Genomic DNA, 103,271 nt, shown 5'->3' with positions numbered 1-103,271 from the left:
GGTAGAAATATGCCGTAGAAATTATTCAGTTTAAACAACAGTTTTATTGGCACTCTGGTATGGTGAACATTAACCACGTAATAATGCATATTCTTGTCGCCAATTGCTTACATGAATAAATATGTTTGAATATAGCGATATTTGGTGTTTCAATTAATGTTTTACGTAATTTTAAAGGGTATAAACTTGCTAAAGGGCTTTCTAAGACAATGTTTGTTATTTTTCTTGTGGATGTAATTATTTTTTATCAATGTAAATATATAAACAAAAATTTTTTAATCAGTTGTCCAAGCAATGGATGTAATTGGGGATCAAAATGAAAATGTATAAACACCACTTAAATTATTATTAAAAAATGTACTACCAATTTACTAACATTTCGGTTAAAAAAAACAACAGCAACAGTATAATATCACAGACCTATTCCCAAAACACTCCAATAATTATAATGTACACAATTTATACTTTAATTACAGAATATCAGAATGGATCTTCCAAAAAGAAACAAAATTAAAAAAATTTTTCCCTTTTAAATTTTCATTATAAAAAATTCAATTAAAACAAAAAATTTGTTTTATGTTTTAATACAAAAAAAATTTGAAAATAGTTTAAATTATATTTATTAATGTCAATTTTTAATTCTACTCAAAAGTAAAAATGTTTTTAAATTAAAGTATTCAACAAATTAAGAAAGAAATATTTTAAATAAAAAACCTTTATTTCAACAATTCAATAAAAAAAGGGGGGCACAATGGTCAGTACTTTTGAAAAAATTTTGTTAATGTAGCATTTATTGAAAAAAATACGGTTTTTTTGTAATCGTATGGATTTGTCAAAAAAAGGGAAAATCGTTGAAAAATTTGAGATACAAAAAAGAAATGAAATTAAAAAATTTCTTTTCAAGTTGTTTTACACGACTGCATTTATGAAACTTTAATATTTTCCCATTTATTCCTTAAGTTTTCAAGTTAATTGCCTTTATGATTTTTTGTATCGATGCCTACTCAACACTTGCACTCAGGGTTAAAGGATGGAATTTGCCCCAATATGAAAAAAACTAAAACATAGTTAATCAGTTTATATCTATAAATGACTTACTGATCTTTTTAAGTGTCAACCTTAAAGGTCGTTTTGAACTTATTAATGACAATTGTTAAAAGTTTAGTGTTGTTTTTTTTATTTAAATTTAAATACAAGAAACTTTCTTCGTACTAGAACGACTTTCTTATAAAAAAAACCATAGAGCAAAGTTTGATCAAAATAGCTTAAAAAAAACAAAAACACTTTTATATTTTGAAAATAAAAATTATAACATGTAACATTAAATTTTAGACTTAAAGTTTGAGTGAAGAGAGTGCCTAATATTATATTCAGGAATGCAAAGATTGCAAAAGATTGCTTCAGATTACACTTTTGCCCATCATAATAAATTTGTCTGGGTAAATAATGTGACTATGCAAGTCTTTGGTAAGTTTTATTTTCATGCAAATTTTGGGAATACTTGTACGTCAAACGCTACCATAAACAGACATTTATAAATAGAGTCACAATTGTGTTTTTGATGATCTTTAAAGTTTGTCAGGTTAACTTTTCAGACATATGAGTTTAAGGTTTAACTGACAGTTATTGGCGTTCTGGCGTAATTATTAATTATGTAATAAATTATCAGCTTGACACAAAGCGTATGATATAAATAGAACATTTACCTTGGCGTTTTAAGAGATAAACTATCATATTTCGTTACTGATGCTAAATGTACTAGTATGTAACATTGAACCCTCAACTGTCACCAATCAAGTTACTCAAAATGTAATTAAATCGTTTATTGTATGAGATATAGTAAACTGCTTTTTAACATTGTTCGTTTTTTTCAATTCCAATTAGCAGAGTTGTTATCATAACACTTTTGTATAAGAGAATTTTACATGTGCGCGTTATAGTATCACTCGGTATTTATTACAAATAAATATAACTGAAATTCGTGAAAATATGAGGGGTAATTTTAATTTATTTAATGATTTTAAAAGAAACTTTTTTCTGAAAAAACAATTTTAAAAACATCCCATGAATGATATAAAAAACCCATGATGGGCTTGTTTTTAATTTAAAATTATTTCCCTTTCCAAACATTTTAAAGCCCTGTGTTAAAATCTTTTGTTCCCATCTTTTGTTTTAACACTTTCCGTTTTGGGGGGGCATTTTAACTTTTAAATTTTCCCCACCATAAAATTTTTTAAAAATTCAAAGCAAAAAAATGTCTTTTAAAAAAATTAACATAAAATATTTGCCCTGCAAAATTAATTTTTTTAAAGGGAAAAATTTAAAAGCATCTTAAAAATATTAAAGATGGAAAAAAATCTTATTTTTTTTGGGAAACCCCTTTAAAAGTAAACATATTATATCATGTTTTTGATACTGGCAACTTCTGGAAGTAAGTGTTGACCGCGCTTTCTCTGTTCACACATTCACATTGTCAAACTAGCCATTTTATTTAGAAAAGAAACACAAATGTCCTCCATTTTATATCATTTTTTTGTTTTGATGTGACTTCACAAGTGTTGCGTTCTATCCGGTTCGCGCGTTGTATATTTATATGAAATAAAATTGGAAATACAAAAAAAATGGAAAAAAAGCAATTTGATTTCGAAAGAAGCTTCAAATATTGTCAAAAAGCTTATTTTCAGCAAGTCTTCCTGTTGGTGAGCAACCCACCGGTCCAGTGAATGAAGCAAAAAGCAGCAAGTCTAGAAAACGGTCGGCTTTCTAGTGAAGAGTTGAGCCTTAGAAACGGTCCGCTTTCCAGAAAAGGAGTAAGTCTTAGAACGGTTCGCTTCCCAGGAAAGAAGCAAGTCTTAGAACGGTCCGCGTCCAAGGAAAGAAGCAAGTCTTAGCAACTGTCCGCTTCTTGTTGCGGTATTAGACTTGCTAACATGTCGCCAAACGGAAAGTGTTAATTATAGATGTAACATTATTTAACGAAAACTATATTATTTTTTACACTTATTAAGTTTTAGAAATGTTCTTATAATGATTGTTGAATATTTTAAATGCGAAAATAAACAAGTTACGTAATTAAAAGTATCCCAACGTGTGCATGGTGTATCTTAAAGTGTAAGCAATATCAGAACTCAAGGCTCTCTTTGTTAAAAGTTAAAATATTGATTATAACTTTGTGATATATTTGTGATATGAAACATAATAAATGACATAATAAGTCAAGTATTAATTTTGTTACCATTTCCGCTCTAACTACTTAAAGAAATTGTCAAATTCATATCTACATACAATTTTGCAATGCTTTGTCGGGAAGTCCAATCGCATTGCAATCTTGTTTGTTTTCAAAATGCATTATTTTGCAGCAGATAGAGAATAGAAAACGTTGATAGCTATATTAATGTATATTCTTGTCGCCAAATGCATTTCATGCGAATACAATGTATATATGTTTTGATATAATGATTTATCCTATATCACATATCATGTGTCAACGTAATTTAAAAAAACTACTTTTAATAAATTATTTTTATTATTATTATTATTATCATTATTATTTATTTTATTATCACCATTATCATCATCATTATTATTTTTATTATTATCATCGTTACCGTTGTTGTTGTTGTTTGTAATTTGTTAAAGGCACTTTTAGCCTAATAAATAAGTTGATTACTTTTCGCTGGCTTTAGAAAGGACATACATGTGTTTTATAATACTTTGATAATGCATGTTATTTTATCGTCACCTATAAAAATAGCACTTAATGGGAAAAAATTTATCATAAATGTTGCACAAAGTTATTTAGGTGGTATGTTGACTTTCATTCAAGAAAACTAAATCACTACTCGTATAGTACTTATTGCCAAAAAGCAAATGATATATCAGATATTATGGCTAATGACTGTTTTTCTGCAACTTAACTAACCACCAGAAAAGTTTGTTTTAGAAATAAAAAATGTTGGGGAATTGATGCTGTGTAATGTCGCTGAAAGTAAATGTCATGCCAACTGAATCTATAGTTTATATATTACAAACATTAACCATATTGTGTAAATGGTGTATGGTTGATAGATCATGCCAAGCTAGACATATTTATTTCAAGTTTAACAGACAGTTATTGGCACTCTGGTATGGTGATACATTACGTAATAATGCATATTCTTGTCGCCAATTGCATTACATGAATATATATGTTTTGATATAGCGATATATGGTGTTTCACATATAATGTGTTTACGTAATTTAAAGGTATAAACTTGCTAAAGGCTTTCTAAGACAATGTTTGTTAGTTTTTCTTGTGGCATGTACGTATATTTATCAAATGATAAATATATAAACCAAAATTGTTTTAATCAGTTATCAAGCAATGGATGTAATTGGGATCAGAATGAATGTATAACACCACTTATTATTATTAAAATGACTACCAATATTTCAATAACAGTATAATGTGATATTTAACATTTCGATTAAAAAAACAACAACAGCAACAGTATAATATCACAGATATTCCAAAGACACTTCAATTAATTATGATGTACATTATTTATACTTAAATACAGAATATCCAGATGGTAATACTATCTATTAAGAAATAAGTATGTCAAAGAAAGATTATCCATATTAATATAAATCATTATAAGAAAATTCAATTAAAACAAGAAATTGATTTCATGATTTAATTACAAAACAAATTGAGAATACTGCTTAAAGTCTCATATTTGATGTAAATGTCAAATATGTCTTTTACAGAAATAATAAATATTTCTGCTGTTTATATTCTACCTGAAGTTGGATGATTTAAAGTTTGAAGTATATCATCATTAACGAAAGAAATATGATTCATTATTACAACCCTAAAGCAGCACGCCTCCAGATTCATTTTAATTTTCAAAATATGCAAAACAGCCCCTACTGCGTTAGTAACGCAGTAAAATATGGTGATAAAATACTGCAAAATCAATATTAAACTGCACATAACATGTAAAATTTAACTTGGGTCTTAAGTGTTTTAACCTTTCTTAAAATGTACTAGTACATTTTTCTCAATATTGATTTTCTTAAGATATTTTGGCTCATCTGGAGGCTAGCAGCTTTAATAATCAACAATTCACAAAAAGAAATGGGACGCAATGCGTCAGTACGTTTAAGAAAATTTTGTTAATGTAGCATTATCATTGAAAAAAATACAGTGGTTTGTAAAGTCGTATGGGATTGTCTGAAAAAAGGAAAAATGTTGAAATATTTGAGATGACTAAAATGAAATGAAATTGAAAAATATTCTTTATCAACGTTGTTTTACACGTACATGCAAATGCTGTATAATAACTAAATATATTCCGCATACAAATTAGTTACATAATTGTTTGTCAAATCATGACAACTAAGGTAATAAATGCTTTTAGATGACTTTAATTTACAATATGAAACTCTTGGTGCACTTTTTGACACCTTTAAAAATTTGTATCCGGCCATTTCAGCGGCAATGAATATAAACGTTTACCACATCTTTACATAAAATGACGAGTGCTTTGTCATCGTACATTGTGTGTATTAACAATAAATGCTTTTTTTGACAAACTTATGCTGGTTTGTTATCTAACATACGCATTCTTTCCTTGAAGCTTTTAAGTTAATTGCATTTTACGATATTTTATTGATGCCTACTCAACACTTTCAGTCAGGGTTTGAGGATGGAAATGCCCCCAAGATAAAAGAAACAACACTAAAACATAGTTAATCAGTTTATATCTATAAATGACTTACTGATCTTTTTAAATGTCAATCTAAAAGGTCGTTTTGATCTTATTAATGACAATTATTAAAAGTCTGGTGTGTTTTTTTTATTTAAATTCAAATACAAGAAACTTTCTTTGTACTAGAACGACTTTCTTATAAAAAGTCCATAGAACAAAGTTTGATCAAAATAACTTCAAAAAAAACCTTTTATATTTTGAAAATAAAAATTATAACATGTAACATTAGATTATGACTTAAAGTTTGAGTAATGAGAGTGCCTAATATTATATTCAGGAATGCAAAGATTGCACAAGATATCTTCAGATTACACTTTTGCCCATCATAATTAATTTCTCTGGGCAAATAATGTAATTATGCAATGCTTTGATGCGTTTTATTTTCATGCAAATATTGCAAACTCTTGTACGTCAAACGTCAGCATAAACAGAAATTTATAAATAGAATCACAATGATGTTTTTGATGATCTTTAAACTTTGTCAGGTTAACTTTTCAGACAAGACATATGAGTTTAAGGTTTAACTGACAGTTATTGGCGTTCTGACGTAATTATTAATTATGTAATAAATTATCAGCTTGACACAAAGCGCATAATATAAATAGAACATTAAATTTGGAGTTTTAAGAGTCTAAAATAAGAGTTAAAATATCATATTTTTTAACTGATTCTAAATGAACTAGATGTAAAATTGAACCTGAAACTGTCACCAATCAAGTTACTAAAAATGTTATTAAATCGTTTTTCGTATGAGATATAGTAAACTGCTTTTTAACATTTAAATCAGCAGAGTTGTCGTGATAAAACTTTTGTATAAGACAATTTTACATGTGGGCGTTATGGTATCACTCGGTATTTTATTATAAACAAATATAACCTAAGTTCGTGAAAGAATAGAGGGTACCGTATATATACTAGTAATGATTATTAGTTTAGTTTAAACATATTTTATTTCTCAGAATATATATACAATATGCAATGTACAGAGAGCAATTCAAAAATTCTTAAAAAACAGGATTAGAATGAAAGACAACATGTCTTATGAAAATCTTCTCCTAAGTGAGTAATTGACATGTAATAAGCGCTTAAATAATTACATATTTCATAATCTGAGACGAAAATAATATAAAAAAAAATCACGAGTTTATATCAGAAAAAAAGAAAACACAGAATTTGATATGTATTTAAATGCTTTAAGAAACATAGTATATGTTCCATTGAATATATTTAGAATGAATATATATTTAGAATGAATATATTAATGGATCGAATTAACATTTAAATTAATATAAACATACAAGGTAGAATAGTATTTGAAAAGAACACAGAAAGGTGAAAAGGTAGTGAAGAAGGAGAAAGATAAATAATGAGGTATAAAGTATAGGAATATAATGATTAAGTGTTTGGGTGTTAAATGAATCTTTTTGTCTCTTGGATGTAAGTGTGTACGTGTGAAAAAATTATGTCATTAGTTTGGTCAGAAAGGTCTGGGTTGCCTAAAAGTAGAACATTTAAATCAATGTCAACATTATTCAAATTTCGAAGTAACTTTTGTCGAGCTGTGTCAAATTGTGTACATTCGAAGAAGAAATGAAAGTTATTTTCTATTTGGCCGCAAAGACATAAAGGCGATGCAGTTATGTTTTTCAAAAACAAATGGTAGTTTAGAGAACTACACTTTGTTCGAAGTCTTGTATGAAGAATTAAAAGTTTTCTTTCACCAGAAAAGTAATAGTTAGGCGTGTGCCGTCTGTTTTTTCTTAAAATTGTGTTTGAATGATGTGATAGTTGGAAGGTAACGGACATCGTGTGGAAGATTATTCCATTCCCTTATTGCAGTCGGAGAAAAGGAGTTAAAATAAAGTGTATTTCTTGCACATATTCCCGGAATATTGTCAAAATTTCTGAGGTTGTACCTATCATTAGTTGTTGTTGGGATAATTGAGAAAAGATAATCTGGAGCTAGTCCGTTTTGGATTTTAAAAAGTAAGATCATTCTATGGATAAATCGTCTTTCTTCGAGAGATTCCCAGTTTATTTCATTTGAAAGATTTTCGAGTGAAACAAGTCTTGTACATCCGAAAGCAATTTTGGATTTTGTTAAGTTCGTCTAGTTCAAAATTTGTAGCATTTCCCCATATAACATCAGCATATTCAAGTAATGGACGAATGAAAGAAGTGTAGATTGTCTCTAGTGATTTTCTATCTAGGCGAAATTTAAGTTTTCTCATAATATTTACCCTGTTCCATGCTTTATTTGTTATATAATCTATATGTGAGTGCCATGTGCAGTTATTCGAAATTAAAACTCCAAGATGTTTGTGGTCAGAAACTTCAGTAATAGTCTGATTATTCATTTGTAAGTCTGGATGTTGATTTGGATATCTCTTTCTAGAGACTAATAAAGACTCAGATTTATAAGGATTAAATGAAACAAGCCATGTATCTGCCAATAATAAAATTCTGTCTATATCCGACTGTAATGTGATAGCAGCTGTTTGTGGATTTTCAACAACAAGATAAAGACTAGTATCATCGGCAAATAAATTGATACAAGATTTTATATCTTCAACAATATCGTTAATAAATATGAGAAAGAGAAGAGGACCAAGAATTGAGCCTTGGGGGACACCAGCTGAAAGATAACCAATAGACGATTTAGAGTTAGAAAGGACAACACGTTGTTGTCTATCTTTTAAATATTCGAGAACCCAAGTATAGACCTTTCCAGAAATTCTAGCATGTTTCAATTTAGTAAGTAAACCCTTGTGCCAAACCTTGCCGAAAGCTTCATTAATGTCAAAGAAAATAACTCGTACTTCTAGACCGTTATCAAGGGCTTTGCAAAGAGTATCGTTGATTGACTGTTGAATCGCCTGGTATAAATCCTGATTGAACTGGAGTAAGGAAGTTATTATCCTGCAAATGGTTTAAGAAATATTTGAATATAAGTCTTTCAAATACTTTCTCCATAGTGTTTAGAAGTGAAATAGGACGATAGTGATAATGATTATTAAAAGCAAACAAGAGCCATGTCAACATGGCCATCCCCCGCCGAATGTGTTTGCTCATTGGAAGAATGTATATGTAGTAGAGCGGAATAATTCTATTTTAAGAGGTCTTTTGGTAATGAAAACTGATGGCTATAGTGATTACAGATTTGAAACCTATGTGAATACTGATGGCTGAAAATAACAAAGGGCAATTACTGAAAAATAATGCAGGGTAGGTTATCATTATTGTGTGCTGCATCCCTCCTCAGTAAAATCTATCCTCCTATGAAGTTTCAAGTTGATACCTCAAATACTTTTTGAGAAAAAATTAAAGTATGAAAAAGAACAAAGGGCAATACCGGTAACTCAAAAATTATAAAAGGTAGAGTTATCATTCTTGTGCAGTGCACACCTCCTGAGTCAGAGATCTATGCACCTATGAAGTTTCATTTTGATATCTCAAAGGCTATTTGAGTTATGCTCTGGACAAAAATTAATTTTGAAAAATAACAAAGGGCAATAACTCAAAAATAATGCAGGGTAGAGGTATCATTCTTAAGCACTTCACTTCTCCTCAATGAGATCCATCCACCTTTGAAGTTTAAAGTTGATACCTTAAATACTTTTTGAGATAAGCTCTGGACAAAATAGCATGAAAAAAAAGGGCAATAACTCAAAAATTGTATAGGGAAGAGTTATCATTCTTGCGCACAACATTCCTCCTCAATAAGATCTATCCACCTATGACATTTCATGTTGATATCTCAAACACTTTTTGAGTTATGCTCCACTCAGGTGAAAAATTAGGTATGAAAAATAACAAAGGGCAATAACTCAAAAATTATGAAAGGTAGAGTTATCATTCTTGTGCACTGCACACCTCCTGAGTGAGATCTATGCACCTATGAAGTTTCATGTTAATATCTCATAGGCTTTTGGAGTTATGCTCTGGACAAAAATCAATTTTGAAAAATAACAAAGGGCAATAACTCAAAAATCATGCAAGGTAGAGTTATCATTCTTGTGCACTGCACTCCTCCTCAATGAGGTCTATCCACCTATGAAGTTTCAAGTTGATAACTCAAATACTTTTAGAGATATGCTCCGGACAAAAATGTCGGACGGAAGGACGGACGGACGGACGGAAGGTCGGACGGACGGACGGAGACTATTTCTATATCCTCCGCCGAAATTTTTCGGCGGGGGATAATAATCTGAAAGACTGGTTTAAAAACATACATACATACATGACATTTATAACATAATAGCTTGTTAACAAGTAAAATATTTCCATCCAAATACTTCAGTCTATGAATATAAGTAGTGGCAGCTTGACCTAGTGGTTAACGGCTAAGTGTGCTAGATGCATAGGTTCAAACCCCGTTAGAGGCAAGCCGTTATTTTCTTGAGCAAGAAATTTTACACTCATTGTTTAATACTGTTTGTTTCTAGGAACAGATTCGACAGAGTTCTAGTAAGCTTATGGCTTTCAACAAAATCCATCTTAAATTAATTGTCTATACACTAATATTAGTTTTATACTCAAAGTTTTTTTTAACAAACACTAGTTAAATAATTATCATTCTATACAAATCTTACTTGCATGAATTACTGTCATATCATGAGAGGTGTTGTTGATAAATTCTTTTAGACAACTTAGATTTATATTTTACAGTTTTGTGGCAGGTTCTAATTAAATAGTTTTAGAATGCAGCCAATCAAACGGCAAAGATTTCAGGCATCTACTACGTCTGCAAATAGATAATATAGGCATTGTCACGCAAGTGTTTTCGTTGAAATGATTAAAGCGTTCTTTTAGACTGAAATTTGTCATAAAAGATATGATTTTTCCTTGCAATGTAAATGCAATTAAAATAAAGGTGGAGCTATCACAAACTTGTAATTTTTTCTTTATAAAATAACTGACCCTGATGAATATTCATGAACTTTTTGAATTACATTATATATATAAGACAGGACTGAATTTGATAATTAATTTGGTCCTCTATAAGATGATTTAGGCATTTTTTAGTACAAGTGGTATCTTGGTATTTTGTTTTACACATGTTGGGTATGGTGAATCCGATAAAGGTGGATACCAAACTGAAAACTTGATCTTGACCATTGAAATTGTTACCACTTAAATGACCTCTAGATTTGTTAAGCATAAATGGATAATATATATTAAATAACACTACTGAAGATGTGAAAGCCTGAAAATTGTCACAAAGCAGGTTTAGGTCCACTTTCAAATTCCATTTTATTTAGTTCCGCCCATTGTTTTTCTCGTTTAGGGCAGACGCATTTCTTTTTACTTGGGGACCATATGCCGCTTTCCATGGAATGGCACGGAAGTGTCACATGGAAGGTTCCATGATAACCGCCATCTGCAGATGTTTCAAAATTCAAAATTGTACCAGTTCATGTTAAATGTTGAATTCTGCATAAGCCTGTGCTAGGGGACGTTGACGGTAGTTTGCACTTGACAGTACCATCCATGAACAGGCTCAATCAAACCGAGCCTGCAACATTTTCAATTTTGCCGTGTTGGGCTTTCTTTAGGGATTCTTATTTTCTCTATTTTAGGAAAAAAACAAATTAAAGACACCGAAACTTTAAAAATCCAATATGACCAAAAAATTATTTTATCCCTACATTTAACTTACAATGTATAAGTGTTTTTTCCCCTTCTGTTTCATCGTATTTCATTCCTTCTTAATATTTTCTTGACAAATGCTTATTATATGTATTTTTTGTACTAAAGCCTCATAAATTTGTACATTATTTCCTGAAGAAAGACAAACATGTGTTTTGTATTGTCTTGATAATAAATGTTAATTGATCGTCATCTGTTAAAAGCATTACTAAATGCGAAATAATTTGTAACAAAGGTTGCGCATTATGTAATCAGAGAGGTATTTTTACTTCCATACAATATACTATATCATTACTCGTATATATGTACTTATGGCCAAAAAAAATATATTTCAGATATATGACCAATGGATAACTTTGTACCAAATTTACACTTACGACAAGACAAGTCTCAAATAAATTATCTTCACGCTACAAGGCATTGCATCGGCTTTCTGTGATTATGATTCGACCTTTGCTGCAGCAGCTCATACCGAGATGTCCTTGAACATCTTTAGAAATGTCATTATTTCTACTAAAACTCATAAACTTTTTGAGTAATCGGACCTTACATTTGACAATATACTTAACCACATGGTACATTTATATAATACAGGCAGCTTACTCCTTACATTACGTATTAGTCAGACTGGTTCCAATAGCTACCTTTACCACAACTATTATAAACTGTTTACAGGCGAGTGTCAAAAATAGAGAGAAATAAAGAATCCCGAAGGAAAGCTCAACAAGACAAAAATGAAAATGTTGCAGGCTCGGTTTGATCGAGTCTGTTCATGGACTATAATGGAAAGTGCAAGTTACCGTCCAGGCCTCCTGGCACCGCCTTGAGCAGAATTCAACATTTAATTAAGTCGCCAATGCACTCCAAACCAACGGCAACATATAAGAAGTTTTATAGAACGTACCCTTATAGCCTCAGTCACATGATCTATGGAGTTCATCGGAAGACTGATATGATTGCTTAACAACTCTTACCAAAACTATACTCCCTCATCTTAATGCCTTTACTGCATTCTCCCACAAAATAGAAACTATTAGCTCTCACAGTGTAGGGATTAACTACGATAATTTGAAATTGTCCAAACCTGACAAGTAAAACGCTTAAATTTCATTAACATTCAACCACTGGCATCTCTCAGCACACCATGCACACATTAAAATAAGAGTGTTTCAGCTGAATTTTCCAAGGCGTAAAGTACTAGCAATATCTTTTACCAACCTAGGTTCAAAATCCTCATGAGATCATGGCCTGATCAATACGTTCATTGCCTTATTATTTCGCAGTGGAATTTTAAGGTCTCTCCATAAAAGACCGTGAAAAATCTCCAAAGCCAGTCAACCCTAACTTATACACAAACCACTGGTCTAGGTTAAGGATATGATAAGTATATAACCTAAGGATGTGTTGCCTGCTGTTTTGTTTTTACTTTGACGTCTTATCTGTGATATGCAGGCTTCATTAGGGATTTGGGCTTTCTTTAGGGATTCTGTATTTATCTATTTCATAAATGATGTTATATTTTCGATCCTTGAAGATCGCTAAGCACAACATTATTGTTGTGTATACATGTTATTTGGTACTTTTAATTTCTTCTATTTGGCCATTTTCAACTTGGGTGGTTCCAGTATTCCTACTTGAATACTGTATAATCACCCTTAGGATATGTTGCCTGCTTTTTAAATTTGTCTTTTGACGTCTTATCTGTGATATGCAGGCTTATTACCTCAGATCCCCTTTCAAAATTCCATTTTATTTAGTTCCGCCCATTGTTTTCTCGTTTAGGGCAAAAGCATTCTTTTACTTAGGGACCATACGCCGCTTTTCATGGAATGGCACTTCTGTGTCACATTTAAGGTTCCATGATAACCGCCGTATGAACACATCTGCGGATGTTTCTAAATTCAAAATTTCACCATTTTCGTGTTAAATGTTGAATTCTGCTTAAGCCGGTGCTAGGGGGCGTGGACGGTAACTTGCACTTTCCAGTACCCATGAGCAGGCTCAAACAAACCGAGCCTGCAACATTTTCAGTTTTGTTGTGTTGGGCTTTCTTTAGGGATTCTGTTTTTCTCTATTTCATAACCTTTGATCCCCTTTCAAAATTCCTTTTTGTTCAGTTCCGCCCATTGTTATCTCGTTTAGGGCACACTTTAGGACCATACGTTGCTTTTCATAGAATGGCACTACTGTGTCATATTTAAGGTTCCATGATAACCGCCGTTTATCATCTGCGGATGTTTCTAAATTCAAAATGTTACCGTTTCATGTTTAAATGTTAAATTCTGCTTGAGCCGGTGCTGAAGTGCGTGGACGGTGGCTTGCACTTTCCTGTACCGTTCATGACCAGGCTCAGTCAAACAAAGTCTGCAATATTTTCAATTTTGTTGTTTTGTGCGTTCTTTAGGGATTCTGTTTTTCCCTATTTTTTATCGTTTTCATCTTTTATTACTTTGCCAAAATAGCCATTGACACTTCCTTGGAACAGTATAAAAGCAGAAAACAACATATCAAAAGACTTTGAAAACAACTTATCTAAGGACGCACCGCCTTCCAGTGCTAAAGGACCTGTCAAATATTGCTATATGAACACATAAACAAAAGGGCACTTAATGCATGAGAGTGATGTGAAATACATATGAGACCAAATTGAGACCATTATTGCATCACACCAGAATTTTGTTCAAATTTTCAGTATCAAATTCATAATGTAGACAGACACTGTTTAATAACGAAATGTAATTTTGCCTTACATAATGATGATCATGCTTTACATATATGAACGTTTTGATCTTGTTTTGGGGCAAGTTTTACTTGTTCACTTAATGTAACTTGAAAATTGTCGTGTAATAAACTGAATAATTGTATTAACTCAAAGAATACTGAATAATCATTTGATTAAGGCAAGAATAATAAATGGCAATATTTTATAATACTTTTACGGACGTATTTAAGTTTTTTTCAGCGGCCATTTTGAATTGCTTGATGGTCAAGGTCAATTTTATTTCCTTATTATTGACTTTCATCGTCTTCTGCGTCTTCAGCCTACCCTTATTAGGTTAAAACACATAAGATGTGTTATGAAATGTCCCTTGCATTCACAACTTCTTAAAATCAGTCCTGACTATCTATTATTATTCAAGGTAAATAAGTCGAAGCTTTTAACACTGTACGAAAACAAGTAGTTTCAATCTCATATATAATTTATAGAATGCTATATACTAGTAAATCGATAATGCATTTGCCAATGGCTGTGTTCCCAGTAAAAGCCTGCTCAAGCTATTACAATTCATATTTTATTAAAACAAAAAGAACACTGATTTAATTATTGCTATAATTGTTGCTGGTGTTGTTGTTAATGATGTTGTCTTATCTAAAAGCTAATACCATTGCCACGAAATAAATTTGAAAATCAAAATAACAAAATATGATAAGGAAAGGCGGCGTTTAAGGACCCCATACGACCCAGCAACAAGAACCAGTGGCAAGGAGCCCAGGCGGACCCCAAAGAAGACAAGACTTGTAGAAAATGTTCAATGAATTGTAAATGTTTATTGTATCTAATTTATAATGGTAATATGATATAACTTTCGTTTGTTCTTCTTATTTCAACAACGGTTATTATATCGCAACAGCAATAGTGTATTTGAACGGTCAATACAAACCATAATTTTATACAGCAAATGTCAACCATGTACTTAATCATAAGTAAAATAAGTTATAACCACGGTCTTATTCAACAAAATATATTACAAGTAACAAGTATGCATTTATACTAATGCAGCTGACATATGTAGACAGTTCTGTTGTTGTGACTATTTACTTCTCAATGTATGTGTCATTGTCAAATAATAAATTGTTCTTGTCAAAATGATTAACGTCTTCATTACTCTGAAATAAAACACGAAACGTGTAAATATAATAATAAATAATAAAATAGATAAATACAGAATCCCTAAAGAAAGTCCAACACGGCAAAATTGAAAATGTTGCAGGCTCGGTTTGATTGAGCCTGTTCATGGACGGTACTGGAAAGTGCAAGTTACCGTCCACGCCCCCTAGCACCGGCTTAAGCAGAATTCAACATTTAAACATGAAATAGTAAAATTTTGAATTTAGAAACATCCGCAGATGTGTTCATACGGCGGTTATCATGGAACCTTCAATGTGGCACAGTAGTGCCATTCCATGAAAAGCGGCGTATGGTCCCCAAGTAAAAGAATGCTTTTGCCCTAAACGAGAAAACAATGGGCGGAACTAAATAAAATGGAATTTTGAAAGGGGATATGAGGTTATGAAGCCTGCATATCACAGATAAGACGTCAAAAGACAAATTTAAAAAGCAGGCAACATATCCTAAGGGTGATTCAACATTATTCAAGTAGGAATATTGGAACCACCCAACTAGAAAATGCCGAAAAGTTGAAACTAAAAATACCACTAGCACAACAATAATGTCGTGCTGAACGATCTTCAAGGATCGAAAATATAACATCATTGATTAAATGTACGGGGAGACTTTTTACAGCCGCCACACGGCACAAATAACACGGATGTGATCATAAAATAGATTTAAACACGGATGTGATCATAAAATAGATTTAACAGTTTCCTTTTAAACCGAATTTTTCATCTTTCGTTTTACCTTTTTTGGCCATATAGTTGTAGTTATCTCCGGTACTTGGATTCTGAAAACCAATAAAACTTTATAGAGTCATTTCAAATATAAAATGTATCATCATTCGACTAGATGTTTATGACCTTTAATGTTGTTTCTATCAGTTTGTCAAATAAACAATTCACTGCAATTAATGTTTTGGAATTGTAGACAAAATAAAATTGGAACTTGTTTAAACTTATAATGTATAATTATCATCATTCAATGTGACGTTCGTATGATACGTATAAAAATTCTAATTACACGTACATATAAAAATTAATATTTTTGGCTAATACTCCGTGGAAATTGCATGGAGGTAAATTATCACCACTTTGTGCTTCAAAATTATCTCTTTAGGGTATGCATGGTGACATGTCCGGGGTCCGTACTCGACAGCTTAATCTTACCTGGCGGATGAACCCTCATTAAGCGGTATACATGTACATATAATTAGAACGATAATGTTAAAAAACTGTCTTGTTTAATTTTGTACCTCATCTCCTAATATTAATATTTTTAGTATATTCATATCATTATCATATTCATATACTTAAAATATTTTACCCATTAAGATCATAGATTCATACACTTTAAATGTTATTGCTTATTTCCAAATCCACATATAATCCACATATAAGCAGTCTGGTTTAGACTAGAAGTCATTGACCTGACATAAAATATAACTACAATATCTCAATACAATACAGTACAATACAATACAATACAGTACAATACAGTACAGTACAGTACAATACAATACAATGACGGACATTGATTAAATACAAATGCGATGTCCCTTACCGAATATTGGTATGATCACAAATAACTTACTGAAACATTTAATCGTAAAATACTTCTGTATACAGATACATATTATGTTGCTTTTAAATATTTAAAATAACATATTTTCAAGTTTAATATGAAATTAAAAAATACATGTCAATAAGCTGAATTATTAATTGTAGCTTTCTTTGTTGTTTTTTGTTTGTTTGTTTGTTTTGTTTTTCAACGTGTTGAACATGAAACAAATATAAGTAATCTATCCTAAAACTGTACATAAAAATACCTTACAGCCTGACAAATTATGTTTTTAAAGAGTCTTAAAAATTTAATGGTTGTATAGAATAGATTTAATGTGTGACTCAAATTTTCATTTTATTCTTCCTAACCTTTTAGTTCATTTAAATGTATTGTGTGAGTCTTGCTCGAACAGTATGTTAATACTAAATAAAATTAATTATTCATTTAAATGTCTCATTTTAACCTGTTAAATGACATGACTGTTTTATCTTATGTTAAAGATTTCTTTCATCTTTTTGTAGAAATAATACACGTATGTCAAGGCAATTAATAAAATGATCGATCTTACAAAAGACTATATATTAGTTGACCTTTATGACCGCTTTTTGTTACAAAAATGTCTTTAATATCTAAACAATGATTAAATACTTTAAAAGTAAATTAACGGGTCTTGAACTTTTATTTTCATTTTCATTTTATTGTCAATTTCTTTTTTGTATTGTAATGACTATTTATATACATCAAATAGCCGTTGTTAAAGTCAACGTATCTGTCATATTGAAAGTTCATTATTATTTTGACGTGAACTTAGTCATATGAATATCTTATAAAATGCAAACAAATGCAAATACTTTGATTTTCCTTTGCATAAATTTATTGGCATAAACGTTCAAGTTGTCTGCCACTATTGTCCATTGTCTACGGAATTTTTACCTTCAAATATTTCGAAAATGTTTTGGTCCAATATTTTTCCCCTAGATGTAACATATGTTTTTTCAACGATAGCAACGATAACAACTTTTTAAAAATTTTAATTCTTCTCTAACCTTACCCTGTTTGAACCGAAGGTAATTAGCCTTTTCCATCAAATAGAGCCAGACAAGCCCTCATGTCCGTGCAGCTAGACCAGCCCGCATTTCCGTGCAGCAAGACCAGCCCGCATTTCCGTGTAGCCTGACCAGCCCGCATTTCCGTGTAGCCAGACCCGCCCGTATTTCCGTGCAGCCAGACTAGCCCGCATTTCCGTGTAGCCAGACCCGCCCGTATTTCCGTGCAGCCAGACTAGCCCGCATTTCCGTGTAGCCTGACCAGCCCGCCGCATATCCGTGCAGTCAAACCGACCAGCGTGACCATGTAGTCTGACAAGTCCACATGTCCGTAAAGTCTATAAAATATAGGATGACTAAGAATATAAATTTCATCTTGATATCTTAAAAACTGATGATGGACAGTTGTATAAAAATGTAAGATGGTCAAGCTAAATCACACATTAATGGTTACTCAAATAATTTCTTATCACTAACAAGATATTTTTTAATTCTAAACTGAAAATTTATAATTTCAGTTTCAAGTTTGAGTGTATTAAAATGATTTTGAATAAGCATTAAATTATTTTGTCACTGTACATTTACTAATCAGTGTACAGTGGACAAAGCATATGATTGATTTTAGTAGCTTTAGGTCAAGGTCGGACCAAATATAAATAGCTTGAAACACCATTAAAATTTGACAATTTCATGGCATTTAGAAACTATATATGTTAAATGCTTTGTCATGTGCGAGTAGTTTAGGCACCGGACTAGTTATCTAAGGATTGCTGGCCGTGTGGGTGCAAACCCAGTGAAGGGCAAGTCACTGTTTCCTTGAGCAAGAATTTTACGTTCTTTACACAGTACTTGTTGGGATTCAAGAGTGTGTCTATAAGCGTATAGCTTCCTACACAATCGAACTAAAATAATTTTGTTATAAACTAACATTTTAAATTCAGTCTGATCATATTATTTTTGTTGATGTTTAATGGGTGGACTAGGTGTTTTATAGTCTTAGTTCTTGTCTACATGATTTCTAATAAAACACATCATTTTGTCATGAAATTTATATAAACTCGTTGATATCTAAATAAATGAAAAGTCACAAAACATCACATAAACATCCTGAGAAATGTTTAATGTTACACAAATGACAACAAAAACACAAGTCTGCATCCTTCAAAAGCGACAACTGGACAATTTAATATCTTACATCTGACATAAAAAAAAACAAATGATATTTAAAGTTTTAACTTTTTAAAGTATCATTTAAAGTGGTATTTCAAAGGTTTTAAAAATGTTCTTTTTTCAAATATTGAGTCTGATATATTATTTTTATGCCCATCGTGCAATTTATATTTTTTCACTAAAGTTATAATTATTGTCTTTTTTTCTAATTTCTGTTTTGTTTTCATGATATCTAAGAATATATGTACAAAATAAAAATAAAATAAACTGATCTCCCGAAAAACAACAAACACTTTAAATCAATACGTGTATCTTTTAAATCTATGATAAAGAAGAAGTTATACAATAAAAAGCTAGATACTTTAAAGAGTAGCTGAAAATATTGTAAAAATGATAAATATTAAACCTAATATTTTAGTTCTGAAACAACGTTAACATTCATTAAAAATTTTCACTGTAATTTGATATGCGAACATTTTTAAAATGATTTGTTAAGCGAAGATATTAAGAGTCATTGTTTACATAATTCAAAAATGTTAATTACATTCAAGACAAAAAAATGAAGCAACGTTACTCTGTGTACTTTTTCACATTGTGTGAGTGTTTTTTTTTTAATTTCAATGTAACCGTTTTGACTATATTCTCTACCGTTCCATCTATTTGAAAGTTTTAATAAAATTCATCACAAATCTCGACTGGAAATGTTCTCAAAATATTAATCAAATTGCAGGTGATTCGTAAATAGTTTCAAAGTTTTAAAAGTATTAATGAGTAAGCGTATGAAGCTTTCTTGTTCCTAATAAAATTATGAAATCAATTATATACCTGATTTGTTTGTACACTGCAGAAAGTTTAATACACGTTTGTGTCACTCATTGTACATGAGGTTAGAAAAATTTACTTGCAGTAATTTAAATATGTAAAATATATGTTTAGACAAGCTTTCAAAAATGATTTAAAAGACTTACTCGATATGGTAAATATCTGCATGTTTATGTTTTTAACAAACATCAACAATATGTTATAAATGATGTATAGTTTTTAAAACGAAGTTACTGTTTCGTCCTTGATGATGTTCCCGTGACCTTGATATATTACCTTTCCAGTACAGACATGCCAGTTTGAATTCCAACTGACAGTTATTGACGCACTTTTACAATTATGAATTACATAATTAAATATTTACTAGTTGATGCGCGCTTAAATAGATACTTTTAAAGGTGATTTTTAAGTGTTTAAAACATCATACTTCAATGTCACTCATGAAATGTTTTTCATATTTCATAATTCATTAATTAACCCATTACTTCATATACACGCCTTTTAACGCCTTTTTCACCCCCCCTTTTTGTTGTCTCAAATGATGAAAAAATGCCTTATTTAGGCCCCAAACACATGTTTTTGTTTGAGAAATGTTGTTAAAAAAATTGACCTCTTTTTCGGCGCGGCCCCCCAACCAAAAGATACATCAGGGGGTTGCCAGAAGGGGGATGTGCCCCCTTCTGTTTTGGGGGGTTTGAAGGGGGGCGGAGTCCCCCTCATCGCCAAGAAAATTTTGGACTTGTGAGAGGCTGTAAATGACCCCAGATTGATCATAAGGTAACGTGTAACCAACGCTGAAAAGCATTTGACTCTATCTCAATTCATTGATAAGTTGCAGCACTTTGAAATCAATTTTGATGGAAAAAATCAACGCAAAATAGTGATTTTTGGCAATTTTGAGATGTCCCCTCGTTGCCATGGTAACAGAAAATTTAAGTCTGAGCATGTTGTTGCAAGGACAATGGTCCAGTCAACATTTGTGCCAAGTTTGATTAGTGTTGAAGCAGTTTTTATAGTATTATAGCAATTTGAACTTGTAACGGGAGACTTTTCAATGAAAACAGCCATTTTTCACAAAATGCTCATGAAGCAATGGGTTAATGAAAAAAATAAAAAAATCTACAAAACAACAATTTTTCTTCAAATTTATATGACAGGCCATGTTTAAACATGAAAAAACGCGATTTAGGGTAATTTCAAGTATTTTCATCATTTTCAGTTAACCCATTACTTCATATACACGCCTTTTAACGCCTTTTTCACCCCCCCCTTTTTGTTGTCTCAAATGATGAAAAAATGCCTTATTTAGGCCCCAAACACATGTTTTTGTTTGAGAAATGTTGTTAAAAAAATTGACCTCTTTTTCGGCGCGGCCCCCCAACCAAAAGATACATCAGGGGGTTGCCAGAAGGGGGATGTGCCCCCTTCTGTTTTGGGGGGTTTGAAGGGGGGCGGAGTCCCCCTCATCGCCAAGAAAATTTTGGACTTGTGAGAGGCTGTAAATGACCCCAGATTGATCATAAGGTAACGTGTAACCAACGCTGAAAAGCATTTGACTCTATCTCAATTCATTGATAAGTTGCAGCACTTTGAAATCAATTTTGATGGAAAAAATCAACGCAAAATAGTGATTTTTGGCAATTTTGAGATGTCCCCTCGTTGCCATGGTAACAGAAAATTTAAGTCTGAGCATGTTGTTGCAAGGACAATGGTCCAGTCAACATTTGTGCCAAGTTTGATTAGTGTTGAAGCAGTTTTTATAGTATTATAGCAATTTGAACTTGTAACGGGAGACTTTTCAATGAAAACAGCCATTTTTCACAAAATGCTCATGAAGCAATGGGTTAAAATCTAGTTAACAGGATACAGAATATATTTTTCTTTTTCTTTTTGAAAGTCATTACTTATTGATAACATATTTTACATCATTCATTTTATATTTTAGAGCGTTGTTGTTGTTGAATTTTAAGTATCGCAAAAAGGGTAACATTCTGTTGACGGTCTGTGAAAAAAAGTGCCTGAAAATAATTTCTCAAATGAACTTCCTGTAGCGTAGCAACGAATGTGTGTTTATACTTTGATAGAAATGTATCCCTATTTACATACCCAAACAATATGTATAATAAAAATTCTTACCAGCAGATCAAAATGTACAAACACAATAAGCTTTGCATCCTTTCAATTTTCTCATTTTCTTACAGACTAAAATATTTCGAACTAAAAGGGGAGCGATGGCCTAGTGGTTAACGTGTGTACCTGTCAACCCATGGATCATGGGCTCCAGCCCTAATCTGGTCACGACTATGTTTCTTCATATGACACCAATACTGGTTGGTTCCAGGAGGAGAAAGTAATTAAAATAAGTTGCAAGAACTTGCTTTGCAATCGGCCTTAAATAATATGTTAAAGCAGCACGCCTCAAGATTCCTGCTAATTTTCATGAACATTTTGAAAATATGTTAAAAAGTAAAATATTGTGAAGCTGACAAAGAAAAAAATACACACATTGCAAACGGCACTTACAACCCATGTAAATTACCAAAAAGTGGTCAAAATATGCAAAATTAGCCCTTAATGCGTTATTAACGCAGTAGAAATATATTGAGAATTATTAAAAAATTGGCCATTTATCGCAAATAGCATGGAAAATATTACTTTTATCGTCAGTCTTTACTTTTCATCAAACCTCAATACATTTTCTCAAGTTTGATTTTCTTGAAATACTGTGGCTCATCTGGGGGCATGCAGCTTTAAACCAATTCGAACTGTACAGTGTATTTACTTAGATGAGTGGCTAAGATGTAAATACAACACTTAAGATTTAAAAAGAAGATTTGAAGTATAAAAATAAGTATGAAACTAGTTACTTTCAGTTCATTATGAATAATTATATTTACTTGTATATATAGCTTCATGGAAATTATATTTGGACATTGTTCTATACTTTGAACAATATAGATTTCCATTTTTGTGTAAAAAGAGGTAGCACAAATAATCATAGAGCTGTCTACAATTTTCCCAAGGTCTTTTAACGTTTTTGAAAAGGTAATTGTGCAATCTTTTCCTCACAATAGCGACAGTTCGTCATCGATTACTTCCCTTTATGTTTCTATTTTTCTATTTCATCAGTCAACATTATGCTTATTTGTGAGAACATATTATTTGGAAATTTAAATAATTAATAATAATACATTCTTAAAAATGTTTATTGTAAACTTACTTATTGTAAATACATACTAATATTCAATCGCAGAAGAAAAAGAAAGAAAAAAAAAACAGAAAAAAATGTTGCGACCTCAGTAGCCGAGTGGTCTGGTCTCAAAGCAATTCCCTTTACCGATGTGTGTTGTCCGCTCTTATAGGAAGATAAGCATCTTCAAATGATTGCGCAAATATGATCTAAATGCTTCCCAAAATGTCTAATATAAAAGGCACTCAAGTGACTGACAAACAAACGTTGAAGGTTACTTATATTTACAGATCTACATTATGTCGTATTGTAATATTGTAAGAAATATTGGTAAGCCTATAAAGGTGTGAGTATGAAACTTTTAAGCAAATATTTTCTGCTTTATTAAAATCAGTAGTGCATTAACCACAATGCAGGACACCATTATCATGATTATCGCTTTAATTTTATGACATATACATGTATATTTTATAGTAGTTTAATCAAGAATGTTTTGATATACTCAACATGAAATTTTTACGTTCCTCACTCATTTACAGTGTTAATGATTTATGTGAATGTTATACTTGTATGCTTACATTTAACCTCATTACATAAAATTTCTTCTTAAAACAATTTCAATTTTAGCAGAATGGAATTCAATATGATCTCTAAAATGATAAGTGCGTAAACAAAATGCATATTTAGTCTGTTGAAAGTGCACAATACGCATATCATTATTTCTTCTTTATAGGCATATATAAAAACGGTCCAAGATAAATTAAGGGAACATTTGAATGTAATTAGCTATATTATTACATTTTTCAAACAAGGACAACTTGTGGCACAAAAGTAGGACCATTTCACGTTACAGAAATAATTAAAAATAAAGAAAAACGGAGTCCCTAAAGAACGCCCAAAACGACAAAATTGGAAATGTTGCAGGTCCGGTTTTATTGAGCCTGTTCATGGACGGTACCGAAAAGTGCAAGTTACCGTCCACGCCCCCCTAGCACCGCCTTAAGCATATTCAACATTTCAACACAAAAAAAGTGAAATTTTGAATTTAGAAACATCCGCATTTGTCCCATAATCATATCATACACATGTTGCATATTCACTGGAATCAGATTGAATGATTTGATAAAATAATGAAGAGCCATATTTTGTCTTCTCTGGATATTTATTAAAATAATCTTCACAGTATGAGACATTTGTTTTATTTATAAAACCATGAGCAATATCACTGTCATCTATTCTGGTAAAACTAATCGAGTGATCCACATGCACGTTTTGATATGAACGAAGATCTTGCGTCTCGTTTCTCCATCTAAACACACGCCGAGTCGTACCATACAACTTTGCCCCTGAAATAGATATACCGGTAAATAAATTAAATTTAGTTATGTTGGTGCGCCCTAAAACCAAACCAAACTGATATAATGTAATGATATATCGGTATAATGTAATGAAACTAAACCTTATTGATTACATGACACTAACTGTATACTGTACTTTTGTATTATGAATCATTTCGACCTCATTCAAAACATATAAAATTGCTAAACGGATTACATGATCAGATTTTATTGTAATATATTCATGATAGACTACTTCTGGTTTTAATGCATAAAACATAAAACATTTTTGTTACAAACGTTATGTGTCTTTGATATATCCGGGCTCTGTCATCGCTCGCAAGAGTTCAAAATCAGAACCTATCCGAAATATCCACATGTATTACTATTTTTTAGAAAGATCTTGTTCTTGCTTACTTAAAGGGTAGTACAATGGCTAGATATACAATCATCATTACTACAACTCTTTCGAAGGTAATCTATACTTACTCGCATTCAGCTTCACATTTATTGTTGTAGGTTTCATTGTCAGTTGTACAGCAAGGATCATAATCTGGTTTGCAAAGACATTGTACTGGCTGTTCAATAACTATAACGTTTGGTTCTTGAACAGCAGCGTTGTTTGAGTTTATATAGCTGTTGCCATCTAAATTGTTGTTACTGTTTCCGTCGTTGTTGTAGCCAAAGCTATTTCCGTTGTTGTTGTTGTTGTTGTTGTTGAAGCTACGTCTGTTTCCGTTATTGTTGTTATTATTGTTATTATTGTTGTTGAAGCTATTTGTATTTCCGTTGTTGTTATTGTTGAAGCCATTGCTATTACCATTGTTGTTATTGTTGAAGCCATTGCTATTACCATTGTTGTTATTGTTGAAGCCATTGCTATTACCCTTGTTGTAATTGTTGAAGCCATTGCTATTACCCTTGTTTTTGTTGTAGTCATTGCTATTTCTGTTGTTGCTGTTGTTATTGTTGTAGCCATTGCTATTTCTGTTGTTGTTATTGTTGAAGCCATTGCTATTTCCGTTGTTGTTATTGTTATAGCCATTGTTATTTCTGTTGTTGTTGTTATTGTTGTAGCCATTGCTGTTGTTGTTATTGTTTCCATTGTTGTTGTTGTTGTAGCTGTCCTTACCGTTGTTAACACGTTTGAAGATATCAAGTAGACTGTAAGTTGTCGACATGTCATCTTTCGTGTTGGTATTGAGGACCATCCTGTTACTACCGCCAGCACTAACCTTGTCATTGAAATTATTGACATTAGCATTATTATTATTACCAACACGAGCATTGTTTCTATTATTGTTGTTGTTCCAATTTTTGTTGTTAAAGCTATTTCTATTGTTTCCATTGTTGTTATTAAAGCTGTTTATATTGTTCTTGTTATTGTTGCTGTTGTTTCCGTTGTTATTGTTGTTTCTGTTATAAGTGTTCTTAAAATTTGTGTTGGCATTGAAGCTGTTTCCATTATTGTTACCATTGTTATTGTAACTATTTCTGTTATTGGTGTTGTCATAGCTGTTGACGTTAGTGTTTCTCCCATTGTTGCCGTTATTATTGAAGCTGTTCCTATTAGCATTTCCTTTGTTATTGTTGTAGATGTTAGTGTTTCCGTTGTTGTTATTTCCATTGTTGCCGTTTTGCCTGTAGCTATTTACATTTCCGTTAAAGCTGCTAGCATTTGCATTGTTTCCATTTCTGTTGTTAGCATTAGTATTGCCGTTGTTATTTCCTCTGTTATAGCTATTTATGTTGCCATTTGCATTGCCATTATTATTGCCAATTTTGTTGTTGCAATTTCTGGAGTTGCCATTACAATTGTTTGCGTTCCCACCGTTGTAATTTTGGTTGCTACCGTTTGAATTGTAGTTATTCCTGTTGCCGGCATTATTGTTGTTATTTCTGTTAAAGCTGTTTGTGTTGCCATTGTTGCTGTTAAAGCTATTTGTATTGCCGTTATTGTTGTTATTACTATTATTATTGTTGTTGTTGTAAAAGCTGTTTGTATTACCATTGTTGTTATTATTGGCATTGTACGAATTTGTGTTTACCCCGGTAGTTCCAGGACAAGGACATGCACCGTCGCATGCCTTATATTTCAGCTATAATAATGTAATTAAACATTAGATTATGAAGTTTACTTGGCTATTTTGTTACATAGTAGGAATTGAATTGAGTGTAAGTGTTTAATACAATAAATTTATTTGAACATTTGAATAATTGAATTTCATATTATCTGCCACTGCAGTAATATTGTCTTTATTCTGATGTTATAAAGAACTTTGTGGGTAAATTGAATCTACATCTATTAATATTAGTCATTATCAATTTGGAAATAAACGTAAACTGGTTCGAAAGTATTTTTGGCATTTAACAGCAGCCTATCAGCTTGTAATTTTCTGCTGAGAACAATTCTAGTGCTTTAACAAAGTAGTTTATGTGCAAATTGAAGAGACACTGTTCAACAGTGTCTATTAAACACTAGTTGATTAAATTATCGTCTAGTGTAGTATCGTTTCTATTAATAAAGAAGCCAGGAACAACTCATCCGCATTATACTAAATAAAATAGAGAGCGGACTTGTAGATTAGAGGATGGAGGGGTTTCTTTATTCTAATGTTATTTACATCGTTGGAAAATTTCATTTTTCACCTTTAGTATTTCAAATGACAATTTATTGAAACGAGTTTCTAAACATACTACGTTTAAGCCTTTTGAAAATCTGAGCCTCATTAAATCAACAAAAATTTCCTTTATAAAAATAAATAATAGCAAGAAAAGTTTTATTCCAGTATATGTACTAACTTGCAATCGCAGTACATTGTTTCGAAAGTCACCTTCCGTGGACTATCGTTTTAAAGGATACTACATTGCGCGCTAAAAGCTATGTTTATATATAGCGCAGATGACGTCACGTCAAAGTGTTATTACACTAGTGTAATATCGTTTTTATTAAATGGCTTTATTACACTCCTGCGCCGCCGTTTATGTGATAATGTTAAGTTAAAAGCTCGAAAATACTTTCATTTATGGATAATTTGCCTATTTTGAATATTGGTTTCATATTTTCTTTGCACTCAGTAACTAATGCATCTGATGTTATAAAGAACTTATGGTAGAGGTAAAATATGAAAACATCTTTAATCAATTAAGTCAACTTATCAAGTTTGGAATAAACGTATTAACTAAGGTTCGTTAAAGTTTTTTATGGCAATTAAAACAGCCTTCAGCTTTTATTTTCTGTTGGAGAAACAATTCTGAGTTGTTTCAAACAAAGTAGTTTGCGAACACTATCTAAGAGACACTGTTCAGCATTCTTCAAAACAACATCACGAGATCTATTTACCTCGTCAGTGACGTTCGTTTCTATAAAAAGAAGACCAGGAACGAATCATCCGATTAACTAAATTAAAAATAGAGAGCGGACTTGTAGATTAGAGGTATGGAGGGGTTTCCTTATTGTTTATGTATTTCATCGTTGGAAAATTTCATTTTCCACCTTTAGTATTTCAAATGGACAATTATATTAAACGATTTATCTAAACATACCACGTTTAACCTTTGGAAAATCTGAAGGCCTCATTAAATCAAAACAAAAATTTCTTTATAAAAATAAATAATTGCAGGAAAAGTTTTAATTTTCCAGTATATGTACTAACTTGCAATCGCAGAAACATTCGTTTTCGAAAGTCACACCTTCCGTGGAGCATATCGGTTTCCTGCCAAAAGGATTACAATACTTATTGCAATCGAAATTAGGTCTCTGCCTGGGAGCATCTCCCCCACCACCATTGTTCTCATTGTTACTGTTGTCACACTGCACTGTATTAAAATTGCGAAGTTAAACAATTTGAAGGGAAAAAAGATAATGTGCAAATGATATTATTAGATGAAATATGAATTAATTTGACTCAAATTAGCATTTTATTCCTAATCTTGATTTATTTACAAAATGCAAAGTTTTAAATACAACATTCCAAATGTCAAGGTTTACAAGTCTACATTACAAATACAACTGAGCAAAAAGTGTTCACCATTTCGCCCATAAACAAGGATTGTCGAATGTGTGTAATAGATTGTATATGACATATTTATTACAAAAGAAATGTTATCTATATCTCATAGTAAACGAAAAAAATTGTCATTATATGTTTTTTTTATTTTAACATGCAAAAAAACCTGTTTGTTAACTTGGACAGGTTTAACACTTCGAGATGGTCTATGGCTTATTTGTATGCCTATTGTATTCTGTCTACAAAATCAAAAAATCCCCAGCTTATCAATATAAAGACTTTCTCTCTTTTAATTTCAATCGAATAAGTATATCTTATAATCACTTAAAGTACTTTAAAAATGCAAATTTGAAATAACATTTCGTATCTTCCTTGTTTATACCATACAATCAATTTATCCGGAAAGAATTGTCGATAATTTGACAACTCATTACGTTTAAAAGTATACAGATTTAAATAGGTTCAAGCAAATAGGAACAAAATATGCAATGATTTCTTGACAATTTAAATATGTCTTAGGCATAATAAATCAATTGTTTTAATAAACAACTTAGATAAAGAGACATACCTGCCACGAAGCAAATCAACAGTATCACTATAGTCTTCATAATGAGATTTAGTACTGCCTAACTGAACAAAATGGTCCGAAACAGTTACTGCAGTATCACATTCAAAGACTACTAATGAGAATTGTACTCATAAATTCTTTATGTACTTGACAATTTTACGCATCATGGCTGGTAAAGCATCATCAGACTTTGTTGTCTCGTAAAGCAATTTAACATTCAAACTTTTTTTACAAAGTCCGCAAGTATTAATTAGTTTAACTTGTCATACATAATTAAATGCTAGTCAGAATTGTCAGGTGACGTTGATGTCCTTCGCGCGATTGGATGAGTATAAACAACCACTGTACATGTCTAGCTGAACCTGCCATGCTATCATCTATTTGTTTCCTGTAGTCATTTAAATCACCGTTTCCTGTCTTTATATCACATACCTTAACAGTATTTGCTCTTAAAGGCAAATTAAACCTCGAAAATACATAGTGTTTTATTTCTCAATTTCGTTTTTAATTTAAAGTGTCCTGGTACAATTTTCGAAAAAAAGTACTTCCTGACCAAATAGCGAAACCATCTTTAGCTTTTTTTTAGAGAGTTAAGTAATCAGGACAGTTAAATTGATAATTAGAATTGTGTATGGAACTCAAAATACATGTACTGTTTTATTTACATGTTGCTACTTTTATGACAAATTATTTCACCTTCAACACTATGTTTATCATCTAATCATGCTTTAAATCCATATTGAAAAATTGCTAAACACATGTAGAAGAAGAAAAATATCAATTTCTAGGGCATAGTGACTTTAAACTTATAACCTTGAGATACTTGACTTTGTAACATGATAAAAATAACAATATGTTTGACATGCTTGAACTGATTCCAAGTTTTTCTTCAATGTTACAAAAAAAATCCAACACGTAAATTTCATTAGTCAGGATATCCAAATGCATTTTCTTGATTTGAAACAAAAGTGCAACTCTTTCTGCTAAAAGAAAGTAAGATATCACATGTTACATATTTGAAGAATTCTTAACTAGGTTTAAAACAATATTAATGCCTTTATAATGTTTCAAACGTTTAGAATTGTAAGTCATTTGTACATGTCATGGGTATACTAATATAATCACGCGTCATTAAAAATGAACTTACATGGCAGCTTGCAATAACTATTACAGTCCATGTACAGGCTAATCCTGCAACATTTTTAATATTGCTGTATTGAGCTGCCTTTAGGGATTCTGTTCTTCTCTATTTTTTTAGATTTTCGTTTGTTTGTTTGTTTTTGATCATATTTTTTGTTGTTGCTTTTAGTGTTTTTTTCCTTAATTTTGTATTCATGTAATATAATTTAAGACTTGGGTGCCAATGCTAGTGGATATCGTAGCGGCTGCTGCGTGTCGTGGACATTGATCTCTCCTGTTGATCTTTATTTTCATATTATTGTTATTTATCAATTCTCAAGCAATTTTATGGCATGTCGGTATAAAGCTATTATGAGATTTGCTAAAATATGTTACTATTAGTGTCTCTACATTTCCATTGTTTATCATCAATGTGCCTACTGTGGATCAATTCACATCAGGATAAGCATGCAGATTCTCGAATTTATTTCCTGAGCATGATTCTACTTTACAAAGGCATATTATTAGTGTGATATAATAAAAAAAAGTTGATTGTGCCAAATGTTCTATAAGGTACAATATTAATTAAGTAAACCTATTAAACAATAATGATAATCTAAAACCAGTAAAGGATGGTAAGAAATACAGACACATTTAGTTTAAAATCGAGGCTCAATTAAAAAAATCCTATAAAAGATTTGAACGGAATAAGATTGTTAAAAATGTAACAAACAAAAGTAAAAAAGAAACCAATTATAAAGTAAAACCCTAAGAAATAAAATCAAACACACAATTTACACTGATAATATAGCAAAAGTAGTACATGTATGTTGTTTTATGAAACTAACGTTCATAGAACTTTATGAAATAATGTGTTTTGAGAGCTCTCTTAAAACTTGGCAAGGTATTACAGTCTCTAATGTCAGGTTGTAACGCATTCCATAATTTCACTGCGGCTGGAAGCACCTGTCACCATATCGTACTGTCCGAGATTTAGGCACAACTAATGTCATTGAGTTATTCTGGGACCTCAGATTCCTGACTGGGATGTTCACGTCTATCTGTCTTTTATATAGGCTGGTGTTTCATCGATGAGGGATTTATATGCATATGTCAAAATTTTATATTCGACCCGATACTCTACCGGAAGCCAGTGAAGTTCACGTAAGATAGGTGTTATGTGGTCATATTTTAGTGTTTTGGTCACAATTCTAGCTGCTGTATTTTGAACATGTTGTAACTTGGTCATTGACTGCTTAGAGACTCCATATAACAGTGCATTATAGTAGGTAACAAGTGAATTTACTTGAGATTTGGTTGCTTTAACAGTTAGATAGGGTCTGATGTGAGCAATTTGTCTTAATTGTGCATAACAGTTCCTACAGACATTATTTACATGTTGTTCCATCCTCATGTTCGAGTCAAGAAATGCATCAAGATTGCGCACACTAGATGATTGGCTAATTTTCGAACCGTCGACTGTTACTGTAACATCTGAAACAGGTTATGCGTTATGTTCAGATGAGAAGATGATCAACTCTGTTTTGTCGCCATTTAGCTTCAGCATGTTGGCATTCATCCAACAAGACATTTTAATCTGATACCAGACGTATAAAACGCATTAATTGATAGCAAGAAAATTAAAACTTTTTAATAATGCTGAGATTTATAAAATGTTGAAGATGTGGTAAACATTTATGGTTTAACAACAGTATATAACCAATCTGTTAAGCAACGTATTGGTTTTGTCGGGCTAGATTTTTGGTTCTACTCAGGTGTCTGTTTGTGTCTGACATAATGCACGGAAGGACACCTGAGCTCTTCCTCCACAAGTAAAGCTGGCACGTCGCCATATCACCTATCCTGTGTCGATGTGATGTAAAACGTAAAAGAATAAACAGGTTAGATTTTTCACCTTGACCGTTTGTGATATTATTTGTCTATTACATTTATGGCTGCAAAACAGCATAATAACTTCTATTTCGAACAATCAAACAAAACACCGTTCCTTCTAAACCGTGCACCTCGATATTTTGTATAATTATATATGTTTATTTTAAAGAACTCTATCTGAATTCTTTGCTGTGATTGGTTTGCTGGTTTTGTCTCTGTAATACATTCTAAATTTACATACATTTCTAAACCATTTAAAAGAATAACCGTCTTATTTTAAATTATCATACAATTTTAAGATTTGTATTTTTATCTCAAACTAATATTTATTATCAGCATTATTTGGCGTATTTAAGCTATGTATTTCTATATTCAAATTTCTTTGTTCTGTCGTTTTAAGTCTTAAATGTATTATATTCAAATGCAACGCTTACATTAGCTGCTCTATTGATATTTTTCTTAATTCATAGCTGACTTTTTTATAATATACATTTAAAATGTCATCGCTGAAATTTTATTTATTGATATAATACCAGAAATTTGTAATAGAGACATATGCTATTTTTAGAAATGAATGAAAGTTAAATGATTTTTCTCGAAATATATCTATAAGTTGCCATTTTAATGGTATCTTAACAACGCTAATGTATTTCAATTTTCGTAGTGAAAGGTTTAAAAAAGCACAAACACTGAATCATTTGCCTTCTGTTGTTATTAATAAAACTTAAATTAGCAAAATGCAACATTTAATCTTAAACATTAGAGTCATTTATTCACAATTGTGCCGTCTTCCATACAGTGTGTCATACCTGAACATACGACGTGGATTCATTGGCATCATACGCTGCTTTTTAATAGCAGGCTTTGTCATACCAGACAGTTTTACCCCTGAAAACAAAATAAAATAAATATGTAGAGGATAACTATTTACCAACAAAGAACTACAAGACGTCACAATCTTGTAATCTGGGTCTGACTTACAAGTGAAAAAATACAGCAGCTGATGTTTACTCAAAATTATTTGATCAAAAGAATGTATTTACCATCCCCCAACCGCCCAATTACGCCATGAAGTTTAATTCATGACGTCATCAAAACACGAGTTGAAATGAAATTCTATCAAATGGTTAGATTTTTTCTTACGTATATAACATAAAGCACGCAAAAATTCGTATGTGCATATTTTATCATGTAACTAATAGTGGAGAATATTTCTAAAGGCATTTCCACTAAAATTTGATATAATTATCCCTATTTTCATCAGTTCGTATTTATCATGTCCAGACAATCTAATGTGAGATCAATTTTTCAGGCAAAATACACCTTGATATAGATTTCTCATCAAATTTTAATGCTTTATTTGATTTTGCATATTTTTAGAGAAAATAAAAATATTCATCCTATAACATGTTAACAAAACTAACGACAAATATACATGTATTTACTTACTCGCATTCAGCCTCACACTTGTTGTTGTAAGTCTCGTTATCAGTTGTACAACAAGGATCATAGTCTGGTTTACATACACACCCGACACTTTGCTGAACAGGAGCTTGGATAACTATAACTGTAGGTTCTGGCACAAGCACGCTGTTTGTGTTGCTGTTGTCACCATTGTTGTTGCTATTGTAGCTATTGCTGTCAATGCTATTGGTATCTCCGTTGTTGTTAAAGCTATTTGTGTTTCCATTGTTGTTGAAACTATTGGTATTGCCATTGTTATTGCTGTTGTAACTGTTGCCATTGTCGTTTCTATTGTAACTGTTGCCATTGTCGTTTCTATTGTAACTGTTGCCATTGTTGTTGCTGTTGTAACTGTTGCCATTGTCGTTTCTATTGTAACTATTGCCATTGTTGTTGCTATTGCCATTGTTGTTACTGTCGTAATTTTTGAAGACGTCAAGAAGACTTATAGTCTGGGAAGAATCGTCAGATTTGGTCTTTATAACCAGCTTGTTACTGCCGCCAACACTGACTACGTTTGGAATGCTATTGCTGTCGTCGTTGGTGTTGCTATCATAGCTGTTTCCGTTGTTGGTATTTCCATTGTTGTTGCCATTTCCATTGTTGTTGCCATTTCCATTGTTGTTGCCATTTCCATTGTTGTTGGAATTTCCATTGTTGTTGCCATTTAAGCTATTGGTATTTCCATTATTATTGAAGCTGTTTGCGTTGTTACAGTTTCCGAAATTACAATTAGTGTTTCCATTGTTGTTGGAGTTGTAACCGTTTCCGTTGTTAGAATTGTATCCGTTGCCATTGTTAGAGTTGTATCCGTTGCCATTGTTATTTGTGTTGAATCCATTTCCGTTGTTCGAATTGTATCCGTTGCCATTGTTATTGGAGTTGAAACTGTTTCCGTTGTTGTTAGAATTGAACCCGTTTCCATTATTGTAGCTGTTACGGTTACTATTTCCATTATTGTTACTGTTGAAACCATTGTTGCCATTGTTATTGTTATAGCTATTGCCATTACCGTTGCCATTTCCATTGTAACTGTTTGTGTTTCCATTGTTGTTTCTGTTTCCATTGTTATTTCGGTTTCCATTATTATTTCCGTTTCCATTACTATTTCCGTTGTAGCTATTGCCGTTGTTGTTACCATTTCCATTATTGTTATTATAGCTCCTCCAGTTGCTATTGCCATTGTTTTTATTGCCATTGTTGCTGTTTATGTTGCCATTGTTGTTGAAGCTATTTCTGTTTCCATTGTTATTGTAGCTGTTTGAGTTGCCATTATTGTTATAGCTATTGGTGTTACCATTGTTATTATAGCTGTTAGTGTTGCCGTTGTTGTTTCTATTGCCATTATAGCTATTGGTATTGCCATTATTGTTGCCATTACCATTGTATCCATTTCCATTGTTGTTGTTGTTGTTGTATGAGTTTGTATTACTAGCACCGTTGCAAGGGCATGGTCCATCACATTGCTTGAATCTCGATCTAAGAAAGGCGCAATGAGGATATATCTTAAAGGTTTTTCAAATATCAACTCACTACTACTATTTAACCAAATAAATAACGATGCAAACTTACTGTGATTAATAGTTTGCCTTTTTAAATTTATCCTACAACATACATGGATATATACTCGCATATTTAAACTTACAGAAATGTTCTTTTGTAATTGTTTTGCATTTGTTAAGGAAAGGGAAAAAACTATAAAAAGAAAGCGCATCATATGTTTATGTAGAAGATAAAGGCATCTCGTAATAATCTATAAAATAGAAAAGTCATACTGGCAGTCACAGAAGCAGTCATTTTCATAGGTTACACCGTCTGTGCCACAAACTGGAGTGCTACCATACGGTCTACAAAACCTGTTACAGTCATTGTTAGACCTGTTACCACCGCCTCCTCCACCATTGTTGTTGTTGTTGTCACAATGTACTAAAATAAACCAAGAGTTAAAACGAGATATATACATTCCTTTCAACGCATGGTGTAATTTTTCATATGGAATTCAATGTCTCACAGAGAAGGAGAAAACAACATTTTTTTTTTCAATAGTTTTAAATTGTTCACATATCTAATTTTACATGATATTGCTGCTTTAAGACTATCATTTTTATTTCTTTTTCTTTTTCTTTCTGTTTTTGGAGAAAAGGATCAGTTTGTGTTTATTATGTATGTTATGTTTATCAATGTACATACTTAAAGTAGTGTCATTCTCTTTGATAATTGCACGTGTGTTTCATTATTCACCTATTACTTCAAATACGTCATTCTCCATATTGATTATACCACCAAGATGGGGAAGTTATATCTATCCTAATACCTTACATACGACATGTTTGCAGACTGTATATGACATAAGAATACGATCAATATTAATATGTATATGACAAAGTAAAATATGGGGAATAATTGTGACAATCTACTTTTTCCATGCATACTTAAATGTTAAACGTCTTTGTTGCATTTTAAAACTGTTTTTGGCAATGTTATTACAATTTTGTTTGAATGGGTAGTTTACAAAGCTATAGAAATTCAAATGTTAGAAAAATCATTTTTTTTTAATTCAAATATAAACTTCTATTCCTTACACCGAATTTTTGGATAAGACCTATTGTTTCTTATATGTGTCATTCTCCATGTCAGTTTCACCTTAATCACTTTTTTATCAAGAAGAAGTGAATACTGATATCATGTTCATATATAAGTTCTCAATAAAAACTCATCAGTAAATATTGTTTCACAAAATATTATATCGTTCTTTCATATAATAAGGGTCGGTATTTTAAGTAAAGTTCAAACTCGAATTATTATCGGTACAAATTCAACAAATGATATTTATGACAACCCATTAAGATACCTCAAAGGTGTATCCGACTCGTAGCATTTTACATATACAATGTATCCCCTTACAATCTATCTTAAATACAATTCATTCCAAGTCAAAAAGTCTTTGCTTTTTTAAATTGATCAAAGTGGAACAAAACTGTTTTATTGTTATGTTAATGTTTTTATAACGCATTGTACGAGTAAAATTCTTTACTTTATTTCTCTTTTGTAAGCAAATATGCGCGCCTCACTAGAGTATTTCTGCAAATGTGCGCAATAACCTTGAAAGTATATGATATGCATGTTTTTATCATAGACAAATTATAATTACACTATTTTGAAATATCAGTTGAAAATTATGATGACATCTAATTTTAACCTTTAAATATAATGAAATACAAATGGAACTGTGTATTTCATTCTCATAAATGTACAGAAATCTGTCTCTATATTGACAATTGATTAAAAATATCTTGAAAAGGGTGATCCCTCGGAAGTGATGAAAACAAAATTATATAAAACAGCAGACTCGATAATGTAAAAATGTGCAATATCTCTCATGGTCCCTAGCACCGGTTACAAAAAGACCTCCTAAATATAAGATACGCATAAAATAGTTCATATAAACAATATAATGTAATGATTATTTTTACAATTTTCAAGTACACCACTTTTTGTAAATGTTGTACTATACAGTTTGCCATATACAGAAATTCATACAACTATATACATGTAAAGTGGTGCATAGCAAAAAAAAAATTAACAATTTAGATTTAACAAGTTGTAAGTTGTTTATAGATATCTAGCATGCTAGTGCATAGTGGTTTCATTGTCTTTCTCTATAACCAAATATATAAATCGAGCGAATTTGTAGATAGGTTTTGTAGAAACTGTTAACATTGAAAAAGTAAAATTATGAAAAAAAATCGCCATTTACAAAAAACGGTGAACGTTTTGATTCGTAACTGCCTGTATTTAGGACAAACAAGTAAACATTGAAAAAAGATTTTTAAACATATTCGTATTACATTGAGTATGTAAACATTTAAATGTGCTCCAAATGAACTTCAAAATGACCTATCACAGTTGAAAATATGACTGCTGGTTTTGCATGTATACATTTCAGACACTTGACTATGTGATTTATTTGATTCTGCTTAAATAGATATTCTAATGTCTGAAGAATAACAATGATTAATGATTATAGACAGATACAGTAAAGTAAAAGTCCACAAAAAGAAACACATACCTGCCACAAAACACACAGCTAAGATTGCGAAAGCCTTCATTGTGAACGAATACGAATCTTTAATACTGCCTAACAGGAAAAGTCCGAAAATGCAGTAAAAGGTCCAAATGACTTCTGATGAAACCCCCAAATTGGATAAAGCTTATGTACCAGACAATTTCACGCATGATAGCAGTTATAGAATCAAAGTTATTTATATTTTTGCTAGACAATGAAACATTTAGATTTTTTACATAAATTTCATGGAGTAATTAGTTTATCTTTTCAAAAACAACAAATGCACGACAAGACGTCACACAGAGATGAACGTGTGACATTAATATCCACAGCGAGATTCAACATCAAAATAGAAGAAAAAAAAGTTGTATTTCAAGCATATGCGACAAATTTTCTGACAAGCTCCTTGAGTCTCATCCTGTCTGTGTATTTTTGTTTTGTTATTTCTATTCTTTATTGTTCTGTTTTCTTACACATCATATCATAGAAGTTCCGTCAGCAAAAGTTCATAAAAATAATATTCGAGAAAAGCATGAATAGGCGAACACTTGCAATACATGCACTTATTTCAGTAACCATGTGTATGCTGTCACATTTTTGACACTCCGGAAACGTTGAACAATTTCATTTGGTTGATCATTTTCTTTTTTTTTTTCCTGACTGATCTCAATAATTCTAAAGCAAAATATACAGGACGTCGGCCTCCTTTGATGTGACATACATGTACTATATTTAGACTAAAACAATACTTTTCTTGTCTTATCATATTGAATAATTTGGATAATTTTTAACTTAATACATTAAATACATAAGATAAGATTGTCACTATTTACAAAACAGACGACGTGAATAATAAAATCACAACAAATTGAAATAGAAAAAAGTATTGACATGTTTTCTGTCGCCATCATTAGAAATCTAGGTAAAGGTTACGTCTAGATCACTTAGTTAATAGAGGATAATGCAAGATCGAGAATATGTTTTATTCAGTGAACTCAATTTTATTTCATAGTTTCCTGCCTTGCTTGCAAGAGTGAAACTATATTAGCTAGTGCTTAAAGGTACAAGTGTTAAATAAAATAATTACTTATTCAATTTGTTTTAAATATTTACCATTATTACCTTGCATTTTTACTTCATGGACTTCGCCTTCGACGAAGATAGTTGGACTTCGCCCTTGACGAAATTTGAAGATATTTGGACTTCGCCTTCGACGAAATTTGAAGATATTTGGACTCCCGCCTTCGACGAAATTGGAAGATATTTGGACTTCGCCTTCGACGAAATTGGAAGATATTTGGACTTCGCCTTCGACGAAATTTGAAGATATTTGGACTCCCGCCTTCGACGAAATTGGAAGATATTTGGACTTCGCCTTCGACGAAATTTGAAGATATTTGGACTTCGCCTTCGACGAAATTTGAAGATATTTGGAATTCGCCTTCTGCGACATTTGAAGATATCTGCACTTAAGATTGGGTGTATCTATTTCGAACATGTGATTCTATTGATCAGCATTCAAATATGAAAAACAATGTCGATTTCACATATAATGTATAATACAAAATGTAAGAAATTGTTTAAAATTTAATAGAGCTAGATATGAGATTCATTGATTATGTACATATAAGTTTTATTTCCTGCTTAGATATCTGTACGGTGATTTACACAAGTATTGTCGACCATGACAAGTTGAATTAAATTAAACATTTTCAAATCATATCAAAACCATTATGTAAAACATATGATATTTATTACAGATAATCTTACAGTATCTATATTAAAGAAAAAGAACCATTGGAATATTTTTTAAAAAAGGGCAATGTGATTCCGTAATAAAATTGACTGTGTGACTGTGTTTGACAGAGACAATCCAGAAGCTATGCAGCGTGTTCACTGACTAGGTACACATTTATTGGACGAGACTTTGATAATCAAATTCCTGTACAATGCTGACTGACGCCATATACGTAAAATGACGGTTTTTTCGATTGGAATATATTTTTGAAAATTATTACAATTATAAAATTATGTTATTTCTACAGAGTAAGTTTGCCATATAAGTTTCCTTTAGATACTATATCACATATGAGCCATATGAGAATATCAAAAACAATGCAATCTGTCACAAACTCGTATTCGATTTTCCAATACTTTGAAAATTGGTATATTAAATTACATGGTCATGGTTGTGTCCTTATATCATATATAGAAAAATGTCCTCTTGTGTCAAATGTTTAAACCGGAAACATAAATTTCATGAGAAGGTTGCTACAATTTTTTATTTATGCTACATTTTATTAATTATGACAGTTTGGACAATGCAAGAGAAGAGAGTGATGTATTAGTATTATATGCTCATAATTTATTTTATTATGTGGCATTACATTGTTGCCTAACATTAACTGTACGTGTTAAGTACATGGCCACAACTTACTGAATTTCCACAAATATAAAGCCTACCGTTGTTTTGAATATCATAACACAAGAATGAAACATTACACTTTGAATGGTGCACTTGCACAAAGTTGTAAGAATTGCTTATTGTGTGTTTTTTGTTGCCATTGTTATACTTAGGTTTTGTTTTTCACAATTTTTGTAATGTTTAAACTATTTTCTATATAAATTAAAACTCTTTCAGTCCTTATTACATAGATTTCGAACATGTTCATTTTGATAAAAACACTACATATCTAATCATGTTTTGTAATAAAACGAATAAATATGTAAAAATAACTTTTGTAAAGGTTGCAAATGTTATGGGATGACATTTGATTACTCATTTATGCATAAAAAAGACTGTAATTGATTTATAAGATCGTTTTAACATTTAAAAATTCTAACATACGAATACATTAACCTTCACTCAAAACAACCGTCCACGCCCACTTGTACCGGCTTAAGCAGTAACATTTAAACATGAAAATTGTGAAATTTGGAATTTAGAAACATCCGTAGATGTATTCATACAGCGGCTATCATGAAACCTTCATTGTGACACTATCGTGCCATTCCATGAAAAGCGGCGTATGACCCCCAAGTAAAAGAAACCGTCAGCCCTAGACGAGAAATCAATGGGCGAAACTAAACGAAGTGGAATTTTGAAAGGGGATAAGATGTTATGAAGTCTGTCAAAAGACAGATTTAAAAAGCAGGCAACATATCCTAAGGTGATTACAGTAAACTTCATTTATAGCGAACACGGTTATAGCGAAATTCCGGTTATAGGGAACAATTTATTTTGGCCCGAATTTTGCCCTTCTTTATTTAATATAAAAATATACGGTTAAAGCGAACATGGTTATAAGAAATTATCGCTTATAAGGAACTCATTTCTTAGTCCCAATTTAGTTAAAAGTACAGAAAATTAGACTTTTATAACGAACTCCAAAATATTGGCTATCCATTATTAGATTCCGCATTTTCAACATTAGTTTTCATTGGCACGGATTAAAACTCGGCCGAATGTACCGTTTATTGTTGTATGTAATTCAAAACATCTATCAAAATGACTTTGTATAGTTTTCTATTTAGGATATTTTTAGCATAAGCTCTACTCACCAAGAAAAAACGGTTATTCCTTTTATTCTATAATATCTTTTCTTCATATAGTTTTGCTCGAGTAAAATAATTATAATAATTTATAATACGGTTTTCAACATAATCACGCATGCTTGCAAGCATGATCCATTGCAAACTGCAAAGTACGCTTTGATCTTTCATTAGTAAAAGTCAGCTTTAAAATATAATAGAAGATATTCAAAATAAAAGGAAGGAATAATCGAAAATCTTATTTATTCTCAATCATTGAAAGAAAACGAAAAGAGTTTAGAAACAAAATATTATATTTTATGAGAAATTGAGATGAAATAGCAAAGGATTTTCAAATTCCAAAAAGTACGCTCCCGGATATTGTGTCAAAGTCAGAAATAAATGACTAATTTTTCTTAATCAAATGCTCTTCAAAATGGCGGACGACGGTAAACAATCAGTTCGTTATATGTAAATCTGTTCGCTATAAAAACTCCTGATACAAGGAACTAATTCGTTATATGCTTACAAGGAACTCCGGATATAAGGAACAGATTTTGAATGTCCCGATGAGTTCGTTATAAGCGGAGTTTACTGTATACAGTAGTCAAATAGGGAGCATGCTAATAAATTATTTTACATCTTTTGTTTGACAATATCATTGTATAATGACACACCCTTTATATCTATTTTGAAGGTTTGATACCAGTATCAGTCTCAAGAGTGTCGCATATGATGTGTAAAGATGGTTTATGATACATGGAAATACATAAATAGTCGTAATTACAAACCCCGTAGTGTTCGTATATGTAATAATTAATTGTATGCTATACGAGAAATGTTCGAATGAATGCGTCCACGCGCAAAAACTTATTATTGATATTTTAAATGATTTTTCTTCGTCGTCCCCTCGAAGTATTCATTTCAACAAGATCTACTTTAAATCTTCTGATCCATTCCCTGGCTAGCATTTTCATAGTTTTTCCGGGCGTTTTAGAGCATACCGGTATATTGGATTGCGATTTATTCATTATTATTTGTGGATGTATCTGTAGACAACCAAAGCAAAGTAATTTTTATGATATTTAAGAAAATAATTGTTCATTCAGTTCTTGTTTTAATAAAAAATGTATACTTCTAGGAGATGTTAACACAAATGTTTTAGACGGTTCTAAGTGTTTTTCTTTTACTTAAATCCGCGGTATGTTTTGAGCAAATCATCAGGAATTTTACAAGAAAAGTAATGCCTCATAATCTATTGACTTGACATCGGTTTCAGATAAAGGAAAAATATCACAAAGTGGAGTTCGTCATATTGGTATCAGTGATCATTCACTCATATACATGTATTGTACCAGAAGAACCCTTAAAATGTGATAAAGGGAACTATCTAACATTCATTGGTCACTGTGCTTTAATGTGATATTGTATAATATGCAAGGACTAGTTTCAAATCGGTATTTTTGCTCCTGTAAAAGAGGCAATCAGAGAACTATCACATTAAAGCACTGGGAGTGAATGATCACTGATACCAATATGAGGAACTCCACTTTATGACTTTATGATATTTTTCCTTTATCTGAAACCGAAGTCAAGTCAATAGATGATGAGGCATTACTTTTCTTGTAAAATTCCTTTAACACTCTATTGTATCGAATGAAAATGATTCCAAATATCTATGAAAGTCACTCAAAGAATCAGGAATGCCATCTAAAAGGGTAAATGTTTCGTTTTGTGATATTTTGTTGAATATTTATGGTGTTTTTTTATTGTTTTCGTTGTTTTTAAGAATTAAATTTTGCAAACCATTTCAATACCTTTATATAACTGTAGCTGCTAATCTTGTCAGTAAATTACCGAAAACATTAGGCTTTTATGGCAGAGATTTTGTTTCTAACTATTATGTTAGACAGTTGTTACACACAAAAGTTGTTCCTTTTCTATTGTCCAGGAAACAAAGTAACAAACTCAGTGTTCTAAATATTTATACATCCAATCAGCAGGTGTCAAGTGTTGTGTGTACTTCATTTCAGTGTTGTTATATTTTTCTGGTCCTCGGGGATCATTGAGTCCAGTACTTTTAAGTGTTGAGAATCGAGAACCGCTAAGGGATGTTGCACTTTTTCATTATCCCTCATGTACAGACTCAATCAAACCGAGTCTGCAATTTTCATATAAGTTTACTGTTTTAATGCTTTCTATGGATCACTTTTTGTCCAGATATTTAGTGAAGCCACAGGTCGGGATGTAATTTCATCACGTTATGTAAAAGATGAAGCTATCTATCAAAACTTAGACATATTATTAATTTGTCTTTAATACAGAGTGTTTAACCAGATGAACTGAAAGTTGCACATGTTCTAACTTTGTAAAAGACATGTGATAAAACAGACGTAGGAAATTACAGACTTGATTCCATTTCTTATATTATTTAAAAGATGTTCGAAAGAATTGTATATGATCAGCTAGAAAATTATTTCAGCAAACGAAATTTACTAAATGAGTTTCAATCAGGTTTCAGATGTTCTTTTCATTCAGATAAATGTTTAAAAAGGTTATTACGTTGACGTGGTTCTATTAAATGTGCAAAACGTTTTTGATACTATTGACCATACTATTCTTTTATACAAATTAAAAATGATGGGCTTGAATCAAAATGTTGTCAGATGGTTCCACTTGTATGTATCAGGTAAACAAAAAATGTATTGATATATCTGGCACTAATTCACCATTTGCATATGTAACAATGGTGTACACTAAGGCTTCATTTTGGTCCTATGCTTTTTTAATTTATGTAAATGATATAGCATGTGTAAATGCAAATGTGAATTTGAATATTTGCTAATCAAAGACTTTGAAAAAGTAAGTAACTTGTTAGTTGATAACAAATTGTCATTGCATCTAGGGAAATCAGAATCAATTCTAATTGGGTCAAGAAATCAGGTTAAAAATGAGTCAAACCTCAATATTATTTGAAATAGTACTCCTATTAAACACACTGAGTCGGTCAAATATTTAGAAGCCACCTTAGACCAAAGGACAGGCTTTGAGACTATGGAAACATCAGCAATAAAAAGCATAAAGCAAGACTTCAGTGTGCTTATAAAAAAAGTTTTATCATTTTATACCAAGAAAATGTTAGTAATGTCTTCAATCCAATGTCATTTTGACTATATCTGCCCTGTCTGGTACTATGGTACTTTTCGGAATCTGAAAAACAGGCAACAAGTTACTCAATCAATTCGTCCGATCTGCAATAGTTTAAGGTTTCTGGAAAAAGCCATTTTAACTAGAGTGTAGAAAGTCATTTTAATGCTGTTGTAAAATCTCGTTTATTTATTTTTAGATTGCATTATTATTTTTTTCTTATTTGCTTGATAAATAAAATGTAATTTAAATATTTTGTGCCCTGCTGCTAGGATATGTCATTGTATATCCACATTGAAACAATAGGGCCCGTAAGTCTCGTTTACTTTCACTTTCGATTTACCACTTCCGGGTACATCGGCAGACTTATTTACCGTTACGCATATAGGTAGCCCGAAGAACTCTGAGGGAAATATAGAAGTTAAATTGTACTCGGTCCTCTTCAGATTTGAAGAAATAGAAATGATAGCACGGGTCAAAAATTGCAGGTAGGTCAATTATCTGACGGAAAACGATGGGATTTATAGAGTTTAATAAAACTAGTTTATTTTCGGATAGTGACAATTGTTCGGATGTTTTGTCAAGGTAGTGAATTCTAGTTGTTTAGCTTTTAGTATTGTTTTAAAAACTAACTGATTGAGAAATTAATTCAAAACCAGTTTAACTTATTGAAATAAACAATGGAGAAACTTTAATTCTAGTGTATATTAAAGTTATACAAAATTCGGACATTGCACAGTAATTCGGATATTTTTTCCCTTCCATTTTATTCTTGTTCCTTTTTCAATTATATATACATGTTAATATGGTACCTATCAAATTATGATTGAATTAAAAAATATAATATTTGATTAAACCATTTCAGATGTATAGACACACGGAGGTATATGACAAATATAGAATATACAGTTGTTTAATATGGACATTAATAAACTGTTTGCACTGCCTACGATCCTGAAATATTCTATACATCAAAGGTAATACATGTAAAAAACATAATTGATTAATTTTTATTTGAGATCGAAAGTTAAACAATTATCAAAATATATTAATACTTTGGATTTCACTGCATGATAATTGATAAGTAAATAAAACATTAAAAATAGTCATGTTTCATATTCAAGAAGATCAATATTTTTGACTGTTATATATTTATTGTTGTTGTTTATCTTTAATGTTTATTTACTTCAAATATGAAATTTTTCTGTCAATCATGACCAGCTTATTAAATGTAATGTAAATATCATTTCTAGTGTCTTACAACTTGTAACAACATATTTATTGATTTTTCATTCTGCAGATAAAAAGGAAAAGATGAAGGAGGATTTGTCCATGAAGACCTTTATTGCAACTACCATCTTCCAGTTCCTTAATTTGAGAATGATATCAGAGAACACACAGTTACAGTGAAAATTAGTTTAATATATGCCACTGAAATAGTCAAATGTACTTTCCTGAAGAAGATGAATGACATCCAGCACAAAAATATTAATGTATAAAGATATGATTTTATGGTGTTTGACACTATGATCTTGTTAACATGTTAATGTCACAATGATAGAAACAGAGTAAAATATCCACATTTCATTGCAGTTTTAAGTATTAAAACTAGATACTCTATATATACCAAAGCTGATAACACACCAGAGATAAGGTTTTTCATGGAATCACAGTATAGTCATATGGCATTATGGACATTAAATGACTATAAAGTAAAGATTAGCAAAAATATTATATATCATCTACTACTAATATTGTGAGGTAATCATTGATAAGCTCACAAATTTGCATTCAAAGCTTTGATATCAAGCTGAACATATTTCAATTAGAATATGATTTATAACTCTATGATAATTTGTTCATGTTAATTTTCAAAGTCTTTACATTTGTAAAAGGAAATATTCTTATTCTTGTATCAGTAGACATTCACAGTGTAAAGTTACATTGTCCAAATAACAAGTGACAGGATAAATGCTAAGCAGTGCACTATAAATTGTGTAAAAATAAAAGTTTATTAAACTTATGAACTGTTTTTTGTTTCTACTATTTGGCATATATTTATAGCAGTGCTTAATCACAAAAGTTCATCTGCAAAATAAGTGTCACTGTGTACTTTAATTCTCTAACAGCAATGGCTAGATTGCTTGAATATAGCAAGCATTTGACTATATTAAATACTATGCATGTCATTTGAATTTTTGTCTGTCCTGAAATCGAAACAAGACACTATCTAAATAATAATTGATGAAAAGTTCTTGACAACTCTTCAATGACTACATTTACACATATGTACATGGACAGAAGTTAAAAGCATTGGTGTGGTGTTTTTTTTGTTTTTTTTTTCTTGAAACATGGACAATTTTGAAACAGTTCCAATGGGTATATTAATGTATCAGTGATGTAATTGTTTTGTATCAAGCGCAAACCCTAAAGTTTTGCATGTATTTGTATAGATAATTCACTTTTGGTCAAATGTCAACAGGTTCAAATACATTATAAATACAGGTAATTTGAAACCCAAAGAAGGATATGGTATGTAATAAACTACCCCTCTGATACTAAAATCTTCAAGGAATGCAGAAATTGCAAGTCTTCTCCAATTAAGAGAGAGACTTGGGCTTACAAGGGCTAGCAAGCTAGTGTTTTGCTACAGAATACTCAACACAGATGAATTGCATTAATATTATTTACTCTGGTATTACAACCTGCCTGGCCGATGTACAATGCAAATCATGGCTTTTCTAAGAGTAGTGAAAGGGCTATAACTGGAAGAAATTTTACACATCTGCCTCAGAAAACAAGTTTTTCTTTGAGATGATTTTTATGATATTTAAATAATGGTTAAAGATTACATTTACTTTTTACAATTGCAGTGATCATGGTGATAAAAAGAAATGAAACTCAATCAAGATAGAAACATTTTAATGCTGAAACATTAATCTTTTTACCATTCCTGTTACTTTACAAGTCTATTTATAAACAAAATTTATCTTAACTGTTTTGAAACTACATGATGCCTGGTTGAAACTGTTTTTGGCAGCCATTTGCAGAAGATAAATTATCTTTGAATAATTAAGTTAATACAAGTTACAAATGACAGGTTATTTTTTCTAACAAAGACAGGTTATTTATTTCTTACAAAGAACAGATATTTTGTTTAACATTTTTACACTGACATATATCTTTGAAGTGTCTTCAACCTTAGTTTTTATTAGAATACAAACATTCAGTCAGACAGTTTGCACAAGACATGGAGCTTTAAGAAGCTTTAATTCAGTCAAAATCTGTAATGGACTGCCATGTCTCTATCACTATGTACTCCAAGACTGTGTATGGACATTTCCTTTCAACTATGCCTGGTGGTATCACTATTTGATTTCTAATCTGATGGTGAACACTCCAAAAATAAATCAAGAGCCATGACAAGTACTCAAGATCCAACCATGAAATCACATACCTGTATATAAAGAAAATTTATCATGAGTTGAAAGCAATAATAATTGGTCAGCTATAAATTTCAATCATTTTCATATTGTCATGAATAGAAAATAATGTTGAAAAGGAAGAAACACTTCTTGTGTCCTAGTTCTTGTAGATTTGCTTTGACAACTGATCTTTAAAAAATGTGATAGTGACTAAGTTTCTTTTAACCATTTACTGAACATGATTTAACTAAAAAATATGACCCACTTACTTGAGAAAATACTTTAAACAGTATTTAACATGAATTAACTACATATGCCATACTGTTTGTTTATTTAGCTACACTGTAATTATTTACAAAAAACGAGAACATTATATGTTATACAATAATATTATTTTTTCATTAATGTAGTTTAAGTAGCTTAAGTATATATTTCTTACCAAAACGATTTTACAGCAGAACATGCATGTGTATTACATCGGATAACCAGTTGACGTCTTTCATCTCACTGGTCACTGTCCTCAGTCAAAATATCTACAGGAGCAAAATATTTCATTGAATTTTATGACAATTTAAATTGGTTATATACAGCTTGACTGTTTGTGCTTTATAAAGATAATAATTATAAATAAATAATATTTTCAGTTGGAAGAAAAATATATTCAACTAAAACACACTGATAATCATATTGAAACGTTTTCCGAAATATGCGCTGTCCGAATTTCTAAAACAATATATACTTCTGAGAGAAAATCAGTAGCGCTATAGAAAATTGATAAATCAAATTCACCAGTCTGGTGTCAGATGCGAATGATGTTGTATCAAAAAACAAATTTATAAGATTTACATGGAAATGAAAATATTACAACATTTATTGGGATAAACTGAATTTGAAATGACACACCCACCTGAAGATTATACGAAGTTGTCTTTCATTGATACTTGTTCACAAGATGAGACCATTTGCATTTCGTTACAAAACATAAAACTCTGCAAATTTCCACATATCATTTGTTTTTCCATGTAAGTTTTACTTTCCCACCGGCATACAAGTATTACCCAATATAGATAAGCAATGATGTTGATATTTGTTTGTACCCGGAAGTGCAAAATATCGTGAAATCTCGCAAGTCACATGACGAGACTTACATACCCTATTGAATTCACATGCATGTTTTTGTGTCATTCTGTGTATGTTAATACACGTTTTTGGTACATCTTGCATTTCATCAATAACTTAGAGGTATTTGGTTTCAATACAAAAAAGGTATTTAAAAATGATCATTATTTTATTGTGTTTTAGTTTGTCTTCTTATCACTTGTCTTAAAGTTTTAAAGTCATAAGTCAGTTTTATTATGTTAATGCTCCCTGAAGGGTGGGCATATAGTCGCCGCTGTGTCCGTCCGTCCGTCTGTCAATCCGCAATTCTTGTCCGGGACATAACTTTGAATAACAAGAGGTATCAACATGAAACTTTTTAGGTAGATAAATCTCATTGAGAAGAAGTGCAGTGTAAAAGACCCATAACTCTATCATGCCTTAATTTTGGAGTTATTGCCATTTGTTCATTTTTACACCTTGAACTTTGTGCGGGACATAACTCTAAAACTGAAAGAGATATCAACATGAAACTTTGTAGGTAGATAGAACTCATTGAGTAGAAGTGCAGTGCAAAAGGACCATAACTCTGTCTTGGTTTATTTTAGAGATATTGCCCTTTGTTCATTTTTACACTTTGAACATTTTCGGGGTCATCACTCTAAAACTATATGAGATATCAACATAAAACTATGAAGGTAGATAGATTCCATTAGGTAGAAGTGCAGTGCAAAAGAACCATAACTCTGTCTTGCCTGATTTTGGGGTTTTTGCCCTTTGTTCATTTTTACACTTTGATTTTTGTCCGGGACATAACTCTAAAACTATAAGAGATATCAACATGAAACTTTGTAGGAAGATAGATCTAATTGGGTAAAAGTGCAGTGCAGAAGAACCATAACTCTGTATACCTTGATTTTTGAGTTATTGCCATTTGTTCATTTTTACACTTTTAACTTTGTCGGGGTCATACTTACAAAATTATAAGAGGTATCAATATGAAACTGTGTAGGTAGTTTGATCTCATAAAATAGAAGTGCAGTGCAAAAGAACCTTAACTCTGTCTTGCCTTATTTTAAAGTTATTGCCCTTTGTTCAATTTTACAACCTTTGTCTATGACATAACTGTGACACTAGAAGAGGTATACTTACCTGTGTCCAAACTCTATTTGGAGAGCATCACCCGGTTCAACCGGTTCTTGTTTATTATGTTAGGTGAATACAGTGCGTGTAGGAGGCCCAGGGAGCACAGCAAGTTGATTCTTTTATCAGAAAGTCATAAAAAATAAAGTATCCATTGTTATACAACAATATGATATTAGCCAAAATGCATGGCGGAACCTTTAAAAAGATACAGAATTATACTTGTTTTATACTTGTTTCAAGTAATGACTAATTTCTTATACAAAACTTATGTTTCTTAATGGAATTCATAGGAATGGATCATATCAAAGTTGATGTAATGTTATGTCAAATGGAATGTATCATAGCGTATGCTCAAACCGAACCGAGCACAAAACATTTGGTCTTTTTTATACATACAACTGTTTGCATTCCAATGTTCATCTTAATTAATAAAATACCATGCAGCATGCTAGTCTAAAAGAATAATAAGATTTCCAATAATCTTATAGATGTCAATTGTACTGCTATGTTTTGTTTATACGTGTACTTCATACTCCTTAACACATATTTTACTATGATATCAAAAATATCAAGGTCTTTAGAATTAACGGATTAGTCCAAAAACTAGACCGTAGCAAATGCAACATTAATCATCAGGTTGGTAAAAATACATTAAGCTGGCCTACTTTAATTTACGTTTTTTTTCTTTTTTGCTTTAAAAACACGTTGATGCATGATGTCAAAATTTACATGAATGACATAAGATACACCTGTAGACGATTTGCGCGTAATTATGCTAGATGGTATCATTTCATTGATAGTACATTTAAAACAAGAACACGATTTGCCAACGAAAATCGTCATATGCGTTATATTTTTCAGAATGAAACTTTTTGGACAATCTTGTATCTGGGCATTTAACAAATATAAGAATTAATAAGTAAAGGTACATATAAAGTTAAACCAACAGGACACAGCCTGCATATAAATCCTACTCTTTTGGCGAGAAAAGAAAATCTTGATTTTTTTACATTGATTAATATCTTTTATATGTATCTCAGAGCAATTCGTCAAATAACGTGGGTCCAATGATGCTGAAGCTTCTATCACAGAATGTGTTCAATTATTGAACTGGACAGGGTAGCATACTTCCATAGAGAAGGGTGAAGCGAAGATTGTGGTGGAATTTGAAAGTGAAGCAGATGTGTAAGATATTTCTGAAAATTACTGATGTGAGAATCAAACATAAATGCTAATATGTTGAAGCCGGTGCAAATAGTAAAGCGATTCCTTTTAACTCGTCAACATAATATTGTATAAATTAGTATAAGACTACATGGAAAAATGATGAAGACTTTTTAAAACTGAAACAACTTTTATCAAGGTTTGTGTGCTTAGATAAACAGAGATGCATTTAAACCCAAAACCCGCAGGGCAAGGGATTTAATGTATGACCATGCTAAGCATTACCTCCGCTTTGAATAGTATTTAAAAGGCTACAAATACTGTCAACTGGGTTGAAACCGAGAGTCGTTGGTCAGTAAGGTCAACATACTTCTTTCTTTTTCTTTAAACATTATTTTGTATTATTCATATCCCTCTTTGAAAGAAAACAGTGTCTGATTTTAATCATATAATTATTATAGGTATTTATTTGCTAAAAAATGCTAAATTCATTTATAGATTTGGTACCTTTCAGTCTTATAAAATTTAAAATACACGGTTAAATGATAAAAAACATTGTACTTCTGAAAAATTTAGACACCTTTGAAAACAACCCCTCAATTGGGTTAATGTTAGGGGTATTTCGGATAAGGCTCTCTTAGCAGGAAAATTATCGTCTTTGTTTCTTAATAATTATCATTTAGAAAACGTTTTACGTATAAGACGATGTTACAGATTATTAAGAGTTTTCTTATTTCTAATAGCCTCTTCTAATAGCCAAGCCTCTATTCAAAAAAGTGTCTATAACTCGTAAATCGTAAGAAAGATGTTGATTAAATGTTCCATGCAGGTGTCCTTTAAGGCATATAAATGACTGATAATGTCAATTCTTGTGGCAGAAAGAGTCCAACAGTAACGTACTTGTCATTCTTTCAGTCTTGACAAACCCGATCATTTTAGGTGGGTTTGTACAGACAGAATATCGAACAGAGGTGCCGGCTGAACATGGTTTCTACTTGCCGCATAGCTAGAATCAGTTGCAGCCAGCAGAAATAGGGTTAAATAAGTTTTACAATGGTACATGTTATATAAAGTTGAAAATAACTGCTGACAAAGATACTATGCTTTTTATTCTAATTTTAAAATATATGCAAAACATTTTGTAAACCTGAAGAGACGTTTTCTATGCTGACACAATGACTGTTAGATTCATTTAATCATTCTATTTTTGTTGCATATGTAAATTGCTAAAGTTTAGTGGCAAATTTATGAATCATTTCAGCTGTAAAACTTCAGTGGAAATTTGTTGTGCATTGTTGACAGCACAACATATCTTCGAAACGAAATGATGAATACTGTTACAATATATGTGTTCTCAGGAGAAACCAGGGACTATGAGAAATGACAAAATATAATTCAGTAAATATTACCAGCTGAATTTAATCTATCTTGATAATTAACTATTTCGGTCAGTTTCCTGGCCACTTGGCACTGGCTCAAGTACGCTGTAGTATTCTGAGGTCAAGAAAAAGTATCACACTAAACTGTTTTCTTCGAAAATAATAGACGAATCTCCATGACATTTTCCTGTGATGCTGTTACTATATAATTGAGCCAATGCAAACTCCTTTTACAGCGGTTACTTCCCTTGATCAGTACTGAAGCTATGTCGAAGAATGAATAGAAGATCATTGAGTAGAGATTGGAGCCAATGTTACTGGTATCCTAGATAAAAATCCGTAAATAAGATTATAGTTTAATATTGTTACTAGACCGTTACAAATGTATTATTATACTCATCACAACCAGTTTATAGCAAAAATATGTGCACAATAATTAAGTGTAGCAACAAGCTCAGACTATTGCCTGAATTTAGGCAAAAATAATGAGTCAAATGTTAAAATACGATGACATTTATAATATCGCACTATTTTTATTTTGATCCTGACATATGCGACGAAATTTGTTTTATGTTCTAACTATTTCCACAAATGATCATGTCGTATATTAATATTTGAGTTATAATTTATATATCAATGCTTGTTTTGTCAGCCATACAAATACCATATTCGACTTAGATACTCGGACAAAAAAGGATTTAGTATATTTGTTTCCACATAGTCGCTTCTATATTTCTTTTTCTGAATCATCAGTAGCAAAAATATATAGGCCTTGTGGCAAATCCTCACATCATAACAATTGTGAATATTGTTTAAATTGATGGTGGATGGTAATACGTTTAGAATTAATGACATTTTCGATAAAAAATGTGAAAGGACATGGAAACCAGCTCGAATAATGTATGTATCGTACTAACTCTGGAGTAAAAACGAACTAAATGTGCGTATAAAATTAAATTTGTACTCATTACGAATAGTTAAAGTATTCAAGCATTACTTAAATGAAAACATGTGAGTCGTTTATATGTGTAAATTTTAAAAGATATTTTTACACTGAACATTTGAAACCGAAGATATTTTTACGCTTAACTTTAGGGGCCGAACTGTTTAATCGATTAGAGGTCGAAAGGTCATGTAAATTTTGATGTGTCAAAATGTCTTACTTGTATTCCTTGTCAACTATTAATATTTACAGTTAGTACTCGAACCAATGTATTGTCTTGTGCAAAAAAGAATGCACTACTAATTACTCCTTATTACACTATTCTATATACAATACAATGTATTACGTTAATTACCGCCATGTATGCTTTTCTTACGTATTCAGGCTGCCTTTTCTTTGTTAGTGTGGGATTTTATTATTATTTTATAAGGTTATAAGGCCTTCATAAACTTGAAATGCATAATTTTTACGTAACTCACTATAATGTCTGCGCGACATATATTTTTGCTGTCAAAAACAGATGACTGGTGTTTAAAATGCAACATGTCAAACCATGTTTTAAAGTAGATAAGGAAATAAACAAAACCAAGGCGCGCTGGCAAACCATAGGAGCGCCTTATAACGTATTGCTTATTCTTCGGCACGTCACGGAACATTATCCGTTTTAACCTTTTAAACTATATGTATTCAGCCGTCATATACTGAGACTTTAATGTTGGCGTCATGATTTGTTATATATTTACACAGCAGACAAGGTGTCAATCAAAAAATCATAGAAAAATATAACTGCGTATTCAATCTAGCTTTAAAACAATTCATATTTCGAATTCGTCTGAGATTTTTGTTGCTTTTGGGAATTTTAAGGAAAAGTGAATTATAGTTTAAACTTTGTTAAATAAACAGACTATTTGACAGTACTATTTTAAGTACATGTACTTTGCTCTTAAATTACCTTACGATAATTCATTTATCTTCCCTGAAATATGTCATTTATTAATATTTAAACAAAACATAATGGCAAACCCCATGTCCGCTGCATGTTTTAATACTATTATTATCTTAATATAAAAAATGATGAATGCAAAATGTGCAGATGATCTATATGGAGGTAATGAAAACGGACAAAACTTCACATAATACATTTGTCATTTTGACGCAAATTTGGCGTTGAATAATGTTTGGAGTGAGGCTCTGATTAAACACTTAAATTTACCAAATCTTGGTAGACTGCTCCTATGCTATAGCAAAACAAGAAATGCTTTATGGACTTGTCATATTCTGTTAACGTCTCTTTAAGTAAGTCACGAATAGATTAAACAATAGTGACAATGTGACACATTGCCATTCCTGGTCACTTTTTAAATAAACCTAAACCTCCTAAACTGGGTCTGGAACATCTTCCATTTTGCCTTTTAAAGAGTTCGACATATATTTTAGTTATCCTAGTAAATATGGTTTTAAACAATTATTTTGTTACACTTTTTTTTAATCTAAATGCCTGTATACTGTATAATGTACATACGACTTGGCATCTCAATTCAATTTACATGTACTTGTATTTTTTAAACATTGTTTAAACAATGGCGTCAACAGGTTTATGTGTTCGGTTTAGTCATTAGTCATAAAGCGGTCGTCGCCCAACACGTCTCTGGCCGTAGTCTCCAAGTTTAGTTTCAATAGCGGTGCGCTCTCTGCGTTCTTTATCCAGTTCGAAATGAACTTTTTCAACTTTTTTGTCTAAAACATTCAACTTAACATGCTCTGATATCAATGAGGACTCGAGCAACGTCGCCATGGCTTTCGGGTCTTCGTTGTTGACAAATTCGTCAGTAACGAGATTACGTAGCCCGGGAAATTCGTACTTATCGGCCATATGAAGATATTCCAAACTGATGTCTACAGGAATACATTCACCGCGTTTTTTCCCCTTTCTCATATTGCGGAATGATTGCATTATCGTCTGTTCGCAGAGTTTCTTCAGACTTGCAATTTCATATTCCTCCGCGAGGGGAAGTAGTGCGATTGCAGACTGTTCTGAAATATATACAAGATATTTACAAAATATATCAAAATGATGTAGATGCTCAGTAACATGTAAATGTCAGTATTACTTTTCATAGTCTTTAACAAATGTTTGTTTTTTTCAAATGTAATTCAAAAAGTTAAGAAATTGTTCAAATTTTAATTCAAATGAAAAAGAAAACACTTTATTTTATTTTTCCCTTTTTTGAATTTGAAAAAATTCAAAAAATTTTTTGGGAAAATTTAAATTTTCCTCTTCAAAAATCTTCCCCAAAAAACTATTATAAAAAAAATTAAAATAGTCAAAATACAACTTTTATTTGCCTTTCTCCCCAAAAATAAAACATTAAAAATTAAAAAAATTTTAATTATTTATAAAACTAAAAAAGACCCAAGAAAAAAGCAGTTTGTTAATTTGTTTGGAAGTAATGAATTAAAAACGTTAGATTAGTGACAAGTAGAAAACATCTGTGTGTGGTAAGGTTTGTCAAGCAACAATTTACAGTTCAAACAATAATGCATTGTTACAAACGAAATAAATGTCTGTCGTTTGAATTTGAGCCAATTTCTCCTCGAAAGAAGAAAATAAAATCAGATAGATAGATGTTTTAAGAGATTATATATGAAATAAAGATAAAACCTACGTGAATAAATCATTGTGTTTGAAATAACACTACTCTTGAACAAAAAAGCGTATTATATGGGTTGTCATCAACACTTCCATATTAATATATATGTTTTTACCCTAGAATATTTTGATTGAATATTCAGTTAATGAAATCAGATTAACCATTCCAATGTTGTTGGGTTTTATTTAAAAACAATTAGTATATTAAAAAAGTGTAAAATTTTATTTTTAATAAACCATTTAAAATTAAATTTTCAAAACGAGGGTCCTTGAAAGTGGGGAAGCTCAACAACCAATTCCGTGGGTTTTCTTTCCCCGGGAAATTTTTCTCTTTGTTTTTTTTCAAAAAAAAACCGGGAAAAAAAAAATTTAACCCTTTTTAAAAAATTTTTCCATCACTGGGGGAAATTGGGGGGCCAAAAAACCAATGCACAAAACATGTTTTTAAAATTTTCCTCCCCAACCTTAAAATTTAGGAAAACAATTTTTGAATGTGAGAAAATTATCCCTTTTTTAATTTCACAAACTTTTAAAAAAAAGAGTTTTTAAACCCGGGAAATAAAAAGAATAAATATTTTTGGCCTTCAAAATAAAAATCCAGGTTTTTAAATGCCTTAAAAATTTAAATTTTAAATTTCCCGAAAAAAATATTAAATAAATTTTTAAAAAAATTTTTGAAAAAATTACCAAAAAAATTTCCAAATTAAAAATACAAAAAAAATTCCCCCTTTTTTGCAATTAAACTCGGCCATAAGGGTTTTTAGTTAAAAATACAGGTAGGGGCATCTCATTCCTTCGCCACAAAGTAAAGCATAAACTCGCCATATGACCTCTTCCATGTTGGTGCAAGGTAAAACGCGTCCAAAACTCATTACTTACGATTCTGCACCAGTTTATATACATAGACATGACAAAACGCGGCGCAGCTCACGACGTCACAAACGACCAGTTATAATATAATCAACTCGAGGGTCTATGTTACTGACGAATTTGTCAACAACGAAGAGTACATTTAGAGACTGTAAGTACGACATTTAAAACAACAACAATCAAATGCATTTTAAAATTAGCAATATTGTCTTTAAACAATTTTGTCTTATACCGCTCTATGACATGTATCACTTTTAAGTTATTGTACACACTATTAAGATTCTCCTGGCATCATTTGGATCGACTAGTCGGCGCAAAAAGTTTATTTAAATGATGTCCCTGTAATGCTTGAAGGTCCGAAGTGATGTGATCTCTTAGTTCTCATATCATATAACGTGAACAGAATGCGTTATCAAGTTAAAAGCAATAAACACAAAATACAACATCAATAAATGAAAATAAAAGAAAAAAGAATTAACACTCGATCGGTCACTATACATTTTGCAAGGCCGCTCGCGTCGTTTGAATATAATCATTTTTATAGCCCAATGGCATTTATATCAAATAGAATATATAGATATACATTTGTGCAAAGTTTGATATATTATATAAAGTTTGATGCAATTTGGTATTTCTTAAATGTTGTGATGTGCAAAAATGGTTGAAGTTTGCCAATGTATGTTTATATAAAACATATCTCTAATATTGAGGGTAACATTGACTTAAAACGAATGGACTGGATCGATTTATTTTTGTTCTTGTTAAGTTACTCAGACACTGTTAAAATTATATTGTGACTATCTAGATGCACTGATGGGGGGCGACCTCAGGCGCCCCTCTGTATTTTATTGCACTCAAGTAAAACCACCAATTTTTAGTAAGCTAGCTGGATCCTCAAGTGACTGAATCTAACGTTACTAGCGTGAAGATGTTTAAAATACATATTTACATTTACAATGAAATTGAAAGATGAAATGTTTTAAAAAGTAAATAAAGATATACCATTGTTGCTCTACATCATATATCATATATCTAAGTGTTATTTCCATTATATAACAATCTTAAACATGTCACCCACCTGTAGAATAACATCGGTAAACTGGTCTTGTTTGAAAAATGGCAAATCTGTCATGTCCTGTTTGACGGGAACTTCTGTTTCTGGTTCGGACCGTGCGGTTAGGTCTACTCTGCTGGACATTATCTCAGTACTAGAAGCTGTCACATTACGCTCCATGCTACCAGCACGACTGGCTTTGGTTTTCGGCTCAGAGTGTGGTGGAATAAGAGACTTGGTTCGACTCCTGGCTGTTGATTGAGCGCCATCACGAGGCGTTGTTTTTGTTGACATATCCATTATATATTATAAACTGTCTACACAAATTATGCTAACATTACAAACTTGTTCCTTCGGTTTTTCTCAAACTAATGAGGTTAAGAATAAAACAATAGTATATATGGGTTTTAAAATATCATATATCAAAAATCGATTGTTGAATACGACAATTGAACAATAGGCAATTGAGAGTGTATTCTTTTTCGGTCTGATATTTTCAATTAAGTTATTGTTTAAATAAAGAGAGGTATTGAAATAAAAGAATTTGAATAAGAACATATTAATATAAAAATAAGATATATCGGCATCGATATAAGACGGTTTTTAACAAGGTTTTCATATCAGTTTCATCGATAACTTTGTCTTGTAAAATGACAAAGAATTGAAAAAACTAAACTTTAAAACAAACAACCTTCTATAGTATTGCTAAAACTACTTGTATTTGTTCTATAATATGGGGGTTGTAATTCATTAAAGTAATTGAAACGTAATAGGAATTTAGTGTTTAAACATTTAGATATATATGTTTTACCCGTTATATTAAAGTTTGTAATAATTTCATCAATGTGTTACATATTAAAGTATATAAAGCAAATATATGTAGGATGTAAAAGCTCGTCCTTGATTTAGGATAATAAGTGCTAAAAATCAACGACTGGTCCTGAATGGGGCCAGGAATCATTACACTATTAGTCTGGCGAGTTAACCACTCGACCATTCCGCCACTCAAAGCTTACTTCATTACACGTTAATTCATCAAAAAGATGGATATTTCTTTTCTTCTTTTTTTTCTTTTAACGAGGAAAAAGTTAGTCATATGTTTGACCTTGAACATTTTCAAAAAAGCCTTTGTTGTAGAAAATCGTGAAGATATTTGTGACAAATACGGAAAGGGCTGTAGGCACAAACTGTGTCACTTTATGTGAGTACAAAAGCATTTTACATATGACCTAACTGTCTGTCAAACTTACGGTTTAGTTTAATTTATACAACGTCTGTTTTCTACATTTTATCCGCTTTTTGTGCAATTTCAGCCCATAAAGATGCCGGCAATCTTGTCAATGTTTTGCATAATTAATTAGTATGCGTAAACCGAAATAAAAAACTCACTGTTACACCATGACAGGATCGTGTAAGATTTGCTATGAAAACACCGGAAATATGTCCAAAAATACACTCATGAGAAACGTTCATATCATTATGTAATTACTGCAGTCAAAGCAAAAAAAAGTGAATTTTATCATTATGTATGTATCCGTGACTTTTAACGTCATAACAGGGATAAATTGAGGTGTCTATGCACGACTCTTTTATTAATTAAGTCCATGTTACCGTTCAAAACACTCTGTTTCTAATGACAAATTAATCATTTAATATCCTCTTAAAGCTTATTCAGAACACTAAACTTGTCAAGAATAATTTTTAAAACCATGTTTCAAAGACCGATTAAGTTATGAAGATCAAAGTTTAATGGCACATTACGAGAATATTATACTTTTTTATTTTAGCAGAATAAATAGAGAACATTAAATGCGTGTGTCATTCTCGTGTTTGACTATGATATTAGGAAAACACGATATGGATGTGTTTCCTCAGTTGAAATGACTGTACTTTATTTCCATAAGAAAATAATGCCCAACATGGATTTGCAGTCTACAATCGTGATATTTTCCCTTGTCCCTCATACATCTCTGCTCCATGTAGAAAATGAAAAGTGGACTTTCAAACTCACATGCATGCACATGTATCTTATCAAATATGTTAACCATGAACAATTAATTCTTTATTTCTTAAATCATGCAATGTTTAGGACAATTTTCTGCAAATTTTCTTTCTTTGTCTTTCTAAAAATTACTAAAATTTCCAATTCTACGTAATTACCTTATACAATCTAACATGACAATATAATATGTTGTCCAACTAATGTTGTAAATACGTACAGTGCTAAATTTATCTTATTCTTGTTGTAAAACAATACTGCCATAAAATATCTATTACAATTTTCCATATTTTGTGACACTCGATGTGACAACCGACGTGATAGTCATTATGACATAAGCTGCTGTTGATCTTTCGATATAGTATAATGTGTAATGCCTGTTTTTAAATTAGTTATTTTGACATCGCTGTGAAGAAGTTATTTTGGCGAGTATATTATGTACGTAATCATCTTAGTTTTTAAAACATGTATTTCAGTAAGGAGGGGATTCTGCTGTAGAGGTCCTATTTATTTTACTTTGCTTATTTTAAAGTTTGTCTACTTTAAAGAAAAAAAGATTACAATGTTATACACAAGTTCATGGAATCAATTAAAATACATCAAAAAGGCATTAGAAGGCATCCTGTTTAATCCCAGATGTTTATATCATCATTTTTATTTTTTTAGAAATTTCTGATATAAAACAAAATGCCCCCAATAGATTAAGAGGCTGCTGCGTTTCTCTGATACCATTGTCAATGAATCGCTATCAAACGTGTTCATTAGACACTTACATAGCAGACGTATATAATCTGAACATATCATATATATGATAATATATAATAATAGCAAACATATTCAATCACGTTGGTATTTTTATGTAACTCATCATACATTATGTCGACTTTCTGCAATATAAATGCTTATGACCGAAAGATAAACATCTTCATCTTTGTTTAAAATTAATTTATAATGCATAATTTATATGACAGTTTAATTATAAACCTTTGTTCAAGTTTAAACAACAATAAATCATAAAACACACATATAAATGTGTTGGCATTTTAGAGGAAAACAATTTAATGTGGCTATAGACATCATATACCTGACATATATAAATGTTTACAGGCATGCAGGCATGACTAGAGTTTATTGTTTTACAAAATAAGAAATTTGAATAATGGTTTACAACAATAAACCACTTCCTTCCAAACAATATTTCAATTTTTAATGAAATGCATATAAGAAAAAAAAGACAACGCAGTTGCGACTCAGATTTATTTAAACCTTTGTCCAGTTAAATAACGTTTAAATTCAAAATCATATGAACATTAACAGATGAACCATTTTCACTTAAATCTTCGGTGATCAGCTAATTCATAACCGCTATTGTTGAGTTTGTATTCAATACAGAAATTCTTCAAGGAAGAAAGAGTGTGTTTATGAAAGAAATCAATGGTTAATACATGTAGACATGCTAATGTTTAACGAATAATACACAACACAACATACCAGTTATTCAAAACCATATATACTCAGAATACAATCACATATATAATTTAGGAGTATCTAAACAAATAAAACCCTGGGATAATAAAACCTTATTTCGTATAATATTTACAGACGTTATGATCAGCTTACAACAAAGGCATGTATACAGTTAATGACTACATACTACTAGCAGTTACTGAACAAACATGTTATAACAGAAACTGCATGCATACTGATAGAAGAACAAACTCTTTGGGAAAAGAACTTGGAAGATAAAGTAATCATGTATGTAATGATAAATCAACAAAATCCTCAAAACATCTACAGTACTATTCTTACGTAGTGGCCTTAACAAATTAGTTCATTGACATAACAATGTCAGTACAACTCAAATTTATTAGTCCAATTTTTTCTTTGTGATATGTTTCCCAGTTTATACTCAACATCTGATTTGTATTTTCTTTCTTTCTCAAGGGCCACGTTTAGTTTGGCCAATGTTTTTTGAAGTATCATCATTTTCACACCTTCAGACAATGCATCCGAGTGTACTAGTGACTTGGTCATGTCTGAAGCACAACAGTTGACGTGTTCATCCACACACATTATCAACAATTCATGGAAATTATATCTATCCGCCATGATCAAATATTCTTCATTAATTTCCGCTGAAATAAAATTGTTCTGCTTTTTAAAATAATGTTTTTGGCATAATACAACATTGAAAGGCACGAGATTAGAAAAGATCCCAACCATACACTCGATGTTACAACAAAATAATCTTAGCCCTGTCTCGAATCTCGGAATTTTCATTGCTCATTGTATATTCTATCCGAGAATCTGATTAATCGATTCCCTGAGATCTTCTGACGTTGAGTTGGGAAATAACATTGGAGCAACTTACTAGTATATATATTTACAATTTTTTTTTGTAACAATAGCACATCTACCACACTCCTTGCACCGACATAAAGAATATTTATATTCTCTAGTTGAGAAATTATACTGGAGGGCTTTAAAAATTGTAAAAGACCAGAAGCTAGTTTGACTTAAAACGATACTGCACATAGCTCGCACAAAAATAGTTTTGACATTCTGACTTATTCGTAGTTATACATACAAGGCATATGTCCGAGCCGATATTCTTTTCTGAGCTTTTCGTATGCTGCATATAGAGCGTTTTCACAGAGACGCTGCAATCTTAACATCTTGTATTCCTCCGCGAGAGGAAGTAGCTGTTTGGCAGCCTGTGCTGAAAAAAAGAACCATAAACATAATGATTATTGATATGAAAAGTGAATTAAAAGTTCTTAACTTGTGATGTCGTGGGTGTTTGATGTAAAATAAAATATATTGAAGGGTCGGCATTTAGGAATATGTTAGATTGTCCAATTAAGTAACAAGAAAAAGTCATAAATGGTTTAGCATACTGTTTTAATTTCTTATTATTAACGCTTTGTACAAACATATATCGACAAATATATATGGAATATATATATGGAATTTTGAAATAAACTGGTGAAGAATTTGAAGAAATATATCATATTTACCTTTTATAGTTTGATGGAAGGTTCTGGGATTAGAAATCGCGCGACATCCGTCATTTGTACTTTTTAATAGGTTTAAAGTCTGTTGTTATGATTTAACCAAAGTCAAGTTCACAAAATCGTCACCAGTTTATTTCAAACAATTCCATTTGACAGTAAATATAAAAAATAATATGTAATGAAAAATACACAGGATGAACGTTCACCCAAAAGGTTTCTCAAATGTTTTTAAATATACTGTTTATATCGGTCAAAATGTCCCAGAACAACATTATTTCATTCCTATAAACAAAATGTGTATCAAAGATATTAAAAAATTACTATATATAAACAAAAGATGTACCATCTTTTACATATAACATGTAATATATTTACATGTATACAATTAATCATATTGTATATATTAATATGAGTTCAATAAAATGGCCCTGGTCTGTGTTTGGACGCCGGACCTTCATCTACATGCCAATATTTATGCCAATTTGACTTCGGTTGTAATCTGTTTGCTTTCATTTCTGCTTCGGCTTTATGTCTTCTCTCTTTTTCTAAAGTTGTATTCAGTTTTGATAACTTCTTCCTAAGAATCAGAAGTTTAACTCTTTCAGACAGATTATCCGAATTGACGGCAACCTTTGCCATTGCGACTCCGGAGTTTGACACATATTCGTCTACACACATTTGGATCAAATCATTTATTCCATAGCGATCAGCAAGAAGCAAATATTCCTCATTTATCTCGGACGGTATTCCTCCATTCGGGTATTCTTTACGAACATTTATATAAGTAGAATAAAGAATCTGTTCACACTGTTTTCTTAATCTGTGCATCTCGTATTCCTCAGACAATGGCAGTAACTGTTTCGCTGATTGGGCTTCAATAGTAATTATAAAAAAGATAGATTATAGATTAAAGATTTATATCTTTCCTTGTGGAACGGTGAATTGAAAAGTGTAAAATAAGTGAAAATAAATTAGTATATACAAAATTATTTAAGGTTCCATTGTGTTGGAAGCTTTAGGCTTATTGAAACACCCTCGAATCCGTTTTAGGGATATAACACCTCTTAAAGATTTTTAGTATTCATACAAACATATGGAAAGAATAATTTTTTATCTGAGGATTTATTCAATAAAAAGTTTTGAAATATAATGACATTTTCTTGTTTTTCCATGTAGCTGACTAGGTATTGAGTCATCGTGTCAAATTTCAAGCGGAAGAACAATGCAGTACATTATGCTCTCCTATACCTTAACTTCTATATATATATTCATATAAAACGGGCTGGTGTATTAACTTAGACCTTATTTGTATTTATTGAAAGCCATCAAAGTTGAATTCCAACACATTTTTTTAAATGTCCTGAAGTTTGGAAGGTAATATTATATCACAGTCTAATAGGGTAGGTAGGTAGGTAGGTAGGTAGGTAGGCAGGCAGACAGGCAGGCTGGCAGGCAGGCTGGCAGGCAGGTAGGTAATAGTCCAAGTACAAGTAATAAGCAAGTATTTTCTTTCTTTTTTCACATCGATTGAAACTTACAGACATACGAGAGGGGAATAACTTATAAAAGTACAAAAGTAAGTAAATTTTGGATACAAACGTATTTTCAAGAGTAAGTAGTACCGAGAAAATGTGAATATGGTTTGCTTTAAAATGAGATAATAGAGGAGTCTAGGACTATATTTATTCCATATTAATGAAGATCAAATATATTTTCTTTCATGACTGGTGAAGATATATATTTCGTTACACCGATTAGACCTTTTACAGTTCACAATATTAAAAAAAGGAACAATTTTAATTTTAAATCACCTTACGACACGACACGAGACAAAAAATAGCGGACAGAATAGTATAAAACGTTTCATTAATTTGGATTACTAAAGATTGAAATATGTTTTATGAATATCAATATATAGAGGATATTCGAGTTTTTTTCTATAAATACATGATTTATTTTCATCGAGTAGTATGAAAATAAGTATTTCATGATTGGCAATAGCCACGAGTGAAATATGATTACTTTCATATCACAAGAACTAACACCTGAATTAAAAAAAGTATTCCTCTTCTCCTTTAATATTTTTATTTATAAAAAGTTTGGCAAGCCATCAGTGAAAATACGGAAAATATATTTCAATGCAGTAAAAATAATTTTTCACAGTGAAAATACGGAAAATTGAAATACGCATTTTATTTCATCAGTGTTTCTTAATATTTCAGTAATAAGTATATTAATATTTCAATATTTCATTTATAAGCACATATACCATTTATGGTGTAGGGTACCCTTGGGTCAAGGTAGCACATTAACTCCACTATATCGTCTGCGTTCTTTTGTGATAGGTCAAGGTCGTGCTTCTTTGCGTTGCCAAGCATTTTCTCAAAGACGGGTGAGTTGTATGCTAAAATACAACGGGATGTGTAAAGTTTCCTGCCACCGGAAAGCTGAAATGAATCAGTTGTAATATATAGCTCTTCTTCTTAACAAAATATGACGCTTTATTCATTTTTCATGGCATACATGTCAATGTCATGGATTTGAAATTGAAGGATATTTGGTATAAGTTTAAATTTGTCAAAAAAATATAGATAAGAAATAAAAAAGGAAGATATGTAATGATAAAGAACTATCCAGTATTTCGATTTACCACAGTTTTAGTCTTTCGGGAGCCTTGATGATCAGGTGGTTCATCGGTACTTACAAGGAGAGCAACATCGGAGAAAAAATCCTGTTTAAAGAACGGTAACTGTCCATCGTCCTCTGGTATAATGGGAGGTAACTGCTGTCGTGCAGGTTGCATGTTGCTGCGTTTCCTGTTCGACATTTTGGATATATTTAATGTTTCAAGCGTTTTATCTTTATCTATATATCCAATATCACATACATAAAGTCATGTATGATGTGTCTCACCACTATGATAAACTGTTATGTTAGTATTAAAGTTAGTTATTATGTTAGTGTTAAAACAAGATGATTTATGTCTACTCGTCGCAAACCTTACAAGCTGCCATTAAATAGAGCCACGTTTTAGAATGCACTTTAATTTGCACAATTATACCATATTCCTTTCGCTATATTCCATATTCTAGCAACTTATTTATTCGTGTGTATAAAGTCTTATACTGGTCTAACAAAGGGAAATTTGATATAAAAAGTCTGAACGGTTTGAAAGACATGAAACAATTCACTAACTATGAAAGGGTTTTAAATATTTGTATATAATATATGATTACTTTATCAAACCATTTCTGTCACTAGTTGGCTTAAAATCTTTTGTTTTTGAAAAGTTTAATGTATTTTTTTTCACTTATTAAAAGAGGTTTAGTCAATACTATGTTAAGCATAATATTATATTCCTGTAAGACTGAAGTATCTTCGACATTATGAAAGATTAATATTTCAATGCCGGGTTTAGATTTTTTTTTGATTTTGTATATACGTTATAAGATGAGAGTCAGTGTTTAAAACATACATCATGTTGTTTCAGGGCCAACATTGCACCGGAATTGTTGTGAAAGCAATACGCTTATTTTTTGGAAGGTTTTAACTCTACCACCTCTGTTGATCCATTTATCTATCTTCTATTTTGTCAAACTCCTGCTGGGGATCTAGACTTTTAAACAATTCAATATTCTTAAACCAAATACACCGTGTATATCCAGTAACGCAGGAATGTGCAAATAACGCTGAAAGTGTGCAAAAGTAACGCAGAATTGCGCAATTTAGTGGCTAAAACGAGCACCGCAATAGGTAAATGGACCAATATTATTTATTGTACACCAAATTGGAAGAAACGAGTTAGCACATACGACTGCTGAGACATTATGCTTTAAACCTCATCATGATAATGTTTATTTTTCAAGATCATTCGTGAAAATGACGACCTGACTAGCGTATTGATGGCGATTTTTAGTCACGTTGATATATTTAAAAACAATAACATACATATTACTTTATGATCTTTTATATTCGGTGTACCTGAGACATTTTCCAATCTACACGTATCATATAATACGTAATTTAGCAAATAAAACGTGATTGAGACCATTTTTACGAGGTAACGCCGAATACTGAAGTAACGGCGGTTATCTCATTTAAAGTCGCTAAATCCTATTTTACCAGTTTCCTTCTATTGTTATACGACACTTGTAGTTTGACAAATGTCTTAGGTATACAGAATATGAAAAAAAAAGTTATAAATGCTTTGAATGTACATATTTATTTGACGAAACACAAAACTCACATTCAAAACAGTAATCAGGTTGTTTTTCTCACGAATGATCTAAAAAAGTAAACATAATTACTTACACAAATTGTAATGCTGTTTTAAGTATAATGTCGTAGCAGCCGTATGATTTAGAATATGCACGGTGGAATACTGAATGTGAACTTCGCAGCTTGTACTGGTGGGTCGAGCTTTAATTGTTTTATGCACAACGTTCACCTCAGATGTTAATAATGTAGTTCTTAAACCTTTTAGGGATGCCTTCAACCAAGTGGAGCTCACGAACAAGAATCTGGAATCATGTCCTCCCCGCACCAGCAACAGACTTGATAGCATTTCAACAAAACGTGCCTTTGTTTACAATTATTAAATATGCAAGAAAATTTTGCAGTTTCCATGAAATAACTAACCTAACAGTTGATACGTTTCGCTTGACACAGATATAAACACCCTATTATCACACCCGTTAACAAGTAGCAAATACGACAGATTGATGCAGGTAGAACTTGCTATAGAAATTTCAGTTTTAAACCGGATTGCCAAGATATATTCTTCCTTTCCGTCTCTTTTTATAGACATAATTTTCCATTATACATTATTATTATTATGCAGGAATCGATGGCATGATTAACAGAAAAAACTTACCAAGCATACAATTGTTCTACCCACAACCAACTTACTGATCTACTTAAAACAAATTTACAACTGTGTTTATAATATTTAAGTCAATATTTACAAAATGAAACCTTGCAACGGAAGAATAACACAATGCAAATACTTTTCGAAGATTTTTTTTTCCGGCGGACAAGACATTATTAATCATCTAGTTCCATATAAATGTATAAACTTGTGGTGAAATTTTATCTTTGATGGCATTTTACTTAAAAAACGCACAAACTATAATGGGATAGTAGCTTTAATGCCGCCTGTGAAGTCGTCATTATTCTAGACCGCTATATTTATTTCCATGATCAACCTTGGCAACCAAATCAAACATCGATACATTTCATTGCTAATAAAATGTGTTTGTATAAAGAAAGAGATCAGTCAAATGATTATTTGATTGTTGCAAAAAAAAATAATGTCAACACCTAACAGATGATTGCTATATTAACAAACACCTTTTTAAAAATTCAATAGTCTAAAATGTTTTTTTTTTTAGATATATTTAACCGAGTTTATGGCATATTGACCGCAGGCTATATTTTCTTTTATGGAACGCCATAGCTGCCTTATGTTTTTACATTTCTTTTTATCTTGCCTAGAAAGCGTCTTTTCATGTTAGATATTGATATTAGTGTTGTGTTGCCATAGTATTTTGTCAAATTGTCTAAACATTAATTGCCTTAATATGCGTAGCAGTAGTCTTATCTCTTCAAAATGTGATGTTGACTTGTCTTAACATTGTTAACTTATTTCAAACAGTAGTGTTATCATGTCAAAATGTCGTTTTGGCTTCTCTGAAATGTGTCATATTATGTCAACAAGTCGCGCTATTTGGTCAAATTGTGGAGCTGTTTTGTCAAAAGACTGTCTGATCATTTGAAACAGTAGTGTTCTCTTGTCGAAATTTGGTGCTGACTTGTCAAAGCACAGCTTTATTTCATCAAACTGCTATGTTATTTTGTCAAAATACGGTGTTTAAATGCCTTAACATTGTCTTATTGTGTCAAACAGAAGTGTTAATTAGCCAACGTTCACTACTGAATTGTCTTATTATATCAAGTATTCGCATTACCTTGCCGAAATGGGGTGTTGACTGAACTAAATCATGCCTTATTATGATAAACGGTATGCTATTTTGTTAAAAAGCAGTCCTAATATATCAAAAAATTGCGGTATCTTGTTGAAATGTGGTAATGACTTGTCATAACTCTTTCTTGTAATGTAAAACAGAAGTGCTATATTGTCAAAATTTGATGTTTTCTTGTAGAAAACAAAAACAGTCTTATTATTTCTAATAATTGTGTTATTTTGTTCAAATATAGTTCTGTCTTGAGAACGCACTGTCTGATTTTGATAAACCGCCCGTTATCTTTTGTGCTTTATCTTTTCACGCTCCGCGTGGGCTCTGGTCACGTGATACTAAATTTGGACAACATCGCACCTGGACAGGATAACACGATTATCTGACATAATAAGACTGGAGTTAGACAATGTAAGACAATGTAACGTGATAAATTAGCAAGTCAACGCCACTGTTTTACATAATAATACTGTGTTTTAACAAGTAAACACCACATTTGAAAAGAAAAAAAAAACACTTCGCCATAAAAGGACGATGTTTAGTCAAATTAACACTGAAACTTGACAAAATAAAATGACACTTTATCAAAAAGATAGAAATTTTAGAAAAGTTATCACCACCTTCCGACAAGATAATATGACTATTTGACATAATAAGACGAATCTTAACAAGTTAAATCTGCATTTGGACATAATAGCGTGTGACAGTCCGGCATACTAAAATAGCGTTTTAACAGTTAATAACCATGGTTTGTATAGATACCACCATTATTTCAACATGTGTAAACACTGCCTTGCTAAATGTGGTGTTGAAATGTCTTGAAATTGTCTTATTATGTGAAACAGAAGTGTTATCTTGTCGGAGCTTGGTGTCATCTTGTCCAAATATGATCCTGGTTTGTAATGACAATGTTGTGTTATGTTATACCGTCGTTTTGTCTTGTCAATATGTGGTATTGACTTGTCTAAACACCGTCACATTTTGTCAGACTGCCATGACATTGTGTTCAAATTCGGCGTTATCTTGCCTAAATAATGTCTTTTAGGTCAAAATAGAATGCTGTCTTGTCCAACTGTGGTGGTAAATTGTCTAGAAATTGTCTTATTATGTGAAACAGTTGTGTTATCTTGTCGGAACTTGGTGCCAACTTGTCAAACTCATGTCACCTAATAAGACTTCGTTATGACAGGTTCTCATAAAACGATGGCAAGCCAACACCACTATTAAACATAATAAGACGCTTTTCGGGAAAATAAAGCGAAATGTTACAACATGAGGCAGCTATGGCGTTCCATATTCTTTTGTAAAGTATAACACAATGACCATTCAATAACGGTCTATTCATAATCGATGTAATTTTATCACCTTTCCAGCGACTGTGTTTCAGTTCAATTTTTGATACTATACATAACATAACATAAATTTATGTTATGATAATATACAGTACACACGTATGGAGATTTTGTGCTCTTTTGTGTGCAGGGGTGTATTACATGTATAATGTGCACACAATAGAGCACAAAATCTTAGTACTAAGTTGCACACAACTTTTTTTACGTATTTTAACGAAGTGTTAAAAAACCGTTGACACCGTCAACATTTCACTTTCGGTTTCGATTTTAGACTATTGAATTTTTAAAAAGGTGTTTGTCAAGTTATAATATAGGATTGTGACTTTATGAGAGCAGTAAGTATTCTTACAAACAATTACTATAAATTATAATATCAAAGCATGAAAAAGAAAGGTGCCTACCTGTTACGGTAAAGTAGACGACGTGTCTCGACACATTCTTTTAATCGTTAAATTAAATAAATTTGTGTTGACTTTGTAATCGTTAAAGATATACTATGCTCATCTACAGATAAATGACCTATTTTGAAGAAATTAATTGATATTCCCTATAACTAAATTACTGGTCAAGTTCATATGTTTTTTTAAAAAGAAAGAACTGCCAGATTTTGTTGTTTTTAATGACATATTAGCCTATATACACAGTATATAAACGATTTGAACCCCAACCGGATCTTGTGAGAAGATTTTATTGTCAGCCATATTCTGCCACCTCACTTGTTTACGATATTGGTATTTATATTGATACTGATGGACGTTAGGTTAGTAAATCTATATTTATATTGTAAGAGAGAAACTTTATTAAACGTCTAAGTTATGCAAAACATAAATGTTAGCACGAGGGCTATAAAATAATCGAAACTCACGAACTGCTTTCATGTGATCAACACTGAACACGAACAAAAACCCGTCTTATTCCAAGGTTGATTTAGTTAAAAATTGAATTGTGTTATCGAACTACTAAAGTAATCAATAACAAACGATAATTTAGTCATATGCATAACATATTGCTGTATCTTGAACATGAATTTAAGAGTTTTACCAAGGAGGTCATTTCCGTACACTGAACGTTACTTGCTGGTGATTGTGAACCCTACTTGTGAGTTTACGAATTTTATCTGTACCCTGACTTGTGAGCATTTTTAAAGATTTATTGGAGAAAACATTTACGTTTATTGCGATTTTGTATCAATTATTGCGAGAAAATATAAATGATTGTAATAGAATTTTAGTATATAAGGTGGGATCTAAGGTATTTACCGAGAATTGGTTTAACTGATTGTTAATCATTTGTTTATTAAAAAATATAATGTTATGTATATCTTTCTTTCATATCATCATGGAAGAATACAACTGCATATACTGTTCAGTAATGACTACGAATTTTAATGCCACCATTGACCACATAATAATTCGCCATCCAGACTGCAACTTGAAAATAAGAATAAATACTGATCAAAATAAAATTCCCTACTTAAATAATTTCAGCGTCATAGCCAATAACGTAAAAGAAAAAAAGATGTTTATAACACCAATAGCTGAAACACTGACAATTAAAATTTCAAAAAATCCCGAATATTCTCCGTTTAAAACGATGCCAAAATTGTCGACGCCTATGAAAGATATACAAGAATAAAAGTCGTACAGTCAGAAATAGAAACTCAATGAATTTCTGAGAATATAAAACCGTGTTTTAAAAAGCAGAATGACATCAAGGGTAGGTGTAAAACTTTCAGCATGTTGAAATCCGTTATCTGCAAAAAATCTTATGATATTTCGAGGTTTATTGAAACGTGACGTTATATAATGGTCACGTCAAAACTAACACTAAACTTAAGAAAGTTATAGTACATATGTAATATTTTAGCTTTATATATTTCCAAAGAAAAATGAATGGTAAGTGAAGATGAGGTTTGTTAGTTAATTATTCCTATCAAGAAATAATTGACTTTCTGATTCGTATTACCAGCAACTTCATGCTGATATTTTCGTAGACAGTGAAAACATGACGAAGCTCCATTCATATGCAGTTTTAGTTACTTACATAGAACTAAAACATGTATCATGCTCTTGTGACATAATAACTTCATATTCCGCGCAATAAAATTTGGAACTTACAACAAAAACACAATAAAAATCATCAAAAGTGACTCGCAAGTAATGGTTCAGTGAAAACACAAGTAGGGTACAGATCATTAAAATTGTTTTAGCAAGACGGGTACAGTTATCAGATATGTCGCCTCTATTATTTACTAAGTTTTATCAAGATTCAAAGATATTTTCACAAGTGTATGTCCGGTAACATGAGGTTAAGACAATAAATTAAAGATTCAGATATGAGTTATAGTGATATAAAACAATTTTAGGCATAAATTTGCTTGTGTAATCGGCGTGTGTTGACATAAACAAAACATGAGGCGAAGAGCACAGCGTTTTATGCGCATATATTTTACGAAGAAGGTTATGGATGTATATATAAGCAAAGATAAAGTATTTCTCAATATAATTCAAATGTTAACATACCTTAACATATTAAATTCAAGCCGATATTTAATAATTTAATGTGTCATCCCGCCTGATTGTACGTTTAGATGCTGAGATTTTCTCACAAGATCCGGTTGGGGTTCAAATCGTTTATATACTGTGATATAGTCACACTGTGTTTAGAGTTTAAAAACAAGTGTAACATATATTTTTTTCAGTGTGTACTCAAAAGATGTTTATAATTATTTTACATTTAAAAGAGATCCAGTATAGCAATAATCAGTATTTTAAAAAGGATAATTAAAATTAGGACGTAACAGGGTAATATAAGATACTAGATGGATTTGTCACAGTTTGAATTGTTGTTCTGTTTCCTATGTTTCCATTTGACTCTGTCATAGTCTCTTCAGCGTTCACGCTTAAAATTAAACTGTGATAGGACCCTCACATCAGATAAAAGAACAAACAACAAACTTTAAAACTTTGGGAGTCACAACTCTGTATCTTTTTTTATCTATTTTCTATCTAATTGTGTTAAGTCATTTTTTGCAGGTTGATGACGTGACAAGCAAGTATGTCAGGTGTGAGAGTAAAAGGTATCCCTGTAAAGTGTGAAGAAAAACATATAAAGATCCACTTCTCAAAACCTGAAAACGGTGGTGGTCCGATAGAGAGAATATATTACCCCTTGTTCAACAATGATGCTGTCGTTATATTTGAGAACTCTGAGAGTAAGTTTATTATGTTTGTTAGGTTCTCTTGAATTGTGGCTTGATCGTGATTACGTTGATCTTGAGATATCTCTCAGATGTTTATTTAGAAAAAAAGCCACGATTAACTTTGCAAGAGTATGTTTGTTTGGCACTGGCCTTCACCTTCATGAAAATTAAGTTTTCATAAAAGCTATTTTTTGCAAAACAATTCTTAATGATCTTTTTGTAAACCATTACTGATGTCAATTGATAAGATCTGCGGACTTGAAAAAACCTAAAATAAGAGTGTGTATTAATTATTTATTTAGCTGTTGAATCAGTGTTAGCTATAGAGGAACATGTCGTTATGAAAGAATTACATGTGGAAGAACTGCCTTTCCCCGAGGTTTGTCATTAACATATTAAGACTGCATACTTAAGAGATGAGTGTAGTTATTTCCTTTATCAAATTAAAGAAAATGTTTAAAGTGTTTAATAAAAATACAATCAATATTACTAAAGTTTCACAATTGATCTGAAAGTGCAATGCTTCAATATATATACTTGTATAAAAGTTTCTTCCTTAATTTCACAAATGTTCAATGATAGAGATAAAAGATTTAAATGACTCACGAATAGTTACGAAATACATCTGTCAAGGGATCAAATGGTATGTGTTATTTATACAGGCTTTTACAGTATTAGAGGCAAAGCTAGAACCTTCAGTCGCTGCCCTCATTCAAGCAACAGACAAAATCAAAGATGAAATTCTATATCACATGAATGTTGAATTTTGTTATGATCAGGCAGATTGTTTAACTGGGGTTCGTGGTAACTGGTACATGTTAGAATGTCTCTGGGCATATATAGACAACATTTCAAAACGACAAGCTAGAGCGAGACGACGTCAAGTTCAGGTAAAGCCACAAGCACATAACCAGGCTGATCAAAGTAGGCCAATGGAAGTTGACGATCAAATGATAAGCATGCCTTCAGTTTCAAACAAATCTGTGGCCACGGACGAACCATTTTCAGATGAAGACAATAAGTTGGAAGACCTGAGAAATGTTGGTTCTGAGACTAATACAAATACAAAAATACCAAAGAAAGCTGGAACAGCTGTCAAAGATAAGAAATTTGGAAAAATAGAACATGAACTTGAGAAGAAGAAAAAACTTGAAGGAGAGCTCGATAGCAGCATCGAACATTTATCAGGTTTAGATTTAGCAGAAACTGAGAACAGTGAATGTGCGAGTGAGGGAACTGAGGTTAATTCATCTGAGATAGTTATCATAAATAACACACCAGACGACTTTCGAAGTCTTGACTTCCGGTTTGGGCCATTAAAAGTAAGCGTTTACAGTGGATTGATCACCATGGCTGAAACAGATGCTATTGTAAACGCTGCTAATGGTAGTCTAGGTCATTACGGCGGAATTGCCGATGCCATTGCTAAAGCAGCTGGAGTTGAAATGGAACGCCAGTGTGAAGAATATGTGAGAAAACATGGAACCGTCCCAACTACAGAGGTCATGCATACATGTGCTGGGGGTACGATTAGTGAAAAGGTGAAATACATCATGCACGCTGTAGGACCTATGTGGACGTCATGGTCTGAAAACAGATGTCCTAAAGAACTGACACAAACTTTCTTGAACTGCATGATATATGGGAATGATGTTCTAAAGTTGCACTCTGTCACTATGCCAGTTATAAGCTCAGGTAAAAAGACTGAAAATCACAATCACTCTGATTATGAAGCACGAAAGTAAGCTCAATTTCAATTTAAATGCACATTAAGCCTGTGAAAGGAATATGATTTTAGCTCTGAAGAAAAGCAAACGCGTGTTTTAAAATGATTAAGAAATTCATTAAGATGCTTATCAACTAAAGAAAGTACAGGTATCTTTGAATGTGTAATAAGTTGTCATAAAAAGCAAAACGTTTATCATATGGGTAATTTTATTTCGATACTTTATAACTTTTCTAATGACCAATTTCGCTGAGAACCAAAAGAAACTGTTAACTGTACACCAAAAGTAAAAGCATTTTAGAAATAAACAGGGTTTTAGGTTTTAATGGGCCTTTAAAATAAATTCAAGTGGGTGCACAACTAAGTCTTATATCTCTAAGTTATTAATTTCTTTCTCATTACAACAAAATTTCGATCATTACATTTCATTTAATGGGCTACTTCTACTGTTACACAACAAAGGCAGCTTCTTCTGGTAAGAGAGAAATAACAAGATTTGTGTTCATAAATTGATATTCACCAGAAATTAAATGAATCTTCAGTTGATGAATCTGTTAGTCTGTCATTTTCTTTTTACCATTTACATGTACAATGTATATAAATAGCAAGACTTTTGTGTTGGACTCATGAATTTTTGGGAAAAAATACAATGGAATTTTTACAAAAGAGGGAGAAATGACTTTTGATATTAACTGAATTTTTAGAGGGAAATTTATAATTTTATAAGAAATGGGAGGAGGCCTATAAATGGCCTCTGCAAAGGTTATGAATAACCTTCAATATTTTTACTTGCATTTCATTGAAATCAAATTACTGCATTTGGTGAATATATATCTTATATATAAATAATACAGCTAACGTATCTCCTTGTGCTGTAATGAGTAGTATTCTTTCACTGTATAAAGTTTTCTTTTTTGTTTTTCTTTACAAAGGTGTGTTTGGATGTCCCTTAGAGATCTGCATAAGATCATTTTTGAATGCCGTCCTCCTGTTTGCAAACGAGCACATGAATGATTCCATCCACCTGCGTGAAGTAAACCTGGTAAACAACAATAGTGATAACACAGCTATGACGGTGATGCAGCTGCGGGATCTCTTTTCCAAGGAAACACGGACGCTCGTCCGTGAAGCCGAGCAGCAAATTCAGCAGGAAATAGATGGTGAGTGGAACAGAGTTAAAAGTATGTGTCTATTTTTATGCATAGATGCTAATGTCATTAAATAAATAATTATAAACAAAAATGCTACCAAGGCCCACATGTCCTATATGAACATGTTTATACTATCCTAAAGTGCAGTGTCATTATTGATGAAGCAGTAAAGTGATGTCTTTACGAATTACGAGTATTTCAGTGTGTTTTTCGTCTTTTCGTAGCGTTCGTTAATACAGTTTTACCATAATGATTCACCCTTAACTTTAACGAAGTGACTTCATTCACTTCCGATTACCCCGCAATACAAAGAAGTTATTTGGAACTATTTCCAAATGATTAAATATTTTTAATTGAAAAAGCTTTATAATCAAATGATTATTGCGATTAAAAATATTTTAATTGAAAAGTAATTTACAAAGGATTCTTAAAGGAAAATGTTTGTAGGAAACTCGTAGATCCCAGAGTATGTAGAATTCCTATAGTATATCTCAGGTGAGCGATCAAGGGCCATCTTGACAATCTTGTTGTTATTTTGATTTAAGATTTTGAATCAATGAGGTCCGTAAAGCGGGAACAAGGCCAGCGACTTTCGCTAGACAGAGACACAAGTTACAGTCTGGAATCAAGATTTGAACACACGCGTGAGTTTACAAGGGACAAGTACAATATTACGAGTAGGAAACATTTAGATCTGTCAATAAGGGATCAACATCCGATAAGTACGTCAAGCACGAACTACCCAGTACATTATGACAGAAAGTCAGGGATACTTGCATCAGGTGGCCTTGCCGATAAGAGTGATGTTGATAGACAACTACTTGCACGGGAAACTAAAGTCGATGTCTCTTCAAAAAGACAAATGACACCCCCTCCTACTAAAAGCTATAATACTGAAGAAAGTGGGTTTTCAAGGGGAGCAAGTTCTAGCCGTGACTATAGCTATTTACAACCGGACCAAACATACCGGTCAAAATATACCTGACAAAAAAGAGACTTTGTTTTGGGTGGGCTCGTTTGTTTAAGAGAGGACAAAATGAATTATTTCGTTCATAGGTTAAACGCCCTTTATAGAAGTGATTTACACATCCGTAAAATATATATTTGTAGTTCATAAAAATATTAATACATCTGCCACAACTGGCTAAAAGACATTTAGCTCTCATTTTTACCGTCACTTTTTTTTAATTTATTTGCTTTTAAAAATCATTGTTACATGCTCTCTGTATATCTATATTTTGAAAATGTTAATAGTCGTGGACATTTATATATGTGCTTGCTGTTAGTACAATATGGAAAATTTACATTACTTAAGCGTTGTCGTCTGTGGGAAGAATGGTCAGTCTTCAAATTCATTATGTCTTGCGAACGTTAACGAGCTTTGTCAGAATTGCACATACTGTACATGATATCTTGTCATTTAGTCGAACTTGGCCATATAGTACATTCATGATATCTTGCCATTCTGTTGAGCTTAGCCCGATCTACATGTTATTGCCTCGGCCGAATCGTACATATTTGATATCTTCCCATAATACTAGTATTAGAACTTGTCCCGATCGTAAATTCATGATATTTTGCCAATCCATGCAATATTTTAGACAATGTACAGAAGCACCGACATTTCATTTGTTAAATGGATAAATCTTAACGGAAAATGTAACGACCTTGAAATGGCTCACTACGTAGCAATTGCGCATGTGATCTTTCTTCAGGGGGAACAATTCAATACGTGAAATAACGTTGATCACATTTAGTTACTCCCCTTTCTTTAAAAGTCAATATGAAAAAAACTCAAATGATCAGAAACATAAACATTAGCGAAACATCAAATATCAGCACAAAGTTTCGTGTTGTGATTGAAATGTTAAAGTTAAAAAACTAGACATATTTCAAGAAGTTCAGTTCCTGGAGGGGGGGGGGGGGCTGTCTGAGCTGGAGTTGGGCAATCAAATGTAATCTTACAGAGCGGCTAAAAAAACCTTCAATTTTCACGTCATTTTAAAAAAACAGCAAGTATTGCTTTTAGCGCAAAAATATATGATGGTGAGAAAAAGATAACTTTTTAATTAATCATATTTGCCCTGACGTTTGATTTCCTTTGTTTCACCTGTCTTTTCTAAATTACGTTTTCGTTTGGTTAATTAACATAGGTGCCCATCTGCTTACAAATAAATTATTACTATAGCATAGCCCTATATAATTCCTGTATGTAGCAGACCACCTATATTATAATTCCTTTGTTATAAAATTATAATTTTTGTTTTGTCATTATGTTATTTATTTCATACATATATGCTTAGGTATGGACTACTCATAAAAGTTTGATGTTACTTTTTCGTGTGGTTCATTTTTAATTCACTCTACTGGTTATAGCTCAAAAGAGCACAACTTACTCATAGTGAGCTATTGTGACCCCCTTTATCCGTTGTCCGTCAACATGCGTCGTCAACAATTACTTTAAACAACATCTCCTCTGCAACCAATCACTGCACATCGGTCAAACTTTACAGGAATGGTCCTTCGGTGGTCCCCTTTCGAAGTTGTTCAAATGTTTCCGGTCTGTTGCATATGTTGTTCAAGGGGACAACTTAACTTATGTAGGAAAATACATATTCAAGCCATATTTTCTCAAACCAAAATGCCTAAAGCTTAAATATTTGGCATGCTGTATTGCCTTGTGGACCATTACATAATGTACATGTATCTAAATCATGTCCCTCGGGTTAAAATGTTGAACGCCCAAGGAGATTGGGTCATGATTCATTTTAACCTGCATATGATGTTGATAATGTCCCATGAGTCAACATTCGCCCCAATTAAGGAGGCACTTGATTTATATAGACTTTTATAGGACTTGTGTTATTGTCACTCATTCCAATACTAATTAACCTATAACAATTAAATTTCATATGTGGAGACACCTTGACCAGTTCTACTTACCTCACACATTTTCAGGGTCACAAGGACCTGATACATAAAATAAAATCAACGGGCCATAAAGTGAAAGTACATATTATACATGGGGACTTCATTCTTTCTATGTGGATGCATCTTGATATTTCTAGTTCTCAGGTGACCGCTTTGGGGTCAATCGCCCCCTTTGTGTGAAAAGGTGATGGTAACGAACTCAAAGTACGAGGGATGTTCGGAAAGAATTCCTTATTGTCCTCTATCTCGTGATCCACGTGGGACACGACATACCTGTATAGGGTAACAATTCGACCTTTCCAGTGTTTACAGTTTTGTGTAAATAGGTTAGCATGTCATCCAATTGCTACACTGGGATAATACATAGTCACTGGTTGACCTGGTTTGCACAAAAGAACACATGGTTATGTGTGTGATACTGTTTGTGAGCAGTTGACCTAGCAATGACTGGAAAAGGTGTGGCTTAATGTTCCGCTACGAAAAACCGGAAAGGTCCATACCTACACAACGGTATATAAATGTACATGTTAGACTAAGTGAAAGACATACAATTTGCCATTTAAATACACGCAGTCATTGACCACTGTAGTAAAAATGGTTGGTAGAAGCGTCGACAAAAAAGATGAAATACGGGCTTACATCAAAGCTCGCTCAAAACTGGGTTGCTCTTTGAAGCAGTTGATGACTGAACTCTCTACTGCTTATGGGCCTTCTTGTGTGTCTTATGACACAGTTAGGCGATGGAAAAAGAAATTTGAGTCTGGTGTAGAGTGCATCAAAAATGCACCAAAATCAGGTAGGCCAAAATCTGCATCTCGTAACGAAATCGTTTCCAAAATAAAGGATATCATTGAAGGAGATGCCAGATTTACAGTTCGTGATATTGCACGAAAGGTAGGCATATCACTGTCAACGGTTCACTTTATTTTGAAGAAGCATTTAAAAGATTTCTGCTAGATGGGTGCCACATCTGTTGACCGATGAGCAAAAGAGGCAACGGGTTAAGGTGGCCAAAAAGCTGCTTATAAATGTTTCCAAAATATGACAAAAAAACAGTTTGCCGTCACAGGTGATGAAACTTGGGTCCATTATTTTGTGCCTGTCAGAAAAGTTAACAACAAAATCTGGGCCACTAAACACAACAAACGCCCAATAATTGCTGAACGGTCTTTGAGTGCAAAGGTTTTGTATGCAATTTTCTTCTCTGGTGAAGGAGTCGCAATAAAAGTGCCGGTGAAAAAGGGCAAAAGTATCACTGGGAAGTACTACAAAGGCGTAGTAAACTGAAAACGTATTACAAGAAACGACGCCCTGTCGCTGGTTTTAAGCATATCCGTTTTCTACATTACAATGGGCCCGCTCATACCTCCGCAATAGTTTCGGCTTTTTTGACCTTGCCCCATGTGATTTTTTTTGTTTCCGAAATTGAAATCCTTCCATGCTGGGCGGAAATACAAGTCCCGACAGGCACTTGGATCTGCCATTCATCAGTACCTTATTACTGTGCCCAAATCAACGTACCGTGACGCCTTCAAGAAGTGGATACATCGGCTATAACTTTGCATTTCTAGCCACGGGGAGTACTTCGAGGGCATGAAATGAACACTTTTGAGCTAACTTGAAATTTAAAGTCTCCAGATAGACATAAGCAATACATTTCGAACATCCCTCGAAAATCTCGAATCAAATTAATAGATAGAATAAGAAACATCTACGCTTTTGGTAGCATTGTGATCATTGTTTACTGATTTTACGCCGATTTTTACACCTTTTTGACTTATGATAAAAAGCAATTATTAATTAAAAATATGTATATATACATTTCAATGTGTACACGCTTGCGATTACAAGGGCATGCTACTGTTTATCCATCAATAAAAAAAACGCGACAAGAGTAAAAGACAAAATTATGTGATGATATTATGAAGTTTGAGGTAAATCCCTTCAGTTACAATAAAGATAAGAGTATAAATTGAATACTTAAAAGCAAAATTATAAGTTTAAATGGAAGGTAATTCTTGAAAAATTGTCACTAGATTTGCTAACCTTAACATAAATGAAGTAAATTATTATGGTGTAAATATTTATGTAAAATCATAAAGTCAAAAGTTGACTGTTATAAACCCTTTTTGTATATATAATGCATGTGGTGTAAAAAAAACACATCTTTTAGGTTTTGGAAATAAAGAAGATAAAGGAAAAACAGTAAACACTATTCAGAAATCTGGACTGGATGCGGAAGCTATGCTTTGTAGAATAGCTCTCCATATATTTCGTATAGTCACGCTAAAAACCGATTTCCGTTTACAAGTATTATGTTTTTTTCGACAATCCTATGATGCTTTGTATAAATAACAAACCTATACTTCCCCCATATATACAAGTTTAGGACAAGATATAACATTATTAGATAAAATACCTGTATATAGTTACTTGCTAAAATGTTGGCAAAATAGAATTGGCAACATTAACAAGGACGACACTGAAAATAGGAACAGAAATCTGATTTAGAAATAGCGTTAACTGATTGCGGTGCCCACACAATAAGTAACGGTTTTTGTATAATTGTTTTTTTCCGGAGTAGTGGGGTACAGGTGGGGGTGTTAACCAAATTATTTTTCCAAGTCATATTGTTTGTTTTATTGTTACCATTAACCTTCCTTACCAACCTTAGATCATCAAAGACTGGAAAAAGTGGTGGTTTTATCATGTCACTTTTAATTCAACAGAGCACGGTTCAGCCACCGCGTTGTTCCTGGACATGCTTTCAAGCAGTTGTAAATGCCAGAGCAGAGAGTGCGAATAATTGTAGGAAGGAGTTCAAGATCACAACATAAGTGACGACCTGCACGGCCCAGTAATCTAACTCGGGGGTCAGAGCAATAGGTCTGATAGATCCAACTTATGTATGTTTTATCTTAACAATTGTAAGAAATGTGATTTTAAACCAAAAGTATTATGCCATTTATTTGATGCATTTGTTAGCTCTATCTAAAGATATGAATCTGAAATATGGGAGTACTCAGAACATAAATATAAAGAATTCATTAATTAATTTGGAAACAATTATTAAATGTAAGAACAGATACTTGCTCCGATGCTGTTTATGGCGAATATATTAATGAAGATATCCATTATATGTGTCTAGTTACATCAGAATTATTAAATTTTGGTGCAGATTGAAAAACTCGGACAATATCATTTAAAATAAAATTTATTGAGGTGTAATTGATTGTGACAGAGGGTGTAAAAATTGGGTCTCAAATGTGGAGAAGTTGTTATGTGATAGTTTTACTGATATTTTTATAGTGATATTTATAAGTATTCTACATTGTTTCTTAAAAGTTATTAGAGTTATAGAAAAGTATAAACAAGAATGGGTCAGTATCCTAGATCGGAGTTTTATTTTATATAATTCCAAACAGTTTAAATCTTCTTTTTGTTACGAAAATATCTTGACATTTTCCACGGAAATTTAGGATGTATTTTTGTCGATTAAAATGAGATGTTCATCCCCTCAGAATACTGTTATAAATTCTCTTTTCCGTAATTTATAATTTCTACTACTTCCATAATTTCACATAAAAATACACAATAACTGTTCTTAATTTCATTTCACTGTTTATTTGTTGAAAATTGTTCTAAATTTCTATTCTACAATTAATAATTAAAGTTACAGAGTTTTTCTTCCTCACACATGGTTGATAAGTCACTGAGAAACTCTAGCTCTTCCATTTCACTCTTCCATTTTGAATCTCAATCTTCAATCTAGAATCCTGAATCTTGAATGCCCCTAGAAAATCTTGTCCCAGTATTTATATGAAATACCTTCTCTCTCTCTCCATATTTGGAGGTTACCTTAGTGTTAATTGACAAATCTAAGCCTTCTATATTTATGACGACAAGTGTTGATCAAGTACCAGAAACAAACAGACTGATTCCTTGAATATTTATGATGGTAACCAATGATTGAGTTTCCTAAGCACAACAATTGCAGGCCTCTTGTCCATAATTTATGCAGGTAACTGTTGACAGAGTTACTATACTAAAATCTCCCAGCCTGATACACAGTCTAACCCCAACAGATTTATAGTAATAAATAATGACAACAAATGAGGTCTCAATTCTCATACAAACTCAATCATTTAACAAAACCTTAACCAGGTGCCTTGCTGAAACTACAACAATACAAACAGGAAGCTATGCTATAAATAACATTACTCGTGAACAGAGATACTGTCAGTGCTGTATATATTTAGAGGATGAGTATCATTTCATATGTCTATGTCCAAGATTTGTAGATTTACGCAGAAAATTTCTTCAAAAGTTACTAGTGTAACAAACCATCTATGTTTAAATTTATCTAATTACTTTGTATTAGTAATAGAAATGTAGTAATATAATTTATGTATTAAATATATCAAACTAAGAACTCTCAAAAGACTGCCCGACTCAATTTATAAATTGAATAAAACAGGTAAACTCCGATAGATATTGAAAGAAATTTCCTTGCGCCGTGTGAGAAAATTTATTAATTATAAAATTGACAAGAATTATTGGACTTTGACCTGTTCACTCACTTTATACCATTGGATGGGCATAATGTCACTTAATGATTTAAATAACATTTAACTACTAGTATAATCTTTTCAACGTTTAGAACATATGCAGTGCTGTAGAGCCATCTAAACGAGTGTGTTTAAAGTCGTTGACTTCAAACCACTTGCCCCTCACCGCTGTGTGTTCGAGTCCCGCCAAGCACTTTCGATCTTTCATGTGAGGAAGCATTCCAGCTGGCTTACGGAACGTCGCAGGATCTATTGAGGTACCCGCTTGTGCCTGAAATGTTGCATGGAGGGGCATCTGAGGTCTTCCTTCACCAGTTAAGCTGGGAGTTCCCATTTCACCTTTGCTATGTTGGTGCGGCGTATATAATCCATGATTATTAGCCAGCCCATCTGTACTTCTGTTCAACTTGATCATAGTAACTCCGGCGCATATTTCCGTCATGTCCCGGGTTACATATTGTTTGTCCGACCTCTGAATATATTTTCATAATATCCGATAGTATGGATTTTTAAAAAAATAACTCAATTTAGCAAAATCTGTCATGTTTTGTATTATAAAAATCGGTCGAAGATTACGGTCTATTTATTATTCTTTGAAGCCGTATACATGTACTCGGATTATATGAAAAGACAAACATTTAAAAACAAGATCGATCAGTGATCACATGTGTCGCCTCATGATATTTAAATGGAGACACCAAAATAATATTTATTGAGACTTGATGGTGTACGTTTTATTTTTCATATATGTAAAAAATGATTGCAAACCAGTTTTATTGTTGTAACTGATGTCCCATTCGTGTTTCGCATCCGCGCAGTCTGATCAGGATCCATGCTGTTCGCTTACAAACCTTATAACAAGTAGAGAAACTGACAGCGAACAGCATGCATCCGGGCAGTCTGGTCTGGATCCATGCTGGTCGCAAACCCGTTATGTTGGTTTTGTCATGGCGCGGCTCAAGTTGAATGTTGTACTTTTTTGCACTATCCTTCGTCTGATTTCAGTGAAAATCGATGCAACGCTTTTAAATTTTGGGTCGTTTTTCACTATAAGAATCATTATTGAAACATGGGTGAAAGTTTTCAGGATTATTCCTGAAGTTCAGGATTTTCAGTCTCCAGAAAGCCTTCTATTTCCTATGTAAAACTATTGAAAAACTGCTAAATTCAGGATATTCAGGATTTTTTTAAATTTCCAACTTTCACCCATGGAATATTCTGAAACGGAGCAAGTATATGAATAATCTGAATTTTTGGCAAACTATTGGTCTAGATCTACATCAAATGGAATATCAATCTTGGAAAATTATTTTTTATTCCCCTCATGTAAAAAAAACGCAGTGGTTTACAACTCAGACTGCGATGTAGAAAGGAATTATTGATAATAACACTGTTTTACATTTACTCAACAAGTTTTATTTTCAAAATAATAGGGTAACTATTTTAACAATAACTTTGTACATACAGCACTTGTATGTTTACATAAATTTGGTAAGGACAACCTTATCTTAAAAACATATCAATTGATGAGTTATGCACCAAGTACACGCCCCATCCCCTATGAGATATTCCCTTTACAACCAGCGTTAGTTCTTATGTCTTAAGTACATGTTTTCCTATAAACTTCTATCTATACTTCATAGCATGACCTACACTTGGCAGGACGGATTACATAATGTTACATAATCAATCCCAAATTCATTTCTATTTCATAAAATTGAAGAAAAAAATACAAACAAAATTATCTCATAAATTTCAAACAAGCAATTATCATAGTATTGCAAGCAATCCATAAGTCCCCTACCGGTAAGAACCCCAGCAACATTCTGATGGGCCAATGGCTATTCAATTTTACCAGTGAATGAATGACATGAATGAACTTAAATCTTTTGAGTTCTAAGTTTGTCTATATCACAGTAATGTGTTAAGTTTCCCTGCCTAGTAAGGAAATTATGTTTATACAACCTTGTCATATGATTACGATGTGGGATTTTATTGTAAATCCTATAAGGAATGAAGAAGTTGGAGTGAAAAATACCAATTTCTCAAAAAAATCTAAGTTTAAGGGGGAGATAATTCTGGAAATAGTCTTGCTAGAGTATTTAACCTTCTAAAAAATGTTGAGTGATAATAAGAAACATATATATGAAGTTTGAAGCAGATACATTAGGAAATAAAGAAGTTATTTAAAAAAAGACATTTTTTTTCATAAAAATTCTAAGTTCAAGGGAGGTAATACAGATAATTTTTGTGCTAGAGTTGTAAACCTCATTAAATATGATGTGGTTGATGATTAGAAACTTATATTTAAAGTTTGAAGTAAACACCTTAAGAAATAAAGAACTTATAGTGAAAAAGCTGAAAAATTTAAATCAGAAATCTTGAAATCCATGCTATTTGTTGCCATAGCAACCAGAATTTCCCATATAGGAAGAAAAGAGAAAGATGTGCATAATCTCCAGACTGCCATCTACCCATATTTCAGTTTCATAAAAATATTTTCAGTACTTTTTGAGTTATCACTGGATCCAGTTTATGTGTTAAATTTGCCATATTTTCAGACTATTTGTTGCCATAGCAACCAGAATTTTCAACATAGGAAGAAAAATAAAAGACGTGCATAATCTCCATACTGCCATCTATCCATATATCAAGTTTCATAAAAATATTTTCAGTACTTTTTGCGTTATCGCGGGATCCAGTTTTGTGGACGGACGGACTGACAGACGGACGGAGGATAAACCTAAAGTCCCCTCCTGTTAAACCGGTAGGGGACTAACAAGTCAATTCTATACAGTATATCTAATGTTTGCTGTACTCAATCAAAATGATTGTGATTAGATAGAATATTGGCAGGCAGACAGCGCCATCTACATTTCCCGATGAATTTCAACGAAAATATAACAGACTGACTAAAGAGAAATGCTCTGATCCATACTGTAAGGATTTTGTTTTGAACGCTTTTGGCAGAATTATGACCCTTTGATTTTTGTCCTGTACATGTAATATTGGTTGAATACATTGCTTTGTGTTGGTTGTTATTTAATTAACATTATGAATCTATCATGTCACATATATCTTCAAGTTGGTTATCTACATGTAACACTCGAAACCAGATATATATGTATTATTACAGTAATATTGAGAAATAATTATTTACATCCCACATGCATACATTACTTCTATTTAATCATTTCAAAATAACAGAAATAGATCTAGCTATCTATACAAAATGATGAACCAAACAAAGTATTTAGCACTCAATAAAGTAAAGAAATTTATAATAATATTCTCAATATCATCAACCTTGATGAAAAATAATACTGATAAAGGCAATGGGTGTGTTTAATTTGATTATTAAGACAGCATGCTAACTATTCTCAGTGCTTGACAGTGAAAAAGGGGCATAACTTTGTCAAATGGTAAGTCAGAGTTATGAGACCTAAGCTCATCATATTAGATTATCAGGAAAAACAATTGTGTGATGTTTCAACCCATTTCCTTCAGTTGTTTTTGAGATACCAACATGCAAGCAAAAACTTAACTAACTTAACAACACTGACTTTGATTAGTCAAGCTTAAGTTAAAACTGCTATTTTGCAGATAAAGTAACAAACATTAGAGCAAAATATAGTGCTAAATCCATCTCACCAATTTTATAACATATCTGATGCTACATGCAACTTTTATTCAATTCAGTTTACTTATATTTCATAGATATATTCAATTATTGTATACAATGATACCTGTGGTAAAGGTAAAACAATATGTTCAATACTCATTGTCAAATGAGGTAAAACTAGAAATGTGTCCATAGGACACGGGTGCCCCCACTGCGCCACTGTTCTGTCAATCTTTTTACTAAGTCAAGGGAAATAACTCTACAAATACTGGATAAATCCACAAGCAAAAAACCCCAAGGGATGCCAAATCTAAATTATGAGAGATAGAGCAACCTGCCCATAAGGTTTAATGACTATGTCAAAATCCTTTTTTTGAGTAACTTGCGACACAAGTTGAAAATTGCAAAAAAAATTTTTCTAAGTTGAAGGCAATAAACTCTAAAAAATTTCTAAATAATCCAGAAACGAAAAATATCTTGATACACAAACTGCACATGCTGTGATCAACATTCCTGTAAAAGTTTCATGCTCTAGGTCAAATACTTTTTGAGTTTCATGCGACCACAAGTTGGAAAATTGCAAAATTTTACTAAGTCCAGGGCCCCCAATAACTCTGAAAATACTAAAAAAATCCAGACGAAAATACCCAGGTGCACAACAACACATGCTGATTCAACATTCCTATAAAGTTTCATCCACTCTAGGTCAAATACTTTTTTGAGTTACATGCGACCAAGTTTGAAAATTCCAAAATTTTTACTAAGTCAAGGGCTGTAACTCTACAAATACTGAAAAAATATCTAGACAAAAAATACCCAGGTGCACAACTACACATGCTGAATCAACATTTCTGTAAAGTTTCATGACTCCAGCGTCAATACTTTTTGAGTTTACATGGGACACAAGTTGAAAATTGCAAAATTTTTTACTAAGTCAAGGGGGCAATAACTCTGAAAATTTACTAAAAAATATCCAGACGAAAAACCCCAGGTGCACAACAACACAAGTGACAACATTTCTGTAAAGTTTCATTTGACTCTAGGTTCAAATACTTTTTGGAGTTACATGCGACACAATTTGAAAATGCAAAATTTTTTTACTAAGGTCAAGGGCAATAAACTTCTAAAATACTAAAAAATATTTTCCAGACGAAAAATTACCCAGGTGCCACAACTAACACCTGCTGATCAAAATCATTCCTGGTTTAAAAGTTTTTCATGACTCTAGGTCAAATACTTTTTTGAAGTTACGTGCGACACAAAAAAGTGAACGGGGACGGCGGGAAACGGACAAGGGTAAATCTAAATGCCCGCCACTAACGTGGGGGCACAAAAAAGTCCACAATTCAGTAATTATTGATCATCTCATAATAAGTTTCCATGGTTTCTGTTTCAGTACTAATCAGTTATACCTGTGAAAACTGATAACCTTCAATGGTAAAGCTTTGCTTGTCTGTTTTTTATTTTAATTTTAACATTTTCAGTCATATCTGGGAGGTTGGTTCACCTATCTGGCTTAACTGGATAACTAGTTAACCAGTAATTACCAACTTCACTGCAAAATACTGACTAGTGATAAAATTGTGAAGAACAAAAGACATTGTATCACACTTTGTGACTGAAACATTTGCAGTAACTAGTTATTCTGAATCTGATCATAAAACTTACAAATTTTCTATTAACTTGCATCATGCTTAGCTATGCATTTGTTTTTTCGTTTTATTGTAAGTTTCACAGGCACTACTGATGTCATTTGGCAACTCTGTCAAGCAGTTTAAGTCATAGGTGAAAACAATTTTTGTATCTAAACAAACAAAAAACCTCACTTCAGTATCATCCCCTTCACAGACATAATACAATCTCATTTACTCTAGTTCCTACACTGTCACTGAAGGAAAGTAATTTTGTACCTTTTCAAATTTTTAATAGGTAGAGGAAGCCCCCAGAAGGTTTATAAAGTATTTCTGACATGTCACACAGTTTAAGTACCTGGCTAGAACAACTGACTTTATGACTACAAATCATTCCACAGATAGCGGGATTTTCCCGGATAATAATTTCCGTTATTTATTGCTGTATACCACAATGAAATCAAACAAATTAAGCATATTTTCTTGTTCCTTATCAAAGACACATAAAGCCTCAGAAATTAATAAAATTTCTCTCTCAAGAAAAGCGAAACCTTTGTTTTGAAAATGTTTTTGATAAAAGATTAAAATGTTTATCATCTAAAGACAGCAGTGAAGAATTTAAAATTATATCTTTAAAAAAGCAGCAAAAGGAAAATTAGTTAGTATTTTGTCTTCCATGTAATACAATGAATTACTGTAACTTAAATTACATCTAAAATGCACATAATAGTTCAGCTGCTTAACCAATGAGAACTGTTTCAGAAACTTTTACCATAACACACAGGATAGAAAAAATTATGAGAAATAAAATGATATCATTTTGGGTGCAAAATGAGCCTTTAAATATAACACAAATAAATAACATTTACATGGCACATTCAATGAACACAGATATTCTACATGAATAAATTAACTATTCTCATTTATATCATAATGTCAGATCAGGAAAAATCTCTACACAGTCATGGCATCAAAAAACCCAAATAAAATCTACTGAATACAAACAAGTCTGTTCATAAAAGTCGATGGAATAAGATTAAGAAACAGTTTTCATGTACCCAGTCACATAAATCAGTAACCCTTACAACTATCTCCATAGGCATACATTTAACTAATGTAATGGGTAAACATTTAATTATTAATGAGAATAATCTTTGTTTTTGATGAAAAGTAAATATCTAGCTATTATTATTAACCTGGTGTCTGAAATTTCATTATACATTCTAAAAGAAAGGCTGCTAAACTGACAATTACCAAAAGGACTGACAGACAAACTCTGACATAACTATTTCATTAATACATTCCTTCTTTCTGTCTCCTCAGAAGTTCAGTATTATGTAATGGAAGGTTGTTGATTATTGCATTATTACAAACTGTTGGCAGCTTTCTGTGGTATGGTCCTCACTGTAACAGTTCATACATTTTCTCCGTCCAGGCACCCATCTTGTTGCTCGTGGCCTCTCTTCAATATCACACTCTTCATTCACATTAACAAACTCTGCTAAATTAGTTTTTGGAAAGCTGCTCTCAAATTTTCTATCAGAACACATGGTGTCAGCAGATGGTACTAAGCTCTCATTTCTTGATGGCAACACAGTTCTTGGATCAATTTCAGGAAAGTCTTCCTGATAGCCTGGATTGTCATGCTGCAAACCAACCCAGTCATTAACATTAGGATCATCTGAACTTTCACTATCCCACTTTTCATCATCATCATCATCTAATTCAAAAGCAAAGTTGTCAATTTTCTGCTGGACCACCATATCAATATCACCGACATCAGAATCTGACAGACTTTTATCTGTTTTACTAACAACATGTAGATGGTTTTCAGTGTCTGTGGTTCCTTGAGGTTCAACTTTTTCCTCAGCAACCTTATTTATTTCAGCATTATCTTCTTGTTCAAATTCATCTTCTATTATCACATCAGGCCCATTATCAATAAATATATTATCCCCTCTAGACAAACGCATATCATCTTCACAATATTTAGTATCCCCTCCCTCACCTATTGCCCACCAATCTATATTCTCATCAGCATCTACTTCAACACAATCAGCTGTTTTAACTGTCACGTTTCCAGTGTCTTGTAGTGATTCTATTATAGCTTGCTGCAGACTATTTTCAAATGCTCCAGAGTCAATAACTTTGTCTTTTTCTTCCTTTCTATTGTCTACTAACAAATTTGTTTTTTCATGTTTTTTCTCCTTATTCTTCTTGGACTTTTTCTTAGTGAGATCTTTTGTAGGGGCGTACTCATGCTCAATTATTTCCATTGATGTACTATCTAATTTCTTTTTCGTCTCTAATCGTTTCTCCTCAAGTTTTACACCATTTCTTACTTTCTCCACAGCTGGTGGTTCATAATCAAACCAATCAACAATGCTTTTACCTATTGCACTCTTTTGTTCAGTGACAGTTTTACTGGAATTATTATTATTCATATTTAAATTTCCACCTTGAAAATCTCTTGAGAGTTCAGAGTCTTTTGTATTTTCCATTGCAACATCATCTTCTTCAAAGTCTTCAAAATCAGCTTTTAGACTGTTTATTAGATTCTTTCTCTTGTTCTCCTTAGGACTGTGTGCAGCAATTCCTTTTTCTTGTGCACCATTCATTACATCACTTTTATCAGATTTAGAAGATGAACAACTAGCACGAGTTTCTCCTGGAGTCACGTAAACACTGTCAGATATGTTCGATCCTTTTGATAGGTCATGTGCACTTGGAGAGTCTAATGTGTCACTGGACTTTGTAGAATAGAAGCTATCTTTTGGAGATGACTGTGAAAGAAGTGGTCCACCTCTACCAAGAGGGCGGAGACTAAGGGTAGGGTCAGGAGAGGCATAATCAGTATTTACTTGCCAGTTCATATGTTCAAGAGCATCCATTTCAAGGTTTCTAAATCCTTCATCTTGCCATTCAGATTCCATAAAAGTTGCTGAAATTTACAACAATGCTCTAGTAAAATTTAGTCATCAAATAGTTATTTCATATGAGACTCTTAAATCTTCAAGCTTATTTTGTCGTCTTTCTGTTTGAATTCAGTAAATCCAAATTAAACTAGAGATATGTCCATTAGATGCTTATGCCCCTAAATTTTTTGCAGTCAAAATGGTATTAATTACATACTTACAAATATTACATAAAAGTAAAGTGTAATATATATAGTATATATACATTGTATATAGATAATTATAGTATATTAGTTTCACAAACCTGTGACAAGGGGAACCCATATTCTTAAAAAGACAAATATTTTATAAGTCACAATGACCTTGACCTAATGACATTAAAAGATAAATGTTGCTTCAGTTTAGGACTGTGTCAGTGACTGACAGCTACCAAATAAATTTATGGAGTCTTCTTCACAAGTAAATGATAACTAAATAATCTGAATAACTTGAAACAACTGGATAACAAGCCATTAGACATACTGGTGTATGGTGCCAAGTAATCAAACTCACAAACATATATTCAAATCCCAGACCTATTTCTGTTAACTACCAGGGGTCTGGTAAACCAATAGTGGTGGTGTTGGTAGTTTTCACTCCTAATCATGGCAGTTAAGTCACATTGAATTTACCAGAACAGTTCAGCCACCGCATAGTTCCTAGGCAGGCTGTCAAGCAGTTAACCAGTACTGTTTGCCTTCAATTTCAAAATGAACTGTTAACTTCTCTACATGCCTGAAGCTAGAGCAGAGGTAGAGTGTGAATGACCTTAGAAAGGATTTCATGATCAATCACAACAAAAGTGACCTGCACTGTCCAGGATTTGAACCCGGTTCGCCCGATTCACAGTCCAATGCGTTACCTATTGAGCTAACTCGACAGCTAAAACAATAAGATACTAGTAACTAGTCTGCTATATTTGATACCTTTATCACAGGTGGAAGGTCTGACTTGACAGGAGGATGGTATCATGGTTCTACGCTGAGTCTGAGTACAGACATTACGTTTCTCTGTATTTAGAGTGAACAACTCTAGTGTAATATCAAGTAGTCTCTCTCTTATTGACCTGAAAACAGTATAAGCATTATTTTTATACATTTACATTATAAATCTATCTTAGCAAAATAAGTACTGTTTATAATAACTCTATTAACCCTTAGCCTGCTTGAAGCCACATATTATACCTATGTGACTAAAGCAGACCATGATCTACCGGCACAATTCTGTGCTGTCTAATAATGATGTACACTGTTGACTATTCAGGCATACATGTTTTTATATATCCCATACAATGATGAATGATGAAGTCCATTTCAGAAATATCTTATACAAAACATGTGTTTAAACACTTGATAATAGGATAGATACTACAGTATCATGGTATAATTCTCACTTTGTAAAATTATTAAAATGAAGTTGCCTCCCCTGGTCTATTAAACTACAATGAAATTGCAATAGAAGAGATGCAAATAATTTGTACAATATATAGAACCACAAGCAACATGAAAATCTTGCCATTTAGGTGTTTTTTTCAAAATCAATACCTGATAAGGAATAGGTGCAAAATGTTTGCACAGGTTGATGACACATACAAGTTTCTTAAGAATTGTCCTGATAAGTACAATCTTAACAATATGCAACAAACAGTGCAAGTTCAGGTCAGACTGCCCAAATGTTCAACCTGGCTTGTATGTAAAAACTGACTACATGACCAAGGCCGTATCTCATGGTATTTAATTACGTACCTTTGGACAGCCTCATTCAGGAGTTTTTCACGAACTTCGTTACTGATTCTTGCCTTGAATGCTTGATTATGTTGTATAATATGAGTGCCTGACACTTCCCAGAATGCTCCAAAACAGTCCAGAAATACATTCTCTTTATCTTCCTGACCAATCTGTGACCCCTGCAAAAATATAAATACATTTGTATAAGTTTACATTTCAAATATACGAAAAAAAAATTGAAACTCAACTAGAATCTGTGTGACAGTGACAAACCTTAAATATTTATCAGTTTTGAAAACCAATGTGTTCATCAATGTACTCAATACAAATCTATACAAACTCTGTGTTTATGTTCACAGTCAAGCTTAGAACCAAAATTGCATGCATCATATATCCCAGTTTGAATAAAACATAAGATAAATACAAGAGCCGGTTGAACCGGGTGATGCTCCCCGAATAGGTTTTGGACACAGGAAGGTATACCTCTTGTAGTGTCAGAGTTATGTCACAGACAAAGTTCAAAGTGTAAAAACAACCCAAATGTTGTCCACGACACATTGTCTCAATCTGGTGATCATTTATGTCAAATAGTTGTAAAATCCGACTTCAAATAACGAAGTTATGGGCCGGACACGATTTTGCTGCAAGGTCATGCTGTGACCTTGACCTTCAAGGTAGAGACCCATATGTTGAGAGCGACATGTCGTCTCAATATGGTGATCATTTCTGTGAAATAGTTTTAAAATTCGACTTCAAGGTAGCGACCCAAATGTTGCATGCAACACGTCGATTCAATATGGTGATCATCTCTGTGAAATAAATTTAAAATCCGACTTCAAATAACAAAGTTATGGGCCGGACACAATTTTGCTGCAAGGTCATGCTGTGACCTTGACCTTCAAGGTAGCGACCCAAATGTTGCATGCAACACGTCGATTCAATATGGTGATCATCTCTGTGAAATAGTTTTAAAATCCGACTTCAAATAACAAAGTTATGGGCCGGACACAATTTTGCTGCAAGGTCATGCTGTGACCTTGACCTTCAAGGTAGTGACCCAAATGTTACGCCCAACACATTGTCTCAATATGGTGATCATTTCTGTGAAATAATTTTAAAATCCGACTACAAGTAACGAAGTTATGGGCCGGACACGATTTTGCTGCAAGGTCATGCTGTGACCTTGACCTTCAAGGTAGAGACCCATATGTTGAGAGCGACATGTCGTCTCAATATGGTGATCATTCCTGTGAAATAGTTTTAAAATTCGACTTCAAATAACTAAGTTATGGACTGGACACGATTTTGCTGCAAGGTCACGCTCAACACGTCGTCTCAATATGGTGATCATTTCTGTGAAATAGTTTTAAAATCCAACTTCAAATAACAAAGTTATGGGCCGGACACGAATTCGGGACGTACGTACAGACGGACTGACTGACGGACAAACAACCCGACGACTATATTTTTCGGGGAGCATAATAAAGATGTGATTCTCATAGATAGAAAGCTTCGAAAAAAGGCATTATTTTTAATTGTTTGGCAATACAACTTTCTAGATAGCAGTGATTAGGGTTGATATTGAGAGGTGGAACTAACAATATTCTATTTTAGACCTAATGCTCTGAGAAACAAAACTTAATTACCAATAAAATACATGTACAATCATTTCAAAATAACATTCAATAATACAGTAATGACCAACATATTGTCATCTGCACACATTCTGATTTTCTTTTTACCTAACTAACAAGAGCCCGGTTTGAGCCGGGTGATGCTCCCTGAATAGGTTTTGGACACAGAATGTACACCTCTTGTTGTTTCAGAGTTATGTCCCTGGAAAAAGTTCAAAGTGCAATAATTCCAAAATTAGGCAAGGCAGAGTTACTGTTCTTTGCACTGCACTTCTAATCAATGTGATCTATCAACCTACAAAGTTTCTTGATGATATCTCTTATGATTTCCGAGTAATGTCCCGGACAATTTCAAAAAGTAAAAATAAACAAAGGGCAATAACTCCAGAATTAGGCAAGGCAGAGTTCTGATTCTTGTGCACTGCACATCTACCCATTGAGATATATCTACCTACAAAGTTTCATGTTGATATTCTCTTATAGTTTTACAGCTATGTCCTGGACAAGATTTTTTCTAAAAGGGGAGATAATTCAAAAATGAGGCTTAACAGAGTTATGGTTCTTTTGCACTGCACCTCTACTCAATGAGATTCTATCTACCTACAATGTTTCATCTTGATATCTCTTATAGTTTTAGAGTTATGTTCCGGACAAAGTTCAAAGTGTTAAAATAAACAAAGGGCAATAACTCCAAAATTAGGACAAAAAGGGTTATTGTTCTTGTGCACTGCACATCTACCCATTGAGATCTATTGTGTGTGTGTGTTGATATCTCTTATAATTTTAGAGTTATGCCCCGGACAAGATTTTTCTATAAGGGGAGATAATTCAAAAACCGGGGCAAAATAGAGTTATGGTTCTTTGACACTGCACTCCCCCCCCCCCCCCCCCCCCCCCCCCCCCCCCCCCCCCCCCCCCCCCCCCCCCCCCCCCCCCCCCCCCCCCCCCCCCCCCCCCCCCCCCCCCCCCCCCCCCCCCCCCCCCCCCCCCCCCCCCCATGCCCTCTACCACTGTATGAAGTTTCAACAAATTATCTCCAAGGGTTTTCAAGTTATGCTCCGGACAAGACAACAGACGGACAGACGAATGGAAGGACAAGGCGCCGACTATATGCTCCCCCGAAATTTTTCGGGGAGCATAATAAAACTTTAAAATTCAATATCATTAAATTATCACAGGATCCATCATTTAAATAAAGCGATTTATTTTTTAAAATTTTTTACCCTAGTAACCACAATATTGCCAACCCATGTAGAAAGCAACAAAGTGGCTAACAAAAAAGCAGAGAGTAGCCCTCCAATTTTAAAATAATATAGTGGACTAACACTCTCTCATGAATTGTACATGTAAGATAAAACTCACTCTCCCCCATATATATATGCATATCATGTATATCTGTTTAAAGGTTGGACTACAAACTATCTATATCTTTCAGTTATATATTATATCTCATTAAACAGAACATTCATAACATTGAAAACAGCAAAAATAAATTTACAAATATGTTACAAACATGAAACACAAGAAAATACAAAATCATATTTATATTGTTTTACTAATGACAAAATATTGTAACTATGTTTGTCACAGTTTTTCTCTTTTGTGATTTGTGATATTCTATCAATGATGTTTCATGTTGATACTCATAATAAAGGCCATCCTTAAAAAAATGTTTGTTTGCAGTAACGCGACCGACTCACAAAATTAAAAAAAAAATTTTTTGAATCAGAAAATTATGCCTTGTGCTTTGTTTTCGTTCTGTTAAAGGTTAATAGAAGAAATAAAATGTAGGTCTTATTAAATTAGAATTCAGTTATCAATTTATTAATTGTTACCAGATTATCAAAGCATATATTGTCCAGCATTTTGAAATTCCATGTTTATTTGGGAGTACAATTCATAAAAAAAAAAAAAAAAAAAAAAATCGACCTACCTACCCACCTTGAAAATTCTGGGTCGGGTTACTGCAAACAAACATTTTTTTAAGGTTGGCCAAAGTGTTGTTCTGTTCTGTTAATAAATCTTCACTACAGTACATGCTGTTAAAGAGGGGTACTTTTGTTTTACCTGCTAATTTGATAGAGCTTTTATCCTACATATGGTCTAAAACTCTAAATATGTCATTTTTTTACATGGAAGGGCTTCTGTCTAGGAGGGCTTGTTCTACTCATAATCCCTGCATTGCCTTGTATTCTTATCTAAATTTTCCTCAACTGAATTTTATAATTTTGATGTAGAGCTATACCACTGTCAATGGAAGAAATTCACAGATATATATACTTGTATTGATTGAGTTGCTTGTGTAATCTTGTCAAAAAAGTTGTGGCCAACTATTTGATGATAGCGTTTGTTCATATAAGAGTTTCTGGAACCTGCACAATGTTAAGGGAAAAATTAAACTTAATCTGTTTTCAGACATGTCAAAAATGTTGTAACATCCATGTAAATGCTCTTAACCTGCATGTATAAAAATGCTCATTATTTTTGTCTGAATTTTTTCTTTCTTTTCTCTTTTTCTCCTTCAATATCAACAACTTTACCTTTTCATCTTATATAATAATTAGTGGGCAGGTTAATGTGGGATGGGAATACTGAACAGGCAGCATGTAAATAGTTCTTTCTAGTGAGAACACAAACAGGAACTAGTTAATACAAAACCTTGCACCTGTCTCAAATAAACTCAGTATCCTTCCCTGTTTTCTTGTCTGAACTTAATCACTTAAAAATGTTCAAGTTTTTTCTATAAATACAGGATTAATTTTCATTGAATGGTATGAAAATAAATATTTCATGAGTGGCGGTAGTCACGAAAGAAGTATGATAATTTTCATATCACAAGATGAAAATAAATCCTTTATTTATAGAAAAAACTTGAATTTTCTGTTAATTATATATACTTATTTCTCTTTTTTGACATTTCAATTTGAAAGACTTTCCCTAAAATTTTGTGTACTGGCAGAATTTTGAAAAAAGCTAGACACCAGTGAAAATACTAAAAATATGTTTCACTGAAGTGAAAAATATTTTTTTACAGTGAAAATACAGAAATAGAAAATACACATTTTATTTCATCAATATTTCTCAATATTTCATTCATAAATATATAATAAATTAAGTTTCTATTTTAAATGTAGTTTCTTGCGAGTTCTTGCATACATGTTGAAGGAACAGATTATGCTTCTTAAAAATAAAATGAATTTGTACTGAAGGTTAATGACATAGAAAATGTAAATGTTGATACCCTATGATCACTAAGGATAGTCAGCATTTAATTTTATTGATATTTTTCTGATATTCTTCAATCCAATTTTCCCAAAATACTGACAATTACTGACGACACATCGTTTTGATGTGGTAGACATTTGTGCCAAGTTATTTCAAAACCCTTCCACGCATGACAAAGTTACAGTCTGGACAAAAATTTTATCTTCAAACTTTTCTCCAGAGAACGAGTACATGTACCTTCAAAGTGTGACCTTGACCTTGAAGGTAGGGACATGGGTCTTGGACGTGACAAGTCGTCTTGATGTGGAAGACATTTATGCCTTAAGTTATTTTAAAATCCTTCTATGCATGATAAAGTTACAGTCCGGACATGTATGTTTGTACCTATAAACTCTAATTGTGATAATCATAAAGTTAACTTCAAAATAGTAGTGTGACCTTGACCTTTGAGGTAGGGACAAGATTCTTGGATGTGACACGTTGTCTTGATGTGGTAGACATTTATGCCAAGTTATTCTAAAATCCTGCGATGCATGACAAAGTTACAGTCCTGACACAAATGTGTATACCTATTAACTCTAGTTGTGACAATATGAAAATTCAAAATTTTAGTGTGACCTTGACCTTTGAGGTAGGGACGTGGTTCTTGGATGTGACACATCATCTTGACGTGGTTGACATTTGTGCTGAGCTATTTCAAAATCCCTTAATGTATGACAAAGTTACAGTCCGGACATGAATGAAGTGGGGATGCACAGACTGAAAGACAGACAGACAGTGCGTTTTTAATATGCCACCCTTCAGGGGCATACAAAAGAGCTATTTACTAGGGGATCACAAAAATATTATGGAACTAGCAAACTAGCCCAGATTGTATCGTCAATTTGTTGCATTTATTATTCTCTTTTATTTCATAGAATGCTCTGACATGTAAACATATGCTTTCGTAGTTAGAAATAAATTTAAAATTTACTTCTTCGGAATAAAAAATTGCACTGCATCCAAAAATGTCTGCAAGTTCATATGGAAGGGCAATGAATAATGATGGTTCAATATGATATTGTAATATTTCTATACTGCTATCCTGAAAGTTCCAATCTTTCAATGATTTTAATTAGACTGCATTCTTATGAACAAATAACTGGGAACATATCATTTAATTAAATACTGGAAGACTAATAACCTTCAGATAAATTGTCTAGAAAGAAAACATAATTACACCAGGGAGGTCAATAGACAATAAAGACCTTGACAATATAATATAACACTAGGAACAAACAAACAAACACATTGTTTTATTGATTCCATAATACAAGATATTTGGCATGTACATTATTTACTTTGTTTTGATGTTTTGGCAAAGAAAATCACACATTCCAAGGAACTTTCACACCTTTACAATCCTTACTGTTGTACAGGTGAAGATCAAAACAATATCAAAATATACCAGTAATCTTGAAACAGATTCTAGTAATTTTAAAAGTTAACACTGATCAAAATATTCCTTCTTTTATACAGTAAAGCATTTACTATCATAAGCTGGACTTTATAAAAATATATATTTGAGCCGCGTCATGACAAAACCAACATAATGGGTTTGCGACCAGCATGGATCCAGACCAGCCTGCACATCTGCGCAGTCTGATCAGGATCCATGCTGTTCGCTATCAGTTTCTCTACTTGTAATAGGGTTTGTAAGTGAACAGCATGGATCCTGATCAGACTGCGCGGATGTGCAGGCTGGTCTGGATCCATGCTGGTCGCAAACCCATAATGTTGGTTTTGTCATGACGCGGCTCATTTATAGAGTTATCCATTTGAAAATTCAATAAAACACCCTGGCAGACTGCGCGGATGCGCAGGCTGGTCTGGATCCATGCTGGTCGCAAACCCATTATGTTGGTTTTTTATGACACAGCTCATATAATTTTGCTATTTTAAATAGAGTTTTATCTGTTTAGCAAAGATTTCATGTATGTGCAATTTGCCGTTTTAGGAAATTTACTACCATATTTCTTTAATAAAAGTATTTTTAAAGTATTCTTTTTTTAAATTAAAACAATAATTTATGCAGTGGATATATTGCTTTATACACTTTATGACATTCCCCCACAGCATGAAATCTTTACTGGGCAATTTCATATACTATTTCAATACAAGTGAAGATAATTCATTAGCTAGGATTACAGGAGCATCAACTGACTGTAAATATCTCATTTACATCTAACCAAATACAGCAAGTTATTCTTATATTTTTGATTAATAAAGAAACCTTCCCACACCAACTTGTTATAATACATGTATTTCCAGAATAAAAAAAACTTCCATAAATTGTACAAAATAACAAAAACTTTAAGGAGTTCCTCAGTACAAGTATTTTCATCCCGGAAGGGGTAAGAGTTACATAAACACTGCGTTATGTAACCTTTTTTTCCTGAGACAGGAAAGACCTCGATTTCTGCCTATATTTTATTTCCAAGTACAAAATTTCTGTATGTTAACTTGATATCTTTTTTTAAAAATCAAACTCATCATGTAACCAGTAAGAGAAAAAAAAATCCATTCTTAAATGAAGTCATAATGTCAGAGAATTAACAGGGTTCGAAATACCATTCTCTTTGTTTGACAGAAGTTTGTGTGAGTTTGATACATATAAATATTACAGAATTTATAATTTTGTCTGTGCTAAGTAATGTGGCTTTCTCTACAAACTTTGTAAGCAAACTTTCTTTAAATAATGTTCTTTTTCAATGTAAGAAGTCTTTTGAGATTTTACCTGTCATAACTGAAAACTTGACTTGTTTTTGTGAGGCAGACTGCTTCAAAAATATTTATTATGTTTGCACTTGAAGCCAAAATGAAACAAGAGGGCCATGATGGCCCTGAGGTCACTCACCTGTATATAGGCCCCCCAACCCCCACCCCAACATTGCAGGGCCAATCTAATCCAAGGGCTTTTATTTGCACAAACTTGGAAGACACCCATAAGAAGATGTTTCATGCTAAACATCTAAGCTCTAGCTCATTGGGCTTTTTAAAAGAAGATTTTTTTTAAGTTTTTACTATACACATATAGTTAAAAGCAATGACACCCCTGGGGCCAGGCCAGTTTTGACCCCAGGGCTTTTATTGGAACAAACTTTGTAGACACTTACTAGAAGACGTTTCATGCTTAATATCTAAACTCTAGCTATTTGGGTTTTTTCAAAGAAGATTGTAAGTTTTTGCTATACACATATAAAGAAAAGCAATGACCCCCGGGGCGGGGCCAATTTTGACCGCAGGGCTTTTATTTGAACAAACTTTGTAAACACTCACTAAAACATGTTTGATGCTAAATATCTTAGCTCTAGCTCTTTGAGTTCTTTAAAAGAAGAGTTTTTAAGTTTTTACTATATGCATATAGGGAAAATCAATGACCCCCTGGGGCGGGGCCAATTTTGACCCCAGGGCTTTTATTTGAACAAACTTGGTAGACACTTATTAGAACATGTTTCATGCTAAATATCTTAGCTCTAACTCTTTTGGTTCTTTAAAAGAAGATTTTTTAAGATTTTACTATATGTATATAGGGAAAATCAATGACCCCCTGGGGCGGGGCAAATTTTGACCCCAGGGCTTTTATTTGAACAAACTTGGTAGACACCTATTAGAACATGTTTCATGCTAAATATCTTAGCTCTAACTCTTTTGGTTCTTTAAAAGAAGATTTTTTAAGATTTTACTATATGCATATAGGGAAAATCAATGATCCTCCCGGGGCGGGGCCAATTTTGACCCCAAGGCTTTTATTTGAACAAACTTGGTAGACACTTATTAGAACATGTTTCACGCTAAATATCTTAGCTCTAGCTCTTTGGGTTCTTTAAAAGAAGATTTTTTAAGTTTTTACTATATGCATATAGGGAAAATCAATGACCCCCCGGGGCGGGGCCAATTTTGACCCCAGGGCTTTTATTTGAACAAACTTGGTAGACACTCACTAGAAGATGTTTCATGCCAAATATCTAAGCTCTAGCTCTTATGGTTTTTTAAAAGAAGATATTTAAAGTTTTTTCTTTCGGTTGCCATGGCAACCAGAGTTCTGCATGGAATTAAATTCTTTGAACAATTTTTAAAGGTGACCACCAAAGGAACATTCCTGTCAAGTTTGGATGAATTGACTTAGTGGTTTATGAGGAGATGTCATTTAAAGTAAAAGTTTTCGGACGGACGACGGACGACGGCCGGACGCCGGACGAAAAGCGATTACAAAAGCTCACCCTGTCACTTTGTGACAGGTGAGCTAAAAAATAACATGAAGGGGAACAAACACAAGCTTTTGCCTTAACAGAGACTATAAGCCATATAACTCTGTAAATAAAATCTGTCTGCCATCAGCATGCATTTTATAACTGCATGAGTATTTCAAATGCTTTACTAGACAGTATCAGGTATTGACCTCAGCAAAATTGTTAAAAAAGGGGCATAACTTTGAAAAAATAGGATTATCTGCCCTTTCGAAATTGCATCCTTTTATGATTATAAACATGAATACCAAGTAAAGCGGTTTTATAGTTCTCAGAAAATGTCATATTTATGAAAAACCAATCAAGTTAAACAATCATG

General features: G+C 32.3%; 6 protein-coding genes across 8 annotated transcripts; 1 reads left to right on the top strand and 5 right to left on the bottom strand.

Annotated features, from left to right (window-relative positions):
• Positions 1-24,231: 24,231 nt before the first annotated feature.
• On the bottom strand, positions 24,232-27,067 carry LOC132732245 (insoluble matrix shell protein 4-like). Its single transcript, XM_060718635.1, has 3 exons — positions 27,050-27,067; positions 24,915-26,524; positions 24,232-24,434 (listed from the first exon to the last, which is right to left on the bottom strand). Exons 1-3 carry the CDS (start codon positions 27,065-27,067, stop codon positions 24,398-24,400), a joined length of 1,665 nt encoding a protein of 554 aa, XP_060574618.1. The 3' UTR covers positions 24,232-24,397.
• Positions 27,068-32,709: 5,642 nt separating this feature from the next.
• LOC132732233 (insoluble matrix shell protein 4) lies at positions 32,710-37,713 on the bottom strand. Its single transcript, XM_060718629.1, has 4 exons — positions 37,549-37,713; positions 35,255-35,405; positions 33,465-34,958; positions 32,710-32,903 (listed from the first exon to the last, which is right to left on the bottom strand). The coding sequence occupies exons 1-4, from the start codon at positions 37,586-37,588 to the stop codon at positions 32,867-32,869; spliced, it is 1,722 nt and encodes a 573-aa protein (XP_060574612.1). The 5' UTR covers positions 37,589-37,713; the 3' UTR covers positions 32,710-32,866.
• Positions 37,714-54,407: 16,694 nt separating this feature from the next.
• Positions 54,408-57,077, bottom strand: LOC132732203 (uncharacterized). The gene is made up of 2 exons (XM_060718597.1): positions 56,975-57,077; positions 54,408-55,412 (listed from the first exon to the last, which is right to left on the bottom strand). Exons 1-2 carry the CDS (start codon positions 57,060-57,062, stop codon positions 54,994-54,996), a joined length of 507 nt encoding a protein of 168 aa, XP_060574580.1. The 5' UTR covers positions 57,063-57,077; the 3' UTR covers positions 54,408-54,993.
• Positions 57,078-61,012: 3,935 nt separating this feature from the next.
• On the bottom strand, positions 61,013-65,900 carry LOC132732184 (uncharacterized). 3 transcript variants are annotated; one of them, XM_060718578.1, is made up of 4 exons: positions 65,616-65,900; positions 65,235-65,412; positions 62,539-62,670; positions 61,013-62,086 (listed from the first exon to the last, which is right to left on the bottom strand). In XM_060718578.1, the coding sequence occupies exons 1-4, from the start codon at positions 65,790-65,792 to the stop codon at positions 61,800-61,802; spliced, it is 774 nt and encodes a 257-aa protein (XP_060574561.1). In that variant the 5' UTR covers positions 65,793-65,900; the 3' UTR covers positions 61,013-61,799. The 3 variants fall into 3 exon arrangements, with proteins under 3 accessions (XP_060574561.1, XP_060574553.1, XP_060574569.1); XM_060718570.1 differs by lacking the exons at positions 61,013-62,086; positions 62,539-62,670 and adding an exon at positions 63,076-63,837; XM_060718586.1 differs by lacking the exons at positions 61,013-62,086; positions 62,539-62,670 and adding an exon at positions 63,076-63,837 and having other exon boundaries at positions 65,670-65,900.
• Positions 65,901-70,485: 4,585 nt separating this feature from the next.
• On the top strand, positions 70,486-78,704 carry LOC132732224 (uncharacterized). Its single transcript, XM_060718619.1, has 6 exons — positions 70,486-70,627; positions 73,328-73,506; positions 73,797-73,873; positions 74,157-75,189; positions 76,153-76,380; positions 76,917-78,704. Exons 2-6 carry the CDS (start codon positions 73,350-73,352, stop codon positions 77,354-77,356), a joined length of 1,935 nt encoding a protein of 644 aa, XP_060574602.1. The 5' UTR covers positions 70,486-70,627; positions 73,328-73,349; the 3' UTR covers positions 77,357-78,704.
• A 6,559-nt stretch (positions 78,705-85,263) lies between these two features.
• On the bottom strand, positions 85,264-94,007 carry LOC132732214 (uncharacterized). Its single transcript, XM_060718608.1, has 4 exons — positions 93,823-94,007; positions 93,004-93,143; positions 88,824-92,064; positions 85,264-87,669 (listed from the first exon to the last, which is right to left on the bottom strand). Exons 2-3 carry the CDS (start codon positions 93,047-93,049, stop codon positions 90,479-90,481), a joined length of 1,632 nt encoding a protein of 543 aa, XP_060574591.1. The 5' UTR covers positions 93,050-93,143; positions 93,823-94,007; the 3' UTR covers positions 85,264-87,669; positions 88,824-90,478.
• Positions 94,008-103,271: the final 9,264 nt, after the last annotated feature.

Source organism: Ruditapes philippinarum, unplaced genomic scaffold, assembly GCF_026571515.1.
Source record: "Ruditapes philippinarum isolate M1 unplaced genomic scaffold, ASM2657151v2 ctg2092_1_1_1_1, whole genome shotgun sequence".
NCBI lineage: Eukaryota > Metazoa > Mollusca > Bivalvia > Venerida > Veneridae > Ruditapes > Ruditapes philippinarum.
Note: the sequence above shows the minus strand (reverse complement) of the source record. Positions and strands in the feature narration are given on the sequence as shown.

What these genes read in the sequence shown, in the direction of transcription:
- LOC132732245 (XM_060718635.1), bottom strand. An exon ending in AAATGTGAAGCTGAATGCGA is followed by an intron (nt 24,435 to 24,914) that starts GTAAGTATAGAT and finishes TATCTATTTCAG; the next exon opens with GGGCAAAGTTGTATGGTACG.
- LOC132732233 (XM_060718629.1), bottom strand. Translation starts at nt 37,588, where the DNA reads ATGAAGGCTTTCGCAATCTTAGCTGTGTGTTTTGTGGCAG. An exon ending in AGCTGTGTGTTTTGTGGCAG is followed by an intron (nt 35,406 to 37,548) that starts GTATGTGTTTCT and finishes GGTTTATTTTAG; the next exon opens with TACATTGTGACAACAACAAC. An exon ending in GACTGCTTCTGTGACTGCCA is followed by an intron (nt 34,959 to 35,254) that starts GTATGACTTTTC and finishes CGCCTTTCTTAG; the next exon opens with ATCGAGATTCAAGCAATGTG.
- LOC132732203 (XM_060718597.1), bottom strand. Translation starts at nt 57,062, where the DNA reads ATGTCGTACTTACAGTCTCTAAATGTACTCTTCGTTGTTGACAAATTC. An exon ending in AGTTGATTATATTATAACTG is followed by an intron (nt 55,413 to 56,974) that starts GTCGTTTGTGAC and finishes TATATATTTCAG; the next exon opens with AACAGTCTGCAATCGCACTA.
- LOC132732184 (XM_060718570.1), bottom strand. Translation starts at nt 65,792, where the DNA reads ATGTCGAACAGGAAACGCAGCAACATGCAACCTGCACGACAGCAGTTA. An exon ending in CCCGAAAGACTAAAACTGTG is followed by an intron (nt 65,413 to 65,615) that starts GTAAATCGAAAT and finishes GATTCATTTCAG; the next exon opens with CTTTCCGGTGGCAGGAAACT. An exon ending in GGTACCCTACACCATAAATG is followed by an intron (nt 63,838 to 65,234) that starts GTATATGTGCTT and finishes TTACTATTGAAG; the next exon opens with CCCAATCAGCGAAACAGTTA.
- LOC132732224 (XM_060718619.1), top strand. Translation starts at nt 73,350, where the DNA reads ATGTCAGGTGTGAGAGTAAAAGGTATCCCTGTAAAGTGTGAAGAAAAA. An exon ending in AAGAACTGCCTTTCCCCGAG is followed by an intron (nt 73,874 to 74,156) that starts GTTTGTCATTAA and finishes TTATTTATACAG; the next exon opens with GCTTTTACAGTATTAGAGGC. An exon ending in AATTCAGCAGGAAATAGATG is followed by an intron (nt 76,381 to 76,916) that starts GTGAGTGGAACA and finishes TTTTGATTTAAG; the next exon opens with ATTTTGAATCAATGAGGTCC.
- LOC132732214 (XM_060718608.1), bottom strand. Translation starts at nt 93,049, where the DNA reads ATGATACCATCCTCCTGTCAAGTCAGACCTTCCACCTGTGATAAAG. An exon ending in ACCTTCCACCTGTGATAAAG is followed by an intron (nt 92,065 to 93,003) that starts GTATCAAATATA and finishes TGTAAATTTCAG; the next exon opens with CAACTTTTATGGAATCTGAA.